The following is a 121,896-nucleotide window of genomic DNA, read 5'->3' as shown; positions in this document are numbered from 1 at the left end:
AGAATGCGACCCGGCTCAATAGCAAACGAAATTCTAAAAAACGGAATTTTGATACTAAAAGATATATCAAAAGAATCGGATTTTTATGCTGATTTTAAATATATAAGTTTCATCAAATTTAGTCTTTGTCATCAAAAGTTACGAGCCTGAGAAAATTTGCCTTATTTTGGAAAAAGAGGGGCAAACACCCCCCTAAAAGCCATAGGATCTTAACGAAAATTACACCATCGCATTCAGCGTATCAGAGAACCCTATAGAAAAAATTCCAAGGTCCAATCTACAAAAATGTGGAATTTCGTATTTTTTGCCAGAAGACAAATCGCGGGTGCGTGTTTATTTGTTTTTTTTTTCCCCAGGGGTCATCGTATCGACCAAGTGGTCCTTATATCAATATAATTATATCAAATAATTTGAATTAAAAACATGTGAACTATTTAAAACAGATACGGATTTATTCAGCAGACAAAACAGAAAAATATATAATCTTATACACTATTATATGCTCACAAGAACACTACGAAAAATGAATGCTCAACAATGTGGAATAAGAGGAAATGGAATAACGGCACATAAAACTAGCGAATTGCAATTGTATTTTTCTCTTGAAAAGAGAATTTTTGAAGTCAAATGAACCAAAATCTTTTCGTTTGAAGTCCTGTAAACATTACGGTAAAGTTTCACAACAACGAAATATGTGTGTAACACACGCCACAGTATGCATACTCGTATATTTAAGCCTCAAAAGCTGGGGAGAATAGCTGAATTCATCAAAGAGGGAAGTAATATATACAGAAAAAGTACATTTTAACCCATAGTTTTTCGATTATTTTTCCTGGGGTTGGGGTAAGGGCTGTTTTTAAAGAATTGGGGATATCCCCCTTTCACCAAGCGACTTTTTCTCTGCGTGCAACTATCAGAAGATGATTCTTTTTTAGACCCGTACCCATTAAAAAAGGGAGACAAAACGATCTCTAAATATATACAAAATTACTTCGCCACTTCATATAATTTTTCCGTTTCAAATGAAAGCTAATGGCTGTGAAATGGAGATATAGCATTGTAATGATTTGAACAAACTAACTTATCAAACAAAACAAACACGGCTTAACTCGGGCAATTTAAGCGACTAAAATCCCTAAAAAAATAAATGAAAGAAGAAAACAGCTCGACACAGGAGATATATAATAATAAACAGTCAGCTAGAGCGCCATCTCCTTAAAACGAATCAAAAAAGGGCACAAAATTAACTCCAATCAATGAAAAACAGTAGAAATCTATTGCGGCTGAGGGAATGATGCTTGAGGCCATTGGTGAGGTGGCAGCATGGGTCCTTCAATGCTCCTTGGCATGCCAGCATTGTGTCTACAACAAAAGAAAATAGATCAGTTCCGCTTGACAATATAAGTAGAAAGAGTGAGAAATACTTTTTTGAAAATTAATAATACTTTTATTCGTTTTTTAACAGTAAGATTAACCGACGTTCAGTTGAGCACATCACTTCCCATATACGTCAAATTAATAAAATATTGATACAAAGAATTGTGGATCAAGGTACATTTTGAGAGAGCCGTTGCTTTGAGTGTTATAAATCAGCAGAGAACATTGAGAATTAACGTACTCAGTTCGATTGATTATACTGCTACACTAATCTGCTGAATAAGAAAGGGTTAAACAGCTAAGTGTAGTTCTACGTCATTATTTTTCCATTTTTCACGGAAAAGGTAAAGAATACGGCATTAGACTTTACAGTCCCTACCGGCGGTACTGATCACCGTTTCTTGGCCCTTCAGCCAGGAAATGTAATGGGGGGGGGGCAACCATCCTGTGCTTTCGCTCACCATTCCTGTTTACCTTCCCCAGATTTCTCTAGGTACCCATTTTAAGCTGGGTTGACTCTGACTGAGCTTACTGAGTCACGCCACTGAACCCTGTCCCGATCTAAATAATTGGGTATACTAGGATTCGAACCCTTGCCATCTTAGACAAAGGATCCTGAATCCAGTTCACCAATCCACTCGGCCAGGACGGCTCATAAAGACATCTACTAAAATTCTTCAAGGAAAGACATCTATTAAACTTTGCTTTTTTTTTTCTCTAGCACAAATAAACTCAGAACAGCTTTTGTTGAAGAAAAGAAGGCATGTTGCTTTTTAAACAGTTATTTGATTTTCCTAAATTTCTGGGATGACTTAATTGGAGACAATGGACCTTTTTGGCCTGAGCCTCGACTCAGTTTGATTAGCCCGTCCAACATATTTCATTCTTTGATTGTTTAGCACCTAGAAAAAAAGTAGACTATCACTATACAAATAAGGAAGAAGAAGAAAAAACTATAATTTGAACTGAATAAACAATATCTGACATAATTCACAAATTATTCCTCCTTTCTTTCTATTCATAATTTAACTAAGAGGTTTTTTGGCAAGGTTATACCTTTACTGCAGTAAGGTTGTACTTGTAAATAGCATTAATCACTTTAATGTATTTACATTTTATACAATACAAGGATATGACCCTTGCTAAAGCTCTTCCCTCAGCTGAATCAAACACTTGCTCATAATCTATAAAATTGAGGATTGAAGGGGATTGATAACTAAGGCACTTCTCAATTATTCACCTTAGAGTGAAAATTTGATCGACACGTCCACAACCCTTCCTAAAACCGCACTGTTCTTCTCTTAAAACTTTATCTACGACATGTCTAAGTTTAAAGAATATCATCATACTAAGTAGGTTGCTATTTATAGAAACCAGGCTAATGCCATTATAATTATCACACTCACTCCTATCACCTTTCTGTTACAGGGGTATATTTAAGGTTTTCTTAAAATCGCTACGTACTTCCCCTTTTTCAAAAAAAACATTTTTATAATCTTCAGTAACTTGTTTCTAACCTCATCAGGTGATATATCTTTGGAAATTTTATTCCGATTATTATATCGATTTCCCTTCTTCATAGAAATTAGGGTTTCCCTTTAATAGAATCTCGATAGAGTTTTTCTTTCTTTTTACCTCTAGGTTAATGAATAAAACATAGATTTTCATATTTTCGGTGTTTTCTCTTTTCGAATTCGAAATCGCCACAATTTTCTTTTCGCAACAAACTTTTACTTTTAAGACGAACCGAAATAAAAGTTACCATTTCTGAATCAGTGTCAGATGGCGATTTTTTTTTATTAACGTAGTTTTTTTCTAAGCACGTTTTTTAACTTTTGATTGCTATGGGGTTTGAATCGCTCTTTACTAGGTTGCAGTTACCGCTGCAACCATGATGTCCTGGAGCATGAAAAAGTGGCGTCAATTCACGAAAATATAGACAAGAGGGGACAAAATTTATTTATTTAAAACCAAGGGTAGCGGGAGTAATTTTTTTTAAATTTTCCAACAAAATATCATAATTGGCTTGTTAAGTGAAAATACCGAACAAGCGTATTTTCAAAACCTGAAGGGGGGGGGGAAGTCTAGAGCCGGGGAGTTTGGGCTGTTCTTTGGGATTTTCTTAGTAAATTTACAACTGTGAGAATTTTGTGTGTTTTTTATATAGAATGTTATAATCAGCAAATTATAGAAAATTATATCCAAAAAAGTAAGAAACATAACGAAAGCTGTGCTGATGAAAGCCTGAAACAATACTTACGGATAGTGGTGATGCATTTCATTCCCCATAGAATGCATCCCATATGCTGGGTGAGACATCTCAGAACCAGGCGGCAAAGCAGTGCCTAATAAAGCGGGCCCGTATCCCGGGTGGTGATGGCTACCATATGTGACTCCTGGTGGTGGCAAGGTTGGCTAGAATAGTAGTTGATTTAAAAATTGACGATTGAAAGTTGATACTAACTACGTTCAAACAGTTCATTCTGCACATTTCCTGTAGTTTAACTTTATTTTACAACCCGGGTATAAAGCAGTAAAATATAATGCTTAAGTTTTATTCTCCCAATACATCAGGCCTTGTTATACGAGCACCTGACCATGTCTCCTAATCCGGAGTCATTTGTTTCGGTGCATACTAGGTTTTGTAAAGTAGCAGATATACCAAATCCCTAAGATTTTGGAAGTTTCATTGACCAAGTTCAACTACATACTTAATTTTGGCCCACGCGCTCAAACCGTATTTAAACTTTTTCCGATTCCTTTTACAATTTTTTTAAAATTCCTTTTTTATTACCATTTTATTTTTGATCCAAACCTTCGCCTCAAAACAAATTCTTGCGTATGAGCCCGGTTTCAGCACCCCTTTTATGGCCGTGTCAGACCAAAGTTTGATTCTTAAAACATTCAATTTTTAAGTATTTAAATTTTGGCAAATCCACAGATTTTTAGTAGCTTCATTTAGAAAATAAGAATAGAATATATTCAAGACAAGATAGCAGAAGAAATCTTTTTCTAATTATAAATAATGTCCCAAACTAGAAAATCGTGCAACATAAAGTACTTTTCTAATACTTAAAACACCTAGTACTTTTCTAGAATACTTAGATAGAAGATCATTTTCGATCCTTGTTCTTACATTTTTTTGTTGCATTTTTAATAATAATGATAAAAATAACACACAAAAGAGCACTTGTTCATAAATTTTCTCCAATCTGGCGTATTATCTCAAACCATAGTAAGGTTAGGCACATTCTTTTAAATTTATGCAACACCTTTTGTGCAAAAAAATCACATAACCAAAATATCGACTATTATCGATTTCTCGTCAGACGACTCAGCAATAAACTGATAGCAGAGACAATAATAATAAATCAATCAAAACTGCGGACGTTTTCTCTGTAAATATCGTAAAAATCACTCTTTTTGGGTGTTAGTTTTCATTTGTAAAAATAATTACATATTTTATGCTCTGACCTGAACTCCAATTTGAGCAACTGACAAAAAGTCAAGGCATTTATAAAAGAGAACATGGTCTATTTTTCAGTAAATAAAAATCTTTGCTTTAAATTGTATTGTATTTTCGATGGTATCTAAGACATAGAAGTGATTCACAAGTCAAGAAGAAGTTCAAAATGATGCCTGCTATATATGGACCAGAAAGCCAAATTTATGTGCAATACTTTATGAGATATTCTGAGTCACCACGAGGTTTGTAGTAGATTGACCACACCCAGGGTTGCCAACTACCTACTTCTAAAAAGAGTACAAGTCAAAAAATTTGCACGCATCCCCTCTGACTTAAAAAAAGTGCATTTCACAGGAAAAGAGTGCAAGTTGGCAACCCTGTATCCTTCTTCTAACTGCCCTTCTAACGAAGTTGCCAACTACAGACGATTAAAACGAATGAAAACTAACACCCAAAAAGAGTGATTTCCACGATATTTACTGAGAAAAGGTCCATAGTTTTGATTGATTGATTTATTATTATTGTCTCTGCTATCAGTTTATTGCTGAGTCGTTTGACGAGAAATCGATAATAGTCGATATTTTGGTTATGTGATTTATTGTTTTTTGCGTTATTTTAGATGTGTTATACATTTACTTATTTTGGTTGTTGCTTAGCTGATTATTTGTTAAAAACAAATAAGAAATCCATTTCATTTAAAACCTGAGTGATGTATGCTATAGAGCTGGGTACATTTAGATTAAAATAGAATAAACTTATTCCCTTCAATAGCAGCTATGTGCCAACAAGAACACTTCCATTAGTAAAACAAAAAAAGATGACAATAAAAAAAGAAGTAGTGACTGCTACTTACCTTATTTTACCTCCTTACTGCTACTTATTTTAGATGTGTTATACATTTACTTTTTTTTGTTGCTTAGATGATTATTTGTTAAAAATGTTAAACTGATTATTTGTTAAAGTATTTTTTGCAAAAATGCAAGCAAATGTTTTTTTATCTTATTTTTTTTCGGGGTGGCTAATACTAGTTTAGTTGCCATGTTTTCCTGTTTTTACTAAATTTTACTTAAACTTGAACTACGTTAGTTATATCTTATATAAATTTGATGGACCAGAATCAAAATAAGGAAAAGAAATAGAAGAAATAGTACCTGTTCCGAAGGATAATAGGACGGCTGAGGTGGTGCCACAGACCCAATCGGCTTCTGGTAAGGAGAATACATTGAATTAAAAGGAGATTCTCTCATTAAGTTATGGTACATATTTAACGATTCGACTAGCTCGCTGTTTAGTTTGGTCAAAGCAAAGTGTTTTCTGTCGATTCGATCCAATTCTGCGTCAATTAAAGGAGCCATACTGTTCACTTGAACTAAAATATAAAAGAAAAATTAATTACTGAATCCTGCAAAATAAAAAAAAAAAAAATATTCCGTGAACGCGAATTTTAAGTCAATGAAGCTAAAACTAGACAAATTTAAAAACTTGATTTCAGCCAAATAATGAACATCTTGAGAACATGTTAAAAAAAAGAAAGCCTTAGGTCATTTTTATAAGTATTTCTTTTGACTCCTTACGTCTAATCAAGGTCTATATTAAGAAATCACCCAGTTGAAATTTAAACATATTGACGCAAAAATACAGAATTTTGACTGGTTTTGATGCTGTTTGTTTATATATTTCTTTTTTATTATATTTTCTTTTTTATTATATGTATATGTTTCTAAGACTAAATGATACTTCATGCGACATAAAAAAAAGACAAGCAAATTTGCTCTCCAAAGGAAACTAGAACAAAATATCCACGAAGTTGACAACAAAACTTCAAATATCATCACCATTACACGCTTATTTACATTTGCTCATTATTACATTATTACTGTTTGCTCATTATTATAGTATTACATTTGTTCATTATTACATTATTATTTGCTCACTATTATTACCATTTAATCATTATTACGTTATTATTTGCTCGATATTATTATTGTTATTACCATTTGCTCATTATTACATTATACTTCAAATTTGGAAACTAATTTTTTACTAAAACTATGTTTCTCGTAATGTTTATCAGTCGTCAGGCTTTTCGGCTACTTCTTCTTTGGAGTTCATCGACATTCCACCTTTGAATACCTACTCTTTGATGAGTCTGATCCGAGGACCTTCTTAGATATTGTTATTTACGCTGGAGTGACGCTACTGAAAGAATTCTTAACTTATTTGAATACTCTTGATTCTGATCTCCAGTTCGCTTTAGAATTAGAAGGTAATTCTAAGTGACATTTTTCGGATAAGACCAAGCTTGGCGGTTTTTTTCTTTATAATAAACACAACCCCAATGACACAAACTCGTATTTTTCCTCATACTGTCCTCCTTTGTTAAAAAGAGGAGCGGTAATCACTCCAATTGGCCGAGTCCAGCTGGCTGGTTGGCCAGTTGCAAGTTGCCCGGGTCCTACGAGTTAGCTTGGAAGATTATGCAGCTGAAAATCATTATGAAAACTTAACTATCTTAACGATATTTTGTTCTGCAATGGTTATTCCATCGCAATGATTAACGATATTATAGGATAGACGGAAAAGGTGCTTCATCATCTCAGTCTTCACCTGCTACTATATGGGAGAAAAAGAAATTTTTCACCATCTTACCTTACATTCTGAAACTGAAAGAAAAACTTATGGATAACTTTACCAACGACAGTGAAAATTACATTGAATTGATTTAATCATTAAGTAGAAACTTGCAAGAAAAATGGAGAATAAAATTTTTCCTGAAAAAACCCTTCGTATGCATCTATGAGGTTTCTGATAGCAGCAGGCGACAAATTAAAAAAAGAAACGTTAATGAAACGTCAACAAAAGAATAAGCCAAAATCGTATGGCACCAAACAACTTGAGAATTGATAATGTTTGAATTTTAATCGAAAAGTATTATAAATTTTACCCAATTACTTTTGCTTATTCATTTTCACGGTCGAATGTCGCAACGTGCCTATTGTTGCTGGAAAAGGTTCCAATTGTAGCAGAGCAAAATTTATTTTGGATAAAACTCATAATTCTGGCAATACATGACGGAGTGTAGAATAAATTCTCTTACGACATGTGCAATGCGAAGAAGGGAGGATAGTGAGGGCAAACAAACTTGCAAGATTTGACACCAAAGACTAATTCCAAACTAGGCCCAAAAACAATCTCCCCAGCAAAAATCAAACCAAATGCTTATACTATTTCTAAAGAAGGGGCCAGTTTTAAAGGGGGGGTCAAGAAGGGACAGAACTAAAAGGAGAGGAGTAGTATATCTTTCAATAGCCACTGTCTGCAGGTAAGTACCCTTTAATCTTCAAATAAATTTCGAAAAAGGGCTTAAAACCTTTCAAATGTTCTCGAATCAAAATCGAAAATGCACATCTGGAACCATCATGGGTAAGAACCTTCTTAAGAAAAATCAAAGCCCCCCACGCCATCTCGAACAAAAAAATAATTATTTTTGCATGGAATGCGCTGATGTGTCTACTTTTCCCCCTTATTCCCTTAAAGGTGATCATGTTATGTCGAACCAGAATCGGTAGTCGTAGAATAATGGGAAAGGGCTCATTTGTAACAAGATCACCATATCTAGGGCCCTTTCTCAGTAACAAAGGACATTGCACCACAGTATAGTTGTATTTTCTGCCATTTTGCGCCACTAAACGTCAATTCCAAGAGATTGGCTTGAAACCCCTCAAAATGTTCTTGAATCATTATCGGAAATGCACTACTGGAATCTTCATGGATAAAAACCTTCTTAAGGAATATCCCAGCCCCCCCCACGCCACCTCGAGCAATTGTCTCGTCTTTTTCCTTATATCCCTAAAGTTGGTCGTGTCGAACCAGAACCAGTAGTTGTAGTATAATGGGAGAGGGCTCATTTGTAACAAGGTCACCATTTCTAGGATACTTTAGAAGTAACAAAAGACATTGCACCACAATATGGTTGTATTTTTCTGCCATTTTGCACCACCAAACTCCATTCTAGAACTGCCAGTCGATTTTCCAAGCTAAAAAATTCTAAACAGGATGTTTCGTGACGAAGATGTGGTTCTACCCTCAAAAATGCAGTCTTGATACAAGAGAAAGAAAAATCTTAAAGCGGTTTTCGGGTATGAGCAGACCTAAAATGCATACCGGGACAAAAACAATTTAATTTTGAAGTCTCAGACACTTGTAAGGACACATTACCTTAATGTCACTTTCAAAAATCGGCTATGATAATTAAAAGTGCGACATATACCAGCTTTTTAACTTTTCAGAAAACTGAAAAATTTGGGAAAAGCTTGTCGGCTGGGGTAGCTCTGAAGGATGAGGCTAGTGGATATATAGGGTTGTTAAGATTTAGCAAAATAGAATAGAATGACCACATAACTGAGGAAAGATATATGAAATGTAGTGGAATTTATTCAAACCAAGTCTACTTGGAGAGAAAAAAATCCAATGGCATGAAGAGGGGAAAGAAAAAAGCTGGGCTTGCAACAAACATGTGAAATTCCACTGTTACAATCATTTCAATAAATTTTCTGAGTGCTAAAATAAGGTGCCCAATGTGACCTGAAATATTGTTTGTGCTTATGAAGAAGGTATTGCCTCTGATTCCAAAGCTTAACCTAAGGAGTTATTCACCCTAACCCTAAGAAAATATGGTCCTTGTATGATATACCCAGTACCAGACATTCGTCATCTAAGTAGAACCTGTTTCTCTGACACTCAGTCCTAATAAAATCTACCTACGTACAATAAAAAAATAATGCTTAAGAAACAAATTTAGGTTATATATTAGCACATTATGGGAGGGTGGGGTTAACGTAAAGAGGGTCTGCATGCCTAATATGTTAGGTACAATTATTCTGCATATTTTGTAGTAAGAATTGTTTTCTAACTTCACATTGTCCAAATGCTTTACCCCCCCCCCCGTAATGTGCAAATATATAATCCGAATTATATATTTTCCATCTATTCTATCACTTCTCTTTGTCTTTTCTCACGCCTACTGTCTTGTCTCAACATATTCTAAACCAATTTTTTATGTTCTTTTCAGCGGTATGAATTCAATCTAAATGCTCCGAGTGAATCCAGAATTATTCTTTTTTATAGGATATGTCTCCTTTTTCTCCTAAGGATAAGGTTAATCCTTGGCTGATAATCGCCGTGCCTTCTCAAGACCAGAACACAATTTGCGCTTTAATGAAAAAAGCAAACAAATGACCGTGGATTTGTCAGTTAAATTGACATATGCTGACATTTCTTCGTTAAGGTTTTGATAATTTTTCATTTATGAAAGTAAGGAGGATAAAACATTTCAAAAATATTTTGTTTTCGCATTGGATGTGTTTGGAGAAATTATGGACGTGGGACGGGGCGTTAGTTAACCACCAATCACTCGACTATTAAAGAGGGCACTAGCCCTTCCAATTTTCAATTCCTTCGATGCGAATTCTCCTTCAATACGAAGTACACTGGTCTAAAGCCAAAAAGCAAACCACCAAAAAACCAAAAAACCAAAAAAAAAAAAAAAAAAAAAAATATTTTGTGCCCACATAGCTCTGCACTGCCTATGATAGGTACATCACCTAAGCAGGATTATTTAATGATTAACTCGAAAGAGTTTCGAGCAATAAAACGACATTGAACAGTCAGGAGAATAATTCCTCCATAATGGGATTTGAAAATAGAAAATTTCTGCATTATTTACATTATTAATACTAATATGACAAGCTGACCAACAAACGTTAATTCCCAAAAACTTCAACAAAAACACAAGAAGACATAGACTCCTTAAAAAAATAGGATATTTTTTTGGGAAACATCCTAAAAAAACGAAAAAAAGAAGAAAATAAATACATACAATAACAACTCAAATAATAATAAACACGTTACAAAAAATGTAATAAAAATAATAATAAATACAAACAACAAATACAGAAGTTCCATAACAAAAAAAAAAAAACAACAACAAAAAACATAATACCTTCAAGATTAGAAAGTTGAGGAGGATCTGGCACTTCTCCTTGAGGATCAGCATCGTGTAACAGCCTAAGAAGCGTATCTATCTTTTCTTCGTCAATGGCCACAGGCTGAATTTCCTCTTGAGTCAGTTGAACTTCCCCTTGCTCAACAGATGTAGTGCCAACTGTCGGCGTCTCTTCTTGTTCTTCATCAAGATTAGTTGTAACAAAATTAGCAGGGAACAGACCTTCACCGCGATGATTCGTACCTTTCCACCAGTTTGGATCACTGTCGTCTATTATGTTTACTGAAATATAACAGCAAAATAGGCTTAAAATATACAGGCCAGTGACGTTATACTACTATTTAATTTTTCAAGCCATTCTTAAAGAAAATAGGGAAAACCTTTTTTCCCTAGAAAAAAAGAGGAAAAGTTACAAGTTGTGACGTGTTTTTAATATTTAAAAAGAAGCAGAGCAAACTTCATAAATAACAGATAAAGATAAATAAAGCTGAGTAATAGATAAAGATAAATAAAGCTGAATCTCAGTTACCAAATGATATTAGAATTGAATATTAGAGCTATAGGACTGCAGAAAAATATCACTCACAGATGGTATATAAGCCTAAATACACAATCGACAGCAGTAGGCATTTACGAAGAGCCGGATGGATCTTCGCCCCCATGTCTAAAGTTTGTCATTATAACTCACATCTTGTTCTCTATTTGACATATCACGCAACAGTTTCCTGTGTTTACAGCTTACTTCCTAAAAGCTTCACTTTTAATTCCCTCCTATATAGTTCCAAATTCCTGCATACGGAAATACACAGTATTTGTCTTTCAGACGATTAGATTTATTTATATAACATTTTCTTCTATTTTTAAGCTCTTTCGACACGGTGATCTTCAGTAAATCAGCAAATTTACAAGAGATTTTTTCCAACTAAATTAAAGTTCATAGATTTATTGAAACTAGATAAGAAGTCTGGGTTATTTTAGAAGCAAAATGTAGTGTAATATACACAAAAATTTACTCACCCCTCATTTCCATCTTTCTGGGGCTAAACGAATCTTTCTAGGGACGTCCTCGAGTGGCATAGAAAAAGGATATCAGAAAAATATAAAGGAGACTGGAACTATATGGGATGGAATAAGAAGTGAAGCCTTCAATAGATTAGGAGGGGATATTGCCATGTGCAGCTAGGTTGGCCCTAGGTAGTTTGGGGTCACTATGAGTCCTTTGCACTTACTTTGAGAAGAAATACTTTTCCCTTTTAGATACTTGAATAAAGTTCTGAAGTGACAATGTCATTTTATTTTTGTCTTGTTGAATTTTGTCTAGTGAACATTTTTTTTAGAATTTTAGAATAAAAACAATAAAATCACCTATCAGAGACATACACATAGCCTGAGATATAGCGAAAACTTACTGTCGCGTCTCAGTTATCAGAAGGGAACATAATTACCACTCGTAAAAACTACTTTATATAGGAACTATTCACTTGGTACACTACACACAACACAACTCGGCCACAAAAGTTTTGTTTTACAAGCATATACAGACGTTCAAATCTTGGCATATCTCTGGTCGGTAAAGAAATCCCTCTGCTGTTACTGACGCAACAAACTGAAGAGTTGTCTAACCCTGCAGACATTTTCCAAGGATGTCTCCTTTCACCAACTCTGTTTTGACTATTCTGAATGCTATGCCAGCACTTATCCTTAATGATACTAGTTTTAATTCCCCAGACCTTTTCGACCTGTTTGAAAACACTGATGATGATATCAACCGTCTAAATGATAAAATAGAAAGGTTCCAGCGCAAGAATTATCGACGACACGGCTAGCACCTTTGAAATGAAGATAAACGACAGCAACAACGTAAAACAGTTACTGATAAGGTTAACGGTCATGAATTAGTAATTAGCTTTCTAACCGTTTTTTTTTTTTTTGGAATAATACGAGGTGTACCAACCGGAGTGGACACTGATATACTCTCTATTCAAAATGACATAAAAAATGCAAAGAGACTTGGCTCACCTCTGTCCGTAAAATTCGAGTCCGAAGACTCTTATTCTCACTCAACTTTTTTAAAGGAAGGATTGAAGCTAGGCTACGAATTCCTTCGGGGTCTACCAATACAAAGAACTGCCAAAATACTGTTTTAAATGTTGCTCCCCCAACCACTGTCAACACGCTTGTCCCGTTGATACTCCCAAATGTGCCCGTTGTGCTGGAGCACACATTTCTAAACCATGCATTACCACCCCCCCTAGATGTGCTAACTACGATAAAAATTACCCATCTTACAGCTTAGTTTGTCCTGTTATGCATGAGGGACAAAAAAAGGACCCTAATTCACATCAATGACTTCAGTTTTCTGTGATACCCCTAAAATATTAATAGAACTAAGGACAAAGACTTTTTCATTGATGAATTATGCAACCAGTATGATCTAGTTTGTTCGCAAGAGCATTTTTGACTTCGGCTAGCCTTAATTTTCTGCGTCGAAGTCCAATACACATAGCATTTTTGACCTCTACCAGGGTAACTGGTGGCCGTCCATCAGGGGGTCTGGCATGCATCTTTAAGCGTTATGCACATTTTCCCATCCCTATCCTTTATCATCATGATGAATTCTTCTTAGCAGTCCGAGTTGGATCAACTATTCTGATCCACTCATATTTTCCGCATGATAATAGATCTAATCGCTCAATTACAATTTTTGCGAAGGCTTTTGCTTCTCTGAGAAAATTAATTAAAGGCTTAGCCACTCAATCTCTAAATTAAATAGTGATCGGTGATCTTAATACAAATATTTATACTGACTGTGTTGGAAAGGATTATGTTCTTGATTGTCTCCCGCTATACCGCATTATTCCTAAATCTTTACCTTTCACCTATATCCATCACTCTGGAAGTACTACTGACGTTGACGATGTTGTGTGCTCTTCATCTATTTATTCTTCGATTGTAACTGTCCATGATGATGATCATGATATTGACCACCTACCACTATCTGTGATTTTTTCGCTTCCCTGTGTTCCAACAGATTTGAAGTTCAAAAAGAAATCAAAATGATTTTCCAAGTATAATTAAAAAGAAACCAGATATCTCGTTATACATATCAACGCTTACATCCCTTCTATCTTTTATACATGTACCTTATCATTTATTGCAGTTTAAATATGTCGGATCTGACAGAGTTTCTAAGTTAAATTTGTATTATAAAGAAATAGAATCTTGTTTGAAAGAAGCTGAATGTAGAGCTGTTCCGTTAGAGCGTATCCGTATTGGTACTCAAAAATCAATCTGGTCAGCAGATCCCAATTTAAAGACTGTGAAAAACAAAGCTAAATCCTGGCATCAAGTTTGGAACGATTGTAGCAGCCCACGATCAGGGTGTGTTGTGGATTTAAACAAAAAACTAAAGCGGATTACAAGAAGTATCTTAGGTCAGTAAGGTACCGTGGCATGGATTTCCCTGTGAATAAACGTGAATAGCGTGAAGTGATTAATTCTGAAAGGCTTGAAAATGATTATTCTTGCAGTGATGCCATACCACCATCTATCTGGCAGAAGCATTATTCTTCAATTTTTGGCAAAATATCTGGCAAAGTCTAAGCCGTGTATTCTCGTCTCATTGCACCTTTTTTTTCTATCCGTATTTCACAGCGAGAATTCCCGTTACATGTTCTACTGTATGTAGTGGTATTAAGAATTTAAAATATGATTTTATTGGTACAGATGGGATATCTAAAGTTCATCTTTCGCAAAGTTGCCCTGCAATTGTTTTACATTTACAGTTACTTTTTCAGATGTGTATATGCACATCCAGTGTTCCAGAGAGCTTCCCATGTGGCACTATGAGTTCAATATTAAAACGGGGAAAATCTCCTACTGATTGTTCTTCATACCGGCACATTGCTGTTTCTTTTAATATAAGTAAATTACTTAAATATATAATTCTTCCCCATCTAATTAATAGGACTAATGAAGGAGAGAACCAGTTTGGTTGTTGGCCTGGGGTGGGTTGTCGGCATCCTTGTCGTATTTTAGCATCTTCTCTTTTGGATAATAGTTCTAAGAGTAAAGGAATTCCTACTTGTGCCTTATATCTTTCCAAAGCATTTGACAGTGTAATCCATTCCCAGCCTTTTGTATTCCCTTTATATTTCGGGTGTTAATTTTTCAGTTGTTCTGCTCCTGCAGTCTTGGTATCCTAACTCTTTCCTTAGTTTGAAATCTTCTCCAACTACTACTATTAAAGTTAAAAGAGGCGTAAGACAAGATGGCGTTTTGTTACCTACACTTTTTAAAATTTGTATTTCCGGCGAGCTTGCAAAAACACCCTCTACGTATTTATCTAATTTCTCATATGTTTCTTATCTGGCTTATGCTGATGATTTGCTCCTAATTAGTCGGACTAGGACTGGTCTCTCCAAAATGGTATCTTCTGTTTCCAATGCTTCTTCTGGGGTTGGCCTTTCGTTGAATAAAGAGAAGTGTGAGTTTTTATCTTTCGCTTCAACTTCTTCATCTCCTTTTAATTGCGACACTTTCTCTATTCCGTCTGTTGATTCTTTGCGGCAGTTGGGCATAAGCCTTACTATTAATCTTTCCAGTTTTCGTCAGCGCACTGTTTACGACATTATTAAAAGCATACAATTTGGATATGGGAAAATTGTTCCAAATCAAGGAAAATATAATAGATGGGCATTGGCAAAACTCTACTCTACATACTGCAATCAATCAGTCCTTTATGTGGCAGGAATTTACACCATTCTGAAGGACTGATTGAAAAAGAATCCTGAGTAGTTATTTCAGGTACTGTAAGTTTCTCCTATTCATTCCTCCTTGGACGCATAACCGGATTCTAATTGGTAAATATAGTGTACCTGATACAGCACCAAAGTTGAAAAAGCTACATAGGAAGCTCTCAGGCACTGTCTTGATTGGCTTTCTCCACATAATTTTTTTTGCTCTCAGGCATTGCTCTTGATGTGCTTTCTCCGTATAATCATCTTGTAAAAATGTTTCTATAGTTATCTTTCGTTGGTTGGGTTTTTCTTTTTTTTGTGAATTTCATTTCTTGTTTGTATTTAAATCTTGTTTTTTTCTCTATAATTCGTTTTTTTTTGTGTGTGTTTATTTAATGTAAAAACAATTCTGTAGTCATTATTTTTCGTTTTTGTATGTTTTGAATTTTTTGCGTGTATTTCATTATTTTTACTCCACATTTTAATTCTTTTAGTGTTTTTGTAGGTAAGAAATAAATTATTATTATTATTGAAACCAATACAATGAAAATAGCTCAGCACGTAGAGATGGGTCCTCGTCAAAGCAAAATCTATATACAGGTTGAGTGAATCGAGTGGGTCGATCAGTTCGTTGACTTAGAAAGAGAGCTGACTCCCACAAATGATTCTTCAAAAGATATCTAATACACCTGACTCTTGATTCTGCAAGTTTGAAGCAACTTCAACTTCATTTGGAATAACCAACCATCATCAATTAATTTGAAGACACTACTTATCATTCTTTAGTAATTCTGGTAGCAGTGGATCAAAAGCATGTACCATAAAATTCGACAACAAAAACCAACTGACGACTTCCAAAAGAATATCACTCAGAAATCCATCGCATTACTGACCTCAAACCCGTATAGAACGAACGACTATTGTCCTCTCTAAATCACTCTCAGACTATCTAACTTCAGCAGCTTTGATCGCTAGGACAGGTCCTGTCTATTTCCCCAGATCAACTGCCTAGGTAGCCCTCTAAGGAAGAATTGATACATTTCACTCAAAACAACAACGAACTGAAAGGAAAACAACTTCCGACCACCCCCTCGCAGCATTGCTGAGAACTGCGAGAAACAGGGAGACATTGCCTATTTACTGCCATGATAACGTCTGAGAAGAAGCCCAGACTCGGCAAACCGAATCAGTTCGGAGCTAAGAGAAGAGAGTTCCATAACCTTAAAAATAAAATAAAACAAATTACCAATTTCACCAGCCAAAAAAGTAAGCTCGTTGTCTTCAGCCGCTTCAAAGTCGTACAAAGCCCTGGCTTGTTTCTTCACAATTGGCTGAGCCGCCTGGGTCTCAGAGGACAACATACTAGTCGAAGGGTATAGTGATGAACTGGTGGTTGAAATACCCCGCGTGCTTGATGACTTTTGGGACTCTTTCAATGATAGCTCAATAGCTAAAATATAAAATAGATGTCTGGCTTAAAATTGAGCTAGCAACGTAACAAATAATACCAAATGCTTACAAAACACAAACAAAGAAACATAAAATAACAAAGTAACATAAAATTAACAGTAACATAAGTAATTAACAGTAAAATTAACATAACATAAAAAATAACAAAAAAATAACAAACATAAAATTGAGTAAAATAACAAAACACTAACAAAGAATCATAAAAAATATTAATACGTCGTTTTTTTTTACATAACAAAGCCCAAGCAAGCAAAAATAGAAAGTAAAATCTTGTTAAAGCACCAAGACCGGTGAAAATAAATTATAATTGTTCGAATTACACAATCCAGGAGAATTTACACAGCCAAATGTAGCTTAAAAAATTAGGACCAGCATCTTCTATTGGGATCCATAATCTTGTTAAATAAAGAACCAAGCTATAATCTTGTTAACATGTTAAAGCACCAAGACCGGTGAAAATGAAATCTAATTGTTCGAATTAGATCAAAAGAAACTTATACAACCAAATATAGTTTGAAAATTGGAATCAGAACCTTCAGCTGGGACGATAAAAGACGTTCTAGAAACTAAAACGCCCCTTCCGCTTTTCTAGAAACAATTTTAGACGGTTCTAGAAACAATTTAAAACAATTCCAAGAAACTTCTTCCAAGAAATAGCTATTCTTTTCCATGGAGGTAAACATACGACTGTAACCTTCCATTTCAGATTAAAAAAATGGATTTTTACACTGCCTAAAAAGTAGCACAAAAGAAGGTACAGGAGATTACTATTAAAAATATTGTGCCTCAAAAAATTTTGGTCTTTTTATTTGCTTAAAATAAAAAAAAGAACATCGAAATAAAAAACTGTCTATCCCCCTGGCTCCATCTTAGACCTACTCATACCAGAAAACCGCGATTTTTCTTTTGGTTGTTTAAATACGTAGATTACGAATATAGGGCATAAAGGAATAAGTTAAATTCGATTGTTAGATATGCAAAGAGAATATATAATAAAGATAAGTTAATTTTAGAAACAATGTAGAATTTAAACGGTTTCTCTTTTATTTCCTGAGACTTTCAGGATTGAATATCACTATATATTAAATTGTCAGTCCACATTCATTAGTTCTTTATTATGATTTTCTTTTCCTTTTTGTTGCTGATCTTATGACAACACAGACCTCATAATAAAACTGTTTTCAGTACAGTAGAAATGGTCTGGTCTTCAAAAAGCTTAGGGCGTTACCCCTGTTTGTGGTACTTTCTGTTCGTTTTGAGTTTAACGTTTTGAGTCATTACAGTGTTATAACACATTGTTATTAATCAAGTTGAAATAACACATTATTATTTATTGACTATTTTGTGGTTTACTGGATAGCAGCTTTGGATATAAGAGTACGGCAGAAATTTCTAGCAGGTCTGAAATTTGATATTTGGCTTCTTATTTTTTTTTTTTAAGTTAAGTTAGCCAGTTCTGAAGTTTGAAATGAGCAAGTTCAAGAAAGGGGACTTGGCGTTGGCAAAATTTAGAAATTACCCACTTTGGCCAGTAAGAATTATAGACGTTAACACCCAATCAGAAAAAGCATCAAAGTTTCTAGTTTTCTGTTATGGATCCCATGATCTTCAGACAGTCTTAGAAGTAAATTAAATAAAAAAAACAAGTTTTTTTAACTGAAAGTAAGGAGCGACATTAAAACTTAAAACGCACAGAAATTACTTCGTATATGAAAGAGGCTGCTTCCTCATCAACGCCTCGCTCTTTACGCTAAAGTTTGACTCTTTCTCTCAATTCTTCTTTTTAAAACAGTAAAAAACTTTAGCGTAAAGAGCGGGGCGTTGATGAGGAAGCAGCCTCTTTCATATACGAAGTAATTTCTGTGCGTTTTAAGTTTTAATGTCGCTCCTTACTTTCAGTTTTTTTTTATATTTAATTTCTGAACGTTTTTGAATCAATGCATGTTTTGATTTTGGCTCTCCGCAGAGGAATAATCAAAACGAAATTTGCATATTTTTTTTTGGCTTAATGGCTTTCTCATAATTTTGATCGAATGATTTTGAGAAAAAAAGAGCGGGGGACGAAACCTAGTTGCCCCCCGATTTTTTGGTTAATTAAAAAGGCAACTAGAACTTTTAATTTTTTACGAATCTTATTATTGGTAAAAGCTTTACGTAACTTATAAATTAGCTTACGTAAAGAACTTTTGTATTCTCATGTTTTTATTACACACTAGCTGTTGGGGTGGCGCTTCGCGCCACCCCAACACCTAGTTGGTGGGGGCGCTTCGCGCCCCCCCCAAGCCCCCCTGCGCGCGTAAGTCGTTACGCGCCATATTAGTTACGCGCCATTGTAGTTGTGTCCCTATGTCCAACCTGTGAATATAGATATATATATATATATATATATATATATATATATATATATATATATATATATATATATATATATATATATATGTTTTTAACTACGTAAAACTTGCGAATATACAACATTCTTTGCTGTCCCATTGTCTGTGCATATAAATAGATTTTCAGGTTTACCGACTCTTGAACATGCAACATATAATGGTCCATGGGAAAACAATCCGTATTCAGATCTATACCTCATGATTCTAATGATTGCCCTTGAGCTTTGTTGATGGTGATTGCTAATCGACCATTCCCTGAGTCGCCATCGTCATTTATATATCCCCCTGTGCACCCCGGCGTCCCCTTTGTAGTTATGTCCCTGTGTCCCGGTCGTCATTTATATTCCCTGTGTCCCGGTCGTCATTTGTGTCCCGGTGTTCCAGTCTGTGATTTCTCTTTGAGTGTCCCAGGCGTCATTTATATTCCTTGTGTCCCGGTCGTCATTTATATCCCCCTGTACCCCCCGGCGTCCCCATTGTAGTTGTGTCCCTGTGTCCCGGTCGTCATTTATATTCCCTGTGTCCCGGTCGTCATTTGTATCCCGGTGTCCCGGTCTGTATATACATTCGTTTTTTAGTTTTGTTTTTCTCCTTTATTTTTTTCCTTTTTTCTTTTTTTTCTTTTTTAGTTTATTTAGATTTTTAGATTTTTTAGTTTTTTTATTAGTTTTTAGTTTTTTTGTAGTTTTTACCATTTTTTTAGTTTTTTTAGTTTTTTTTTTTTACTTATGTCCTGGTCGTCATTATATATATTTATTCATATTTTTTTAGTTTTCTTTTTCTCTTTTATTTTTCAGTTTTTTCCTTTTTTTTAGTTTTTTTCTTTTTTAGTTTTTATTTTTTTTTAGTTTTTTACCTTTTTTTAGTTTTTTTTAGTTTTTTTAGTTTTTTAGCTTTTTTATTTTTTTATTAGTTTTTATTTTTTTTGTAGTTTTTGCCTTTTTTTATTTTTTTCAGTTTTTTTTTAGTTATTAGATTTTTACCTTTTTTTAGTTTTTTTTAGTTTTTCAGCTTTTTTAGTTTTTTTTCTTTTTAGTTTTTTTTGTAGTTTTTACCTTTTTTAGTTTTTTTCTTCTTTTGTATTAGTGTGAAATAATTCAGACGTCATATGCGGACAAACATGACGTCACCTGATCCACAGATCCACACACAGACAACTTATTTTTATATATATAGATATATATTTAACTACGTAAAACTTGCGAATATACAACATTCTTCGCTGTCCTATTGTCTGTCCATATAAATAGATTGTCAGGTTTACCAACTCTTGAACATGCAACATAATAATTGTCCATGGGAAAACAATTCGTATTCATATCTATACCGCATTTTTCTAACGATTGCCCTTGAGCTTTGTTGATGGTGATTGCTAATCGAACATTCCCTGTGTCCCCGTCGTCATCTATATATCCCCCTGTGCCCCCGGCGTCCCCGTTGGAGTTGTATCCCTGTGTCCAGGTCGTCATTTATATTCCCTGTGTCCCGGTCGTCATTTGTGTCCCGGTATCCCAGTCTGTAATTTCTCTTAGAGTGTCCTGGTCGTCATTTAATATATAGATACAGTTTCATTTCAGTTTTTTTTCTTTTATAGTTTTTTCTTTTCTTATTTTTTTCTTTTTTAGTTTTTCTTTTTTAAGTTTCTTCTTTTTATTGATAATAAACCTCAAAATTTTGGGTATCTGTTTTAAGGTTTTCGAATTACCTTAATCTTTTGTCAAAATATATTGAAACATTTGTGGAATTCCCAGTTTTTTTAGTTTTTTCTTTTTTTTTAGCTGTTTAGGTTTTTTTTAGTTTTTTTTTCTTTTTAGTTTTTTACCTTTTTATTTTTTTTACATTTTTCCTTTTTAAGTTTTTTTCTTTTTTTAATTTTTTATTTAGTTTTTTTTTAGTTTTTTCTTTTTAGTTTTGTTTTTAGTTTTTTACCATTTTTGTTTTTTCGAATTACTTTAACCTATTGTCAAAATATTTCGAAATATTTATGCAATTTCCAGTTTTTACATTCTAGTTTGTTTTCTTTTATATATATAGAAGATATAATCTGGCGTAATGGACAGACAACTTATTTTTATATATATTGTCAAAATATATTGAAATATTTGTGCAATTCCCAGTTTGTTTAGTTTTTTCTTTTTTTTTAGTTTTTTAGCTTTTTTAGTTTTTTATCTTTTTTATTTTTTATGTTTTTTCTTTTTGGGTTTTTTCTTTTTTTTATTTTTTCAATTTTTAATTTTTTTTTTAGTTTTTTCTTTTTAGTTTTTTTTTTAGTTTTTTACCATTTTTCTTTTTTCGAATTACTTTAATCTATTGTCAAAATATTTCGAAATATTTATGCAATTTCCAGTTTTTACATTCTAGTTTGTTTTCTTTTATATATATAGAAAATATAATCTGGCGTAACGGACAGACAACTTATTTTTATATATATAGAATTTATAATATATATAGATACAGTTTCTTCTTTAGTTTTTTTTTCTTTTTTAGTTTTTTCTTTTTTTTAGTTTTTTCTTTTTATTGATTTGTTTTCTTCAATCTGTCAATGTTCATTCTAACATTGACTCTTGGAAAAATCTTTACGTGCCAAGCATGCTAAAGCTCCAACAATTTATATTAACCCTCAAATTTGGGGTATCTGTTTTAAGGTTTTCGAATTACTTTAATCTATTGTCAAAATATATTGAAATATTTGTGCAATTCCCAGTTTTTTTTTAGTTTTTTCTTTTTTTTTAGTTTTTTAGCTTTTTTTAGTTTTTTTTTTAGTTTTTTATCTTTTTTATTTTTTACATTTTTTTCTTTTTAGGTTTTTCTTTTTTTAATTTTTTTAATTTTTAATTTTTTAGTTTTTTTCTTTTTAGTTTCTTTTTAGTTTTTTACCATTTTTCTTTTTTCGAATTACTTTAATCTATTATCAAAATATTTCGAAATATTTATGCTATTTCCAGTTTTTACATTTTAGTTTGTTTTCTTTTATATATATAGAAGATATAATCTGGCGTAACGGACAGACAACTTATTTTTATATATATAGATATGAGGGGATTCGCCCCATCGCCAGTACCTCGCTCTTTACACTAAAGCTTAAATTTTATCCCAATTCATTAAGAATGACCCCCTGAATCACAAAAGCCGTAGAATAAGTAGTTGAAATTACTGAAAATACTTTAGCGTAAAGAGCGAGGTATTAGAAGGAGGTGAGCCCCTCATATGGGTAATAATTTCTGTTTGTTTTAAGTTTTATTGCTGTTCCTTACTTCCAGCTGAAAAAGCTTTTTCACTTTTATTTTTTAATTGTTTTTTTTTTAAATAATGCTAGTAGCCTTTATCCTGCTCTCCCTTCATGGAAATTTTCTTCTCCCATTACAAATTCTCTAAGGAAAGTTCCCCCAGCATATCCCCCTCTTCTCAACCCCTCCCCCAAACCAAAAAAATCCTCCTGAAAACGCCTGTATACTTCCCAATAACCATTACTATATGTAAGCACAGGTCAAAGTTTGTAACTTGTTGCCCCTCCCACGGGGACTGTGGGGGAGTAAGGCGTCCCCAAAGACATAGTTATAAGGTTTTTCGACTACGCTGAATAAAATGGCTATCTCAGAATTTTGATCCGTTGACTTTGGGAAAATAATTAGCGTGGGAGGGGGCCTAGGTGCCCTCCAATTTTTTTGGTCACTTAAAAAGGGCACTAGAACTTTTCATTTCCGTTAGAATGAGCCCTCTTGCAACATTCTAGGACAACTGGGTCGATACGATCACCCCTGAAAAAAAAAAAAAAAAAAAAAAAAAAACAAAAAAAACAAAAAAAAAAACAAAAAAAAAAACAAATAAACACGAAATCCGTGATCTGCCTTCTGGCAAAAAATGCAAAATTCCACATTTTTGTAGATAGGAGCTCGAAACTTCTACAGTAGGGTTCTCTGATACGCTGAATCTGATGGTGTGATTTTCGTTAAGATTCTATGACTTTTAGGGGGCGTTTCCCCCTATTTTCTAAAATAACGCAAATTTTCTCAGGCTCGTAGCTTTTGATGGGTAAGACTAAACTTGATGAAACTTATATATTTAAAACCAGCATTAAAATGCGATTCTTTTGATGTAGCTATTGGTATCAAAATTCCATTTTTTAGAGTTTTGGTTACTATTGAGCCGGGTCGCTCCTTACTACAGTTCGTTACCACGAACTGTTTGATTTAGTTCTCTATGCGGAAAAGTCTAAAGAAGCATCACATAAAACTGAACGGAGCGCAAATAAGGCATTCCAGGAGCTGGAGATTTTCCCGGATATCTACTTACAGTATTTAAAAAAAGCTCCCTCCGCTCAAACTAGCTCAAATTCTGAAAAATTATCGGTAGCTGTTCTTGTTGAAAAGTTAGTTTCTACGGAACAAGAGTTAGCACAAACAAAGCAAAATATGCTCAAGGACATCGGGAAATTGGTCACAGAAAAGGTAGCACAAAAAAATAGTATCAACCCAGGTACTGCTGAACAGATAATATCCCAAGTTTATGATGGATTATCAGTCGAATATAATGGAAAATTTGATTAAATTGGCAAAGTACTTAAGGGGTTAAGAGCTCAAATAGAGTCGCTGGAAAATCGTATTGCAAAAATGGAAGATAGACTTGACGAGTATCAACAAGAAGCCCAGCTTGATTCCCTTGTATTCGTAGGGGTCAAACAGGCCCTTGGTGTTGACCTTAAAGTAACAATGCACAATATAATAAAGGACAAAATGGGCTTGAGTGCTCTTATGAGTGATCAAATTCTTTCTATGCAACGTTTTCGCTTACCCAACCCTACAGCTCAGATTAGTGATGAAAGTCGAGTTGCCCCTGTCAAATTTTCAAATTTTTTGTCAAATTTTCTAATAAAGATGTTGCGCATACTGTCTTTAAAGCGAAGTCTAAGCTAGCGAAATCTGGTGTTTTTGTGAATGAATATCTCACGAAGCAGCGCAAGATTATCCTGGACAGTGCTAGAGATAAGTTCGGAGCAAAGAACGTTTGGTCGGACCAAGGCCGTATTTTTGCTCGCCTACCAGGTGAAGCTTCTTCTAGGAGGCTTCGGAAGGTTGAAGACACCTTCTAGATTAGTATCTTATTTTATTTCTCGTTTGTAGTATTTATTTGTTTATTGTTTTGTCTTCGTTTGTTTGATCTTTTCTTTTTTGTGAGTTATCTTGCTTATCTTCTTTTACCGTTGTTTTGTTTCTGATTCGTCTTGTTGGCCATTCTCCCCCCCCCCCCTATGGAGAACCCATTTTTTTTTTCATTATTATTCCACCTGTCCCAGTATTGCAAAAAAAAAAAATTATTCATATAGGTTAACTATGCGTTTATAATGATTCGCAAACTGATTATTTACGTATTATATGTCTGATCAGTTGAATGACATGAGTCGGTTGCGACAATTTGAATCTGACCCCTTTCGACTGAATGATATACTTAGCGATGGAATAGCAAATGATTATTTTGCAATTGATTTTGATTGCCAAAGATTGAGTAAATATATTCCAGTTACGTCGTCGTCATGGGAAAAAAGTGAGAATTTTCTTAGTGTATGCCATTGGAACTGTCATCTTACCACAAGTTATAATGATATCTTGCATTTGCTAGATCTGTCTAATAGCTATTTTGATGTTATTGGTTTTTGTGAGACTTTTTTGACTTCTGAGCATTTTCTGCCTTCATTTCAATTTCCAGGTTACCAATTATTTGTGAAAAACCGTGAGCTGATGGCAAGGGGAGGTCTAGCATTCCTTGTAAAAAATGGGATATTTTGCCGTCAAAGGGGGGATGTCGATGTTTGGATAGAGGGTAAGGTTGAATCGTTTACTCTTGAACTGGCTATTAATTCAAAAAAATTTATTGTAAGTGAGGTTTATAAACCACCAAGTGCTCGTTTGGAGGATTTCACGGAAGGATTTGAGATATTAATGAGAGCTGCGGTATCTAGCCAGTTAGATTTTATTTGTATGGGAGATTTTAATTTTGATTTGTATGATTTACATGCTATTAATCTTGATTTTTTAAATTTGATGGTTTCAAATGATTTATTTCCCCTTGTTGGGGTCCTGACACGTATAACTAGTCATTCAGCAACTATAATAGATAACATTTTTGTTAGTTCGAAGTACCTGAAATCTAGTGCTGCTGATGTTCTGGTATTCCCATGTTCGGATCATCTCCCAGTTGTAGCTTCTGTGCCACTAGTAATTGCCAAGGAGAAAAAGGCAGAAAAAAAGCAAATGCGACAATTAAGGAAGCAGAATATGGAAAACCTTGCTGAGGAACTTAGTAAGGTTTCATGGAAACCAGTTTTTGATGAGACAGAAGATGCATCCCATGCATTTGATATTTTTATGAATATTCTCCAGCCGATATATGATAAAACATGTCCACTAAAAGTGTTGAGAAATACAAGGGAATCACCGAGAAAGGGTTACATCAGAACTTATTCAGATGATTAAGAAGAGGAATCTACTGTATCAGTCATTTTTAGATTGCCAAAGTGCTGATATGTTCGAAGAGTTCAAAAAAAATAAGAAATCAAGTGAATACATTACGAAGATCTTGTGTCAAGAGTTATTATGAATTGAAACTTGGGGAAACAAAGGGGGACTCAAGGGGAACATGGAAGGTTTTGAGAGAAGTGTTGGGTAGTGACAAAAAGAAAAATACACCAACTTCACTAATTGTGGATGGAAAAGTCTATGAAGGCAAGCAGAGCATTGTGAATCACTTTGGTGCCTACTTCTCGACGATTGGTGAAGTGATTCAAAAGCAAGACCAGCCACTGAGTCAAGGAACAAGTGAGGAAGCTTTCATTGATGATAGAGGCCTGGAACTAATAATGGAGGCTGAAGAAACGAATATGCAGGAGTTGAAAGAAATTGTAAATAGTATTAAGTCCAACTCTTCAGGTAGTGACGGTATAAGCCTTAAGACATTCAAGCTTATTATGGTTTATCTCCTACCATGCCTTGTTTACATGATTAATTTATCACTGAAGTCGGGAGAATTCCCGCAAAAGCTTAAAGAGGCGCGAGTGATTCCTCTTCACAAAAGTGGCTCAAAGACTGATCTGACTAACTGGAGACCGATTTCTCTACTGTCGGTTTTCTCGAAAATGTACGAAAAAGTTATGCATAAAAAGCTTTATGCACATTTAACAAAACATGGTTTTTTAAGTGATAGTCAGTTCGGATTCAGGAAAGGACATTCTACTGTTCATGCTATGCAGCATTTTCTTGATTTTCTGAATACATCAATGGAAAATGGTGAAATGACTTTATCGGTTTTTATAGATTTTAAAAAAGCGTTTGACACGGTTGATTTTAAAATTTTAATTGATAGGCTAAGGTCACTTGGAGTCACAGGTAGTATTTTAAAGTGGTTACAATCTTATTTGATAGGGAGGTCGATACGTGTATGTTTTGATGATGTTATATCTAATAAATTTTTTATAAGTTGTGGTGTTCCGCAAGGTTCTGTTTTGGGTCCCTTACTATATCTTGTATATGTAGATACTATGCGGTTTTATGTTCCGGGTGTTGTTAATACTTCTTTCGCTGATGACACGGTATTTTCAGCTGCTGCAAGAAATGCTGATGATCTTGTGGAGAAAATTAATCAAGCTTTAAGTCATCTTTTAATTTTTACAAAGATTAGCCGTTTATAAGTGAATGTTTTAAAAACTCATTTTATATTATTTAGTAGGAAAGGAAGTCCAGTTGATTTAAATGGAAAAATATTTCTTTGTAATAGGCCATTGAAACAAGTAGCTGTGGTGAGATACCTTGGTTTCCAGCTTGATCAAAATCTGAATTGGAAAGCACATGGTGATCAGGTGGCAGCTAGGGTATCTAGAGGGCTTGGACTGATTCGGCGTCTGAGAAATCAGTTACCTCGTTCTGCCCATTTAACTCTTTATCATTCTATTGTCATGCCTTATATTTCTTATGGTTGTGTGATATGGGCTGGTGGATTTTATACAAATTTTAAACGTGTTCAGGTTTTACAAAATAAAGTTATTAGACTACTAGGAAATTATGTCCATGGTGAAAATGATACAGTTAATTGCTATAGGAAACTTATGATCTTTAATGTTAGCCAACTTCATGATTATCAACTTGCTGTATTTGTATTTCAGAGTATTTATGGTTTGTCCCCTGAAATTTTTCGTCAAATGTTTATAAGGAATTCTTCATACCACAGTTATGAGACTAGAAATATGGATGATTTGGTATATGAGTGTCGCAGCTCTCAGAGGGGAAGTTTTGGTCCCAAGTTTGCTGGACCAGTAGTGTGGAATTCTTTACCAATGAGTATAAGGTTATCTGAAAATGTTAGCCAGTTTAAGAGTAGACTGAAGAATCATCTTCTGAGTAGAAAATAAATAAATAATTTAAATTGGATGGCTTATTGATTTGTTTTTTTAAGTGTTGTTGTTTTGTTTTTTTTTTTTTTCTCTTCTTATTCTTTGTTTTCCTGTTGTTTTCTTTTTCCCACTTTTTTTGTTTCATTTTGTTTTTTTTTTGTTTTTTTTGTTAATGTTGTTGGTATTGGTGCTCATTAATGTTTATCAGCCACTACTAACAAGTCTCTGACTTTCTAAAGTGGCTGATGTGGTTTTTTTTTGTATATTGATGATATATATAAAAAAAGTGTCTCTCTCATTCACTGTATTTTTTGTTAGTTCTTGGTTTAATTTATTATCTATGGTTGGTAATTTATGTTTTTTCTTGAATTATTGGTTGAGGTTATTTCTTCTTGTCTTTGGTTTGACGTAGCTCTTTACTTTTCTTTGAAAAAACTTTTTTTGAAAAGATTTTTTAAAATTAATTAATAGAGGAGGGAGTTCTTTCCCCTGTCCGATTCTTATTCAAAAACATTCCTTTTTGTCGATTTTCCTATCAGATTTTTTCTTTCTTTTCCTCTTTTACTAATACTTTTTCTCCTTTATCGTAATTCAACATTTGCTTTTCACAGAGGGAATTCTTTAAAAACCATACAATTGTATAAAAACATAGACGTAGAATAAACGAAGAAGAACAACACGACAAACCCAAGTACTTGATAACAAATAAACAACATTTCGCGAACAATACACAAAAAGGGGAAAAAACGGAACTATTTATAACAAGGACGTTCAATTACATGACAAAACCCCTCTATACATGAGCATAAACACATAAATACCTGTAATTAACAAATAAACAAACTCTAAACAAACAAATGAACAAACAAACAACACTTCGTGAACAATTCACAATAAAAGGTGAAAAAAGGAAACTATTTATATCAAGGACGATCAATTACATGACAAAACCCCTATACATGAACATAAACACATAAACAACTGTAATTAATAAATAAATAAACTGCAAATAAACAAATGAACAACACATAAATGTAAAAATAAACAACACTTCGCGAAAAATTCACAAAAAAAGGGGAAAAAAGGGAACTGTTTAGAACAGTTCAATTACATGACAAAACCCCTAAAAATGAACATAAATAAATAAACAACTGTAATTAATAAATAAATAAACTGTAAATAAACAAATGAACAAATAAACAATACTTTGCGAACAATTCACAAAATAAAAGTTTGAAAAAAGGGAAAGTGCTTATAACAGATTAATTACCTGACAAAACCCCAATACATGAACATTATTGCAGTAATAAGTGACTTATACAGTTATGGTTATTGATTTGTTCATCAATTGCTATGTAGGCCTATAGGGTCAATGATATTGGGTTTTTAATTAGCTTTGTACTTCAGGTTCAAGGTCTGAGGCAGACTAGAATTTACCACACCAAAAAAATAAGGACAAAATTTAATTTTTACCCGTTTTGAATAAATTTCTCAAAAATGGTAAATAACACAAGATATGACGATTGGTAAAAAACAACAATATGTTATAACCACCGTAGGTCCATTGAGACTTGGCTTTGGTAAGTATAAAAAAGTGGATTTTAACTTAGCATTTTTGATAATAGTGAAATATACTTAAAATATACTCAAAATATACTAAATTATACTTTATGGCACTTGGTAATAACCACTTGGTATTCCGGTTAATTCGAAAAAAAAAAAAAAATAGAACAAATGAAGTATTTTTCACTTACGAACGGGAGATGGGATCCTAATGAAATTTGATGATTTGGAAGAATAGCGTGTCTCAGAGCTCTTATTTTAAATCCCGACCAGATCCGGTGACATTGGGGGGAGTTGGAGGGGGGAACCTAAAATCTTGGAAAACGCCCAGAGTGGAGGGATCGGGATGAAACTTGGTGGGAAAAATAAGCAGAAGTCCTAGATATATGATTGACATACCCAGATCAGGTCTGCTCTGTTTGGGGGAGTTGGCGGGGGGGGGGGGGTTTAATTCTGAAAAATTAGAAAAAATGAGGTATTTTAACTTACGGAGGAGTGATCGGATCATTATAAAATTTCATATTTAGAAAGACCTCGTACCTCAGGTCTCTTACTTTAAATCCCAACCGGATCCAAAGTCGCTCAGGGGGGGGGGGAGGAGTCGGAGGAATCCGGAAATCTTGGAAAACACTTAAAACAGAGAGATCAGGATGAAACTTGGTGGGAAGAATAAAAACGAGTTCAAGATACGTGACTGACATAACCGAAATGGATCTACTCTGGATCCAGTGACATATGGGGGAGTTGGGGGGGGGGGACCTAAAATCTTGGAAAATGCTTAGAGTGGAGGGATCGGAATGAAGCTTGGTTGGAAAAATAAGCAGCTATCCTAGATACGTGATTGACATAACCGGTTATTTAGAAAGACCTCGTACCTCAGATCTCTTACTTTAAATCCCAACCGGATCCAAAGTCGCTCAGGGGGGGGGGGAGTTGGAGGAATCCGGAAATCTTGGAAAACACTTAAAACAGAGAGATCAGGATGAAACTTGGTGGGAAGAATAAAAACGAGTCCAAGATGCGTGACTCACATAACCGAAATGGATCTGCTCTGGATCCGGTGACATATGGGGGAGTTGGGGGGGACCTAAAATCTTGGAAAATGCTTATAGTGGAGGGATCAGAATGAAGCTTGGTTGGAAAAATAAGCAGCTATCCTAGATACGTGATTGACATAACCGGAACGGATCTGCTCTATTTGGGGGAGTTGGGGGGATGGATTAATTCTGAAAAATAGAAAAAATGAGGTATTTTCAACTTACGAAGGAGTGATCGTATCTCAATGAAATTTCATATTTAGAAGGACCTCGTAACTCAGATCTCTCATTTTTAATCCCGACTGGATCCAGCGTCATTGGGGGGGGGTCTTGGAAAACACGGAGAGATTAGGATGAAACTTGGTGGGAAGAATTAAAACATATCCAAGATACGTGACTGACATAACCGGACTGGATCCGCTCTCTTTGGTGGAGTTGGGGAGAGGGAGGGAGTAATTCAGTAAAATAAAAAATAAGGTATTTGTAACTTACGAACGGGTGATCAGATCTTAATAAAATTTGATATTTCGAAGGACCTTGTGCTCTATAGCTCTTATTTTAAATCCCTACCAGATCTGGTGACATTGGGGGGAGTTGGAGGGGGAAACCGGAATTCTTGGAAAACGTGAAAATTGAGGTATCTTTATCTTATGAATGGGTAATCGGATCTTAATGAAACTTGATATATAGAAGGATCTTATGTTTCAGATGCTCCATATTCAACTTGAATCGGATCCGGGGACATAGGGGTTGGAGGGCGGAAACAGAAATCTTGGAAAACGCTTAGAGTGGAGAGACCGGGATGAAACTTGACGGGAAGAATAAGCACAAGTTATAGATACGTGACTGACATAATTGGAACGGATCTGTTCACTCTGGAGGAGCTGGGGGGTGTAGATTTGGAAAAATTAAAAAAAAATGAGGAATTTTTAACTTAAGAACGGTTCACTGGATCTCAATGAAATTTGATATTTAGAAGAATATTATGTCTCAGAGCTCTTATTTCAAATCCCGACCAGATCCGTTTACAGTAGGGGGAGTTGGAGGGCGAAACCCAATATCTTGGAAAACTCTTAGAGTAGAGAAATCGGGATGAAACTTGGTGGGTAGAATAAGCAAATGTCGTAGATATGTGATTGACGTTACAGTACTCGATCCACTCTCTTTGGGGGAGTTAGGGGGTGGGGTTCAGTGCTTTGGCGAGTTTGGTGCCTCTGGACGTGCTAGGACGATGGAAATCGGTAGGCGTGTCCGGAAGCTGCATAAATTGATTTGATAAAGTCGGTTTCCCCTATTAGACCATCTGGACTGAAGAGAGAGGAAAAAGTAGAAAAAATGAGGTATTTATAACTTACGAGTGGGGGATCGGATCTTAATGAATTTTGATATTTAGAAGGATCTCGTGACTCAGAGCTCTTATTTTAAATCCCGACCGACATCAAGCCTCTGATTTTACTTTTAAATCAATCTGTTGATTCTTAGAATTTTCCAAGAGCTCATACCATATGAGATATGTGATACCATATGTGTTTGTGTTGGTTGGGGGGGGGGGTAAAAATCTAACAAAATGCAGCAATTTTTTTATACATTATAATCAATTTTTTAGAAGTCAGAAAAAATTCAGGCAGGGAGAGGGGAGTGGAGCGGAACCAAACAGGGTAACTCGCTTAACCCTTCCTCCCCATATATACGGCCTTGCTTGTCAGATATTTAGAGACTATGGTGCTAACATCTGATTAAATCTTTTCCCATTCCTTCTCTTTGGCCTACTACATGATTTTGATTAAATTTAAAAAGTAATCAAACAAAGACAAAGTTTTTTTTAATTATATCAAACAAACACTGTTTTTTTTTAATGTTGTCTAAAGAGCAGTTCCTTAGCATATAAGATTCATCGGGCGGGGATTCACTACATTAGATGGTTCTTCAACATTGGCATTCATTCATTCATTGGTTAAAAAACTTCTTCAATTAACATAGTACTACAACCAGACTATATTTAACTAGGCCATCATCAGACACTGTTCCAAGAGAAGCCAAGCGTAGGGGGGGGGGGGGTTATGGATGTGATATTATATGCATAAAAAAAACTTTTTTTTGCCAGAAAAGTTGTATATCCATTCAAACATCACATAATGTGGCAAATTTATGTATATTTTGTCTTCCTGAAGGGCAATCCCCCTTCCTCAAAATCAGGCCATGTAATTGACATATTTGTCATTCAGTAGGGTCTATTAACGTAAACGCCATCTGCGCTTTGAAGGGATTAATATCAATTTCCATAAAAGGATAACAATTATTTGTGGTTTGCGATTTGAGCATGGTTACTCCACAGCCAAAGACAGCGTATCTAATTTTAGTGTTTTTTTTCTTATAAATTGTGTTGAGACTTTAAAAGGCGTGTTTTGGGGATGAGTTTGAAGTGGATTATGACAAATCTTTCTGAAATTTGTAAAAATTAATGAGAACAACAAACAACTTCTTATGAGAATGACTCATCACTGAGCAATACCAAAATAAAAGCCAAAATAGAGTAAGACAAATTACACATGTCTACTAAAAACGGACTGGTCAGTAAAATATTAAAATTGTTCTTACCTTTAGCTATATCATCTTCTTCTTGTTGAGTTGACACAACATTCGGATCTTTACTAACAACAGTAGTTTTCTTCACCTGAAAATATACACTAAATTAAAAAATATATATATTATACGTATTCTAAACTTCACATCAGAATACTTAAACGATTTTTTTTTTTTTATTTCACAAAAAAATCACAAGCCCACAAAGGGCCGAATTCGGACTTCGGAGTCGACGAATCATATGGTTGCACTAAAACTGGCAAAAATGCAAAAAACAATAACGAAAAAAAGGACCATAATGAAAAATCATTTATGAGTCAATAATTAAACTGACCTACTGAAGTTCATTGCAACACTAAACCTGCCAGAGGACAGTGAGACCATATTTTCTAGGTACTGATTCATCACTGAACCATCAGTATCATTGAGCAGACACTCTTACAGAATCACAATATTTCAGTACTGGCTCGAACTCCAATCTTCTGGATGGAAGTCTTGGTTGACAACTTCAAATGTTGACAGTAATAAATGTTGGCATGTTAATTCTAACATGCACTAAAATGACTCACAATATGCCCAGTTTTCTGACTCAACAAAGTGATAAGAACTCAGTTCAGTTCAGTTCGGTTTATTAACATCAAAATAAATGGACAACAATAACTTTCTACCCCTACAAGGCTCCATGGCCCGTTACATAGGGCCATGATTCTACTCAGATAAATCGCTTTTTGCTTCATCAAAGCGCGAAGATCTTAAAGATCACGGCAAAATAGAACATTGACGAGAGAACTTCGATGACAATCTCATCAAAGCTCTTAGACTACTGTCCAAAGTAGAACAAAGGAAGATTTGCAAAAAAAAAAAGAAAAAAAAAAAAAAAAAGATGCAAGATCGGAGTCGGGAATTTTTCGGTAAAATCGTTTTCTGTCAAAATATGGAAGATCTCAGCACATTGATTTGCAAAAAAACCGGAGCTATCAACAACTTACTTACTTTGATTTTCCCATACCTTGATTGAGGCAAATAAGACAACAACGGTAGTCCTCCACGCCTCCCAATCCTAGCCAATCACCAAAGGTCCTTCACTGATCAGACATAGGTGAAATCAGGATTTTACATAGAGGTATTCCAAGGGCCAGCATTTTTTTTAGCAAGCGTATAAACTGACGAATACTGGAAATGATGAAATCAGTTTTTCTTGACAAACATACGTTTTACAAATTTGTTACTTTATCGGCTGAAGAGGCTACCCTTTGAGCACATCCATAACCACTCACCCCCTGGGAAGACTCCGTTCTCAGACTTCCACTACTTTTTACCATGTTAAATAATTTCTGGGACCTCATTGGCTAATTATGCCGAAAATAGCTCCATTATTGCCCCCGTTAAAGGTCTCAAGCAAGTTTTCAGAGAGGCAATTAAATAAAAAAAAAGCATATTCACCGAAAGGTAGCTCTCAATAGAGACACTGGAAAAACCTATTTAAGCTTCATTTATATTAAACTAATTAATTCTGATCGTTTTTATATAAGTCAACAAAATCATATTTTGCGACCTAACAGAATCTGTGAAAATATCTTACTTGGGAAGAGATTGGGTTTTAAAAATACCCTGCATAAATTGAATTTGCCAATTCAATACTGTATTTAATGCAGTTACTGTTTCACCGTTACTTTGTGAGGGTCTTCATATTTTAGTTTTTGTGTTTGTTTTAGGGTTTAGTTTTTATATTATCTTTTTTTCCGTCTTTTTTGTTTTAATATTGAGCACTGAGGACGGTCAAGCGGAGGTCTTGACCGAAATATTTGCATTGTAATCTACATTTTTCACTGGCTTGAATTTCCTCGTTTCTCACTTCTTTACGTTTTTTTCGTTTTGTTTTACCATATTAAACGCGGAACCATGAAATGGACAAAGGTTAGCAATAAATTTTGTTGCAAGAGACAATTACTTATATTTTAGGTCTAATTTTGTAGCAAAACTTTATATATAGCTATAAGACATTAAAATTAAACACTAGATAGAGCACAAACATAAATAAAGTCTTTACCCTATTTGTTCGTAGATCAGCTCTTCACATTAGGTCGTATTTCAGAAAGAATATTATCTTACGAAGCCAATTCGAATTAATTATTTATCTCAATGCAAACTATAATGAAACGAATTTCACCTTACTACTCAAAAATTTTCTAAATTGTTGATAATTTTATTCCATTAATGCTAAAAATCAAAGAAACTTCCACGAAAAACTGTATTTTTTAAATTGGAAAAGGAAAAGCAAGTTATCCTCAGCAAAATAACTCTTTAAGGAATTGAAATACCTTGGCGGTAGCCTGACTCTTATGCCTAGTGTCACTGTTTCAATGACCTCTAGATAAAATACACAGAGGACTTGCGATCGATTTGCCATAAACGCAAAAGTCATCTCAATTTAGCAGTAGGAAAAGCGAACGTTCTAAAAGGGATGGGTACTTTCTTAGCTCTTCGAATACCACAAAGAAAACATTCTGAATTAAAAACCAAATACTATAAGAGAAATGCCATATTTGAATTATATCTAGTTTCAATATTATTCAATGCATTATGCAAAAACTGCCTTTAAAAATGACAATTTTAAAAATTTTATTCCCTTTATGCTAAAAATCAAGACACTTATATTTCATTGGTGTTTGCTTGTTATAATAAATTCTGCTTTCTCTCAAGAAGAAATACCTTTTTGTTAAGGAAATGGAAATACATTGGTGACAGCCTGACTCTTGGGCCAAGTGCCACTGTTTCCATGATTCATACTTGAAAGGCAGAAGAGGCTTTGATTACTCAGCCAAAGGTTAAAAAGCCGTCTCAGTTCAGAAGTAGGAAAAGAGAATGTTTTAAAAGGGTGGGGATTTCGTTCGTTCCCAGAATACCGCTAAAAGAAGCCTCTGAATTAAAAATCGAATATTCTAAGGGATATAATACATTTTAATTGTTAACTTAAAAAAAATATACAAAAATTCAAGCTGTAGGTTAAAAATTATTCAATATATTACGCAGTGCTAATACCATCGATATTATCGTGTTTCACTTAACGGAAAAAAACAACAACAATAAAAACAAAACAAAAACAAGAGCTAAGAGATCATATGGCACTTGTGACGAGGTCGAAAGAGCCAAGAGCTCATACGGTATTTGCTCTAGCAAAATTCTAAGAATCAATAGACTGTTTTAAAAGGAAAACCAGAGGCTTAATGCCGGCCGGGATTTAAAATAAGAGCTCTAGGTCACCGAAGTCCTTCTAAATATCAAAATTCATTAAGATCCGATGACCCACCCGTAAGTTAAAAATATCTAAATTTTTAAAATTTTTCCTCTCCCTTCAGCCCCCCAGACGGTAGAATCGGGGAAAACGACTTTATCAAGTCAATCTGTGCAGCTCCCTGACACACCTACTAGTTTTCATCGTCCTAGCACGTCCAGAAGCACCAAACTCGCCAAAGCACTGAACCCCACCACCTAACTTCACCAAAGAGAGACGATCCAGTCTAGTTACGTCAATCACGTATCTAAGACATTTATAAGCGTTTTCCAAGATTTCCGGTTTCCCCCTCCAACTGCCCCCAATGTCAAAGGATCTGGTCGGGATTTGAAATAAGAGCTCTCAGAAATGAGTTTCTTCTAAATATAAAACTTCATTAAGATCCAGTCACCCGTTCATAAGTTAAAAATACCTCAATTTTTCTGATTTTTCCAAATTAACAACCCCCAGCTCCCTCAATGAGAACGGATCCGTACGAATTATGCCAATCTCGTATCTGTAACTTGTGCTTATTTTTTCCATCAAGTTTCATCCCGATCTCTCCACCCTAAGGGTTTTCCAAATTTCCGGTTTCCAAGATTTCTGTTACCCCCCTCCAACCCTCTATGTCCCCGGATCCAATTCCAATTGAAAATGGAGCATCTGAGACATACGATTCTTCTATATATGAACTTTCATTAAGATCCGATCACTCATTCGCAAGATAGGCTACCTTGATTTTCACGTTTTCCAAGAATTTTGATTTCCCCCTCTGACTCCCTTCAATGTCACCGGATTTGGTCAAGATTTAAAATAAGAATTCTACAGCAGAAGATCCTTCTAGATATCAAATTTCATTAAGATCTGATAACCCATTCATAAGTTACAAATGCCTCATTTTTTCTAATTTTTCTGAATTATCCCCCCACCCCCCAACTCTACCAAACAGAGCAGATCCGGTCCAGTTATGTCAGTCACCTATCTTGAACTTGTGCTTATTCTTTCCACCAAGTTTCATCCTGATTTTTCCGCTTTAAGTGTTTTTCCAAGATCCCCCCCCCTCCCTCCCCTAATGACACAGGATCCGGTCGGGATTTCAAATAAGAGATCTGAGTTTCGAGGTCCTTCTAAATATGATATTTCATTACGATCACTTTTTCGTAAGTCAAAAATACCTCATTTTTTCTAATTTCTTAGAATTAACCCTACCCTCTCAAACTTCCCAAAGAGAGCAGATCCGTTCCGGTTATGTCAATCCCGTATCTAGGACTTGTGCTTATTTTTCCCACCAAGTTTCATCCCGATCCCTCCATTCTAAGCGTTTTCCAATATTTTAGGTTTCGAACCCCCACCCCCCCAACTTCCCCTTCACCCAATCCGGTCGGGATTTAAAATAAGAGCTCTGAGACCCGATATCCTTCTACACATCAAATTTCATTAAGAGTAGATCACTCCTTCGTAAGTTAAAAATACCTCATTTTTTTAATTTTTCAGCATTAGCCCTCCTACCCCAAGTCCCCCAAAGAGAACGGATCCGTTCCGGTTATTTCAATCACGTATCTAGGACTTATGATTATTTTTACCACCAAGTTTCATCACGATCCCTCAACTCTAAGCGTTTTCCAAGATTTTAGGTCCCCCCTACAACTCCTCCCAATGTCACCGGATCCAGTCGAGATTTGAAAGAAGAGCTCTGAGGCACGATATCCTCCAAAAAATCAAATTTCATTAAGATCCGATCACTTCTTCGTAAGTTAAAAATAACTCATTTTTTCTAATTTTTCAGAATTAACCCCCCCCCCCGCTGCTTCAAAGAGAGCGGATCCGCTCCGGTCATGTCAATCATGTATCTAGGACTTTTGCTTATTTTTTCCACCATTTTTCATCCCGATCCCTCAACTCTAAGCGTTTCCCCAGATTTTAGGTTCCCCCCTAAATTCCCCCAATGTCACCGAATCCAGTCAGAATTTAAAACAAGAGCTCTGAGACACGATATTCTTCCAAACTTCAAATATCATTAAGATCTGATCACTCCTTCGTAAGTTAAAAATACCTCATTTTTTCTAATTTTCAGAATTAACCCCCCCCCCCCAAACTCCCCCAAGCAGAGCAGATCCATTCCAGTTATGTCAATTAGGTATCTAGGACTTCTGATTATTTTTCTCACCAAGTTTCATCCCGATCCCTCCATTCTAAGCATTTTCCAAGATCTTAGGTCCCCCCTCCAACTCCCCCCAATTTCAGAAGATCTGGTAGGGATTTAAAATAAGAGCTCTGAGACACGATATCCTTCCAAACATAAAATTTCATTAAGATCCCATCACCTGTTCATAAGTTAAAAATACTTCATTTTTTCTATTTTTCCGAATTAACCGACCCCCAACTCCCTCCTAGATGGTCAAATCGCGAAAACGATTATTTCTAATTTAATCTGGTCCAGTCTCTGATACGCCTGCCATATTTCATCGTCCTAGCTTACCTGGAAGTGCCTAAAGTAGCAAAACCGGGACAGACAGACCGACAGAATTTGCGATTGCTATATGTCACTTGGTTAATACAAAGTGTCATAAAAACGCAATAACACATACATTAGCGTCTCCAACTCACCACAGAAATGACAGTTTCTTATTGATAGATCTTGTCCCTTAACAGATTTAACACAATAACTTTATTTTTTCTTCCAGAATAATATCAAATGCCAGACATGGTAGATACAGATACCTCTTGTATTAAAAAAAAAAAGAAAAAAAAAAAAAGAAAGAAAAAAAGAAGATTATCCTTTCTGTTGAAAGACAGCCCCTTTCAACTGTGTGCATTGTATGGTTTTCTTTATTCACCCCAATTTTGCTTCTTGTTTGTTTATAGGCTACTTTGCGGCACCTGACACACCCAGTGCGAGATCTGCAACTACACTTTAACTCAATTTATTCACTTGGTTTCGGTTATCCGTTGAGCCTTTTTTTCACTAAATCAACATATTTGGTGGCATAAGACCCTCAAAGTTATACTTCAGGCGGATATGCAGCGCTAGATAAAGCTGATTTTACACCAGTATTACCTTAACTTTTACTCCTCGAGTTAGTTGGAGCAAGCTGTACTGCATGGCTTGTATATCATTCTGATAAATGGTACTTCAAGGACCCAAAGTTCCTTAGAAAGACGAGATTTACTGATTAAGATAAAAATTTATAGAAGACTAGAGATAATGTGCTTTCGCGAGCTCCTAGCACCTTTTCTTACTTACCACCAGTAGACGTTTCCTAGCATTTTCGAAGCATGCAAAGACAGATATTTAGGCATGGTTGCCTAAACTGAATGATTATTACCTTAGTTTCCACCTTGCTAGATGCATATTGGCTACCTACCTATTCGCACAGTTCCTTAGAAAGTTCCTTTCTAAGTTCCTTAGAAAGACGTCTATTCTATAAATTTACTATAGATTTTAGAAAGACTACTTATTCGCACATTGCAATACCTTTCTTATTATCTGGCATCTGCTGGGTTCAAATGGTGCTCAGGGGCGAAGATTGACTCCTTCAAAATATATGTTGCTGGATTAAATCCATTTATCAGATGACAAAATCCAACGCCGCTGACGTATTGACTACGCTGTTCAGAGCGTCAATGGAAGATCTTCAGTCTGCAGGACAGGAGAAGTCATTGTGGAGAGGCACCTCTGTCGCCTTATACACCAGCCGCCTTGGGAAGATCTAAATTGAAGTGTTCAGGTAATGCATCCATGCTTACAACAAACAGTCGTTGAAGACACATCAAACCTTCCTGTACTTATTATTTAGGAATAAAATAAAAGTGAGCTTACCGCTTCAGAGCCCAACGAGAAATCATAGCCTTCTGTTTTCAGACTTTTGAATAAACTTGGGATCAATGATAACTGACTATCAGTACTGAATTCTTGCGCTGCCCAACGCTTCAATAAAACTCTTAGCTTCTCTGATACTTTTGGATGACCTTTCTGGACCAACTTTCGAAACTCACTTTCAAATTCTCTTGATGCGACTTCCAAATGGAAATCCTTCCCACAGTTTTGAACACAGGCGTCTAAAACCTATAGAAATCAAATATTTAATATATAAACTTTTGTCAAAACACAGTTCGCACACGTATGTTGACAAGATAATCTTGTGTTATTCAAACTTACCCAAAGTAGTAAATAAAGTGTTTCAAATCAGACAAAACTTCGAGACAAAATATAAAAAATAGAAAAATTTAACTTTGACTTAATATTTGTCTATTTTGGTCTTAAATAATGGCTAAATGAATGCTAAATGCTCCTTTCAAAATCCACATTTACCTGACTCCTAACGCCTAAAAGCAAACCATATTGAACGAAGGAGGATACAGGGAAATTACTCCTATAAAAAACCGTTACCTAAGGTATTCTTTTTTTACGGTTTGAGCCCCTAGAAATAAATCTTTCAATCTGACAATAATAATAATAATTTATTTATCACCCACTTCACAAAACAGAGGTTAAGTGGAGTAAATACAAAAGATAAACAGCAATAATAAAACAAGAAACAAATTTAATCACATACAGAAAAAAGACGGGTAAGGTGATGAAAACATCCTAGCCTATAAAGCGCTTCAATAGCTAGCTTTGCAGATAATTTTTCGAAAGCACCAGTAATATCTGTCGCACAATACTTTTTAACCAGTTTTGTATTCCAGTAAGAACGAGGTAGAAATAAAAGAAATGTGCAGTACCGGTAATAATTTATGCAAATACGTTTTAGATCACCAGTCAACAGAAGTGGCCTAATACCAGAACAGAAGAGTACAGAATGATCACAAAAATTTGAGTAAAGCCGAGTTAGCGCTCTTCTCCTATAGTGTCCACGATTTGCTACAATCTTAGAGTAACCGAGCCTCAGCTTATCACTAATGTCTTTGACAGGACGAGACCGGAGAGTATTCATAGAATCGCAAACTGTTATACCAAGCCAACGAAACAATTTAACACGAGAAATACTAAAACCACCGCAGTATAGTGATTCTGAACAATTATTACAGTTGAAAACAAGAAATTCGCACTTGTCAATAATTAGGTACAGACCGATATCGCGGAAAGCAGAAGTAACTGACTTCACTTAACGGGCAAGACCAGACTCAGTTTGACTAATCAGAAGAAGGTCATCCGCATAAGCCAGATATGAGATATCACATGGTCCTAATAGGCACGTAGTCGATATTTTTGATAATACATTTTCCATACAAGCACTAAAAATATACGACGAAAGAAGTCCCACTTGTCTTACACCGCAATGAACCAGGGATATGACCAAAATAAGAATTATCTAATGACTTAAGGCGAAGGTAAGAATAGGAATAACAAAAACGAAGCACATGAATTACCGACGGATTTACTCATCTCTGGCATAATGCTGCCCATGCTTGAGTATGACAAACACTGTCAAATGCTTTAGACAAGTCTAGGGTTGCAAAATAAAGTACGCGGCGAGTGCGATGGGCATCTTTAATAAAGAAGTCAAAGCACAGTTAGCATGCTGACAGTCTAGCCCAGATTTAAAACCAAATTGATTATCATCGTTTAGAGAGAGCTTAGTGATATAAGGTAGTAGGAGGTGTTCAAGAAGCTTGCTAACAGTACAAGCTACCATTATGGGCCCATAAGAACTACAAGAAACCGGGTCTTTTCCTTTTTTTAGAAGTGACGTAACGCTACCGCATAAGAACGAGTCGGGCACACACGAACTACTAAAATACATTTGAAAAAACAGTTGGAGATGAAATACCAGTTCAAAAGAATTGGAAACAAGATTCGAAACACTAATCCCATCAAGATCCAAAGATTTTGATTTTAAACCCTTAGTACCTTTAACAATAGCCCACTTTTCAACTGGAATCACATGTCTCGGACATATACGTGACAGCAAATGTTTTTCGAGCAAACGTGAAAAACTCTTTGGTTAAGTTTCGAAAACATTTTTGAATAATGTTCGATCCGAGATGGACGTGGTATAATATAACTAGAATTTGTATCCGGAAACTTGGCAGAATTTATCACTTTTCGCCACTCACTATTACTTTTCGGAAAAGTTTCACCGGAGTAACGAACGGCACGAAGATGGCGTTTATATTCGAGTTTCGTCTTTTGTTTCAGATCAAATACAGTACCCCGAGAAGGTCGACCACAGGCATGCCAGATTCTTAACCAAGCCTTATTCTTGACTTTTTTCAGCAATGGATTACACTTCCAAATTGGTTTTTGGGTATTCCGCCTGACACGGATCAGCGGGACAGCCACATCTTCCGCTTGCTTTACACATAAGATAATGTCACGACAATAGCGATTCAAATCAGCACAAGCATTGTCAATAATGGGATACGCATTTGTGCAAAGAAGATGGAAAGGGACACGTACGGTGGACAGTAGAGCTCCAAGTGTAGCAAGGTAAAGAGGCATGTTCGCACTCGACCAATCACGTTTTTCAAACCACTTATGTGACAGTGATGGTTGGTTCGAGTATACGTCAGAAGTAACCGTAATATCAAAATACAGAGGTAAATGATCATAATCTCTCTCCTCTTCATCAACAGGTACTGCTGAAGTTTGTAATGAATGATGGCAGATACAGTGGTCGAAAATTGAGACAGAACCACTACAGTGGATATATGTAAAACTGAGGACTTTCATTAGAACCTTAAATGCCGAGGGTAGACACTGAAAAAGCGCTTCCTTTCGTGTCGAGGAAACGGTGATGTCACAGTTTAAGTCACCTGTAAGCACCCGCTTGTATCTCATACGCCCAATACCGGATATGAGAGTCTTTAATTTGTTGCAGGCACTTGCATAACTGGAGAAGGAAGAAGCAGATCTTCTATCATGGGGCAAATAGGTGTTGATTAGGATCACGTCTGCAAGCCGGATTGCAAGATAGTATTCAGAAGATTGGTAGCAGCTAGGAGACAAATAGCTAGGCAAAGATCGCTTAATTATACAGGCAAGATCGCCAGAAGGCCTGCCTCGGGTATGGCGGGCATTCGTGGTGAAAACAGCATGTTGAGAACTTCGCCTTAGAAAGTATATATAAACTATACAGGGAAGAATAAATCAAACATCTTCCATGAAGTGTCTCAATAAACTGAGTGTTCTGAAATTTGTAATCTGATTTGTAACCATATTAAAAAAAAAAAAAAAAAAAAAAAAAAAAAAAAAAAAAAAAAAAAAAAAAAAAAAAAAAAAAAAAACACTAGGCATTCTTCATGTCCTATTTATTCTAATATTAACCAATATTTAGAGCAGTAAAACAAACGAAAATAACAGTATACCTAGCTGTAATAGAGTTGCATTCATTGTTACGCTTGTAACAATTAGAAACATGATTTTTTTTACGGTTTTCAATTGAGCCCACAGCCCCACTCACCCTCGAATTTGTTTTTATTTCACATTGATTTTTTTTTCAATTCCCCAACCACGTATTACACTACCAGCCGAAGGTATCGAATCAGTAGATGGGTTCCTGCGTAACACAGACCTTTGGTCAGCATGCGAATTTTTTTTTTTGCATATGCAGAAATTTGAAGGATGGTGTTTCAAGATTTGAAACAAATATTTCTTGGCAAACACAGTCTTCCAAGTAATACCTATTCCTTTCAATGGAGGTAAACATACGACTGTAATCTTCAGATTTCAAAAATGGATTTTTACACTGCCTAAAAGGTAGCACAAAAACAGATACAGGGAGATTACTATTAAAAAATGTAGTGCCTCAAAAACTTTTGATCTGTTTACTTCCTTAAAATAAAAAAGGACATCGAAATAAAAAATTGTCTATCCTCCTGACTCCATCTTAGACATACACATACCAGAAAACCGCGATTTTTCTCTTGGTTGTTTAGATACGAAAATTACGAAATTTGTAAAGTTTTGCGTCAAGTTTCGCCATTGTTGCCACACTGAACTGGGGAAATAAAAACTTAAACATAGATTGCGGAGGGGACAACCCATTTCATACACGGAGTAATTTCTGTTCGTTTTAAGTTTTAATGTCGTTCCTTACTTTCAGTTAAAAAAAACAAGTTTTATTAATGTATTTCTGAACGTTTTTGAATTAATACATGTTTGATTTTGGCTCTCCACACATAAATTATTAAAATGAAACTTGCATATTAATTCCTTTTTTGGCTAAATGGCTTTCTCTTAGTTTTGATCAGACGATTTTGAGAAATAAGGGGTGGGGAAAGCCTAGTTGCCCTGCAATTTTTCGGTTACATAAAAAGGCAACTATAAATTTTAATTTTTAACAAATGTTTTTATCAGTAAAAAATATACGTAACTTAAGAATTAGCTTACGTTACAAACTTTTATATTCTTAAATTTTTATTATGTATATGAGGGGGTTTGTCCCTTCATTAATACCTCGCTCTTTACACTAAATCTAAAGTTTTGTCCCAATTCTTTAAGAATGACCACTGAATCCGAATGGCCGTAGAATAGATAGTTGAAATTACTAAAAAATACTATAGCATAAAGAGCGAGGTATTTATCTCCTCCTAAATACCTCGCTCTTTATGCTAAAGTATTTTTAGAACCCCTCATATGGGTAATAATCCCTGTTCGTTTTAAGTTTCAATGCTACTCCTTACTTTCAATTGAAAACACTTTTCCATGCTTATTTTTTCATTTTTTTTTTTATAATAATTTAAGAAAATCCTGCGCCCTTTTCAGTGAATTTCTGTTCCCCCATGACATATTTCTACAAGGAAAGATCCTCCCACATAGCTCCCTCCCCTCAACCCACCCCCAAAACCAAAAAAAAATCCCCTGAAAACGCTGTACCCTTCCCAATAACCATTATTATATGTAAACACTGGCCGGAGTTTGTAACTTGCAGCCCCTCCCCCAGGGACTGTGGGGGAGTAAGTCATTCCCAAAGACATAGTTATTATAGTTTTTGACTATGCGGAACAAAATGGCTATCGCAAAATTTTGATCCGTTGACTTTGGAGAAAAAATGAGCGTGGGAGGGGGCCTAGGTGCCCTCCAATTTTTTGGGTCACTTAAAAAGGACACTAGAACTTTTCATTTCCGTTAGAATGAGCCCTCTTGCGACATTCTAGGATCACTTGGTCGATACGATGACCCCTGGAAAAAAAAACAAAAAAAAACAAGAAAAACAAACAAATAAACACGCACCCGTGATTTGTCTTCTGGCAAAAAATACGAAATTCCACATTTTTGTAGCTAGGAGCTTGAAACTTCTACAATAGGGTTCTCTGGTACGCTGAATCTGATGGTGTAATTTTCGTTAAGATTCTATGACTTTTAGGGGTTATTTTCCCCTATTTTTTAAAATAAGGCAAATTTTCTCAGGCTCGTAACTTTTGATGCGTAAGACTAAACTTGATTAAACTTATATATTTAAAATCAGCATTAAAATGCAATTCTTTTGATGTAGCTATTGATATCAAAACCCCATTTTTTAGAGTTTTGGTTGCTATTGAGCCGGGTCGCTCCTTACTACAGTTCGTTACCACGAACTGTTTGATGGTTATTGGGAAGTGTACAGACGTTTTTAGGGGGATTTTTTGTTTGGGGGAGGGGTTGAGAAGAGGATGATATGTTGGGGGAACTTTCCATCGAGGAATTTGTCATGGGGAAGAAACTTTCCATGAAGGGAGCGCAGGACTTTCTAGCATTATTAAAAAAAAACACAATGAAAAAATAACTATTAAAAATTTTTCCAACTGGAAGTAAGGAGCAGCATTAAAACTTAAAACGAACAGAAATTATTACGCATATGAGGGGCTCACCTCCTCCCAATAGTTCGCTCTTTACGCTAAAGTATTTCTAGTAATTTCAGCTATTTATTCTACGGCTTTTGTGATTCAGAGGTCATTCTTAATGAATTGGGACAAAATTTAAGCTTTAGTGTAAAGAGCGAGGTACTGACGAGGGGGTGAACCCCCCTCATATATGTAATAAAAACATGAGAATACAAAAGTTCGTTACGTAAGCTAATTTATAAGTTACGTATATCTTTTACTAACAAAAACATTCGCAAAAAATTAAAAGTTTCCTTATTATAATTAAAAATTCTAGTTTCCTTTTCAAGTTAAAAAATCGGAGGGCAACTAGGCTTCCTCACACACTCCTTTTTTTTCTCAAAATCATTCGATCAAAACTATGAGAAAGCCATGTAAATTTGGTTTTAATTATTCCTCTGCGGAGAGCCAAAATCAAAACATGCATTGATTCAAAAACATTCAGAAATTAAATAAAAAATAAACAAGTTTTTTTCTTTGTATATGATATAATTCGTATATGAAAGGGGCTGCTTCCTCATCAACGTCCTGCTCTTTACGTTAAAGTTTTTTACTGTTTTAAAAAGTAGAGTTGAGAGAAAGAGCCAAACTTTAGCGTAAAGAGCAGGACGTTGATGAGGAAGCAGTCCCTTTCATATACGAAGTAATTTCTGTTCGTTTTAAGTTTAATGTCGCTCCTTACTTTCAGTTAAAAAAAACTAGTTGTTTTATTTAATCTTTCAAAAAGAGCTATCAGGCTATGAAAAACAAGAAGCATCACGTCTGTGATATTTTTTTATCATGATGTCAAAACCAAAAATTGTATTTAATATTTTTGCTTTTCATAGAGAAAACTAAAGCACAAAACTGATGTTTTCGGAATAAGAAGAAAAATAAGGATTCTATTAATAAATGAATGAAGTTGAAACTCCAAAGAGATAGATACAACAAATAAGATAATTGGTCTTTTGCAAGTCACATATTTGAAGTCAATAATATAATATAGTATTATATTTGATATACATATAATATCATATTATAATTATAATATAATATTATAAGATATATGTATATATGTATATATGTATATATATATATATATATATATATATATATATATATATATATATATATATATATATATATATATATATATATTATAACAATATATATATATATATTTATAATATATAATATTTGACTATATATATTCAATAATATAGTCAAATAAGATAAAAATGATTTTGTAAGTCACATATTTGGCTAACAAAATCGTTTCTTGAATGTTTTATCGAAGCACCTTAAACTTGGAGCCAAAAAAGAAAAAAGAACCAAAAGCACCTTAAAGTTAATTTATTAAAGCACCTTAATTAAAATTAAAGCACCTTAAAGAACCAAAAAAGAAAAGCAGCAGAAAATGACACAAGTCTCCCTTTTATTGTCGCAATTGTTTTTTTGTCTTGAATTTTTTTTTGATATTTGACTTCAATTATCCTGTATTTTCCAGGGTTAGCATGATCTTTTTGTTTCTTTTACAATACATAATTTGCAAGATAAGTCAATTAATAAATAAGTTGAAGTGTCTACTCTTGAAATTTTTTTGAAATAACCATATTAATACATAGCTTAAAATTTTAGCTATTCAGCCATGCATACGTTTCTTTTCAATTCCAATTTGGTATGAAGGTACTAGGGTTATATTCTTACACGATCTTACTGACACTATTACCTTTTTTTCCCAGTTTGCTACCAATCAATGACAGGGTCTTTCGCTACAACAATCAGGGAAGTTACACTTCTAGAGCTCCATGTTTATATATTTTTCGCTTATTTTCTGCTGATTTTTCGCATATGTTTCTTATTTTCAAACTTGGCGCCCGCAAAAACGTCCAACTACATGACTGAATATGGATTATTTTCCAGGTTTCCACAAAAAGAAACCAATGCCATAACAGTACACTTTTTTTTTTAACATAGAAGTACCGGAATGTAATCCCTCTTCTTTTATTTGTAAGCAGGCTTTGTGACTCAATTTTATCTTTTCTGATACCAAAGAACATTCAGCAAATAATAAAACTTATAGTACTAAATTAGTCCAGATTACTGAAATTCTTTGGTATTGGAAAAGAAAAGAACTAGTCCCATAAAGCCATTTCAGTTTACCTCTTAAAATATTAAACACCTCTACCAGCACAATCAACAAATTTCATTGCCAATATTTAAATGGGGGGTTAGTAGATATCTAAGACTCATACAAAAACCCAATATTGCATTTTCTGTGCACTCCCAAACTATGGAGAAAAACAAGGAATAGTCAAAGAGAGTTATTCTAAATTTTCAATTTATATTTTCAAGTTTTTAATATTGTATGTTTGGGTTATTATTAAGGCCAGGTTTGTCTTTCTTTAACATTTGTTGCACACACGATGACTTAGCAGAGGTCTCCACTGAAATATCTACACTTTGTCCTGTTTTATTTCACTGACTGAAAGATTTCTTGCTTTATTTTTCCTATTTCTTGATTGTTATCCAGCTTATGTGGTCTTAAGAGTTTATTTTTCTAAATACTTTTTAAAAGTTCTAACGTACGTACTGGTAAGCTATTTCAGACTTTCATTAATAGATAAATCTCCTGGACGATAGTATATCTATAAACTGTGGGGGGCTAGGAGGTCAGAGGCACCATGAAAGGAACATTTTCGGGAGTTTGCACCCTCCCAAAAAACACCTGAATGGCTACTACAGGATCAGAAAAAAAAAACACTTTCTGTTAATTAGAACCTAATAAATTCAAACGATGATTTTTAACTTATATGGAATAATAAAAAACTTTGCCCCAAAAGTGTTGAGCTGACTCTACTTGCCTTTGCTAATGTCCATGAATTTTACTAAAAGTTAATTAATTTCTCATTCCATATTTTTCAAATAATAATTAAAATATCTTGCAAAATTATAGCTGGAAACAAAAAAATTAATACAGATTACTTAGCTTTAGAAGCCCATTACTTAGTTTCTCTTGGAATAGATTCACCTTAAAACTGATCCCCTCAAGTCCAAAAGCTTGAACTAGAACAAAATACTGAAAAGAGCTTACAGTGACAGCTTGAAGAGCAACATGAGGATCAGAGTTATTCAACCTCTTTAAGATAGCTTTCAGACAGTCCTTGGCACCATTGGAAACAATCTTAACTTTATCACATACATCAAGGATAGCTCCCCAGTCCTCGCCAGTATTTTTCCCATCTGTGACTCGTTCTAAAAAAAACAAATGTAGCCTTTAAAAACTGACAAAGTAAAAAGAAAAAGTGACAAGTAAAAGGCTAGTTTTATAGTAGCTACTTTCAAAACATGGCACTTTTTAAAAGTAAGGTTTAGATCAATTGATTAGGTATCAATTTAAATGTTACCATCCATACCTGCCAGCCAACAGCTACTGCACAAGTAGCTGAATATCATCACTACATGGAACAGTTGCACAGATTAGAATTGATCCAGCACATGTACAGTCACTTGCAGTACAAAAACAAAATCATTGCCAGATGAAACTGGTGAAGATTTCCAGATGGAAATGAAGTGGTTAGAAGTGTTTTGTAATTCAACAGTATGCTAGAACACTTCCACAGGTTAGAAATGGAGCAATCCAGCACAAGTACAGCCACCTGCAGTACAAAAACAAAACCATCACCAGATGGAACAGTTCCAGAAGTTAGAAGTGGAGTAATCCAGCCCAAGTACAGCCATCTGCAGCACATTTCAACAGCTCCGAGAGCTTTTTTCTGCATCTGCAGGTTTTTTCTTTTCATCTGCAGCACTTGTGGGGAAAAAGCAAATCTTGACAAGAAAAAAATTTCTACTGGCTTGGAGTTCAACACATTCCTTCAGTTTCAAAGAATTAATCAGCAGAAAAAACCACGGATTATTTTTTATAATGACAAGTTCATACAGATAAAGCAAAAATGCCAGAAATTTCGAAATCACCATCAGGATACTTTTTTAGGGACAATGAAAAATTTAAAACAACAACCTACAATAAAAAAAATTAAAGTAAAAGATCACAGCTTTTGAGGATGTTAATAGAAATATGTTTTTTTCAGAATTTCGCTTATTTTTTTATCAAAAAACAACATACCTGTAGAAATTATTTCATCTGATTTAAAAACTAGAGAGAATTTGTGCTTGAAAATATATTTGAAAAGAGTGATCTTAAAAAACAAAACTTTCTTATGTGATTATTTTCAATTAGTTTTCCTGAAGTAAAGCCGTTTGTGGTAACAAACAGTAGGTAAGAGGCAACTTGGGCCAATAATAGCCAAAAATCTGAAAAAAGAATTATTGATAATAATAAATACATAAATAAAATGACTTAACATGATGATTAATTAAACAAAACTTCAAGAAAAGAAGTTTTTCGAAGAAAAGTAAGGGACATATTAAACTGAAGATCAACAGAAATAAAAATCCACAATAATTCAAACTTAAAACAACCAGAAACTACTATTAAAAATAAATAAACCCCCCGTCCCCCCGAAAAATTAAACAAACAATCGTAGTAAAGAAACGTACACATGTAGGCCTACCATATAAATGAATAAATAAATCTTAAACCCGGTAATAGTTAGATTGAATGTGCAAATCATGGTTAAAATGAACAAAAATATTCTACTATTTAAGAATAAATAAAGGACAAAAAAAAACAGATATACAATCATAGCAATTAAAAATAAAACAGGTAGCAATATAAATCAACTAATATAAATTAATAAGTGAATCTTAAAACAACTAATTTCAATTAAATATGGAAATCAAGCTTAAAACAAACAAAAATCACTAAAAACAAGGATTTGACTAATGCCCCCTTCCCTAATGAAAAAGTATATGGCCTATTGTGACATTGACGCTTTACTGAAAAAGAATTATATTACAAATATTTTCTTTTTTACTTATTACAACATTGAAAATAAAATGAAAATTACAGTGAAATGAAACCTTGAGCTGATGATCTTTATGCAATTAATATCATTTTATATCAGTAGCGATCATGACTTGAGCTGAGTAACACTTCGTTTCTAGGTCTGCGTCCATTATTCATGGTTGTCAATTTTAAGTGAATAAAACGTTGAATCTCACTGATAATGTTTATTTAGATACTGATTTACCTGTTCAAGTAAGAATACTAATGGTATATTACTAAGAAACAATTAATCATTTGATTGAGAATTTAAAGTTTTATTTCCTTTTTAAAGAGTAGAGAGTGATTGGAGGGCAAATAGCTCCCCGCACATTCTCTTTTTGCCAAGTGCATCAGATCTAACTTTTGGGATAGCCATTGTGTTCAAAATAGTCTAAAAATCATAAAACAATGCCTACAGGATTGACAATATCCCCAGAGCCCAGAAGAAGGGTTGTAAGTTATGCCTCAGGAAGATATAAGGTTTTTATCAAAAAAGGTGGCCATATAAACTTTGAAGGAGGCTCATTTGATTGGAAATTGGAAGTTCTATTTCCCTTTTAAATAGTAGCAGGTGATAAAATGGCGACAGCCCCCCCCCTCTTGTGTCCTCTTTTCCCTAAATGCATCTTATTAAAATTTTGACAAAGCCGTTTTGTTCAAAATAGTCCAAAGGCCAAATATGTGTACTTCCAGGATGGAACTCCCCTCCTAGCCTCCAAAGAAAGGGCTGTAAGTTATGCAAGTTGCTTATTGTTTCTTGGTAATTTGTTTTCTTTGATACTTTCTTTACTTTGATACTTCGTTACTTGGATATTGTTACTTTGATGCTAGTTTTAATACTTAGATGAAACTTTGATGATCAAAAATAATTGATTTTGATATAGGAAATTATGAAACCTGAAACTTTGGCAATGAAAACAAACAGAAATTAATTTTTTTTTTTTAATTCTGAAAAGAAACTTTTCAAAGAAAATTAAAGGCCATAAATTTAAGACCAGCAGAAATAAAAATACATAATAATTCAAACTCAAAACGACCATAAATTGAAACAAACAGAAATTAAATGAACAATTATAGCAAACAAACATACCACAGGTACTGTATAAATGAATAAATAAATCTTAAACATGTAAAACCCAAATTGAATATGCAAAGTAAGCTTAGAAGGAACAAAAAAATCTTTAATTATTTAAGAATAAATAAAATCCCAAACAAATGGAAATCAAATTGGCAATACCAGCAAACATACATACAACAGGTACTAATATAAATGAATAAATAAATCTTAAAACAAGTAAAAATTAATTTGAATATGTAAATGAAGCTTAAACCAAACAAAAATCACCATAAACAAGAGTTTGGCTACTGCTCTGTTCCTTAACAAGCATAAAGCTTATTATTTCATTGGTGCTTTGCTGAAAACGCTGCATATTTTAAACAGTCTCGGAAAGAACTAACAAAATTAAACCAATTATTAGATATGTAATGATATTAATTCCTGAAAACTTATCAACTCAAGATTTTATTTCACTGGAATTTTCATTTTATATGTCTTGAACAGTCTTGGAACGAACCAATAAAATTAAACTGAATATTTGATATAAAATGCAAGTAATTTTCATTTTATTTTCTATGTTGTAATAAGTACAAAAGAAAACATTTGTAATGTAATTCGTTATAGCAAAGTGCCAAATACACAGTAGGCCTTGGACTTTTACAGGAAGGGAAACAAGTAGTAACAAAACTACTGTTTGTAGTGAAAACTATATTTGTCTTGAACAGTCTTGGAAAGAAAGAACCAATAAAATTAAACTGAATATTGATATAAGCCAAGTTTATTCATAAAAATTGAACTTAACCTATTGCATAAACATATATATATTACATGAAAAACAAAGTCATTCAACTAAATCTTCTAGCCTGCCCATTAACTAGCAAAGGCAAGTTGTCCCAGGGGCATGCCAGGAATAGAAGAAAAAAGAGAAAATTTTAGTACTAGGTACAAGCACAAATTAAATATACCAGAAATACTGATAATACAAATATATATATATATATATATATATATATATATATATATATATATATATATATATATAATCAAGTCCAATAAACTGAATAGTGAACACATTGTAAAACTCCACCATTTTGTTAAACATTTACTTCAGTTTACAGAGTGCTAAATTTTGGAATAAAATTGCAAAAACGAATGGAAGAAGCTGCAGAAAAGCAAAATATTACAGACTGGCTTGCAGTGCTAAAACTGATGAAAATGAGTCAAATTACACATTGCTTCAAACTAACAAATTTAACAAAAGTAAACAAACCTGAAAAAAAATCCATACTTTTATCATCATTATCAAAGAAATTTTGCTATTGCTTAGAGATACATTAATGAGCATTCATCATACAGAAACATTTCACTGAATAACCATGCTGAAATAACTCTATTTATAGCTTCTTTTGTTTGCTTTTTCAATTTAACTGCAAGGTTTGATTCCTCAAAAAGCTTGAAAAAAAATGTGTGTGAGAGAGAGAGAGAGAGAGAGAGAGAGAGAGAGAGAGAGAGAGAGAGGAGAGAGAGAGAGAGAGAGAGAGAGAGAGAGAGAGAGAGAGAGAGAGAGAGAGAGAGAGAGAGAGAGAGAGAGAGAGAGAGAGAGAGAGAGAGAGAGAGAGGAGAGAGAGAGAGAGAGAGAGAGGAGAGAGAGAGAGAGAGGAAGAAGCCTCCTCTACCATAAAGTGTTTCAATACAAATATCTGCAGGTTATGGATAATTATTATTAGTCTTCAATACATTATTTACTATATTTTTTTCCAGAGACACATGGGAGGGGTGGTCCAAGAAACTTTGGAGAGGGTTCATATTATTAAAAATTGAAAGTTCTAGTGCATCTTCTGGTTAACCTAACAGTTAACACTTTGCTGAATTTTGTGGACCTTCTGACTGGGGCCCACACACAAAATATTGAACACTTATGGCATTCAATGCATGAAGCAATCCCCAAGAACAGGAGATCTGACAACCAGATGGCTGGTTATCTTGCCAAGTTTTATTGAAAATTTCCTTTCCCAATAAAGATGCCAGATTACACAATTTGTTACTACAGGCAGCTGAGCTCAACAAAACTGATATTCATCAGCCAGTTAAAAGTTCACCTGGCACTAGTTGAGGCACCAGCCAATGGCCAAATTAAATCATGTTTATTATCATATGTATTTTCATCTTGATTCATGACATTTCAGCAAAATTAATCATCTGCATTTACTATAAATTAATCATCTGCATTTACTATAAATTAATCATCTGTATAATTCCTTCTGATTGTGAAACTGTTAGATCATCCTAGAATCAAAAAAGGGAATTTTATGTCTATTTTCATAAAATTTATTCTCAACTCTGTTCTACCAAATATGTAGATGGTGGTTTATTTTGCATCTTTGTCACTGCATTTTCAATACAAAAAAAAAAAAAAAAAAAAAAAAAAAAAAAAAAAAAAAAAAAATCTAGAAACTGCATCTTATAAGAATGGCCGGAATGAACATCAAAAACAAATTTGTAGGATGGCATAATCTTTCACCACAGATTTGAAAACAGAGAAAATGTTTATCAAAAGCATGGCTTTTTTCATAAATTTTATTGCAAAATTGGAAAAAGAAGTGAAGATAATTGTTTTCTTGCTGAAAAATATGCTAACTAGGATTATTTTGTATATTATGAAGTAAGAAATGTTTTCTTAACATGTCTCCTAATGTAGTAGACTGCTCATAAATTTACACCAAAAATGGTTTATAATCCAATAGCCTAATAGGTTTGAAACCAATGTTTTAAGCAATTGTTGTATTTGTGTACTGCATAAAAAAGGCATCAAATGGTGGACTATGTTCACCCTATTCATAAGTTGATAATATGAACTGCAAAATATTTACTGAGATGGGTCCTTCAAAATACCTTCCCAAGACATACTTTGGTCTGTAGTTCAATACCTAAGAAAAGAGGAACAATTTGCTATGGGCCAGGGGGCAACTGCCCCTCCCAGACCTTGGTTTGCCCCCCCCAAGCTACAATTTAGTTTCTTCCAAAATCTTCCAAAGTCAAAACTGTGACGAATCTGCATAATTCAATCATCAACAGAAACAGATCAGTTTTGTTTATTTATATATATCTTCATAGTAGGCTACTATAATATCCATTTGCAGTAGGCCTACTAAATAGTACCTTTATGGTACTGCAATGATTTCTTTGATGTACTATTCAGTTAATACGTATATTTGACCCAAGCACCTGTAACAAAAGCATAATAAGGCAACTGCAAGCAAGCACACAAGCATTAGCATTAATATATAAGCAAAAGCAAGCAATAAGTTCATTTCATCTTCCGTCTTTTCTTCATGTGATTCAACAATGTTTTTTATTGAATATGCTCAACTTCAACTTCGTTGGGGGTTTCACCTGACAACCAGAACGATTTTTTTTTTTTTTTTTTTTTTTTTTTTTTTTTTTTTTTTTTTTTTTTTTTTTTTTTTTTTAGTACAATAAGTTCATTTCATCTTTTTTTTTTTCAGTACAATAAGTTCATTTCATCTTTTTTTTTTTTTAAATAATACAGTACAATCAATTCATTTCATCTCCCATCTTTTCTACAAATTCAACTTTGTTGGAGGTTTCACCTGACGACCAGAACAAGTTGCCATTGCCCTTCTTCCATGGTTAATCTGCTCTGCCTGAGCCGGATCTGTGGCCTCCACCTCTTTGTATGTGACACCTTGCCTTGGTGTTGGAGACTCCACTGTAGGGGGGGTCCGTAGTCTCTTGGGAATCAGCTAAGGGATCGGGAACATTCTTTGATGGCGAGACGCTCGAAGTTTCGATTTGGCAACTAGCACCATCGTGCAGGTCAGTCACCATCGGGTATTGTCTTGATTTGATGTATATTCTGTTGCGGTGGAACGTCCCTCCTTCTTCAAGACGCACATAGTATGAACGAGGGCTGTCACCAGTCTTGCAAACTGTTGCCTTCTTCCAGGTTCCCTGGTCAGTCAACCTAACCCACACTTTCTGACCTGTTTTCAGTGGTTCCATATTCCTTGCATGCTGATTATAGTGTTTACTTTGTGCCTCTTGGGCCTTCTCCCTCTGTTATCTGATCGGTCAGATTGGAAGGCTCCTGGTTGCAACGTTTGTGTGATGCTGGGCAGGAGTGATCTCAGTTGGTGTCCCACCATTATATGAGCTGGGGCAAATCCATCAACAGGTGTGTTCCAATACTCCAATAGTGCCAGATACGGGTCACTCTTGCTCTCAGCAGCCTTCACCATGAGTCTTTTAGCTATTTGAACAGCCTTTTCACTTAAGCCATTGGACTGAGAGTAGTTTGGGCTTGAGTGTAATATTCCCCAGTCAGTCATGAATTGCTCAAATTTCTTTGCGCTGAACTGGGGGCCATTGTCAGTTGTAAGTCGCTCGGGAATCCCATATTGGACAAAGTGAGATTTCAGTTTGTTGATGACCTGCCCTGACGCGGTGTTTGTCAGGCAATCAACCTCAAAGAACCAACTCATGTAATCGACAGTGACCATGTAATCCTGTCCGTTGAGCTGGAACAGGTCAGCAGCTACATGCTGGAATAGGTAGTTGGGTATTTTATGCAGGATCATTGGCTCCTTCTGTTGGTTCATAGCAGACTTGGCGCATACCTCACAGTGGTTGACCAGCCTCTCGATATCTCGAGTGATGCCTGGCCAGAATACAGACGTTCTTGTCCTCTCTTTGGTCTTTGCCACTCCTAGATGGGAAGAGTGTAATTGGCCTAATATGCCTGCTCTCATGCATATCGGGATGACTATGCGCTCCCCTTTAACAACAAGGCCATCAAGTTCTGCCAACTAATGACAATAATTCCAGAAGGGCCCAAGTTTTCTGTCTAGGCTCTTTTTATTGTTTGGCCAACCCACTTTTATTGTTTCCAACAGGTAGTTCAGTGTTTCGTCTTTAGTTGTTTCTTTACGTATTCGTGCAAGCCTTTGGCTTGCTATGGGTACAGTTCAAAGGACTGAGTGAACCAGAATTTCCATGTCTACCTGCAACTCAATGTCTGTATCCACAAGGTGCAGGCGGGATAGGGTGTCTGCTACAGGGATAGTCTTTCCAGGTTTGTATCTAAGCTTGATATCATATGGCTGAATATCCAACATCATTCACTGCAGCCTTGGAGGTGCCCTTTGTATAGACTTCCCAAAAATCGACTCAAGAGGCTTGTGGTCTGTGGTCACGCATATTGTTCTTCCGAACAGATACTGGTGAACTCTTTTGCAAGCATCTCTTTTTCCATTTGGGAGTAACGCTGCTCTGTCTCACTTAGAGAGCAAGATGCAAAAGCGACGGTTGCTCTGTCTGTTGATAGCTGGGCACCCAGACCATGCTGGGAAGCATCTGTGATCACCTCTATCTCATTGGCCTCTGGATCAAAGTAGGAAAGGTTTTTGGAGATGGCATTCTGAATCCCTCTCTTGGCCTCCTCGTGGCTTGTATTCCATTCGAAATTCTGCTGTTTGGATAGGTCTCTGAGGGGCTTGTTCAGCGTAGCCAGGTTGGGGATGTATCTAGACAAGTAATTGTACATTCCTAATAATGTCTGTAGTTCCTCCTGGTTTCGGGGTGCAGGCATGTTTTCTAACGCCTGGGTTTTCTCTGGGTCTGGGGCAATGCTGCTTGTTGTCAGTATGTGTCCAAAGTAGGTGATGGAAGTAGTGTCAAAACACATTTTTCTTTGTTGAACTGCACTCCCTTGTCTCTTGCAGCTTAGAGTACTGCCCTCAGCTTGGCGTCATGTTCAGCATCACTACAACCAATGCCTGCAATATCATCAACAATCAGCCCAATATCCAGTTGTGTAAAGACCTCCTCCATCTTTCACTGGTATTCATCCTGCACTGAAATCAATCCAAATGGGTATTGGTTCCATTTATACCAGCCATACATGGTGTTGAATGTTGTCAACTCAGAGGATGGTTTGTCCAACACCATTGACCAGTATCCATTTTGGGCATCCATCTTAAAGAACTTCTTTGCACCTTTGCACTTCGCTGCTACTTCATCAAATAAGGGTATAGGGTAATGCGGTCTCTCAATTGCTCTGTTTAAATCAACAGGGTCCAAACAGATCCTGAGTGACCCATCTGCCTTTCTCACCAGGACAAGGAATTCACCCACTGTGTTGGCTTGGTCACTTTTTCTATGACTCCAGTCTGTCTAACTCCTCTTTGAACTTAGCTTGTAGTGCAAAAGGAACCCGTTTTGGGGGTTGTATAAAAGGGATTGCACCCTCTTTCAGATATATTTTGCAGGTTCCAGGCAGTGTCCCTATGCCCTCAAAGACATCAATGAATTCATCTAAGAGTTTTTGGATGACTGGTCTGATTGGGGCTGGATTGCTGACACTGAGGACAAACTTGATCAGCTGAATTCGTTTGCTGGACTGGCGGCTGAGGATGGGTGCTCTATCTGTGCAGACCACATGGAAGGTATGGGTCTGGGGGGTTTGGTTCTTGTACTGAACTTTTAGGTTGGCTGTCCCCAGTACCTTTAGCTGTTCTCCAGTGTAGCTGGTCAGCACATCAGCAGTGCTGGCTTTCTTGCCAATTTGTTGAAGTCTTTGAGTGGCAAAATATTGGCCTCAGCACCAGTGTCTATCTTGAACGCCAATTCACTATCGTTTTCTGTCAGTTTTATCAGAGCATAAGGCTTTTCCACCTTTTCTTCTGTGGAAATGGACTCAATCATGAATTCTCTCCCATCTTCCACTTTGCTTCTTGTTTCAAGTTTGTGTACTACTTTGCTCTTGCACATTTTGGCAAAATGGTTCATCTTCCTGCATTTGCTGCACTGCTTCCCTTTTGCTGGGCACTTATGGCTTCTTGAGTATGGGCCACCACAGAAATAGCATGCAGGGGAATTTTTCTGTCTTTGAACCACTTCCACCTCCTGCTTAATTGGAATCTGCATCTGTTTGTTAAGCATGAGTGCTTGGGTCTCTTGCACAGTTTCTATAGCTCAACTGCTCTAGCCAAGGTAAGAGTGGCTCCCTCACTGAGAAGCCGCTCATGGATTCTTGCATTCTTACTCCAAAGACCAACCTATCTTGAACTAGCTGGTTTTCTAGGGTATCAAATTCACAATCCTTGGCAAGTACTTTCAACTGAGTGACATATGACTCAATGGTCTCTCTATCCGCTTGGTTTCTCTGATGAAAGATATATCTGGCAAAGATGGGGTTTGCACTTGGCTGAATATAATTCTTGAACTTGTCTAGATATACTTTTGGCTTGTTTGCCTTCACGTCAGTTAAGGTCCAAGTGGAGAACACATCCTGTCCTTTTTCTTCAGTCCAGATCAGTAAGTATGAGCATTTCACTGCATCTGATTTTCCACTTAGTGGACCAGAAAACATGAGCTCACAATGTCTCTTAAATTTTCTCCATTCAGATTTTAGGTTGGGGCTTGACCAGTTGATTGATGGAGCTGGTGTACTATCCATGTTGAACTTCTGACACCATGCAATGATTTCTTTGATGTACTATTCAGTTAATACATATATTTGACCCAAGCACCTGTAACAAAAGCATAATAAGGCAACTGCAAGCAAGCACACAAGCATTAGCATTAATATATAAGCAAAAGCAAGCAATAAGTTCATTTCAGGTATTAGATGGGTTATATTTTAGTTTTTACTGATGTTTTTACTTGATTTGGAAGACTCATTAGTAATCATATCACAGGTCATATTATTGACTTACCAATAAAGTGAACGCACCACTTGATGCCTTTTTTAGGCTCTTTATGAATATAATAATTGCTTCTAGGCTTATTGCAAATTCAAATTTAAGCAGTTTTTGAGCTCTTAATAGCGATGAATTTTAAATTGAAGCATGAGTTATACATTGTTTTTGACTAAAAACTACATTTTCTCAGCACTGTTTTCTTGGTTGTTTTCAATAAAATAATACTACATTTTCAGTGCTAAAATCATTTATGATAAGGTTAGTTAAGGTGAAAAAGTGCTTAAATTTGAATTTGCAATTATTATATCAGTAAAGTGCATAAAAGTGCATCAAGGGACAAGTTCACTTTATTGGTAAGTCAATAATATGAACTGTGATATGTTTACCAAATTGGCTTTAACTTTGCTCCCTCTCCAGGGATTTCAATAGAATTACACCACTGCCTGAAAGTTTCATTTTCCTATGCTAACTTCTTCCTAAGATAGCAAAATGTAGCTTGCCTAGAATTTTAACCAGTTTAATAGTAATTTTTGGTAAAATTCTAGTTAAGTGACTTCTTGCTATCACAGAAAGGAGTTAGGTTAGGAAAATGGAACTTTTGGAGATGGATCTACAGGCTAAAGTATATCCTGGGAAGGTATTTTAAAGTACCCACCTCAACTCTTTCTCTCTCTAGAGGGCCCTACAATTTGCCTACATGACAGGTCTATACCTATTGAAATTTTGACAAAACAACATTTTACCTTAGTTTTAAGCTACCAGTTGCTTTTTCTCTGCCTTTAGCCTAGTTCTGAAAAAGCAATTCCTGTTATTTGAGTAGAAATCTGGGTAAAATTCTAGTTAATTGACTTCTTGCTATCTTGGAAAGAGTTTAGGTTAGGAAAATGAAACTTTCAGGGATGGGTCTACAGGCTGAAGTATGTCCCGGGAAGGTATTTTAAGGTACTTACCTCCACTCTTTCTCCCTCTAGAGGGCCCTGGCATTTGATGACCTTTAAAAATGTGTGTTATAAAAGTGAAACCTTGGAAAATAGATCTTCTGCTTAATTGAAGTACAACGAAATTGTTTTCAGCGTCATAACTTTGCTCAATCCCATTTTATCAGGTTTTAAAGATATGCAAATACATTTCCTAAATTTTGAAAAAAACATTGACATGGCTCAAAATTCTACTCAAATAACAGGAATTGCATTTTCAGAACTTGAGCCAGAGAAAAAGCAACTAGTAACTGAAAATTAATGTAAAATCTTGTTTTGTCAAAATTTCAATAGGTATAGACCTGTCATGTAGGCAAATTTCAGGGCCCTCTAGAGGGAGAAGGAGTGGAGGTGAGTACTTCAAAATACCTTCCTGGGACATACTTTAGCCTGTAGATTCATCCCTGAAAGTTTCATTTTCCTAACCTAAACCCTTTCCGAGATAGCAAGAAGTCAATTAACTAGAATTTTACCAAATTCTGAGCCACATCAATGTTTTTTTTTCAAAATTTAGGAAATGTATTAGCACATTATAAAACCTTATAAATTGGGATTGAGCAAAGTTGTGAAAATGAAAACAATTTTGTTGTACTACATTCAAGCAGAAGATCTATTTTGCAAGGTTCCACTTTTATGACACACATATTTTTAAGGGTCATCAAAGGTCAGGGCCATCAAGAGGGAGAAGAAGTGGAGGTAGGTACTTCAAAATACCTTCCCAGGACATACTTTAGCTTGTATACCCATCCCTGAAAGATTCATTTTCCTAACCTAACCCCTTTCCAAGATAGCAAGAAGTCACTTAACTAGAATTTTACCGTGAATTTCTATTTTGTCATCAATTTCTATCCTATAACAAAGCTTAACCTGTCTAGCCTATACAATAATGGCCTACAGAAGTAGGTTGGTCCCATGCCATGAATCCAGCTTTTGGATTGAGTAAATTTACGGCAGGACTAGCATCTTCTTACCTATATCTGTATCAAATAAGTTTGGGGCTGAAAAAATCCCCATTTCAACTAATTAATTTCAACTAAATAATTTTGTCTACTTCTTCAACATGAGCTGATTTCCGTTGTTTGTTTAAAAAATTGCTTTTTAGAAATAAGATGGCAATGTAGTAGCGCACAGTTTTTTAAATGATCTAAACAATAAGTTTCCCTAAGGTTATATTAATGTTTTTGATATTTGTTTAAGTTTAATTGGATTTCTAAAATCTTGTTTTAGACTTTCAAGCTTAAATTAAGTGCAAAAATGTAATTTTAGGGGGTTCTGCTGTTTTTCATTATATTTAAGAATCTGTCCAGAAAGCCTTTTTTTTTACATTAAACTATTTTATCCAAAAAACTGTTGTTAATCTTGGTGCAAGATTCTCTTCACGAGCTATATACTATAAAAACAAATAACATTGTCTACTATAAATTACCATAAGGATGGCTATTCCTTGAGCACCTTTACCTTAAATCACATCTTGGAGTGAAATAAGGACTTTTGATCCTGTTGAATCACTCCTTGTGATGACAGTTGCATACATGGTTGATTAAATTCTGGTGCATCCCAGTCAAATCTCCATGGTTTGTCACTCCACTCAGCATCCAGACGGCATTTAAATACATCTGTTGATTCAGCAGAAACAGTGTTCTCCTTGAGGTTGTTCCAGAGGTTCACAATCCAGTTTGAGAAGAAGCTGTATCTTGGTCCAGTCTTTGCATGAATTTTGTGGATTTGTTTTGGGTGTCCTTGAGTTATGTGGGAGGGGTCAATCTCCAGGAGCGCATTTTCTTGATTGGTAGAGAGGAGTTTATGTGCCTGGATCATATCCCCACATTTTCGTTTGTAGACTAAAGAGGGGAGGTTGAGTTCCTAGTGGCCCTACATTGGATTTGCTCAAGCACTACCTTATCCTTTTTGAATCAAGGGGTGGCCAGGATGGTCCCCACCTCCAAACATGGTCTTACCAGTCCTTTGTAGAGCTTGGTGATTACATGTCTACTTCTGCTGGTAATGCCATGTTTAATGATACCCAGGGCTCTGCTAGCATTGGCTGAGATCTTCTGTGAGTGGGAGCTGAATTTCAACTGGGAGTCTGCAATAACTCCAAGGTCTCTCTCCTTCTGAACATGCTCCACTACATGGTGTCATCCAGGGTTTTGGGTCATTAGGTATTGTTGCTGGGGGTTGCTGTGTCCAAAGTGTATGACCTTGCATTTTTCAGCATTGAATTCCAGCAACCATCTTTTAACCCAGGAGCATATGTGGTTGAGATCATTTTGGCGGGATTGGCGGGCAGAAGGGGTATTGGCAGGACCTATAAGTTTTGAATTATCCACATAGAGAGTGGTTTTGTTACTGGTGATAAGGGCTAGCTCATTTACGTATATATTGAACAGGGTAGGGCCCAGGACACTGCCCTGGGGGACCCTGCTGGTGACATTGACTTCATCAGAGAGTGCATAACTATTTGGTCCATTGGTCACTTTCACTTGCTGTGTTCTGTCCCTCAGAAAATCCTCAATACAACTGATCACTTTTGGACTAAGAGACAGGGGGCATAGCCTGTGAATGAGGTAGCAGTGACAAACCTTGTCAAAAGCTTTGGCTAGATCCAGCAGGATTATATCCACTGGTACTCGTTTTTCTATTAGGTCAGTTACAAGACTGTAAGACTGAAGGAGGTTTGTATCCACTGATCTCTTAGAACAAAAACCATGCTGGCTGCTGCTGATGAATGAGTTAGCCTCAAGATGGTTAATGATGCGTTTGTTCACAATTCTCTCCATGACCTTGCATGCCACACAGGTAAGGCTGATAGGTCTATAGTTTGCTGCTGAAGTTTTGCTACCCTTCTTATGAATTGGGATAAATATTGCCTTCTTCCAATCCCTTGGAAGCTTCCCTTGTGTTAGTGACAAGTTAAATAATTTTACCAGGGGTGTTGAAATAGCAGGGCTTAGTTCCTTCAGCAGTCGTGGGCTCAGACCATCATGTCCAGTTGATTTATTGGCATCAAGCTCCTTAAGCTGTTTGGTTACTTCTTCGACTGTGATCGGTGAGTGTAACATTGGGAAGACAGTGTGAGCCTGTTCTGCTGGTGGGAGGGCTGACTGGAGGTCATCCTTAGAAAACACTGAGACAAACTGGTTATTCAGAAGGTTAGCTTTTTCGGAGGCGCAGGAAGAGACTGAGCTGTTATTCTCCAGGTCTGGTACTGAGTGTCTGCCTGGTTTATGTAGGGAGATATGTTTCCAGAATAACTTAGGGTTTTCCTTGACATTTTTGGCCAGATGTTCTTTGTAGTTTACAGTGAGTTTCCGCGTTTCTTTTCTGAGGAGATTCCTGGCGATTTTGTACTTCTCGTATGCTGTTGTTTTTTTTTGTTTCACAAACTTCTGCCAAAGTTTTTTCTTCCTATTGCATAGTTTCTTGATTTTTGGGGTGAGGAAAGGTAGAATTTTTGGTTTCTTTTTCCATGTCATGCTGGTATGCTTGGCTAGGCTCTCTAGTAGGGTATTTTTTAGGATTAGCCATGAAGCTTCCACGTCATCTGAGATCAGAATTTCCAGATTGCATAGCCTTTGCAGGTTCATTGCATAGCCCAAGTTCCTAGGCAAGGCTTATCACCTGGGATGTTTCAGTATAATAACATATTTTTTTATATTTGCAAGTGTGTCAAGATTTTGACACACCGATCATGATAGTGACCTGCCTATTATATTTAGACATGGTTCGTGTTTTTAATATTCTCCCTAATCCCCTTCTAATGGTTTCATATAGCCACAGGATATATGAAAATTAATAATGATGTAATTCTTGCTATATAATAAGTGGCAGGTATCATGTTTCCCTGTTTTTCTGTTAAAATTATAGCAAACCATATAACTGGCTTTTTATAAAGTAAATTTGCCAATTGATGCCTTTATCTATGTTATTTACAAATATAATAATTGCTTCTACCTCAAATTCAGATTTAAGCATTTTTTGAGCTCTTAGAAATTACCTAATTATGGGGTATAAAAAAGGCTAAAAACATTTGTCTCAGACTTTAAAACATTGATCTCAAACTTACTATTTCATTATAAATCCATTTCTTTAATGTTATATAATCCACCAGCACTGAATTTCCAACATTAATTTGGATAAATTAATTTTGCCGATGTTATGGCATTTTCTTCTTTGCACTTCTTTGCAAAATGTAGTATTGTTATGTCAAAAACAGTGCACAGAAAATATAATATTATTTGTTGGAAACAATAGATAGCTTGTACTTTAATTGAAAATTTGTCATTTATAAGAGCTTAAAAAGTGCTTAAATTTTAATCTGTGGCAGAAGCGACTATTATATTTGTAAAGAACATAAAAAAAGGCATCAAATGGTATGTTTGCTTTATTGGTAAGTTAGTTATATCAACTGTCATAATTTTTTGAAAATTTGTCATTTTTAAGAGCTTAAAAAGTACTTAAATATCAATTTAAGGTAGAAGCAATTATTATATTTGTAAAGGGCATAAAAAAAGGCATTGCTATTCACTTTAAACAAAAGCCATCTATATGGTTTGCTATAAATTTACTGTTTCTCCTTTTTTACTTGTTTTTAAGTCAGTTTTCATAAAATATTATGTTCCTTTTTTCTATGTTATTCTTGAAATTTAGTAGTGACTAAAAAACATTAGTGACATTATTAACTTGCTTTGACAAGTGTCAACAGCTTTTAGAGATCCACTAGGCTAGTGATGTTTGAAGATAACAAATTTTAATGAGTAAATATAAATTGCAAGACGATGTAATTCATAAGCCTCATTTGTTCTTTTTTCTAATTAATCATATTTAAGTCATATTCAAAAGAACTGTATTAGGAACAATTTTTCTCCCAGAGGGTAGTTTAATAAAAGGTGATTACACTTAAAACTTCATTTACTAATAAAGTGAATGTACCACTTGATGCCTCTTTTCATGTTTTTTATGAATATAATAATTTCTTCTATTGGAAGTTTAAATTTAAGCACTTTTTGAGCTCTTAAAAATGACCAAAATATGGGTATAAAAAGGCTTAAAACATTGGTCTCAAACTTACTGTTTCATTATAAATCTATTTTTTAATGTTATATAATCCACAGGCACTGATTTTCCATGATTAAGTTGGATAAATAAATTTTATTTTGTCATTAATGCTGTTTTCTTCTTCCTTGATGCCAAATTTTCAATTAATGTATTAGTTTTTCATTGATTGTGACAAAATAATACTACATTTTCTCAGCACCAGAATTATTTATAGATAGGTTGCGTTAGTTAGGTTAGGTCAAAAATTGCTTAAATTTGAATTTGTGATAGAAGCTATTATTATATTTGTAAAGAACATAAAAAAAGGTGTTTAGTGGTATGTTCACTTTATTGGTAAGTCAGATATATGAACTGCAAAATATTTAATGCAGAATAAACCACCTTCTTGTAAAAAAAATATAGGATGTCAATGACACTTGGAAGCCAAAATGAAGGGGAAAAACACCTGCTACTATAATCATGTTTTATGGCTTGTTGATGTCTTCATGCTTAAAATAACCCTGATCAGATCAGTCAGCTGGTTACTTACTTGATATACTTTTAGTTCAAGCTGCAGGTAAGAATGATCAGCTTTGATGGTAGCTCTTTTATGATCAAGGCAAATGATGTCATTTGGTTTATCTGTTTCCAAGTACATTTTATCCAAGTGTATGAATTAATTTACATAGTTGCACATGAGTAGCCTCTATTAAAAAAGTAATGATTGTTGCAGATGATTTTCATTTCTTCCAGTTAATTTACAAGGGCATGCTTGATGGTGTTCTCCATTAATTTCAAGTGACTGAAGTTAGGGTAATATGGCTATAATTTTCAATGTTGTCCTTATTGCCTTTCTTTAAGACAGGTTTCAAATTGGATTCCCTCCTTTGCTGTTTCTGTCCTGCTTGGATATTAAGTTTGCATCACTTCTAATGCTACAACTTTTCTGGACCTTCTGATTTTGTTGAATTGAATTGTTTTGCTTGCATAAAAAGCCCACCAAACCTAGAGATTTCTTGTTGGGAGTAAATTGTTGCTAACTATTTTCTACTCATGCCTTTATAGTATTTTGTTATCCCCTTATGACCCATCTCATTGGAACAGGATAAAGGGCCCTCTATTCTTATTATCATAATCATTCTAAGTACTCTACCTTCTTGATCTCCTACCTTAGGCCAAGAATTCAAGAGTGATATCAAAATATGAACATATTGATCATTTTACTACTAGTATTGAAAGACAGAATAAATTTTTAAGTTTGCTTGATCCAAACCATGATTTTTACATTTTATTTTCTTAAAGTGTAATCTATCTCTTTTGTTTTAGTTTGTTTGCAAGATCTTCTCTTTTATTGTTGTGTTTCTTGCATTGCAGTTCATAATGTTACTCTTTTCTTTTTTGTTTCCTTACCCATCATGCATTGCTGCAATCTTAAAAGGAAGGAAATTCAGTGAAAATTCATCCACAGAAGATTCCCCCTCCCCTTCTATGCAGAAAATTCCCTCTGAGTATTGATGATTACCCTATTTCTAAATTTAGGAAAATTCAGAAAATTCCCACCTTCTGCAGATATTTTTGGGGGAATTGAGTGTATAAATTGAATTGACAATATTGCACTGAATTGATAAACATAAAGTTTTTTTTTTCAAATGTTGTACTTTGCACAGTAGAGCTAATCCAAGCCTGGACAAAGTTCTCCTTTACCCTAAATTTATGTAAATTACTAAATTATTCTGATTGTATATGCAAAGAGCACAAAAAGATACACAAATAAAACGCATTTTACTGTGGAGATCCCTCCTTCCCCACAGAAAATTTTTCCCACATATAAAGTAACAACAGTATTTTTGAATTTGAGAAGTATTGCTAAATACCAAATTCATGTAGCTTATTAAAATTATATATAATTCCTGAAGTGTGTTAGATGACAGAATTCAAGATTAACTAACATGTTAATTTAATATCAAGAAAACTCAAATAATTTGACCTGAAAATACTTTCAATTATCTGTGTTGAGGGGTCTGAAATCTTAGGACTTATGGTTGCACCAAACCTCCATTCATACTGAAGGGTCCAGGGACTTCTTTCTCTCCAGTTCTAAGCCAGCTTAGACACTTTGATGCAGACTTGAGGTATAAGAATAGTCATAGGAGTTAATGTGGTATTTATTGAGGCATTAGCCTGGTCTCTGTAAGTTGTAAATTACTTAGTAATGTGACTCCTTTTAGACTGAGATATGCTTTAGACAAAGTTGTAAGAGAAGAACAGTGTGGCTTTAGTAAGGATAGAGTAAGGGTAGAGTTTAGTAAGGGTCAATCAAATTTTCACTCTTTGGTTAATGATTCAGAAGTGCCTGAGTTATCAAACACCTTCGGTCTTCAGTTTTAAAGATTATGAGAAAGCTTTTGATTCTATTGGTACAAGAGCTTGATTGAAGGTCTTATCCTTGTATGGCTTATGAGACAAATACATTAAAGTGATTAGTGCTATATGCAAGAATAACACTGCTACAGTTAAGGTTTGAAATGAGGTTAGCAGCTAGTTTCGTCTGAAAACTGGAGTTGAGCAGGGCCGTGTTCTACTCCCCTTTATGTGAATCATTTTCTTAAAGAGCACAGGAAAGGCAATGGGAGGACACCGAATCAAACGGGGAGGGAAAATTTCCTGGACTTAGATTATGCTGATAATTCAAGCATTCAGATGAAAGTGTGAGCAAAATGAATAAACTTTTAGAGGTTTTGAGAATTCAGAGTGCTAGAATAGGTTTGAAAATTAATGTAAAGAAGACTAAGGTGCTAAGGCTAGGAATAAGGGAAGACAAAAAGATTACATTGCTAGTATTATTATTATTAGGTAGTCAGGTATTAGGTATATTATTAGGTAGTATTATTATTAAAGACAGTGGGAGCACCAAAGAGGTTAAAAATAGAATAGCCAAGGCTCAAGGTGGTTTAAACAGTTAAACAAAGTTTGGAAGAAATGGAAGATAAGTCTGCAAACCAAGATTATAATATTATAAGCTATAGAGATGACAGTGGTAAAATATGGTTCTAAATCACGGGCGCTTTGAAAAGCAGATGAAGATTTGCTAGATGTTTTGAAGAGAATTATCTATGAATTTTTCTGGGTACCTGGCTGACAGAAAGTATTTCAAATAGTAGGCTGTATGAAAAGTGTGGTTCAATACCGATTTTTAGGGCTATAATGAGAGAAAAGTTGAGACAGCGACGGCACAATCTGCAGATGAAGGATGGCAGATTGCTGAAGATTATCCTTTTCAGCCAACCTTCTAGGGCTAAACGGAAAACAGGACATCTGCGGTTGGGGTGGGAGGTTGTCGTAAAGAAAGATTTAAGGGAAATGGGATCTTCATGGGAGGGTCTAAAGACAAAGGCTTTGAATAGATTGGGTTGGAAGAGGAGCGTGCATAGCTGTTTTGGCCTCAGTCTGCTTGGAGCTGTGGATAGTTGTTTGCAGTAGTCGACCTTTGTCACACACCATTGCCAACTTTAACAAAGCAATCTATTTGTCAGAGCAGAGGTACCACTGATAGAAATTTTAGATCAAAAGTATGTTGTAAATGTTTTTAATCTTGCTAACTGATTTGACAGTACTAAAAAACAATGCTGGAAAATGCTTAGGTTTTAGACCCATCTTCTCAATAGAGCTTGTGCATTGTTAACTGGGTTATTAGATTTATCATGAAATTTGGGAATCACAGATAGCTGCAATGAATACTCTTTTAATTTTATCACCAAATTAAATTTTATGTCATTAATTGAGTTTTTTGGTTTCTCATTTAGTTTTAGAAATACAAGTATAGTTTGATTAAATAAGGTGATTGTATGAGATTTTGTATTAAGTACTGTCTATCTGTCATTTGGAAATTTTTCAAATATCTGGGAAAAGTTCCGAACCCTGATCCTTAAATAGCTTCCTCTGTTTTCAGGTTTTCTTCAAAATGGGCACCTGGAAGCTTGAAGTAGCAAAAATGGCCTTATATATGGCCTTCCCAGTCTCTCTTTTTTATATTTTCAACCAACCACAGCTCTTTGAAGATTGGACAGTAAAAATGAGAAGACAGTTGTACCCTCCCGAGGACGAACATATTCAAGGATTCAAGCAAAAAATAAAGGAACAAAGAAAGAAACAGGACTTAGAAATGTTCAGGAAAATGGAGGAAGAAATAACAAAGGATAAATGACAATAAAATCTTTCTTATAAAAAAGCAAATAGGTCAAGGTCGTGCCTGAGACTAGCTTTAATTTTCACGTTTAAGTACTGTGATAGTGGAATAAAATGTATAGCCATTATGATTTATGAATTTTAAAAGCGGTTATTTATACACTATACATTAAGTATATTGTCAATACATGTTCAATGCTTTAACAGAAAGACCGTATGCTAATAATTTTATTTTAAAGAAGGAGACAGGTTACAAAAAAGGAAAAAAGATTATGATGGCAAATACAAATTAATTACTTCACTCAATAAGCCCTCCATATGAGGAAAAGCCAATTTAGCTCTGCAATCTATGCAAATACTGTAGCCAACTTCAGAACAAGCATTGATGGAAGTTATTCCAATTGTAGCTGATGTTTCAATTTGGGTACTCCTGCGTAAATATGATCATCAGTTTTTGTCATCAGTCTTGATTTTCAGCAAGAGTCTACGGGAAAATCATCCATCTTGTGTTCTAGCAGATATGTTTGGGCATTGCAGATACATTAAATTCGTGTTATATAAAAGCACATTGTCCATATGGGTTTAATGAAGGATTAGTTTTATTACATTCGGGCCCACAGCATGGCTTAAGCCATAAAGAACCATTCTCTCTATACCCAAGACATAGTATTTTAGATAGGGCTTGCGTATCTGGTAATATATCGTTCAAAGGTGAAAGAGAAAGAAAGGCTACATAAAGGGAAAAAAGCTAATAAAGGTATTTCCAAACTTTTTGCAATAGTCTAGTGAGGCCCTTCAGACCCTCCCTCTTCTGTGTATGCTTGTTTATACAATGTAAAATAAGGTGTTTTCTTACATTATAGTTTCTAGATTTTTTCTTCCACTCAGTCAAAGTATTTGATTGATGCTTACTTGAGCTCTTGAATTCTTTTTCAGTCAAACTTTTTGCAATAGTCTAGCGAGGCCCTTTGGACCTCCCCCCCTCTGTGTATGCTTGTTTATACAATATAAAATAAGGTCTTTTGTTTACATTAATGTTTCTTGATTTTTTCTTCCACTCAGTCAAAGTATTCGTTTGATAATTACTCGAGTTCTTGAATTCGGTTTCTGAAATAAAAAATTCTTTCTGGCAAAGCTGAGCTCCATAGTTTGGTAATGACAGGTGTCAAAATATGCTATGGCACCTAGATTGCCTAAATAGTAAAAAACATGTAAATGTGGGTAAAAATTCAGTTTGCTTCTTCTGGATGAAAAAAATGAAGCAAATTATGAAGGAGAAAAAAGAAGAATATTTCCAGCCAGTCGAAAAAAAGGAATGATAAATTTACAAATATTTCAGTCGAGACATCTCAATCAACAGAGGACATTGATGTCAATTTTTTTTTTTTATTATTCTTGAATAATGACCCAATTTGGGAATGTAGGGTAAATAAATGAAATGTTTCTTATCGCCCATCAGTCAGATGCTTTCAGTTGAGGCTCGAGGCTTTGATGTATTTTGTCTTACCTTTCTAAACCTTTTCAAACAGTTTGTGGTAACGAACTGCAGTAAGGAGCGACCCGACTCAATAGTAAACGAAATTCTAAAAACGGAATTTTGATGCTAAAAGATAGATCAAAAGAATCGAATTTCCATGCTGATTTTAGATATATAAGTTTCATCAAATTTAGTCTTTGTCATCAAAAGTTACGAGCCTGAGAAAATTTGCCTTATTTTCGAAAACAGGGGAAACACCCCCTAAAAGTAATACATTATTAACGAAAATCACACCATCGCATTGAGCGTATCAGAGAACCATATAGAAAAAAATTCAAGCTCCTATCTACCAAAATGTAGAATTTCGCATTTTTTGCCAGAAGACAGATCACGGGTGCGTGTATATTTGTTTATTTGTTTTTTTCCCAGGGGTCTCCGTATCAACCAAGCGGTCCTAGAATGTCACAAGAGGGCTCATTCTAACGGAAATAAAAAGTCCTAGTGCCCTCTTTAAGTGACCAAAAAAATTGGAGGGAACCTAGGCCCCCTCCTACGTTCATTTTTTTTCCAAAGTCAACAGATCAAAATTTTTAGATTGCCATTTTTCTCCATATAGTCGAAAACCATAATATTTATGTCTATGGGGATGACTTACTCCCCCGCCGTCTCTGGGGGAGGGGCTGCAAGTTACAAACTTTGACCAGTGTTTACATACAGTAATGGTTATTGGGGAGTGTACAGACGTTTTCAGGGGGATTTTTTTAGTTTGGGGATGGGGTTGAAGGGAGGGGGCTATGTGGGAGGATCTTTCTTTGGAGGAGTATGTCATTGGGGAAGAGAAATTCAATGAAAAGGGCGTTCTAGCATTACTATAAAAAAAGTGAAAAAATAAACATGAAAAAGTTTTTTCAATTGAAAGTAAGGAGCAGAATTAAAGCTCAAAACGAACAGAGATTATTACGCATATGAGGGGTTCTAAAAATACTTTAGCATAAAGATGTTACGTAAGTTAACTCTTAAGTTACGTATATTTTTACTAATAAAAACGTTCGTTAAAAATTAAAAGCTCTAGTTGCCTTTTATTATGTCTATTTTTATAATATTTATGTCTATGGGGATGACTTACTCCCCCGCCGTCTCTGGGGGAGGGGCTGCAAGTTACAAACTTTGACCAGTGTTTACATACAGTAATGGTTATTGGGGAGTGTACAGACGTTTTCAGGGGGATTTTTTTTAGTTTGGGGATGGGGTTGAAGGGAGGGGGCTATGTGGGAGGATCTTTCCTTGGAGGAGTATGTCATTGGGGAAGAGAAATTCAATGAAAAGGGCGTTCTAGCATTACTATAAAAAAAGTGAAAAAATAAACATGAAAAAGTTTTTTCAATTGAAAGTAAGGAGCAGAATTAAAGCTCAAAACGAACAGAGATTATTACGCATATGAGGGGTTCTAAAAATACTTTAGCATAAAGATGTTACGTAAGTTAACTCTTAAGTTACGTATATTTTTACTAATAAAAACGTTCGTTAAAAATTAAAAGCTCTAGTTGCCTTTTTAAGTAACCGAAAAATTGGCCTCCTTTCCCACCCCTATTTCTCAAAATCGTCTGATCAAAACTAAGATAAAGCCATTTAGCCAAAAAAGAATTAATTTGCAAATTTCATTTTAACGATTTATGTGCCGAGAGCCAAAATCGAACATGTAATAATTCAAAAACATTCAGAAATTCAATAAAAAAAAACTAGTAGTCCTGTGGTGGTGCAGTGGGTGTGACCTTAGCTTGGTAATACGGGACCCAGAGATCGAATCATGCTGCAGCAATGCACTGCAGGGCCGACGTAGGGACCTTAGTAGTCAAGAAGCGTCGTTAATCTGATACAAAAAAACTAGTTTTTTAACTAAAAGTAAGGAGCGACATTAAAACTTAAAACGAACAGAAATTACTTTGCATATGAAATGGGTTATCACCTCCGCAATCCCTCGCTCTTTACATTTGACTCTTTGTCACAATTCTACTTTTTAAAACAATTAAAAACTTTAGCGTAAAGAGCGAGGCGTTGAGGAGGGGACAACCCATTTCATATACGGAGTAATTTCTGTTCGTTTTATGTGTTAATGTTGCTCCGTATTTTCACCTAAAAAAAACTAGTTTCTTTCATTTAATTCCTAAAATAGATGCCAGTAAATCAATGGGATATCCATTGCAAAATAAAATATCCTTGATTCAATTCTGGGACTATATGAGCTTCTTAGTGTATTTTTAGCACTCGATCCACTGTGGATATAACCAATCCTCCTATCACACAAGGAGGATGGGTGGACAGGAGTTGTAGGTAGGTAGTGGAAATGGTCGTAAATTTAATCTAAAATCTGGTTAGGGTTAAAATTCTAATAAATCTGTTAAAATTAAAATGGTATAAAAAAATCGATACAAAAAAAGGTATAAAAACTGCCCTGCCATAAAAAAGAAAATAATAAAAGCTGTTCACCATCGATAAAAAATATAATATATAGTGTTTTCTGCATAATTTTTCGCCTTAGTACTTCTGACCGCTATAGCGAAGGTCAAATCATTTAGTATGTCATATAACTTTATGGCATCGCTTAGTAACTATGATAGTAATGAAGCGTAGCAAATGAGAATAAAGATATAATTTGTATCTTTGTAAAAGATATTAAACATTAAATACTAATTCTTTTGGGAATGTAACAAGAAAACCAACAAAGAGATAGAAATGCATTGAAGAAATTTAAAATGAGTGTCTTAAATATAGGCAATAAAGTATTATTAACTAATCACTGTTTCTTTTTAAAAGTAGTGTTTTAACAAACAGTGTCAACTTCGACGAAATCAAAAACATTTACAAACCAAAATTTTACTTTTCATAACAATGTACCGTATCTTTCCACTTTTTAAAGTTCTATATATTTCGCTTAAGTTTTAGAATTCACAATTTCATAAGAAAATTCTATTTTTGTATTTCCACACTGCCATATATATTTATTGCACGGTCGATGTCTACCTCAATATTTTGGTGAATGTTTATAATGGCTAGTCCTTTCAGTTTAGAACTCACTCTTTGTTAGTATTTCCTCTTCTATTCATCCTCAAACATTCGAATAACTACCAAAATCCTCAGAAAAATATTAATCAAACAGTTCGTGGTAACGAACTGTAGTAAGGAGCGACCCGGCTCAATAGTAACCAAAACTCAAAAAAATGGAATTTTGATACCAATAGCTATATCAAAAGAATCGCATTTTAATGCTGGTTTTAAAAATACAAGTTTCATCAAGTTTAGTCTTACCCATCAAAAGTTACGAGCCTGAGAAAATTTGCGTTATTTTAGAAAATAGGGGGAAACACCCCCTAAAAGTCATAGAATCTTAACAAAAATCACGCCATCAGATTCAGCGTATCAGAGAACCCTATTGTAGAAGTTTCGAGCTCCTATCTACAAAAATGTGGAATTTTGCATTTTTTGCCAGAAGGCAGATCACGGATGCGTGTTTATTTGTTTGTTTTCTTTTTTTCCCAGGGGTGATCGTATCGACCCAGTTGTCCTAGAATGTTGCAAGAGGGCTCATTCTAACGGAAATGAAAAGTTCTAGTGCCCTTCTTAAGTGACCAAAAAAATTGGAGGGCACCTAGGCCCCCTCCCACGCTAATTATTTTCCCAAAGTCAACGGATCAAAATTCTGAGATAGCCATTTTATTCAGCGTAGTCGAAAAACCTTATAACTATGTCTTTGGGGCATTACAAATTCTCGATGGAAAGTTCCCCCAGCATATCCCCCTCTTCTCAACCCCTCCCTCCAACCAAAAAAATCCTCCTGAAAACGCCTGTATACTTCCCAATAACCATTACTATATGTAAGCACAGGTCAAAGTTTGTAACTTGTTGCCCCTCCCACGGGGACTGTGGGGGAGTAAGTCTTCGCTCAAAGAGCTACTCAAAGAGTCTATGCAAAAAAACTTGCGGCTGATAGAGAAAGTAAGAAAAGAAAGCGTGCCGAGGAATCTCAAGAACAGCAAGAAAACAGGCTTGCGGCTGATAGAGAAAGTAAGAGAAGAAAGCGTGCCGAGGAATCGCAAGAACAGCGAGAAAACAGGCTTGCGGCTGATAGAGAAGGTAAGAACAGAAAGCGTGCCGAGGAATCACAAGAGCAACGTGAAAACATGCTTGCGGCTTCAAAAGATAATGCCAAAAGAAAGCGTGCCGAGGAATCAGAGCAACCTGAAAGTTATCGCCTGGAATTCAGGTACAGCCCAGTCGATGATTATAGCTTGAGTGGATGTGTTCAAATCGGGACTATGTCTAAAATTTGTTCCCATTGCAAGACCTTGAAATTCAATGGTGAAACAATGGGAATGTGTTGTGCCTCAGGAAAAGTTAAACTTCCTCTATCGGCTGCACCACCAGAGCCATTGAAGACTTTTCTTACTGGAACTACGTCAGAATCTAAGCGTCTTTTGTCAAAAATCAGAAAATATAACTCATGTTTCCAAATGACGTCGTTTGGAGCCCAAATCGAAAATCCAGATCAATCTATGTCTACTTTCAAAGTAAAAGGGCAAATTTATCATAGAGCAGGGTCCCTTCTACCATTCTCAGGCGAGAATCATAAATTTTTACAATTGTACTTCATCAGTGATAGAAATTCTGAATTGAATGCACGTTGCGAAATTTCTCCCAACGTTGAATGGATTATCCTTTCCCAGTTGCAACATCTTTTCCACGAATATATTAATTTAGTGCGTCTGTTCAAATCAGCCTTCGATTTGATGCCTACTGATACGCATAAAATTGTTATTTCCGCTGACAAAACGCCTCCTGGCCAACATGTGCGTAGATACAATGCTCCAACTATCGACGAAGTGGCAATCGTTATGGTCGGTGATCAGTTTTTACCTCGAGATATTATTCTTCATAAGCGAAACGCTCAGTTGTTAAGAATTGCTGAAACTCATCGATGCTACGATGCCCTACAATATCCTATCATTTGTTGGGATGGAGCCGACGGCTATCACTTTAATATTAAATTGATGAATCCAGCCACTAAAAAAGAAATGAATAAGAAATGCAGTGCAATGCATTATTATTCCTATAGACTAATGATTCGGCAGGATGAAGAAAATTATATTTTAAAATGCCGTGAATTGTTTCACCAATTCGTCGTTGATATGTATGCTAAAATTGAATCAGAACGTTTGCTATATATCCGCCTGAATCAGACCAAGCTCCGCTCTGAACAATACATTCATTTGCGAGATGCAGTTATAAATGACGGTAATATCACAAACGTTGGAAGATTAACAATTTTACCTTCGTCATATGCTGGCAGTCCCCGTTATATGCATGAATATGCTCAAGTCGCTATTGCGTATGTTCGTCTCTATGGTCGTCCAGATTTATTTATTACATTTACATGTAATCAATCTTGGGACAAGATACTGCAGCTTTTACTTCAAGGACAATCGGCGGTTCATAGACATGACATTACGGCCCGTGTCTTCCGGCAAAAGTTGAAATCACTGATAAACTACATAGTAAAACTTGAAGTGTTTGGGTCAGTGCGATGCTGGATGTACTCGGTGGAATGGCAAAAATGAGGTTTGCCACACGCACATATACTAATCTGGCTACATAAAAAAATTACTTCGAACGAAATTGATGATGTGATTTCTGCTGAAATACCTGATGAAAATGTCGATAAGGGGTTACATGAAATTATTGTAAAAAATATGATACATGGACCTTGCGGTGCACTGAACGAAAATTCACCATGCATGGCCAAAGGAAGGTGCAAAAAGCAATATCCTCGACTTTTAGTATCCAACACAATTACTGGCAATGATGGTTACCCACAATATAGAAGAAGATCTACTGAAGATGGCGGTAAAACAGCAATAATAAAGAAGCGGAACGGTACCACCATCGAAGTAGATAACCAGTGGGTTGTTCCATATTCCCCATTATTATCAAAAACATTTAATGCACACATAAACGTTGAATACTTTAACTCCGTAAAGGCAATCAAATACATATGTAAATACGTCAACAAAGGCAGTGACATGGCAGTTTTTGGCTTGCAGCCCGAAATCAAAGATATCGACGAAATCGTACAATATCAGGCTGGAAGATACATAAGCAGTAATGAAGCTGTTTGGCGAATTCTTTCATTTCCGATACATGAACGTAGTCCAGCTGTTGTTCACTTAGCGGTACATTTACAGAATGGTCAACGTGTTTATTTCTCGGAAACCAACGTGCAACAAAGAGCCCTGAATCCACAGGATACAAAGTTAACCGCTTTCTTTTCGCTTTGCAAAAATGATTCTTTTGCAAAAAAACTGCTGTATACTGAAGTGCCTTCGTATTACACGTGGAATACTAAAAATAAAGTATTTGAACGTCGAAAACAGGGCAAGTCAGTCGACGGCCAACCTACCATCTTCAAAGATACCACGATAGGAAGACTCTACACCGTTCACCCCAATCAACATGAATGCTTCTTTCTACGCCTGCTTTTGGTGAATGTGCCCGGTCCGACATCCTTTGAGTATTTGAGGACTGTAAATGGTACTATACATGACACTTACCGTAGTGCATGCCAAGCTCTGTATTTATTGGAGAATGACCAACACTGGGATAACTGCATCATTGACGCGTGCGAAACGTCAACCCCAAGTCAAATTCGTGCATTGTTTGGCATCATTTTAACAACTTGCTCTCCATCAGCTCCTACAGAGTTATGGGAAAAATATAAGTCAAAAATGTCCGAAGATATACTCCATCGAAAACAGTTAGAGACGTCAGATATGACTTTTGATTTTACATCAGAAAATTATAACTACACTTTAGTTGCTATAGAAGATTTGTGCGTACGTATGGCAAACAAACCTCTTCAGGATTTGGGAATGCCTTCACCTAACCGTATCGCTGCTGTTTCGACATGTGTAGAATTGGATCGTGAATAAAGTTACAGTGCGAGTGATCTATTGTCGTATGTACAAAATAACATTTCCAAGTTAACGTCGGAACAAAAAGACATTTATGATACGATAATGCATTGTGTCGATAACAACGTTGGTGAAATTTTCTTTTTGGATGCGCCAGGAGGTACTGGTAAAACGTTTGTGATAAAACTAATTCTGGCATCAATTCGATCAAAAAATGATATAGCGTTGGCAATTGCGTCGTCCGGAATAGCCGCAACATTGCTGCCTGGTGGAAGAACTGCTCATTCCGCTTTGAAATTGCCTCTGAACTTGCATTCTACAGAAACTCTCACGTGCAATATTTCTAAATCATCTGGGATGGGTAAAGTATTGCAGCAATGCAAACTTATTATTTGGGATGAGTGCACAATGGCACACAAAAAATCGCTCGAGGCTCTGGATCAATGCTTGAAAGATTTGCGAGGGAAGTCGAAACCCTTTGGCAGCACATTAATATTGCTTGCGGGAGATTTCAGGCAAACATTACCTATAATACCTAGATCAACTCCTGCAGACGAATTGAATGCTTGCCTGAAAAATTCTAATTTATTGGCACACGTAAAAACATTAAAATTAACTACAAATATGCGTGTCCGATTGCAAAACGATGATTCTGGTCAAACATTTTCAGATCAATTGCTGGCAATGGGAAACGGAAAGCTCCCAGTAGACTCAATTTCAGGACGTATACAACTACCTGCTGATTTCTGTAATTTAGTGACGTCCAAAAATGAATTGATTGAAAAAGTATTTCCGAATATTCTAAAAAATTATAAAAATAATAAATGGCTAAGTGAAAGAGTGATTCTCGCACACAAAAATATAGACGTCCACGAAATCAACAATATTGTTTTGACCAAGATTCGAGACCAGGCAGTCCTTTACAAGTCAGTCGACACAGTTTTGGAACCAAATGAAGCGGTTAATTATCCATCTGAATTTTTAAATTCCGTGGATCTTTCAGGGTTTCCACCACACGTGCTACAACTAAAAATAGGCGTACCAATAATACTTTTAAGAAATATCAACCCACCAAAGCTTTGCAATGGCACGCGACTTGCCGTTAAAAAAACAATGGAAAACCTAATAGAGGCCACAATCTTGACAGGGCCTTTTGAGGGTGAGGCTGTTCTTATTCCTTGCATTCCCATGATTCCAACGGATCTGCCTTTTCAATTTAAAAGATTGCAATTCCCAATTCGATTAGCATTTGCAATCACCATTAACAAAGCTCAAGGTCAATCAATAGAAAAATGTGGTATAGATCTCAATACTGATTGTTTTTCCCATGGACAATTGTACGTTGCATGTTCGAGGGTCGGTAAACCTGACAATTTATTTATATGCAGCGACAATTGGACAGCGATGAATGTTGTATATTCGCAAGTTTTACGCAGTTAATTTGTATTGTATCTATCTATCTATCTATCTATATAAAAACGAGTTGTGTGTATGCATGTTTGTTTGTTTGTAAAAAGAGCGTGTGCATATGACGTCATTATTAGTACATACGGCTTTGTATATGGACAGACAATGGGAAAGCCAAGAATGTTGTATATTCGCAATTTTTACGTAGTTTGAAATACATATATAAATCTATCTATATTCACAGGTGGGACACAGGGACACAACTACAATGGCGCGTAACTAATATGGCGCGTAACGACTTACGCGCGCGGGGGGGCTTGGGGGGGCGCGAAGCGCCCCACCAACTAGGTGTTGGGGTGGCGCGAAGCGCCACCCCAACAGCTAGTATATATATATATATATATATATATATATATATATATATATATATATATATATATATATATATATATATATATATATATATATATATATATATAAATAAGTTGTCTGTCCGTTGTGCCAGATTATGTCTTCTATATATATAAAAAAAAAAAACTAAAATGTAAAAACTGGGAATAGCATAGCATAGCAAACTGGGAAAGCTTGGCATAAGAGGAATTTTTAGTATAGATCTTAAAATGACAGAAGAAACAGCCGAGGAAGCTGCTCAAATAGTTAATTCAAAGAGAAATTTTAGTATAAATCCTACAATGGCAAAAGAAACAGCCAAGGAATCTGTTCAAAGGGTTAATGCCAAAAGGCTTGCGGCTAAAGAACGCAAAACCGCGCAGTTAGATGAAAATCCACCTGGACAGCGAGAGTCAAAACGTATCAAAACTGAAAATGATAGCGATGATGATTGGGTTTGGGATTTTGACTTGGATAAGGTCATCAATGCCTACCAGATTTTAGTAAAAAAAAAGGTTCGGCGATATGTATTTACGGTCTGAAAAATAAAGAATAAAAAGAAAACTGAAAAAAGAAAAATGGTAAAAAATTAAAAAAAACTAAAAAGAAAAAACTAAAAAAAACAACTTAAAAATAAAAAAAATAACTAAAAAAAAAAAAAAGAAAAAACCCAAAAAGAAAAAACGTAAAAAATACTTAAAGAAATTTTCAACTAATTTCGGAGGTTCGCGAAATGTTGACGGAGCGCCATTTATTTTGAATTGTGTTTCCAATTGAGCGGATTTTCTTAAAAATTAGCCACATGGTAAAGATGAATTCTATAATTGTTTAGTTCATTCAGGTTTTTTGCAATGTGTTAATATTTGTGATTTGGTAAAATTTATAATATTTAGTTTACCTATTGTTGCTAAAGGGAAGGATATATTAACAGGATAAGCTTGTTTTGGTTTTACTTGGTTGTTTTACATTTGCTGTTTTTTTTTCTTTCATAGGCATATATTTTGGGGGTGATACCTGACGCGGGGATGCCATGGATATTCTGTTGTAGCCACAACACTGTGCTGGGTAGAGAATTTAGAGTGGCGAAACCCTATATAGGCCAGTGTATTCTCCTGATGAGCCCTTATGTTGGGTTTTGCCTCTGAATTATTTGTCTATATTATTTTTTCTATTGTTTGGTAAATGACGACTTATTGACGACATGACTGCCTGTCCATGGATTATTCTTTATGGTTGATTGTGTGTGGCTATGCTGTTTGACCTATGTGATTGTATGGATGAGTAGGGTTAAGGCCTCATTCAAGTGCTGGTCTATATTAATCACTAATTTAGGAAAACAGTCTTCTTTTTCTCCTTCTGTCTTTTTTTTTTTTTTTGTGTGTTTGTGCTGTTGCATTGGTGATTTCTCTTTTCATGATATATATATATATATATATATATATATATATATATATATATATATATATATATATATATATATATATATATATATATATATATATATATATATATATATATATATATATATATATATATATATATTTAACTACGTAAAACATGCAAATATACAACATTCTTTGCTGTCCCATTGTCTGTCCATATAAATAGATTGTCAGGTTTACCAACTCTTGAACATGCAACATAATAATTGTCCATGGGAAAACAATCCGTATTCAGATCTATACCGCATTTTCTAACGATAACCGTTGAACTTTGTTGATGGTGATTGCTAATCGAACATTCCCTGTGTCCCCATCGTCATTTAAATATCCCCCTGTGCCCCCGGCGTCCACGTTGTAGTTGTCTCCCTGTGTCCTGGTCGTCATTTATATTCCCTGTGTCCCGGTCGTCATTTTTGTCCCGGTATCCCAGTCTGTAATCTCTCTTTGAGTGTCCCGGTCGTCATTTATATTCCCTCTGTCCCGGTGTCCCGGTCTGTAATTTCTCTTTGAGTGTCCTGGTCGTCATTTATATTCCCTGTGTCTCGGTCGTCATTTGTGTCCCGGTGTCCCAGTCTGTAGTGTCATCTTATAATGACGTCATATACAAAGCCTTACATACTTATAATGACGTCAAATGCAAACCCACAAACAAACATGCATATATACAACTTATTTTTATATATATAGATACAGTTTCTTCTTTAGTTTTTTTTTCATTTTTAGTTTTTTCTTTTTTTTAGTTTCTTCTTTTTATTGATTTGTTTTCTTCAATTTGTCAATGTTCATCCTAACATTGACACTTTGAAAAATCTTTACGTGCCAAGCATGCTAAAGCTCCAACAATTTATAATAAACCTCAAAATTGGGGTATCTGTTTTAAGGTTTTCGAATTACTTTAATCAATTGTCAAAATATATTGAAATATTTCTGCAATTCCCTGTTTTTTTAGTTTTTTCTTTTTTTTAGTTTGTTAGCTTTTTTTAGTTTTTTTTCTTTTTAGTTTTTTATCTTTTTTTTTTTAATTTTTTTAGTTTTTCTTTTTAGTTTTTTTTGTAGTTTTTTACCATTTTTCTTTTTTCGAATTACTTTAATCTATTGTCAAAATATTTCGAACTATTTATGCAATTTCCAGTTTTTACATTCTAATTTGTTTTCTTTTATATATATAGAAGATATAATCTGGCGTAACCGACAAAGTGTAACAGACATAACAGACAGACAACTTATTTTTATATATATAATGTTCAGCTTTAGCAAGCTTGGCACGTGAAGAGGAATTTTTAGTATAGATCTTAAAATGACAGAAGAAACAGCCGAAATTCCCAGTAAAAACTGGGAATTGCATAAATATTTCGAAATATTTTGACAAAAGATTGAAGTAATTCGAAAACTGATAGCGATGATGATTGGGTTTGGGATTTTGACTTGGATCAGGTCATCAATGCCTACCAGATTTTAGTTAAAAAACAAAGGTTCGGCGATATGTATTTCATAGTGATGCTGAAAAATAAAGAAGAAATAGAAAACTGAAAAAGAAAAAAAGGTAAAATACTAAAAAAAAACTAAAAAGAAAAACTGAATAATAAAAAAAAGAAAAAAAAGAAAAAAACCTAAAAAGAAAAAACGTAAAAAAATAAAAAAAAGGTAAAAAACTGAAAAGAAAGAAAAACTAAAAAAAACTGGGAATTGCACAAATATTTCTATATATTTTGACAATAGATTAAAGTAATTCAAAAACCTTAAAACAGATACCCAAATTTGAGGTTTATTATAAATTGTTCGAGCTTTAGCATGCTTGGCACGTAAAGATTTTTCAAATTGTCAATGTTAGAATGAACATTGACAATTTGAAGAAAACAAATCAATAAAAAGAAGAAACTAAAAGAAAGAAAACTAAAAAAGAAAAAAACTAAGAAAAGAAAAAACTAAAAAAGAAAAAAAAACTAAAAAAGAAACCGTATATATATATATATATATATATATATATATATATATATATATATATATATATACTAGCTGTTGGGGTGGCGCTTCGCGCCACCCCAACACCTAGTTGGTGGGGGCGCTTCGCGCCCCCCCCCCCCAAGCCCCCCCGCGCGCGTAAGTCGTTACGCGCCATAATAGTGAGTTTTTAGGTTTTTTTTCTTTTTAGTTTTTTTGTAGTTTTTACCTTCTTTTTAGTTTTGTTAGTTTTTTTTTTTACTTATGTCCTGGTCGTCATTTATACTCCCTGTGTCCCGGTGCTTTGTTGATTGCTAATCGAACATTCCTTTTGTCTCGTCATTTATTTTTTTCTTTTTTAGTTCTTTTAGTTTTTACCTTTTTTAGTTTTTTTTAGTTTTTTAGATGAAAATTTTTTTTAGTTTTTTCCTTTTTTTCTTTTTAGTTTTTTATTGGTTTTTACCTTTATTTTAGCTTATTTTTCAGTTTTTTCCTTTTTTTTAGTTTTTTTTTATTTTTTATTTTTTTTAGTTTTTTACCTTTTTTTAGTTTTTTTATTTTTTTTAGTTTTTTAGCTTTTTTACTTTTTTTATTAGTTTTTAGTTTTTTTTGTAGTTTTTGCCTTTTTTTAGTTTTTTCAGTTTTTTTTTTAGTTTTTTATTGGTTTTTACCTTTATTTTAGCTTATTTTTCAGTTTTTTCCTTTTTTTTAGTTTTTTTTTAGTTTTTAGTCTTTTTAGTTTTTTACCTTTTTTTAGTTTTTTAGTTTTTTTAGTTTTTTAGCTTTTTTATTTTTTTTATTAGTTTTTAGTTTTTTTGTAGTTTTTGCCTTTTTTTTAGTTTTTTTAGTTTTTTAGCTTTTTTATTAGTTTTTAGTTTTTTTTGTAGTTTTTGCTTTTTTTAGTTTTTTTCTTTTTAGTTTTTTTGTAGTTTTTACTTTCTTTTTAGTTTTGTTAGTTTTTTTTTTACTTATGTCCTGGTCGTCATTTATACTCCCTGTGTCCCGGTGCTTTGTTGATTGCTAATCGAACATTCCTTTTGTCCTGGTCGCTTTCTCTTTGAGTGTCGTCATTTATTTTTTTCTTTTTTAGTTCTTTTAGTTTTTACCTTTTTTAGTTTTTTTTAGTTTTTTAGATGAAAATTTTTTTTAGTTTTTTCCTTTTTTTCTTTTTAGTTTTTTATTGGTTTTTACCTTTATTTTAGCTTATTTTTCAGTTTTTTCCTTTTTTTAGTTTTTTTTTATTTTTTTTTTTTTTTTAGTTTTTTACCTTTTTTTAGTTTTTTTTAGTTTTTTTAGTTTTTTAGCTTTTTTACTTTTTTTATTAGTTTTTAGTTTTTTTGTAGTTTTTGCCTTTTTTTAGTTTTTTCAGTTTTTTTTTAGTTTTTTATTGGTTTTTACCTTTATTTTAGCTTATTTTTCAGTTTTTTCCTTTTTTTTAGTTTTTTTTAGTTTTTAGTTTTTTTAGTTTTTTACCTTTTTTTAGTTTTTTAGCTTTTTTATTTTTTTTATTAGTTTTTAGTTTTTTGTAGTTTTTGCCTTTTTTTAGTTTTTTTAGTTTTTTAGCTTTTTTATTAGTTTTTAGTTTTTTTTGTAGTTTTTGCCTTTTTTTAGTTTTTTTAGTTTTTTAGCTTTTTTATTTTTTTTATTAGTTTTTAGTTTTTTTTGTAGTTTTTGCCTTTTTTTAGTTTTTTCAGTTTTGACGTCACCTGATCCAGTTTTTTCAGGTGACGTCACCTGACACATCCACAGACAGACAACTTATTTTTATATATATAGATATATATATATATATATATATATATATATATATATATATATATATATATATATATATATATATATATATATATATATATATATATATATATATATATATAATAAGTTGTATATATGCATGTTTGTTTGTTTGTGGGTTTGCATTTGACGTCATTATAAGTATATAAGGCTATGTATATGACGTCATTATGAGATGACACTACAGACCAGGGCCACCGAGACACAAATGACGACCGGGACACAGGGAATATAAATGACGACCGGAACACTCAAAGAAAAATTACAGACCGGGACAACGGGACACAAATGACGACCGGGACACCGGGACAGAGGGAATATAAATGACGACCGGGACACTCAAAGAGAAATTACAGACTGGGATACCGGGACACTAATGACGACTGGGACACAGGGAATATAAATGACGAACAGGACACAGGGACACAACTACAACGGGGACGCCAGGGACACAGGGGGGTATATAAATGACGACGGGGACACAGGGAATGTTCGATTAGCAATCACCATCAACAAAGCTCAAGGGCAATCGTTAGAAAAATGCGGTATAGATCTGAATACGGATTGTTTTCCCATGGACAATTATTATGTTGCATGTTCAAGAGTTGGTAATTTTAATTTTTAATTTTTTTTTTCTTTTTAGTTGTCCTTTTTTTATTAGTTTTTTTAGTTTTTTAGCTTTTTTAGTGTTTTTTTCTTTTTTCAGTTTTCTTTATTTCTTTGTTTTCTTTTTCTTTGTTTTTCAGATATCATATGCAAACCCTCAACACAAATTTTTATTTTGTTTTTCTCTTTTTTTTAGTTTTTTTTTTCATTTTTAGTTATTTCCTTTCATTTTCTTCTTTATTTTTCAGACGTCATATGCAAACCCTCAAACATACAAAAAAACAAACATGCTTTAATTTTTTTTTCTTTATTAATTTTTTCTTTTTTTAGTTTTGTAGCTTTCTTAGGTTTTTTTAGCTTTTTTTCTTTTTAGTTTTTTACCTTTTTTAGTTTTTTTTCTTTTTTCTTTTTAGGTTTTCTTTTTTTCAGTTTTCTCTTTTTTTTTATTTTTGTTTGTTTTTTCCTTTTTTTTGTAGCTTTTTTAGTTATTTTATAGCTTTTTTCTTTTTAGTTTTTTACCTTTTTTGTTTTTTTCCTTTTTTTAATAAGCAGAATTCTTGCATACGTGATTTACATAATTGGAACAGATCCGCTCAATTTGGGGGGGGGGTAATTCTGAAAAATAAGAAAAAATGATGTATTTTTAACTTACGAAGGAGTGATCGGATCTTCATGAAACTTCATATTTAGAAGGACCTCGTAACTCAGATATCTTATTTTAAATCTCAACCGGATCAAGCGTAATTGGGGGGGGGGCGTTGAGGGGACTGGAAATTTGAGAAAATACTTAAAGCGGTGAGATCAGGATGAAACTGGATGGGAAGAATAGAAACCTGTCTAAGATATGTGACTGAAATAACTGGACCGGATCTGCTCTCTTTGGTGGAATTGTGGAGGGGTATTTCGAAAATTGAGGTATTTAAACTTACGAAAGGGTGACCAGATCTTAATGAAATTTGATATTTAGAAGGATCTTGTGCTTTAAAGTTCTAATTTCAAATTTCGACCAGATCCTGTGACATTCGGGGGAGTTAGAGGGGGAAACCGGAATTCTTGGAAAACATGAAAATTGGGGTATTTTTATCTTACGAATAGATGATCGGATCGTAATGAAATTTGATTTTTAGAAGGAATTCATGTCTCAGAGCTCTTATTTCAAATCCCGACCAGATCTTTTGACATTGTGGGGAGTTGGAGGGGGAAATCTTGGAAAAACACTTGGAGTGGAGGAATCGGAATGAAGCTTGGTGGATAGAATAAACAAATGTCTTTGATACGTGATTGACAGAATCGTACTGGATTCGCTCTCTTTGGGGGAGTTGGGAGGAGGGGTTCAGTGATTTGGTGAGTTCGGTGCTTCTGGACGTGCTAGGGCGATGAAAATTGGTAGGCATGTCAGAGAGCTGCACAATTTGACTTGATAAAGTCGTTTTCCCAGATTCGACCATCTAGGGGAGAAAAAGGGAGAGGAAAAATTAGAAAAAATTAGGTATTTATAACTTACGAGTGGGTGATCGGATCTTAATAAATTTTGATATTTAGAAGGACTTTGTGACTCAGAGCTCTTATTTTAAATCTTGACCGGCATTAAACCTCTTATTTTCCTTTTTAAATCATTCTATTGATTCATAGAATTTTGTTAGAGGTCATACCATATGATCTCTTGGCTCTTAGCTCTTCTCGCCTCGTCACAAGTGCCATATGAGCTCTTAGCTCTTGTTTTTTAGTTTTTTTTTTTTTTTTTTTTTTTTTTTTTTTTTTTTTTTTTTTTTTTTTAGTTTTTAGTTTTTCTCTTTTTAGGTTTTTCGTTTTTTATTGTTTAGTTTTTTCTTTCATTTTCTTCTTTATTTTTCAAACTTCATCTGCAAACCCTTAAACATACAAAAAAACAAACATGTTATAACTTTTTTCCTCTTTTAGTTTTTTCTTTTTTTAGTTTTGTAGGTTTTTTAGTTTTTTTTTAGCTTTTTTTTTAGTTTTTTAGCTTTTTTAATTTGTTTCTAGTTTCTTTTTTTTTAGTTTTTTTTTAGTTTTTCCTTTTATTATTTTTTTTGTTTTTTTTCTTTTTTTTTAGCATTTTCAGTTTTTTTCTTTTTCTTCTTTATTTTTCAGACGTCATATGCATACCCTCAACACAAAAATACATACAACTTATTTTTATATATATAGAAGATAATGTAACAGACAAACAACTTATCTATATACATAACTAGCTGTTATATAGAACTAGCTGTTATATAGAACAAGCTGTTGGAGGGGGCGCTTCGCTCCCCCCCCAAGCCCCCCAAGCGCTTAAGTCGTTACGTGCCATAGTAGTTGCGTGCCATAGCAGTTACGCGCCATTGTAGTTGTGTCCCTGTGTCCCACCTGTGAATACATATAAAAGAGAAAAGATTTCTCTTTTCGTTATAGATATATATATGTTTTTAACTACATAAAACTTGCAAATATACAACTTTCTTCGATGTCCCATGGTCTGTGCATATAAATAGATTGTCAGGTTTACCGACTCTTGAACATGCAATATAAAATTGTCCATGGGAAAAACAATCCGTATTCAGATCTATGCCTCATTATTCTAATGATTGCCCATGAGCTTTGTTGATAGTGATTGCTAATCGAACATTCCCTGTGTCCCCGTCGTCATTTATATATCCCCCTGTGCCCCCGGCATCCCCGTTGTAGTTGTGTCCCTGTGTCCCGGTCGTCATTTATATTCACAGTATCCCGGTCATCATTTGTGTCCCATTGTCCCAGTCTGTAATTTCTCTTTGAGCGTCCCGTTCGTCATTTATATTCACTGTGTCCCGGTCGTCATTTGTGTCCCGGTGTCCCGTTCTGTAATTTATCTTTGAGTGTCCCGGTCGTCATTTATATCTCCTGGTCGTTATTTGTGTCCCAGTGTCCCAGTCTGTAATTTCTCTTTGAGTGTCCTGGTCGTCATTTATATTCTCTGTGTCCCGGCTTTTAGTTTTCTTTTTCTCCTTTATTTTTCGGTTTTTTTCCTTTTCTTAGTTTTTTTTTCTTTTTCAGTTTTTAGTTTTTTTATTAGTTTTTAGTTTTATTTTCTTTTTAGTTTTTTTGTAGTTTTTACCTTTTTTGTAGTTTTTACCTTTTTTAGTTTTTTTTTTAGTTTTTTTTCTTTTTTAGTTTTTAGTTTTTTACCTTTTTTTTTTAGTTTTTTAGCTTTTTTGTTTTTTTTAGTGTTTTCCTTTTAGTTTTTCTTCTTCTTTTGTATTAATGCTAAAGCCAAGGTTCGAACCTGGAACCTCTCGGACCTAGAACCTGGAACACAACGCTTTACCAACTCAGCTACTTCAGCTTGAATACATTCGTTTTGAGCAGCTTCCTCGGCTGTTGCCTTTGTAGGTTCTTCAGTCATCTCTTTCAACGATCTTCTTACAATTAAAAATTTGTCTTTGAACGATTTTCTTAAATACCTGTGTCCTGGTCGTCATTTATATTCCCTGTGTCCCGGTCGTCATTTGTGTCCCGGTATCCCCGTCTATAATTTCTCTTTGAGTGTCCCGGTCGTCATTTATAATCCCTCTGTCCCGGTCGTCATTTGTGTCCCGGTCTGTAATCTCTCTTTGAGCGTTTTTTCTTTTTAGTTTTTTTTTAGTTTTTTACCTTTTTTCTTTTTTAAGTTTTCTTTTTCTTCTTTATTTTTCAGCGTCACTATGAAATACATATCGCCGAAACTGTTTTATTTAAACTAAAATATGGTAGGCATTGATGACCTTATCCAAGTCAGAATCCCAAACCCAATCATCATCGCTATCATTTTCAGTTTTGATATGTTTTGACTCTCGCTGTCCAGATGGATTTTCATCTACCTGCTCGGTTTTGCGTTCTTTAGCCGCAAGCCTGTTTTCTTGCTGTTCTTGTGATTCTTCGGCACGATTTCTGTTCTTACTTTCTCTATCAGCCGCAAGTTTTTGGCATAGACTCTTTGAGCAGCTTCCTCGGCTGTTGCCATTGTAGGTTCTTCAGTCATTTTACAATTAAACATTTTTCCGTGAACGAATGTCTTAAATAGATGTATACAGTTGTGTCTTAAATAAGATGTATACAGTTGTGTTAATTTCCACTTAATGAACTTAAAGAATTTAATTTCATTTTTAATTGGAGTTTTTAAGCACCCTGGCCCCCACTTACCATGGGTTACGTCAATACCAATGTTGTTTCTGGTGTAGAATAGGAAAATAAAGTTATAAATGCTGCAAAACATACGATTTCAATGCGATTTGGTGTTTTTTTCTTTTTTTTGGTTTGGCCTTTTTTACTTTGAACTATCCGATCGCCATATAATTGGTCGTTTTTGTTCTAGTTTCTGGTGTTGAATATCAAAAAGCTTCAACAATTGCTGTTCAAATTATGGATCTTAAGTATAATTTTTTTATTGACCGCTATAGGTTTCGTACTATCTACCATGTGTTACATTAATACCAATTTAGTTTCAGGTACATATCTAAAAATAAATAAAGGCCATAAAATTATGGTTTTAAGCACTTTTCTAATTGATATATTAAATTTGTCCTTCCTCTACGTTGAATTTTTCTATTTGCCATGTAGTAAACAATCTTTGATCTAGTTTCTGGTGTCGGATATAAAAAGCCTTTATAATTGCTTCTTAACCTCTGGTTGTTACGGAACTTCCTTTTTTATCGGCCGTTGTAGGCTTCCTCCTATCTACCTTTTGGTAAATCAGTCCCAATGTATTTTCTTGTGTGGAATACAAAAGTGTCTTTACAAATGCCATAAAATTACAGTTTTTAAGAATTATTGGTACATTGGGGGTTTAAAACTTTTTGTGCGCTTTTCTTTTACGTTGAGTTTTCCCATAAACAATGTGTTACACCAATCCAAATATAAGTTCTGGTGTAAAATAAAAAAAAATATCATAAGAATCCTTCCGTCATGATCTACATTAATCTCAATGGTGTTTCTATTTTAAGATCCAAGCCTATATCTGTTGAACCCATGGAAGTTCCATGAAATTCAGATCCAGTTGGTTTTCAAGGGGTTTTCTTTGGGTTCTCTCGTGTTTTGGCTAACTACATGGATACAAGGTATATTTCATTATTTAAAATTAAATCCATTTACTACGAATTCAAAAAAAAATGGGAATATTGCTGTAGATATAGTTTACTGTAATAGTTATTAGCTCTTAAAAATTCGCCAAATAACAGAAACCAGCCAATTATAAGAAAATCATATGAAATGTGAAAAATAGTCCACAAATCATGGAACTTCGGGGATCGGGATTTAAGCCCCATGTTTGTATACGTTTAGTACATTGTTTCTCATACAGTAGGTATATAAATTTGGAATGGGGGGGGGGGTAATGTTGGAGCCCAATCTGTTTTTGGTTTTGATTTCAAGTTTTCTGCCGCATAAAGGTCCCACAAATTTTAGATCTAACAATCTTTTTATGGTCCTCTCGGACCTTCAAAAGATTTAAAACCTTAAACCTTTTTAAGATTTTCTTTGGGTCATCTCGTTTCATGGCTAACTACATGGATAAAGCTGAGTTTGTGGTTCGCAAAACTCTTGGTCTGAAAAAAAAACAGATACAATTCTAATTAAAGTTAAGGTAAGTCATTGTAACTGTAAGGTTGATAAAGAATGTCAACTAGGCTTCTAGGTCTTCAGATTTTGACACCTGGATACTGAATGGCAGATTTCTTGAGACCTGAAAGGGACTGAATGGTGGATGTTAAGACCTGAATGAAATGGAATAGCATATTTTGAGACCTTAATGTTAAAACATGGTTCTCAAAGGATGTCAACTAGGCTTCTATGTATTACAAATTTTGAGACCTGAATGGAAGTGAATGGCGGATTTTACGACAAAAATCAAATTGAATTGCATATTTTGAGTTCTGAGTGTCAAAACATCGTTCTGAAAGGATGTCAACTAGGCTTCTAAGTATTACAGATTTCGAGACCTGAATGGAAATGAATGGCAGATTTTAAGACCAAAATGAAATTGAATTGCAGATTTTGAGTCCTGAGTGTCAAAACATGGTAATCTTGGCTTCTAAGTATTACAGATTTCGAGACCTGAATGGAAATGAATGGCAGATTTTAAGACCAAAATGAAATTGAATTGCAGATTTTGAGTCCTGAGTGTCACAACATGGTAATCTTGGCTTCTAAGTATTACAGATTTCGAGACCTGAACAGAACTGAATGGCGGATTTTAAGACCAGAATGAAATTGAATGGCAGATTTTTAGACCTGAATGTCAAAATATGGTTCTCAAAGGATGTCAACTAGGTATTTCAGATTTTTAGCCCTGAAAGGAACTGAATGGCGGATTTTAACACCATTTGAGACTTGAATGTCAAAACATGGTTTTCAAAGGGCTTCTAAGTATTACAGATTCGAGACCTGAATGGAACTGAATGGCAAATTTTAAGACTAAAATTAAATTGAATTGCAGATTTTGGGTCCTGCGTATCTTAACATGGTTCTCAGTCACTAACAACGTCAACTAGGATTTTAGATATTACAGATTTCGAGACCTGAATAACAATGTCAACTAGGATTTTAGATATTACAGATTTCGAGACCTGAATGGAACTGAATGGCAAATTTTAAGACTAAAATGAAATTGAATTGCAGATTTTGGGTCCTGCGTATCTTAACATGGTTCTCAAAGTCACTAACAATGTCAACTAGGATTTTAGATATTACAGATTTCGAGACCTGAATGGAACTGAATGGCAAATTTTAAGACTAAAATTAAATTGAATCGCAGATTTTGGGTCCTGCGTATGAAATTCCACATTTTGTAGATAGGAGCTTGAAACTTCTACAGTTGGGTTCTCTGATACGTTGAATCTTATGGTGTGATTTTCGTTAAGATTCCATGACTTTAAGGGAGCATTTCTCTCTATTTTCTAAAATAAGGCAAATTTTCTGTGGCTCGTGAATTTTGATGGTTAGAACTGAAGTTGATGAAACTTCGTCAAAATTCAGTCATCAAAATCAGCATCGAAATTGGATTCTTTTGATGTAGCTGTTGGTATCAAATTCCATTTTTAAAAGTTTTGGTTACTATTGAGCCGGGTCACTCCTTACTACAGTTATTTACCATGAACTGTTTGAAAAATGAATGAGACCTAAGTTACTAAATAGTTACTTATTTAGTTTAGACTTTAATAGTTTTATTCATATATTTTAATAAATACTGCAAAGCGAGGAACGAAATTTCAAATAATTTAATTTTGATTTCTTCAGGTTGACTTTATAACCACATATGGAATATTAGCTAAGATAAGACGCAGCAAATGAAAATTAAAACATTCTTGCAGTCGGTCAACGAATTTTTAATTCAATAAAATAATCAGAACCTACAGTCCAGTTCTGCCTATAATATAGAGCCATATGCCTACAACCCATATTTTTTTATTCTTATGCTAGAAGGTACGGTATATGAATCTAACCAACTAGAAAAATTACAAATCATGGTTTTTTCTAAAAGAAAATAAACCATTGAAAGCAATTTGGTTTAAAGATGAATCCAAGTAGCTCCAAATTACGAAACTAATTCGAAACAGCATATTAAATTCAGCTATATCGGTCTACCAGTGATTCAATTCCATATTTAAAGAAAAACAAAACAAAATGATAAATATTTTACATGAATGTATTAATTCAAAACAAAAGAAAATCACGTATGCTACATTTATATATCATATCTCAGAAAGTGGTGATCAAATTTACCTTAAGGCAGCGATAATTTTCAACAAATTCTTACCAAGAGGTTCTTTGTGCCCTAGCTTATATGGACTTCCAAAGATACATAAGCCAAATCTGCCATTACAACCAATTATTGCGAGTAACAAGTCACCAACAAGTGCTTTGCGTAAGTGGCTAGTGTCATTGTGTAAACCACTCATGTCTACACAAATTTCTTACATTAAGAATTCGTCAGAACTTGTAAAAAAACTAAAAGAAGTTGAGATTTCTTCAAATTCTATAATTTCAAGTTTCGACATAGTGTCAATGTATACGAGTATTGATGTAAAAGCCGCAAAAATTCTTCTTGAGAGAAACATACTAAGAAATTTGGACTTATTTAGTGGTAAAACAGTTTTGGAAGTCGGTGTAATTATGAATTTAGTTAGGTTGTGCAACATGTTCTCTTTTTTTTTTTCAATTCAGAGGTGGTTTTTTCGAACAATTAAATGGTTTACCCATGGGAGCCCCTTTAAGTCCTTTATTAGCAAATTGTTTTGTAGAAAATATTGAAACTATAGCGTTAGATTCATATTTTTTAAAACATAAATTTTGGGGGAGATATATGGATGACGTAATTTCAGTATAGAATTATGGGGTGGAGGAATTAAAAAGTTTTTTAGAACATCTTAATTTCTGGAGAGGGGATTTGAAATTTACAATAGAATTAGAAGAGGATAATAAACTTCCTTTTCTGGATGTCCTTCTTTTAAAAAATGAAAATAGTCTGGATTTTAAGATTTACAGAAAACCTACTAACAAAAAAAGATTTTATCGTTTTTCTCTGGTCATGCTCGCCAAGTAAAAATTGACTTAATCATATCCTTAACTAACCGAATTCTTAGAATTTGTTCTCCAAAATTCATTGAGAAGGAATTATTGTTGTTAAAAGAGATTTCAATAAGTAACCATTATCCGGGCTGGTTAATTGACCGGACTTTTTCGAAAAGAAGGAAAAAATTTCTAGAATGTTCTAACGATATTCTGGAAACAACAGAAAAGAAAGATATTTTTTGTTCTCTACCATATGTTCCAGGTTTGAGTGAAAAACTTAAAAGAATTTTACAAAATAACGGCTTAAAGGTAGCTTTAAGAAGTAGTAATACTTTGGCTAGTTTTTTAAATTCTGGAAAGGATCGGACTTCCGTAGAGCAACAAATTGGGGTTTATAAAATCCCATGTACTTGTGGAAGCTCTTACATGGGACGTACAAACCAGAATTTAAAAACGGGATTACTACAATATCAAAATTCTATTTCATCGTCTTTAAAGCAAAATACTAAACCTGAATATTTCACGTCGGCTCTCTCGGAACATATCTTTAATTTTCCAAATTATTTTATTTTGTTTGAAAAAGTTTCTTTGATTTATAGGGACTAAAGCAAATTTTCAGGGAAACAATCGAAATTAAAAAAAATTCTATTCATGAATAATTCCGTAAACAGAGAAACAGGTGAATTTGGATTGAACTCAATTTATGAAAATTTACTGAGGTCAAATAAAGTAAATATCACCTCACCTAAGAGCTATGACCTCTGTCCACGTAATATAACAGATAATTCTAATGAACCGGAACCGAAAAGGTCAAAGAGATTTGCCTCCACTGTTGCATTGAAAAAAATAAGAGCAATAAACTATATGTAATTAGTTTAATAGGTATAAATTTTGTTTATTTTTATTCATGTCTTTTAGTTTTACTGCTGATGATGAACACTGTATATGTGTTCGAAATATCCAGTTAAATAATTTTATATCTATTCACTGTCAATAAAAAGGTATCATCCCTATTTTGAACTGTTTTACTTTCGTCTTAGGCAGTCAATTAAATAAAAAAAACAAGTTTTTTCAACTGAAAGTAAGGAGTGACATCAAAACTTAAAACGCACAGAAATTACTTCGTATATGAAAGAGGCTGCTTCCTCATCAACGCCCCGCTCTTTACGCTAAAGTTTGACTCTTTCTCTCAATTCTTCTTTCTAAAACAGTAAAAAACTTTAGCGTAAAGAGCGTTATTTTCTAAAATAACGCAAATTTTCTCAGGCTCGTAACTTTTGATGGGTAAGACTAAACTTGATGAAACTTATATATTTAAAACCAGCATTAAAATGCGATTCTTTTGATGTAGCTATTGGTATCATTTTTTAGAGTTTTGGTTACTATTGAGCTGGGTCGCTCCTTACTACAGTTCGTTACCACGAACTGTTTGATACGGAAAACGAGGTCTCGTTCGAGGTGATGGCTAGAGTAATTTTTGTTCGGTTTTCAATAAGTGATATTTCAAAGCTTCAATTAGGAAATCTTTACCTAAAAATTGAAAAGAACTGTAAATGATTAAAAAGAACAAATGAAAACAAAATACAAAGAGGACTTAAAGAGAGAAAACAAGTACGCAAAAAAGAAAAGGACTATTTAAAAAGTCTGTTTTAAAACAAATAAGTACGGAGTTTGACACTTTCACGCATGCTCGAGAGACCTTTTCCAATTACAGGGACAAAATGGGGCTCGTGATTCACAAAACTCTTGATCTGCCAACGTTGAGCTCTCCCATGCAACCATCTCAGTAAAAAATATCCTATTAAGGTTTCTCTGTCTCTTTTAGAACTGGGACAGCCTAATGGTATTAACCACTCTATTTAAGCGTTTTTAGATTAAATACTGGTCTGTGTTATTAATATTAAGCGGATTAAACTAAGAATTCAATGAGCAGATACTAGTCAAAAGGATTTTTCAGGTAATACAGGCAATAATTCAAAAACTCAATTTGTATCCATCGTATGTTACATCAATTGTAATTAAGTTTCTGGTGTAGGCTAGGAAATATCCTCATAGAAGCTGCTAAGCATACGGTTTCAATGTAAGTTCTCTTTTAATTGGTGTTTTTGGCTTTTTTGTTTGGCCTTGTTTTATACTGAATTTTCCCATTTGCTACATATTAAATCATTTTCAATCTGGTTTCTCGTGTCAAGTATAAAAAATCTTTTAAAGCACCAAGAACACATTTAAAAATATTTTTTGCCAAAAGGCTCCTTATTAGGTCTATTCAACCTGAAAGCCAGAATTTTCTATGATTTTCCTGTTAGTTTTTACAAAATATTAAAGGTTCGTGTGCAAAATTTTCACCAGTGCTTTCAAACCCGACCGTGCAAAACATCCAGAAACTAATTCGATAATTCAACGACGCTTTTCAAACTTGAAAATTCAAAAATATTGCAAAAACTTGCAAATAAACCATTTAACAACATGTTTCAAGTTTTCCGGAAGCCGGGGGGCACAGGGGGTTATATAAATGACGACGGCAACACAGGGAATGGTCGATTAGCGATCACCATCAACAAAGCTCAAGGACAATCATTAGAATCATGAGGTATAGATCTGAATACGGATTGTTTTCCCATGGACCATTATATGTTGCATGTTCAAGAGTCGGTAAACCTGACAATCTATTTATATGCACAGACAATGGGACAGCAAAGAATGTTGTATATTTGCAAGTTTTACGTATTTAAAAACATATGTATATATATATATATATATATATATATATATATTCACAGGTGGGACATAGGGACACAACTACAATGGAGCGTAACTAATATGGCAAGTAATGACTTAAGAGCGCGGGGGGCGCGATTCACCCCCACCAACTAGGTGTTGGGCTGGCGCTTCGCGCCACCCCAACAGCTAGTATATATCTATATATATAAAAATAAGTTGTCTGTGGGTCTGTCGGGTGACGTCATTGTATGACGTCTGAATTATTTCATCATATACTAATTCAAAAACGAATGTATTCAAGCCGAAGTAGCTGAGTTGGTAAAGCGTTATGTTCCAGTTCCGAGAGGTTCTAGGTTCGAACCTTGGCTTTAGCATTAATACAAAAGAAAAAAAAAACTAAAAAAGGTAAAAACTACAAAAAAAAACTAAAAAGAAAATACTAAAAAAACTAAAAAAGCTAAAAAGCTAAAAAAAACTAAATTAAGGTAAAAAACTAGAAACTAAAAAGAAAAAAAAAACTAAAAAAGAAACTAAACAAAGGTAAAAACGTCGTTTGGTGCATTAATACAAAAGAAGAAAAAAAACGAAAAAAGGTAAAAACTACAGAAAACTAAAAAGAAAATACTAAAAAAACTAAAAAAGCTAAAAAACTAAAACACTAAAAAAAAGGTAAGAAACTAAAAACAAAAAAACAAAAAAAGCTAAAAAAAGGTAAAAACTACAAAAAAAGAAAAAGAAAAAAACAACAAAACTAATAAAGAAACTAAAAAGAAACAACTAAAAACTGAAAAAGAAAAAAACTAAAAAAAGGAAAAAACTGAAAAATAAAGGAGAAAAAGAAAACTAAAAACCGGGACACAGGGAATATAAATGACGACCGGGACACTCAAAGAGAAATTACAGACTGGGACACTGGGACACAAATGACGACCGGGACACCGGGAATATAAATGACGACTGGGACGCTCAAAGATAGATTACAGACTGGACACAAATGACGACCGAGATACTGGGAATATAAATGACGACCGGGACACACGGAAACAACTACAAGGGGGATGCCGGGGGCACAGGGGGATATATAAATGACGACGGGGACACAAGGAATGTTCGATTAGCAATCACCATCAAGAAAGCTCAAGGGCAATCCTAACACAGATTGTTTTTCCCATGAACAATTATATGTTGCATGTTCAAGAGTCGGTAAACCTGACAATCTATTTATATGCACAGACAATGGGACAGCCAAGAATGTTGTATGTTCGCAAGTTTTACGTAGTTAAAAATATATATATATATATATATATTTATATATATATATATCTATATTCACAGGTGGGACACAGGGACACAACTATAATGGCGCGTAACTAGTATGGCGCGTAACGACTTACGCGTGGGGGGGGGCTTGTGGGGGGTGCGAAGTGCCCCCACCTAATAGGTTAGGTTATATATATATATATAACCTAACTAGGTTATATATAACCAACTAGGTTATATATATATATATATATATATATATATATATATATATATATATATATATCATGAAAAGAGAAATCACCAATGCTACAGCACAAACACAAAAAAAAAAAAAAAAAAAAAAAGAGACAGAAGGAGAAAAGGAAGACTGTTTTCCTAAATTAGTGATTAATATAGACCAGCACTTGAATGAGGCCTTAACCCTACTCATCCATACAATCACATAGGTCAAACAGCATAGCCACACACAATCAACCATAAAGAATAATCCATGGACAGGCAGTCATGTCGTCAATAAGTATAAGTCGTCATTTACCGAACAATAGAAAAAATAATATAGACAAATAATTCAGAGGCAACACCCAACATAAGGGCTCATCAGGAGCCTATATATATATATATATATGTATATATATATATATATATATATATATATATATATATATATATATATATATATATATATATATATATATATATATATATATATATATATATATATATATATATATATATCCTTTCAATTCCAATCTCTTAAGAAGATGTTGGAATTAGCCTATATTCTTACATAATTTTAATCATCCAAACACTGGAATTATTTTTGAACTTCAAATATTTTTGAACTTCGCACTCGCAAGTGTAAAGACTGAATTCAAAAATTGACAATCATATAAGTCAAACAGTTCGTGGTGACGAACTGTAGTAAAGAGCGACCCGGCTCAATATTAACTGAAACTCAAAAAAATAGAATTTTTATACCAATAGTTACATCAAAGAATCACATTGACTACGTTGATTCTAAATATATAAGTTTCATTAAGTTTAATTTGACCAATCAAAAGTTAAGAGCCTGAGATAATTTGCCTAATTTTAGAAAATAGGGAAAAAACACCCCCTACAAGTCAAGGAATCTTAACAAAAATCACAACATCAGGTTCAGCATGTTGGAGAACCTTACTGTAGAAGTTTCAAGCTCAAATCTACAAAAATGTGGAATTTTGCATTTTTTGCCAGAAAATAGATCACGGATGTGTGTTTATTTGTTTTTTTTCCCCAATGGGTGGTCGTATCGACTCAGTGGTTCTAGACTGTCGTGAGAGTGCTCATTCTAACGGAAATTAAAAGTTCTAGTGCCCTTTTTAATTAACCAAAAACTTGAAGTGCACCACATTTTCCCCCAAAGTCACTGGATCAAAAGTCTGAGATAGCCATTTTGCTTAGAATAGTAAAAAACCAAAAATTTTGTCTTTCGGGACGACGTAATCCCCCAGTGTCTCCAGGGGATGGGCTGCAAGTTACAAACTATGACCATTGTTTACAAATATTAATGGTTATTGGGACTTGTACAGACGTTTTCAGGGGGATTTTTCACGTTAAAGGGGGGTCAGGGAAGGGGGTAACTTGGGGACTTTTTCCATAGAGAAATTTATCATGTAAGAAGAAAATCTTCATGAAGGGGCCGCAGGATTTTCAAGCATTATTAAAAAAAAAACAATGAGAAAATGCATTAAATTGTTTTTATGTGGAAGTAAGGAGCAGCATTAGAACCAAAAATAAACAGAAACTATTGCGTATATAAGTAATGATAGTAGTAAGTATATAAGTAGCGTATATATATATATATATATATATATATATATATATATATATATATATATATATATATATATATATATATATATATATATATATATATATATATATATTAATCTATCTATATTCACAGGTGGGACACAGAGACACAACTAAAATGGCATTACTATATCCCCCTGTACCCTTCCAGCGTTTCCGTTGTAGTTGTGTCCCTGTGTCCCGGTCGTCATTTATATTCCCTGTGTCCCGGTGTCCTGGTCGTCATTTGTGTCCCAGATTCTCAGTTTGTAATTTCTCTTTGAGTGTCCCGGTCGTCATTTATATTTCCTGTGTCCCGGTTGTCATTTGTGTCACGGTGTCCCGGTCTGTAATTTCCCTTTGAGTGTCCCGGTCGTCATTTATATTCCTTGTTTCTTGGTGTCCCGGTCGTCATTTGTGTCCCGGTGTCCCAGTCTCTAACGTCATAAGGTCTTCAACGGCTCTGGTGGTGCAGCCAGTTTTCCCGGTGTCCCGGTCGTCATTTGTGTCCCGCTGTCCCAATCTGTAAAGTCATAAAGTTTTCATTGGCTCTCGTGGTGCAGCCAGCTGAGGAATTTTAACTTTTCCTGAAGCGCAGTACATTCCCATTGTTTCTCCATTAAAGCTACCAAATGAAGTGGACTTTTGCAATAGTTAGTTCTTATATTAACGTCAGCATCATACTTTAAGAGACATTCAACAGTCTTTGTATATCCTTTTGAAGATACTAAAGGAAATGGATTTAGGCTCCAGTTACGGGACCCAGGGATCGAATCACGCTGCAGGAATGCACTGCAGGGCTAACGCAGGGACCTTAGTAGTCAAGAAGAGTCGTTAATTCTTAATAATCAAACAGTTCGTGGTAACGAACTGTAGTAAGGAGCGACCCGGCTCAATAGTAACCAAAACTCTAAAAAATGGAATTTTGATACCAATAGCTATATCAAAAGAATCGCATTTTAATGCTGGTTTTAAATATATAAGTTTCATCAAGTTTAGTCTTACCCATCAAAAGTTACGAGCCTGAGAAAATTTGCGTTATTTTAGAAAATAGGGGGAAACACCCCCTAAAAGTCATAGAATCTTAACGAAAATCACACCATCAGATTCAGGGTATCAGAGAACCCTATTGTAGAAGTTTCGAGCTCCTATCTACAAAAATGTGGAATTTTGCATTTTTTGCCAGAAGGCAGATCACGGATGCGTGTTTATTTTTTTTTTTTTTTTTTTTTTTTTTTTTTTTTTTTTCCCAGGGGTGATCGTATCGACCCAGTTGTCCTAGAATGTTGCAAGAGGGCTCATTCTAACGGAAATGAAAAGTTCTAGTGCCCTTTTTAAGTGACCAAAAAAATTGGAGGGCACCTAGGCCCCCTCCCACGCTAATTATTTTCCCAAAGTCAACGGATCAAAATTCTGAGATAGCCATTTTATTCAACGTAGTCGAAAAACCTTATAACTATGTCTTTGGGGACGACTTACTCCCCCACAGTCTCCGTGGGAGGGGCAACAAGTTACAAACTATGACCTGTGCTTACATATAGTAATGGTTATTGGGAAGTATACAGGCGTTTTCAGGAGGATTTTTTTGGTTGGGGGGAGGGGTTGAGAAGAGGGGGATATGCTGGGGGAACTTTCCATCGAGAATTTGTCATGGGAGAAGAAAACTTCCATGAAGGGAGCGCAGGATTTACTGGCATTATTTAAAAAAAAAATTAAAAATAAATGTGAAAAAGCTTTTTCAGCTGGAAGTAAGGAACAGCAATAAAACTTAAAACAAACAGAAATTATTACCCATATAAGGGGCTCACCTCCTTATGATACCTAGCTCTTTACGCTAAAGTACTTTTAGTAATTTCAACTATTTATTCTACGGCTTTTGTGATTCAGAGGTCATTCTTAATGAATTGGGATAAAATTTAAGCTTTAGTGTAAAGAGCGAGGTACTGACGATGGGGCGAATCCCCTCATATATGTAATAAAAACATGAGAATACAAAAGTTCTTTACGTAAGCTAATTTATAAGTTACGTAAATCTTTTACCAATAAAAAGATTCGTAAAAAATTAAAAGTTCTAGTTGCCTTTTTAATTAACCAAAAAATCGGAGGGCAACTAGGCTTCGCCCCCGCTCTTTTTTTCTCAAAATCATTCGATCAAAATTATGAGAAAGCCATTTAGCCCCCCCCCAAAAAATATGCAAAATTTCGTTTTGATTATTCCTCTGCGGAGAGCCAAAATCAAAACATGCATGGATTCAAAAACGTTCAGAAATTAAATAAAAAAAACGAGTTTTTTTAACTGAAAGTAAGGAGCGACATTAAAACTTAAAACGCACAGAAATTACTTAGTATATGAAAGAGGCTGCTTCCTCATCAACGCCCCGCTCTTTACGCTAAAGTTTTTTACTGTTTTAAAAAGAAGAATTGAGAGAAAGAGTCAAACTTTAGCGTAAAGAGCGGGGCGTTGATGAGGAAGCAGCCTCTTTCATATACTAAGTAATTTCTGTGCGTTTTAAGTTTTAATGTCGCTCCTTACTTTCAGTTAAAAAACTCGTTTTTTTTATTTAATAAAAATTAGGCTCCAGTTCTTTCCAGTTGTATTCTAAAGGTGGTAAGGCTAGTTCTTTTCGTAGATCATTCGTAGATTTAAAAATAAAATATGCATGAGGTATGTTTGTTGTTCGTTGAAAAATATACTGTAATTTACGATCATCTAAATTTTCAGTCACAAACTTTTTTATTCGTACGCGATGATTATTTTCTACGAATGCTTGGGAATTTCTCACCAAATACATTACAATACATATACAAGTTTCCACTTTAAATAATTTTTTGCTACGAATTCCTTTTTCGAGCAAATTTATTATTTCAAGTGAATATTCGCTTGGAATTTCAGATAATTGCTGCTTGTGCTTTTCTTTTATAAGATGATCATTATCTTCTGTCATTTTTCTGAGCAAAGAATAACATTTGGATCTCCTATGAAGAAAATCTGAAATGTTATGTGCTGATTTTGTTATTCCTCGGCCCATTTTGTTTTTTTTTTAACATTTTGGCAGTCTCAATTATAACTAAACCTGTAACTACACCAAAAAAGACAAATAATGGATCGCCCATATTTTCATATGAAATGACTTAACTCATAAAACTTGAAGTAAAGAGTCAAAATTTTCAGGCATTTTTCTGGTTTGATTTAAAAAATTTTAATTATTACTCATACACTAGAAATATTTGTGCGGTTTTGCAGTTAAATGAAATTATTTTATTTATAACTATCTGTAGGTTTTGCGCTTTGTGCCCCCCCCACATTAATTTCTGAATTAGTTTTTTCCCCGAATTAATTTCTGGTCAATTTTTTTCAAAACTAGTTATTTTTCAACTGAATTTAAGGAGCAACATTAAAACTTAAAACGAACAGAAATTATTATGTGTATAAAGGGGATTGCCCCCCCCCCCAACATCTTACTCTTTACGCTAAAGTTTGAATTATGTCCCAATTCTTGGACACAAATGAAAATAGTGTTTATAGTATCATTTAAGGTACAGAAAAAAACTAGAATAATTCCTGAAAATTCTAAATAAAATAATTTTATTTTTTGTTAACTGCAAAAATATTTCTAGTTACGGTTACACCGATAGTATTACTATGATGTAACCCGTAACATACGTTTCAAATGAGGCAGTTTTAATTAAAATCATTTCGGAGGGCATGCACATCTGAATGCCCTCCGAGCATTCATCTCGGTACATCTGAATTCCCTCTGAGGGCATGCTACCAAATGGTAGCAACTGCTCTATTTTGGATATATCAAAAGAATACTAACTATACGCTTTCTAAAATCACACTCGACGAAATGATAGATCGACGAAATGATAGAATATGACGTAATTTTAATTAACATCATTTCAGAGGGCATGCACATCATACGAGTAGCCTACTGGAGTAATAAAAAAAAAAAAAAAAAAAAAAAAAAAAAAAAAAAAAAAAATTCGCAAATTTGATGGCAGGCCGTTAAGCCTCTACAAAACAAAAATCTTAATTTGCATTTCTTCTAAATTTGCATAAGGAGAAAATGTCACTTGAATAATATTCATCAACTTCCTTCTTGAATGTCCGTAGGTTTGTGGAGCAGATTACTCTTTCTGGTAAGTTGTTCCAATGCTGAACAACTCGGTTGCCGAAAGTCCATCGGCCCATGTCCTTGTAAAAACGTTCCATACTCACTTTGTACTGATGTCCTCGGAGATGATTTTTATTGAACTGCACGATTCTCTGGGGTGTTACGTTATCATAGGCTCCATTGCAGAGCTTGTACATTTCAATAAGATCACCACGATGGAATCTATATGCGAGGGTTGGGATTTCAAGCTTTCTAAGCCGCTCTTCGTAGACAAGGAAGCGTAACCTGGGAGAGAATTTAGTTATCCTCCTCTGAACATTTTCGAGAGCATCTATGTCCTTGTTGTAGTATGGTCTTGTAGAACAATGTCCATACTCAAGAATCGGGCGGACAAGGGACTTATAGAGCGTAGCAAGCATTTTGTCGTCCTCGCACGAGAAGTTTCTTCTGATCATACCAGCAACTTTGGAAGCCTTCTTGACGACAGCTTCATAGTGGCTACTGAAGTTCAGTTCAGAATCCACTAAGATGCCTAGGTCTCTTTCTTCTCTACTAAGAGTGAGTGCAGCGGAACCAAGAAAGTATGAGGACGAAAAGTTTTGTGGACCCAGAGTGAGGATATGACTTTTCTGGGTATTGATTTCCATGATCCACTTCTTCATCCAGTCATCGATTCGTTGGAGATCCGCCTGCAGGTGGTGAATGTCTTCACATGACGAGATGACGCGATAGAGCTTTGTGTCGTCCGCGTAGAGAAGGATGTCAGATTTAATGCCCTCAACTAGGTCGTTGATGTAGAGATTAAACAGAAGGGGGCCGAGAATTGACCCCTGGGGTACTCCGCTAAGAACTTCTTCTTCGGCATTACTGAGACAACCTTCTACGAACACAACTTGCTTTCTGCCAGTTAAGAAGTCCGTAATCCATTGAAGAAGACTGAATGAGGACCCGGATGAGGAGAGACCGTATTTCCCGAGCTTCTTGACGAGACGCTTATGGGGAACTTTGTCAAAGGCTTTCTTGAGATCCAAGTATATGAGATCAATCTGGAACCCCTTGTCGATGTTTTTCTTCCAATCATCTGTGGCACAAAGCAGTTGAATCTCTGCAGATCGTTCCTTAAGAAAACCAAACTGCTTTTCGGTAAGTATTTTTTCTCGTTTTAAGTGTTCTAGGGTGTGGTCTGCAATGAGAGACTCGAGTACTTTACACGTAATACAAGTGAGGCTTATCGGTCTGTAGTTTGATGGGTCTTCTCGTTTCCCACCTTTGTATATTGGGACGACAATAGCTCTTTTCCAAATAGTGGGAAGCTCACCGAGTTCAAGAGACTTTCTGTAAATGTAGACTAGTGGCTCTGTTATTACCGTTGCAAGTTCTTTGAGCAGTTTTGGATGTAGATTGTCTGGGCCTGTGGACTTGCTTGGGTTAAGTTCTCTGAGTTTTTTTAGAACATCGCTATGTTTGATCTCTATCGGTCTTATCAATTCACTTATACCCTGAATTGGTTCCTCGCGGCTAAAGTGGTCTTCGTTCTCAGGTTCCTGAGTAAAAACAGAAGAGAACTGGCTGTTGAGAGAATTTGCCTTGTCCATGGGGTCGTGTACCAGCTTTTGTTTCACGGGATCGTAAAGAGATGAGACTCCACCTTTGTTTTTCCTTTTGCTGTTCACGTATTTCCAGAAAATTTTTGGGTTTTCTTTCAAGGAGAAAGCTAATTTACGTTCTCTAAGCTTTCCTTCTCTTCTTGTTGCTTTTCGAACCCTGTTGCGGAGCCTCTTGAATGTTTTCTCTCGGTCGTTACTTAGTCGATTACTTTTGTAGTCTCTCCATGCTTTTTGTTTTGCTTTAATCAGTTCAATATTGGCTTTAGTTAATGCAACACGGGTGTATTTATTGTGCATAGGAATAAATTGTTCTTCCATTGAGGCTACAATCTTAGTGAACCTTGTGTAAATGGTGTCTAACGACTCCAACCCACTGAATTCTTCAGTCCAGTTGACATCCGAAAGCTCTCTTCTCATAGCAACGTAATCTCCCTTGTAGTAGTTACGTTTCAGTGCCACACGTGTCTTCAAAACCTCCGTTTCCAAGCTAAACACAATTACCGAGTGATCCGATTTACCGATTGGTGACAACTGCTTAATATCTGATACCAGGTCTCCATCGCTTACCAGTAACAAGTCGAGGATACTTGGTGTGTGAGATCCCCGCATCCTTGTTGGCTCAGATATTAGCTGCTCTAGAAAGTGTTCGTTAATAACGTCCAGGAATTTACTCGTCAAGCTTGCGGTAGATTCCGTGGTGTATCGCCTATTCCAGTCTATCTTAGGGAGATTGAAATCTCCTATAATAGCAAGCTTTTGGTTGGTGTTCTTAGCGAATGCTGATATTTGCGAGAACAGAGCTTCGTCGGATGTGTCAGTGTTGTTGGGGCTACGATAACAGATCCCAAGAACAGTGTCGCTGGTCGTTTTAGACTTAATGCAGATACACAGACTTTCTTTGGGCTCGATCGTGTTGGTTGACCTCGATATTGGATGCACGTTGATGCCTTTTCGACAATAGCAGACTATCCCTCTACCTGTATTCTCTTCCAGATTTTGTTCATACAGATAATAATCTTCGATACTGAGCTCTGTGACGGTAGGTGAGTATCTGTAGTTTTTTGGTTTAACTTCTACTATTGCCACAATATCCGGATTTTCCAGTTTGATAACCTGCTTTGCTTCCTCCATTTTGTTTAAGAGAGAGTCAGCGTTGAAATAGAGGCATTTTATTTTTTTTTCGGATTCATTTGTATGGCTTGGGCCTTTTTCTAGTCAATTTTGGGGCTGTCGTTGGCTGGGACCATTTGATGGTCTCGCTTGTTGTCTCATTCTCTGGTTCCCGTTGGACCTGGAATTGGTGCTTCCAGTAACATTAGAGTGTTGCTGTGCTTGCTGACCTTGGCTCGACTTTGCTCGACGCTGTTGTGCCAATTGTGCCCTTTGCATTGGTGTTCGATCAGGGTTTATGTAGACCTGGTTTTTTACAAGTTCGTTGGTCGATTTTCTTAGATTTGGGGCTGCGCTGAGAATCTTCTGTCGCTTCTTGATTGTGTCGATTGAGTCCTTCAGTTTGACTACTAAGACGCGTGGCTTACTGCCATTTATTTGACTCCCCACGCGTACGACCTCACGAATGTCGTCGTCCTGCAGGTGAGCTCCCAAATCATTCTCTGTAGTTAGGTTAATCACCAAGTCTTTGTCAGAGGTGTCTTCTGACTCCGGGAGACCAAAGATCGCAACATTTGTCCGTTTTCCTTCTCTAAGTTGTTTTTCCTTATCAGCCTTCAGTATCACATCAACAGTAGTATCATAGCTTTGGATGGTGCTTTCCGTTGGAACAGGAGCTGGGAGCGAAGGACTGGGTGCATTTAACTGGAACGCTTCCCTCAGTTTTAGCTGCAGGAACGATACGTTTCTTTTGTTGCAGCTCTCGCATTCGTATTTGAAAAGACGTGAATCAGGATCTAGGCTCTTAATTGTTAGGTGCAGCGCTGAGCTCGACCGCTTCAGGTAAGGTGGCTTTTCCCTGTCCCAAGCTCTGATCCGAGATGTTGTTTTTGTCTCTGAATGTTGTTGGCATATCGTTGTTTGTGCTGATCGGAGTTGAGTTGTTTTTCGGCGGTAGATTTGGACTAGGGGCTACTTCTGGGTTCGATCGGGTTTTGACTCCCGATGCAGGTGAGCTTGTATTCGCAGGCTTGCAGCTAGGGCAAACAAAGATGCTTGCTAGTTCACGTGAGTATTTTGTCTTTCCGCACGTCAGATGGCACCACTTATGGCATTTCGTGCATTTTGCACCGCCGCTGCTTTTGGTTACATTTTGACTGCAAACAGAACATGGTGGTTGGTTCATTTGTTTAGTTGCAAATCAAGTAGTAGCGCCGAGTGTTTTGAGCTCGAAATTTCGTCTGGCTATTGAACCCTTACCCCGCAATTAAGGAAGGTGGGCCAAAAAGATGTCCGAATCACTTCGCCGCGATGCTCTGGCAACAATGAATAGAAAAGTAAGGGAAGGGTTGAGGGTTGGTTACCTTGTCCCCGCAATTTAAGGGGCACGCCCGGGGGGTACCACAGCTCTTGCTACCAACTCACTCACCCCCCTTCTGCTTACCTTTCTCTCGCCACCTCTATCGCAGCGTGATTGCCATTAAATTTTGGAATTTCCAATTATATTCACTACTTGATGGCTAAATGAAATGTCTTTCTTGCTAAAAACTAGTCAGATGTAGTCGTTTAGATCGTAACAGCATCAGAATTGATTATATTTGTTGGAAAATAAGTACTTAGCAACTATCGACCAGTGTTATATGAAGAGCAACAAAAATGGTGCCATATGATATTGGCGATGTAGATGGCGACCTAATTAATATGTGAAAAAAAGATGGCGCTGATAGAAATTTCTAGAGAAAAGACCTATAGTAATGACGTCATCATCCCTATATATGGCAAAATATGAATTGTTTCATTTCAATTGACTTAAAAATTTAAAAATGCCATCAACTTTATTTACAGTCTTAGTCGGTGCAGCCAGTGCAGCTTTAGGTACAGCTATATATATGGGTTCAGCTAAACTCTACCAAAAGTATAAAAAGAGTGAAATGCCCGTAAAAGTACATACCATTATGGATAAGATGAAGAGAAAATCAACGGCGCAAATTCTGCTGCGAAAAATGATTGAAAGTCGTCGTGATATTAAGGAAAAACATTTGACTAAATTAACATTAATTCCAAGAAAGGAATTGAATAAACTGATAATTTCGCTGGAAAAAGCAAGTCGTAGCTATGACTGTTTTAAAGTGGAAAACTGTATAACAGTAGCTACGCACTTGCTAAGAAATCATCCAGCATTCACTGATCAGGAAAATCGTGCAAGAATAAAAACACTAGTAGAAAAAAACTTGTATGATAATAAAGTACAAAACATTCTTGCACGCCAAGCGACAGCTCAATTTTATTTCCAAACTTTTACAAGAAAGCTAGGAATTTTAAGAAGCGAACTAGGCTTACCACCATACTTCGCTTGATTTTTGTGTGTGTAATTTTTATTGCAGATCGGTTGGCTTCTAAATAAACTGAATTAGTCAAACCATCTCTTTGAACACAACATGGTGTCAGAAGAAGAATAATCAAGGTGGAAAACTCCACGCCTTCACCTTGTTTTGACTGGGAAATGGCCAGTCATTAGTCATGGAAAAAATTTGAACAACAATGTACGGCTAATGTTCACAGGCCCTTTCAGTGGAAAAACTGAAAAGCAGCAGTGTGCATATCTACTTCTGTGTCTTGGTGAAAAACAACGAGATGTGTATAGTACTTGGGCATTGCAGGCAGAAGAAACAGATAAAATAGCTGTCTACCTAGAAAATTTCAAGGAACCTATTTCACCATCAGTAAAACCAGTTTTTGCCCGCTACAATCTGTGGAACAATATATAATAGCAATTCATGCGTTGGTTAAAGATTGTGACTATCCAATAGCAACTGTTGATGAAATGGCGAGAGACCGGATTATTTGTGGGATCCTATCAAAAAAAATCCGGGAGAAACTTTTTTCAGAAGGTGGTATGTTAAGACTGTCAAAAGCCATTGAAATTACTAGAGCCCACGAGACAACATAGGCACAGTTCTCAACAATGGCAGACGTTTCAAAAGATATGAAGATCAAACAGGAGATAGATGCTCTTCAGAAAAGGAAGCAGTACCAGCCAGCACATGCTTCTCAATCGAGACACTGTTGCTTCTTTGGAAGGCCATACGATCAGAATCATAAATTCCCTGCTAAGGGAATCTGTTCATCTGTTCAAGTTTTGGACGTACAAATCATTTTGTTCGAGTTTGTAAGAGCAAACCAGTGCATGCCATTGAAAGTGGAAATGCAGCTCAGACCGAACAAGTGTTAATTGATACACTATTTGTGCTATCCGTTGGAAATATTAAAGGAGGCCAACCGACTGCTGAAGTCATTGTGAATAAACAGGAATGGACGATCAAATTCAAAATCGACACTGGGGCAGAAGTCAATGTCATTTCAGTAGATCTGTTCCAGATAATTGTCCCCAGACCGGAGTTGAAAGAAACCAAGACAATTCTAGTTGCATATGGAGGGACGAGAATCCCAGTAGCTGGGACGTGCACGTTGTCATGTGCATACAATAAGGCTGCCCCAGGAAGATATGAATTTTTTGTTGTAAAAACCAAAGCCATGCCAATTCTAGGGTATTAAGCATACGTTGACATGGTTCTTGTGGAACTGGCAGGAATTGTTGAACAAAATCATGAAACGTCTTTCATCCAAGAGATAACAAAAGATTTTGCCAACGTCTTCACCGGCATAGGTGAGCTACAGGGTGAAGGCACGATATATCTGAAGCCAGGCGCTGTGGCAACTTTACATCCAGTGAGACGCATACCATTTGCCCTTCATGACATGCTGAAAAGTGAGATAGAACAGCTGGAAAAATAGGGTATAATACAAATGGTCACAACTCTAAACGGAGTGGAGTTGTGAATTAGCTGACTCCCACACTCCCCAATAAAGTTTGTGGGTAATTTACTTCTATAGTTGGCCCATTTCAGCTAAAAATGGGTTTCGTCCATTTCCAGCTAAGGTTGAATTGGAACCCTTGCCAAAGTACAATCGACTATGCCCTAGTTCAGAATGTCTTCAACGCACAATTTCTAATTCATATACCTGAATCTCAGTCTGGTATGATAATTGAGATACGGTTATAATTAGCGGTGGCTATTGCTCATGTTTAACGCTAATCAACACCAAGTTGAAAAAATGTGTTATTTGAGTTGACGTCAGATTTAGGGACTTTTATGATTTTAGCCTGCCACACCATGGAGTTTATTCAGAAAGGCAGATTTATGTTCGTTTTTCCAGAATCGACAGATTTTGAATGGCTCTACTTTGACCCAAGTGCTGAGAGATTTGGAAATCTCTCTGAGGACGAATAGCATTGGGCAGGTATATCCCCAATGTAACTTCTTTTTTCTACTTTTGTTATTAGGATTTTTTGTTGTTGTTGAATGTGTCTCAGAAACAGAATCTCAGAACAGAACTTACTCCGTATATGAAAGAGGCTTTTCCACCTCAACGCCCCGCTCTTACACTAAAGTTTCTTACTGTTTAAGTGGAGTTAAGAGAAAGAGTCAAAGTTTAGCGTAAAGAGTGGGACGTTGAGGAGGAAAAGCCGTGTATCAAAGGGACTGTTCCCTTCTCAACGACCCGCTCTTTTACGCTAAAGTTTGACTCTTTCTCTGGATTCTATTTCATTAAACAGTAAACGACTTTAGCGTAAAGAGCGGGGCGTTGAGAAGGGAACAGCCTCTTTCATATATGGAGTAATTTCTTTTCGTTCCAAGTTTTAATGTCGCTCCTTACTTTCAGTAAAAAAAAACTAGTTTTTTTTATTAACTTAATTTAAAAAAATGGTTTAACCTCTGTTTCTTTCCAAATCTACTTTCTTCAAGCATAAAAAATGTTAGCCCACCAAAAACAATGTCACCTTATTATATAACGACTCTGATTACTTTGAAGATACATTAAACTGAGTTGTTTACTCTGAAGCAAGGTTTTAAGATTCTCTATAGTCAGAGTAATAAATTTTAAATGCAACGTCTTAAAATACCTAATTTAATTATCTTGCAAAAATTATAATCATGAGAAAACCTCTCTTTTCAGATCATAATCGTTATTATATTCATGAAAACTAATTGTAATTCTAATGAGTAGACTAATATGTGACAATAGTACTCAATGCAGCAATAACAGTTTGTTGATAAATAGAGATGATAGGATGGAATACTATGATGTAACTCGTAACATATGTTTAATATGACGTAATTTTAATTAACATCATTTCAGAGGAGAGGGGACAACCCCTTTACTATAAGTAATAATTTCTGTTCGTCTTAAGTTTTAATGTCGCTCCTTACTTTCAGTTAAAAAAAAATTATTTAATAATTTTTACATAAGAAATCGTGTTTTAAAGGGAAAATTTGTCAAATATTGCAGGAGATCTTTCAAAACAATCTTTAAGTATATCTTTCTTTCCCCAGAATGAGTAGTTTTAAGGGTGTACTGAGTCGTCTTTAATTACTGGTTAGTAACAATTAAAATGTTTGACCATTAAGTCAAATTAGTAAGTTTATCTTTGTTATGATGCAAAATGTTAAAATCTACTCAAATACTAGCATCAAAATTGGTACCATAATTTGAAAAGACTTTTATTATTTTTTGAATATTGAACGGAACAAGTCTAGTAATGAAGTCAATAATTGAATGAGCAGCAATAAATAATTAGACATTCAATTAAAAATTAGATTTAGATTTTGCTAATGACATGTTTACATTTGATGCGCTGGTAGAAAACTTCCAAAGGCGTTTGTCAAATTTGCTCTATCATACAATTTCATAAAAGTTTTGTTAAAAAAAATTCTTCTTTTAATTAAGCTAAAATACTTAATAACAATTCGGTACATGGCTTGTTTCGGAACTTTATTCACAGGAAACTTGAACTCATGTTTACCAATCCTTTTATTTTTTGTCGACGAAAAATATACCCCAAAGCCGATTTTTTACAAACTTTTGTAAGAATATTTCAATTTAAAATGTACACAGCCTCAACCAACAAGCAATAGATTAAAAAAATTCTTATATAGACGTATACCCATAGAACACGAAAATTTACCATCTATCATGATTCGTCTTACTTGACAATGGAACAAAACAAACGACCTAAAAGCAGCTTCGCTTCAACTTCCAGAAAAGCTAACGTTGCAACCTAACCTGACACGACAAGTAAAATAACACCATTTTTTATACAATCCTAATAAAATATTATGCCAGATTTGCATCTCACTCACACTATTTGTCTTGGGTTTATCTTCAATTAGCCATGGCTTGATCCCAGCAACTCTATTTTGTTTCAAGAATCAACAGCTGATAAGCTAACCGATTCGTGTTTTGTGGGTGCAAAGCTTCAATGTAAAATCCCCTTAACCAAACTAAAAAGCATTTAATACTTCAATATACTAATTATTATTAATACTAACACTTAAAGCCCTAAAGACTTGATAGCTTACTAATAAACTAATTAAATATAATTACTAACTAAAATGATAAAGACACTTACAATTAAATAACTTAAAGAAATATGTACCACAACAACTCACCTACAACGCCTAGTTGGCATATCCGCAAGAACTGACCATTTATTTTCTGTAAAATTATAGCACTCAACCTTTCTTATAGCTTTGGGAGACTGACCACCAACAACAACCAGCACCAGACATAAATAGATATTATATTGATATGGATATAAATAGACAACATTTCTTGTACCAAAGCCACAGGAGCATGAAAACAAAGAAAATAACGAAATAATCAAGAGTAAATAAAACATAAATGAACAATTCATCAAAATATTAAAAAAGAAAACACTTACTCTATAATGCCCTTCCATTTCTAAAGTAACCCACATTTACTCTGAGGAATTTTCGTAACCACATAAAAATGCCATAAAATTCCCACCCAAATATACATAACAGTCATTCACCACCATGTTTTTCAGACGCAAGAATATCATTTGACTTCAGCCATTAAATAGAACGCACTCTCATCTTTTCGAGCTGTTTTTTCAACCCTTCCCTATTTTGTCCCTCATTTGCTGCGTTACTTCCAGATAAAAAAACAAACAATTTTTCCCCTTCATAAGAAAAAAGAATAAAAATCTATCACTTTTTCTCTCTCTCTTTTTCTTTGATTGGCTGATGGTGCTGCCCTGACCAGGTTATTGCACTTATTTACTTGTTTCCCCCTCCCCTCTGTTTTGTATAGATTCCTTTTAATTTTTATATATTTTATATTTCGTCCTCTTTTCTTGTGTTTTGTGCCCTTCCCCCTTTTTTTGACCAGTTTCTAGCTTTTTAACTCTTTTATTGACTTTGGGAAGGTAAATTATCGACACTTTTTTAGTGTTCCTTTTAATTCATATATATATATTGATATCTTGTTCTTTTTTGTATTTATTCGCTTATTTGCCCCCCCCCCTCCCATTTTTAATGCCTCTTTTAATCCTTTTTCTGACTTGTATTTTTTGTAAGTTTAGTTTGACCAGTTTCTATCTTTTTAACTTTTTAATGACTTATTACAGTTTAAATATTGACTCGTAAATGGTTATTCATTACCATTTCTTTTTCATTGTGGTTTTTGGTACTTTTGCCAGTTTTAGTGCAACCATATGATTTGCCGACTCCTAAGTCCAAATTCAGCCCTTTGAGGGCTTCTGGTAGAAATTTTTGAAATAAATATTTTATCTTATCGATGTAACACCTTAAATGATGTAATCAAACAGTTCTTGGTAACGAACTGTAGTAAGGAGCGACCCGGCTAAATAGTAACCAAAACTCTAAAAAATGGATACCAATAGCTGATTGGATACCAATTGCTACCAATGGATACCAATTTTGATACCAATAGCTACATCAAAAGAATCGCATTTTAATGCTGGTTTTAAATATATAAGTTTCATCAAGTTTAGTCTTACCCATCAAAAGTTACGAGCCTGAGAAAATTTGCGTTATTTAAGAAAATAGGGGGAAACGCCCCCTAAAAGTCATAGAATCTTAACGAAAATCACACCATCAGATTCAGCGTATCAGAGAACCCTACTGTAGAAGTTTCGAGCTCCTATCTACAAAAATGTGGAATTTTGCATTTTTTGCCAGAAGGCAGATCACGGATGCGTGTTTATTTGTTTTTTTGTTTTTGTTTTTTTTTCCCCAGGGGTGATCGTATCGACCCAGTTGTCCTAGAATGTTGCAAGAGGGCTCATTCTAACGGAAATGAAAAGCTCTAGTGCCCTTTTTAAGTGACCAAAAAAATTGGAGGGCACCTAGGCCCCCTCCCACGCTAATTATTTTCCCAAAGTCAACGGATCAAAATTCTGAGATAGCCATTTTATTCAACGTAGTCGAAAAACCTTATAACTATGTCTTTGGGGACGACTTACTCCCCCACAGTCCCCGTGGGAGGGGCAACAAGTTAAAAACTTTGACCTGTGCTTACATATAGTAATGGTTATTGGGAAGTATACAGGCGTTTTCAGGAGGATTTTTTTGGTTTGGGGGAGGGTTGAGAAGAGGGGGATATGCTGGGGGAACTTTCCTTCGAGAATTTGTAATGGGAGAAGAAAATTTCCATGAAGGGAGAGCAGGATTTACTAGCATTATTTAAAAAAAAAAACAATTAAAAAATAAAAGTGAAAAAGCTTTTTCAGCTGGAAGTAAGGAACAGCAATAAAACTTAAAACAAACAGAAATTATTACCCATATGAGGGGCTCACCTCCTTCTAATACCTCGCTCTTTACGCTAAAGTATTTTCGGTAATTTCAACTACTTATTCTACGGCTTTTGTGATTCAGGGGGTCATTCTTAATGAATTGGGATAAAATTTAAACTTTAGTGTAAAGAGCGAGGTACTGACGATGGGGCGAATCCCCTCATATATGTAATAAAAACATGAGAATACAAAAGTTCTTTACGTAAGCTAATTTATAAGTTACGTAAATCTTTTACCAATAAAAAGATTCGTAAAAAATTAAAAGTTCTAGTTGCCTTTTTAATTAACCAAAAAATCGGGGGGCAACTAGGCTTCGTCCCCCCCTCTTTTTTTCTCAAAATCATTCGATCAAAATTATGAGAAAGCCATTGAGCCAAATAAAAAAAAAATATGCAAATTTCGTTTTGATTATTCCTCTGCGGAGAGCCAAAATCAAAACATGCATTGATTCAAAAACGTTCAGAAATTAAATAAAAAAAACAAGTTTTTTCAACTGAAAGTAAGGAGTGACATCAAAACTTAAAACGCACAGAAATTACTTCGTATATGAAAGAGGCTGCTTCCTCATCAACGCCCCGCTCTTTACGCTAAAGTTTTTTACTGTTTTAGAAAGAAGAATTGAGAGAAAGAGTCAAACTTTAGCGTAAAGAGCGGGGCGTTGATGAGGAAGCAGCCTCTTTCATATACGAAGTAATTTCTGTGCGTTTTAAGTTTTGATGTCACTCCTTACTTTCAGTTGAAAAAACTTGTTTTTTTTATTTAATTTTTTTCCAAGACCACACTGCTTTTCTCTGAAGAACCAATAAAAGTCCAAATGGGAAAATTCCATTTATCAGACAGTGAAAATAGACACAAAAGTCTGTATATTTCGACCGCATATACAGCGCTCGTCATGATCAGAAATACAACAGCATTAAAATTAAAAGTAACATATTCATACAGAATAAAATAATGACTTCCGGTTCATTCACTAGGTTTGGCTGAAAGAGATCAATAACTGAGCTCATTCAAAGTCTCGAGGCGTAAATTTTTTTCTTTTCAGTTATTGAAAGTTCAGGTAGTGAGGATCAGGCTGAGGATAAGGAAATATAAAGGATTTTTACAAGGACAAGTAGCAAGTCTGTCATCTAAGGGTAAAGGAAAGATGTTATCTATTATAAGACAAGGTTCATCGTCTAACATCACCAGCTTTGATCAGTTTTGGCATCTTGCATACATCTTATGCGTATGAAGTAGAACTAAGGTTTTAAACAGGTGATATCAAATAAAATTGGATATTACAGTAGAAAAATAGTCAAAGCTTTGGCTAAAGCTAAAACAATAGGGTCGAAAAGAAATTCCAAAGAAAATTCATTCATATTTCAAAAAAATTCAGTGATATATTTTGGGATGCTGAGGCAGGCAGTCAGTAAACATACCACGCGAAAGGCACAGAGGTAGCCAATACATGGTAATATATTGCATGAGCCTTTCATCCATAGTAACACAAAGAAAAAAAATAGAACAATAACAACAAAAAGATTTTTCACGACAGGAAATTTATTCAGGGAGGCTCTAAATAAGCCCTTGAAATTGGTTAGAGGCCTGGAGCCTCCCCTACCGATATATTTGTGTCAAGTGTCTGCAAGAAAAAAAAAGAAAAAAAGCAAGAAAAAGAAAAAAAAAAAACGATTGTCTACTTAGTGAAAAATGAAAGTGTGTTTTTGCAATGAACTAAGAAGATATAGTTCCACGACTGGTTCTCATCTCATCCTTGGAATATTCACCTACAATTCAGAAGATATTTAGTTACAAGAAATTCTTAAATGCCGTAAATATTTTTTTAGGTTTTGGTTTTTAGATGTTCCATGATAGATGGGGGTGAGGGGGGATTTTGACACACAATATTCCTCAGGGATATCTTCCACGTCTGTGTAGGTAACATATTAAAATAACCTTTTAATTCACATTAAAAATATTTCTGTGTTACAAGGGGAGCTTTCATACTCTCAGTATTCGTATACTCTTGTCTCTGCCCTTGCTTCCGTATACCTTGCTTACCAAACACTTATAGGTTAGATAAGAATATAGTCAGTCTTGTATACGAGCCGTGGAGCCTCAACTGCGTAACTAAGATTAATTAGGTTGATCCAGTGACAAACGAGGTGTGTCGAAATGAAATGTCATGACACGATCATAAATAAAACCAAATGGTAGCAACTGCTCTATTTTGGATATATCAAAAGAATACTAACTATACGCTTTCTAAAATCACACTCGACGAAATGATAGATGGGCAGCGACCACAAAGAGGACCACGGAAAGTGAGAATGAAAACTTTGACCTTCAAAGCATTGCCCATCCGCCTAAAACAGTAGGTCATTCAAGTCCTAGTTCATTCTCTTTAAATAAATAAAAAAACAAGTTTTTTAATTGAAAGTAAGGAGCGACATTAAAACTTAAAGCGAACAGAAATTACTTCGTATATGAAAGGGGATGCTCTTTCCTCAACACCCCGCTCTTTACACTAAAGTTTTACTCTTTCTCTCAACTCTACTTTCTAAAACAGTAAAAAACTCTAGCGTAAAGAGCGGGGCGTTGAGGAGGGAGCAGCCCCTTTCATATAGAAAGTAATTTCTGTTCATTTTAAGTTTTAATGTCGCTTCTTACTTTCAGTTTAAAAAACTTGTTTTTTTATTTAATTTCTGAACGTTTTGAATTAATGTGTTTTGATTTCGGCTCTCCGCAGATGAATAATTAAAACGAAATTTGATCAGTTGAGCTTTGATCAGTTTTGGCATCTTGCATACATCTTATGCGTATGAAGTAGAACTAAGGTTTTAAACAGGTGATATCAAATAAAATTGGATATTACAGTAGAAAAATAGTCAAAGCTTTGGCTAAAGCTAAAACAATAGGGTCGAAAAGAAATTCCAAAGAAAATTCATTCATATTTCAAAAAAATTCAGTGATATATTTTGGGATGCTGAGGCAGGCAGTCAGTAAACATACCACGCGAAAGGCACAGAGGTAGCCAATAAATGGTAATATATTGCATGAGCCTTTCATCCATAGCAACACAAAGAAAAAAAATAGAACAATAACAACAAAAAGATTTTTCACGACAGGAAATTTATTCAGGGAGGCTCTAAATAAGCCCTTGAAATTGGTTAGAGGCCTGGAGCCTCCCCTACCGATATATTTGTGTCAAGTGTCTGCAAGAAAAAAAAGGAAAAAAAGCAAGAAAAAGAAAAAAAAACGATTGTCTACTTAGTGAAAAATGAAAGTATGAAAAATGAAGATATCTTCCACGTCTGTGTAGGTAACATATTAAAATAACCTTTTAATTCACATTAAAAATATTTCTGTGTTACAAGGGGAGCTTTCATACTCTCAGTATTCGTATACTCTTGTCTCTGCCCTTGCTTCCGCATACCTTGCTTACCAAACACTTATAGGTTAGATAAGAATATAGTCAGTCTTGTATACGAGCCGTGGAGCCTCAACTGCGTAACTAAGATTAATTAGGTTGATCCAGTGACAAACGAGGTGTGTCGAAATGAAATGTCATGACACGATCATAAATAAAACCAAATGGTAGCAACTGCTCTATTTTGGATATATCAAAAGAATACTAACTATACGCTTTCTAAAATCACACTCGACGAAATGATAGATGGGCAGCGACCACAAAGAGGACCACGGAAAGTGAGAATGAAAACTTTGACCTTCAAAGCATTGCCCATCCGCCTAAAACAGTAGGTCATTCAAGTCCTAGTTCATTCTCTTTAAATAAATAAAAAAACAAGTTTTTTAATTGAAAGTAAGGAGCGACATTAAAACTTAAAGCGAACAGAAATTACTTCGTATATGAAAGGGGATGCTCTTTCCTCAACAACCCGCTCTTTACACTAAAGTTTTACTCTTTCTCTCAACTCTACTTTTTAAAACAGTAAAAAACTCTAGCGTAAAGAGCGGGGCGTTGAGGAGGGAGCAGCCCCTTTCATATAGAAAGTAATTTCTGTTCATTTTAAGTTTTAATGTCGCTTCTTACTTTCAGTTTAAAAAACTTGTTTTTTTATTTAATTTCTGAACGTTTTGAATTAATGTGTTTTGATTTCGGCTCTCCGCAGATGAATAATTAAAACGAAATTTGATCAGTTGAGCTTTGATCAGTTTTGGCATCTTGCATACATCTTATGCGTATGAAGTAGAACTAAGGTTTTAAACAGGTGATATCAAATAAAATTGGATATTACAGTAGAAAAATAGTCAAAGCTTTGGCTAAAGCTAAAACAATAGGGTCGAAAAGAAATTCCAAAGAAAATTCATTCATATTTCAAAAAAATTCAGTGATATATTTTGGGATGCTGAGGCAGGCAGTCAGTAAACATACCACGCGAAAGGCACAGAGGTAGCCAATAAATGGTAATATATTGCATGAGCCTTTCATCCATAGCAACACAAAGAAAAAAAATAGAACAATAACAACAAAAAGATTTTTCACGACAGGAAATTTATTCAGGGAGGCTCTAAATAAGCCCTTGAAATTGGTTAGAGGCCTGGAGCCTCCCCTACCGATATATTTGTGTCAAGTGTCTGCAAGAAAAAAAAGGAAAAAAAGCAAGAAAAAGAAAAAAAAACGATTGTCTACTTAGTGATAAATGAAAGTATGAAAAATGAAGATATCTTCCACGTCTGTGTAGGTAACATATTAAAATAACCTTTTAATTCACATTAAAAATATTTCTGTGTTACAAGGGGAGCTTTCATACTCTCAGTATTCGTATACTCTTGTCTCTGCCCTTGCTTCCGTATACCTTGCTTACCAAACACTTATAGGTTAGATAAGAATATAGTCAGTCTTGTATACGAGCCGTGGAGCCTCCACTGCGTAACTAAGATTAATTAGGTTGATCCAGTGACAAACGAGGTGTGTCGAAATGAAATGTCATGACACGATCATAAATAAAACCAAATGGTAGCAACTGCTCTATTTTGGATATATCAAAAGAATACTAACTATACGCTTTCTAAAATCACACTCGACGAAATGATAGATGGGCAGCGACCACAAAGAGGACCACGGAAAGTGAGAATGAAAACTTTGACCTTCAAAGCATTGCCCATCCGCCTAAAACAGTAGGTCATTCAAGTCCTAGTTCATTCTCTTTAAATAAATAAAAAAACAAGTTTTTTAATTGAAAGTAAGGAGCGACATTAAAACTTAAAGCGAACAGAAATTACTTCGTATATGAAAGGGGATGCTCTTTCCTCAACAACCCGCTCTTTACACTAAAGTTTTACTCTTTCTCTCAACTCTACTTTTTAAAACAGTAAAAAACTCTAGCGTAAAGAGCGGGGCGTTGAGGAGGGAGCAGCCCCTTTCATATAGAAAGTAATTTCTGTTCATTTTAAGTTTTAATGTCGCTTCTTACTTTCAGTTTAAAAAACTTTTTTTTTATTTAATTTCTGAACGTTTTGAATTAATGTGCTTTGATTTCGGCTCTCCGCAGATGAATAATTAAAACGAAATTTACATATTTATTTTTTTGGCCAAATGGCTTTCTCATAGTTTTGATCGAATGATTTTGAGAAAAAAGGGGCGGGGGAGGAGGCCTTGTTGCCATCCAGTGTTTTGGTTACTTAAAAAGGCTACTAAAACTTTTAATTTTTTACGAACATTTTATTAGTAAAAGATATACGTAACTTAAGAGTTAGCTTACGTAACGAACTTCTGTATTTGTATGTTTTTATTAAGTATATGAGGGGGTTCACCCCCTCGTCAGTGCCTCACTCTTTACACTAAAGCTTAAATTTTGTCCCAATTCCTTAAGAATGACCCCTGAATCACAAAACCCGTAGAATAAATAGTTGAAATTACTAAAAACACTTTAGCTTAAAGAGTGAGGTATTAGGAGGAGGTGAACCCCTCATATGCGTAATAATTTTTGTTGGTTTTAAGTTTTAATGCTGCTCCTTACTTTCAGTTGAAAAACCGTTTTCATATTTATTTTTCATTTTTTTTAATAAGGCTAGAAAATCCTGC

The 121,896-nt window shown here is 34.9% G+C and overlaps 1 protein-coding gene and 1 long non-coding RNA gene across 2 annotated transcripts; one reads left to right on the top strand and one right to left on the bottom strand.

Moving 5' to 3' along the window:
• Nucleotides 1-433: 433 nt before the first annotated feature.
• On the bottom strand, nucleotides 434-61,850 carry LOC136031660 (signal transducing adapter molecule 1-like). Its single transcript, XM_065711329.1, has 9 exons — nucleotides 61,747-61,850; nucleotides 49,164-49,324; nucleotides 40,104-40,349; nucleotides 33,025-33,100; nucleotides 16,833-17,036; nucleotides 10,845-11,129; nucleotides 5,995-6,212; nucleotides 3,638-3,792; nucleotides 434-1,362 (listed from the first exon to the last, which is right to left on the bottom strand). Exons 1-9 carry the CDS (start codon nucleotides 61,787-61,789, stop codon nucleotides 1,275-1,277), a joined length of 1,476 nt encoding a protein of 491 aa, XP_065567401.1. The 5' UTR covers nucleotides 61,790-61,850; the 3' UTR covers nucleotides 434-1,274.
• On the top strand, nucleotides 61,812-70,125 carry LOC136031661 (uncharacterized). The gene is made up of 2 exons (XR_010618554.1): nucleotides 61,812-61,941; nucleotides 69,762-70,125. It is a non-coding gene; the product is annotated as an uncharacterized LOC136031661 (long non-coding RNA).
• The last annotated feature ends 51,771 nt before the right edge of the window (nucleotides 70,126-121,896 follow it).

Source organism: Artemia franciscana, chromosome 10, assembly GCF_032884065.1.
Source record: "Artemia franciscana chromosome 10, ASM3288406v1, whole genome shotgun sequence".
NCBI classification, from domain to species: Eukaryota; Metazoa; Arthropoda; class Branchiopoda; order Anostraca; family Artemiidae; genus Artemia; species Artemia franciscana.
The sequence above is the reverse complement of the archived record's forward strand: the minus strand, read 5'-3'. Positions and strand labels throughout refer to the sequence as shown.

What these genes read in the sequence shown, in the direction of transcription:
- LOC136031660 (XM_065711329.1), bottom strand. Translation starts at nt 61,789, where the DNA reads ATGGGGATTTTTTCAGCCCCAAACTTATTTGATACAGATATAG. An exon ending in CTTATTTGATACAGATATAG is followed by an intron (nt 49,325 to 61,746) that starts GTAAGAAGATGC and finishes TGTTTTTTTTAG; the next exon opens with AACGAGTCACAGATGGGAAA. An exon ending in GAAATGCATCACCACTATCC is followed by an intron (nt 1,363 to 3,637) that starts GTAAGTATTGTT and finishes CTTTTGTTGTAG; the next exon opens with ACACAATGCTGGCATGCCAA.